At 46.5% G+C, this 144,179-nt stretch overlaps 3 protein-coding genes across 11 annotated transcripts; all 3 read left to right on the top strand.

Annotated features, from left to right (window-relative positions):
- Positions 1-72,082: 72,082 nt before the first annotated feature.
- LOC116966017 (sphingosine 1-phosphate receptor 2-like) lies at positions 72,083-105,182 on the top strand. Of its 2 annotated transcripts, none has more exons than XM_033012139.1 (2): positions 72,083-72,242; positions 102,024-105,182. In XM_033012139.1, exon 2 carries the CDS (start codon positions 102,166-102,168, stop codon positions 103,249-103,251), a length of 1,086 nt encoding a protein of 361 aa, XP_032868030.1. In that variant the 5' UTR covers positions 72,083-72,242; positions 102,024-102,165; the 3' UTR covers positions 103,252-105,182. The 2 variants fall into 2 exon arrangements, with proteins under 2 accessions (XP_032868030.1, XP_032868031.1); XM_033012140.1 differs by lacking the exon at positions 72,083-72,242 and adding an exon at positions 72,871-72,895.
- Positions 72,134-125,973, top strand: yju2b (YJU2 splicing factor homolog B). Of its 5 annotated transcripts, none has more exons than XM_033012137.1 (11): positions 116,270-116,399; positions 116,433-116,440; positions 117,462-117,517; positions 118,535-118,588; positions 119,873-119,955; positions 120,647-120,702; positions 121,392-121,452; positions 122,275-122,417; positions 122,781-122,953; positions 123,626-123,764; positions 125,429-125,973. In XM_033012137.1, the coding sequence occupies exons 3-11, from the start codon at positions 117,515-117,517 to the stop codon at positions 125,881-125,883; spliced, it is 1,167 nt and encodes a 388-aa protein (XP_032868028.1). In that variant the 5' UTR covers positions 116,270-116,399; positions 116,433-116,440; positions 117,462-117,514; the 3' UTR covers positions 125,884-125,973. The 5 variants fall into 5 exon arrangements, with proteins under 5 accessions (XP_032868029.1, XP_032868026.1, XP_032868025.1 ...); XM_033012136.1 differs by having other exon boundaries at positions 116,433-116,451; XM_033012138.1 differs by lacking the exons at positions 116,270-116,399; positions 116,433-116,440 and adding an exon at positions 72,134-72,242.
- Positions 125,974-128,616: 2,643 nt separating this feature from the next.
- On the top strand, positions 128,617-142,997 carry gtf2f1 (general transcription factor IIF subunit 1). 4 transcript variants are annotated; one of them, XM_033012327.1, is made up of 14 exons: positions 128,617-128,686; positions 131,176-131,230; positions 132,419-132,465; positions 133,107-133,179; positions 134,031-134,224; positions 134,684-134,854; positions 135,416-135,618; positions 136,409-136,562; positions 137,632-137,693; positions 138,328-138,450; positions 139,409-139,482; positions 139,572-139,707; positions 140,887-141,013; positions 141,727-142,997. In XM_033012327.1, exons 2-14 carry the CDS (start codon positions 131,219-131,221, stop codon positions 141,935-141,937), a joined length of 1,587 nt encoding a protein of 528 aa, XP_032868218.1. In that variant the 5' UTR covers positions 128,617-128,686; positions 131,176-131,218; the 3' UTR covers positions 141,938-142,997. The 4 variants fall into 4 exon arrangements, with proteins under 4 accessions (XP_032868218.1, XP_032868219.1, XP_032868221.1 ...); XM_033012328.1 differs by lacking the exon at positions 128,617-128,686 and adding an exon at positions 128,716-128,771; XM_033012330.1 differs by lacking the exon at positions 128,617-128,686 and adding an exon at positions 128,847-128,868.
- Positions 142,998-144,179: the final 1,182 nt, after the last annotated feature.

Genomic DNA, 144,179 nt, shown 5'->3' with positions numbered 1-144,179 from the left:
ATCACTTAGGGTGCAGCGGTAGAGATGCTGCCTTACAGCGCCAGAGACTTTGGTTCGATCCGGACCGCAGCTGCTGTCTGTACATAGTTTGTACGTTCTTCCTGTGACCGCAGGGGTTTTCTCCGGGTGCTCCGGTTTCCGCCCACCTTCCAAAGATGTACAGGTTCGGCGGTTAATTGGCTTCTGTAAATTATTCCAAGTGTGTAGGATAGAACTAGTGTCAGGGTGATCGCTGGTCGGGGTGGGCTGGATGGGCCGAAGGGCCTGTTTCCACGCTGCTTGTCTAAACTAAACTAAACTTCTCTAGATGCCAAGTTAAATTAGTCTTCTCTGCCGACACGTAATCCACATCCCCCCATTCCTTACATACCCTTTCTAAAAGCCTCTTGAAGGCCACTATCGCATCTGCCTCCACAATCATTCCTGGCAGGGTGTTCCAAGCACCCCTATCTCAGTGCAAAAAGCATAAAAAACTCCAGAGATTGTTTTGTCTGGAGTGTTGGAAGCTGAAGGGAGACCTGGCATAAGTATATAAAATCACGAGAGGCAGAGAGAGGTTAGTCAGAATTTTTTTCCCAGGGTGGAAATGTCAAAACCTAATGTGGTACTAACTTTAAAATAGACACAAAAAGCTGGACACAACTCAGCGGGTCAGGCAGCATCTCTGGAGAAAAGGAACAGGGGACGTTTCGGGTCGAGACCTTTCTTCAGACTGAAAGAAACGGGATACACAGATGGTCCGAGAGGGACACATTTTAAAGGAGATGTGCGGGGCAAGTTTTTTTATGCAGAGACTGGTGGGGGTCTGGAACATTGAAGGAAGGAATTGCAGATGCTGGTTTAAACCGAGTAGACGCTGGAGTAACTAAGCGGGACAGGCAGCATCTCTGGAGAGAAGGAATGGGTGACGTTTCTGGTCGAGACCCTTCTTCAGATGTCTCGGCTCGAAAGGTCACTCATTCCTTCTATCCAGGGGGCCTGGAACACACTGCCAGAGGGATGGTGACAGGTACAATAGTGGTGTTTAAGAGGCACATGGATATGTAGGGAATTGTGGATCACGGACATGCAGGCAGAGATTAGTTTAGTGCATCATATTTGGCGTGGACATTGTGGGTTAATGGGTGGGTTTCAGCGGGTTCCTGTACTTTACTGTTCTATGTTCTAAACAATGCTGCTTCACCCTGTCCTCCCATACACACCCACATCTACAGCTCATTCCTGCCCCTCCCTCACATATCCATCTGCTTTTAATCCAGACCTCTGGTGCTGACTGTGTGGACTGTGCAGATTTCTCCCGGGAGTTTTAATTTCCTGCCATATCCTAAAAGTTGCGAGGCTAATTGTCTGGCGTAAATCATCCGTGGGTGTAGGTCCCTGAGCAGAAAAGTAGGGCGAAGTGTGTCGGAAGGAACTGCAGATGCTGCTTTAAACCAGAGATAGACACAAAGCGCTGGAGTAACTCTGGCAGCATCTCTGGAGAGAAGGAATGGGTGACGTTTTGAGACTGAGCTGAAGTGGCTGGGTTTGTGAGGGAATTTGTTGGCAGTTAATATGGGGGGTTGGAACACTCCGAGAGTCAGCTTAGAGTTGAACGGTTAAATGCTCTACTTCTACATTGTGAGAAAATATGAGAAATATAGGAAACATGATTCTCTGTTCTGCACCGTCCCTTCCTTCCCCATGCCCTGATATCATCAGTAGTGGAACAGCTTCAAGTGCTATGACTGCACTGACTGAACTTATGGGCGGCCCGGTGGCGCAGTGTAGAGTTGTTGCCTTACAGCGCTTGCAAAACCGGAAACCCAGGTTCAATCCCGACTACGGGCGCTGTCTGTACGGAGTTTGTACGTTTTCCCTGTGACAGCGCAGGTTTTCTCTGAGATCTTTGGTTTCCTCCCACACTCCAAAGACGTACAGGTTTGTAGGTTAATTGGCTCGGTATAAGTGTAAATTATCCCTAGTGTGTGCAGGATAGTGTTAATGTGCGGGGATCGCTGGTCGGTGCCGACTCGGTGGGCTGAAGGGCCTGTTTCCACACTGTATCTCTAAACTAAACTAAACTAAACTGACCAGAACTGAACTGACTAGAACTGGACTGACTACCATTCACCTTAAAAGGCCTGCTGAAAACTTATTTCACCTCGCCTTGCCTTCCATATCTCATCTATCACTCTGCGAGTGTCAACAGTCTAGCTTGTTTGATTAAACATGCAATAATGTATAAATTACATCTAATACTGGCCAAGGTACAGAGTGGGAGAGGCAGCTGAGACGATAAGGAAGAGAACTAAAGCAATAAAAAGGTGCTGGAGAATGGATTACATTAATGGTCCCAGCTCAGTGCTAAAGAGCCTACAACGTCAGAACTGCCAAGATAAGCTTTCAGAGTCGGGAGCGTTTTACGTGGTTCTGAGTTAAGTACTTGCAGATGTTAAACTTTCTATATTCAGCAAGTCAAAGAACATAACTCAGCTGCTCAGAACAAAAGGGCTGGGAAATGATTGGGACTAGTTTTAGAAACGCTGGAGATTTAGGTTGAATCTACAACTGGGAGATAATGGAAAGGTGGGGGTGAATTGTGTACATTGTTTCAGACAGAGCGGGCAGGCAGAAAGTCTCACACCCCCACTTCCTGTCCCCACAGCTCTTTAGCCTCATAAACTCAGGAGAGTGGGACTGAAGACAGATGTGGAACATTGACCCTGGGGCCCAGGTCCTGCTGGTGAATTCTGGTGAACACTCACAGTATCCCTTTGGTAAAGGGATATGGGCCATACAGGGGCAGGTGGGACTAGCGTACATGGGGCATCTTGGTCAGCATGGGCAAGTTGGGCTGAAGAGCCTGTTTCCCTGCTGTAAGACTCTCTGACTATCATTTTACTTCGGAGTCACGTGAGTGACTACGTGAAGAACCCGCTCAGCGCGCAGGCGCGGCATTAACGCCAGCAGTGCAACAGCGGCTGCAGCGGGAATTAGGCGCTCCCGCTACAGAATGAAACGGACCGTCAGGTGAGTACCCTGAGGTCGGGTTTCTATTACAGGGGAGCCTTTTTCTGCTTGTGTTTTACAGGCAGAGAAAAAGGCTCTGGAACAAAACTGTCCCCCGTTTGAGGAGGAACGTTTTCCGTCGGGGAGGGGGGCAGCAACAGGCGGTAGGAGCGTTTACCCGGTGTTCCGCTATTCCCCGACACCGTGCCGAGCCCAGCCCGCTAGTACCTGAGCAGCGGGCTGGATGCATAGCCACCCGAAGAGGCATCCGGCAGGTGTTTTTTCCGATTTTGGACGGGACGTCTCTCCACCCGCACGGGGGGAGAGAGAGCCGCCTGAGCCGCTGGAGCGGCTCTCGGAGCAGGTGCCTGCGAGACGCGCTGCTTGAGGGGCGCTCTCGCTTCTACAAGGCACAAAAGCTCTAGAAGAACCTGTCCCCCGCTCGACTCCAGCGGAGGAGCGTTCCATTGCAGGGGGGGCAGCAACAGGCGGTAGGAACAATTACCGGGCGCTCCGCTATCCCCATCACCGCGCCGAGCCCAGTCCCGCTAGTGCCTGAGCTGCGGGCTGGATGTTTAGCCATCCGAAGAGGCATCCGGCCGGTGGCTTCCGACTTGTCGGAGGGGACGTCTCTCCACCCGTATGGGAGAGAGACAGCCGCCTGAGCCGCTGGAGCGGCTCCTGGAGCAGGAGCTCCTGCGAGACACGCTACGTGAGGGGCAGTCTCGCTGGAGGGTTCAGGCATACCCTCCACAGTGCCTAGGCACTGCCCATCGCTTCCTCCTTAGTGTGGTTAGCTTTGGGGTGACCAGGGCTGGGCTGGTCATGAAGAGGGGGTCGCTGGCTGAAGAATTCGGGAGTATGCCAGGGGTGCAGGAACAGGAAGAGCTGCTGGGTGTGTGTGGACCGCTACGTGGCTACCCCACGTGCAGGAAGGCCATTAGAGCCTAAAAACTAACGGCCAGCGTTGACCACCTCTCCGACAGGCACCTACAGGAGCAGGTGGTTAATAAGGCTTAAAATGTACAGCTCCAATGAATTATAGTCCTTCAAAGTGCCGGCACTCAACAGCCAAATCTGGGGGCACGTCGGGACAAATACTCGGACCAGGAGCTGATACTGCAGCGGATCCTCAGGCTCCTGACGTCAGCCATCACACCATTTGCTCGTTTTCTGTGGACAATACGGAGATGACCACTAACTAACAAATCACTCTCGCACTGTTGTGCAACACGCAGAGCGAGATAAATTACCTCCGTAAATAAATCATAAGACCTGCCCTAAATCCCGAATTTGGGTTGTGCTAAACCCCAGCCACTGAGTCAGCCTCACTGCTCTTTGGCAAAAAACCTCATGGGAATAAACTTTTGGCCTCATGAGGGCAGGCCCCAGGACGAGCAAACCCCAAAAATACAATACCCAAGCGGCAGCACCCCATCGCGTCCACCAGTCGACGTCTACCATATGGGACTGGTGAAAGCTCGGGGACCGCATTTTTTATGCCCGGGAGTCTTTTAGACCACGGCCCAGAGCAGGACCCCATAGAAAATGCGCCACCCCCCAACATCACCGCCACGTCAGACAACGCGCCAGACTCGCTGGTCTGGGAAGAGACAGAAGAAATGCCCATATCCATGGAGGTAGGTGGGTCTGGTGCCTACAAGAATATGTAAAATAAGGAATCTAATTTCTAAGGATACTTTATGGCAAGCATTGGCCTCAAATATGCTTATTATTCAGTACCCATTCAAAAGGATCTACGCAGATACCTAAAATTTACCTGGATGGGGCAACTATGACAGTTAAAGCATTACCCCATGAGGTAACGTCAGCTCAAGGTTATTCATCAAGATACTAAAACCAGCCCTGGCAAAACTAATAAGAAGACCATGGAATTGGCTATGTCAGCTGTTTTTCAGCTACAAAACAGTTTTCGAAACCCTGGGGTTTGTTTTACATCCAGATAAATCAAAGTTGAATCTGAGGAAGGACATTATTGCCATAGAGGGAGTGCAGAGAAGGTTCACCAGACTGATTCCTGGGATGTCAGGACTGTCTTATGAAGAAAGACTGGATAGACTTGGTTTATACTCTCTAGAATTTAGGAGATTGAGAGGGGATCTTATAGAAACTTACAAAATTCTTAAGGGGTTGGACAGGCTAGATGCAGGAAGATTGCTCCCGATGTTGGGGAAGTCCAGGACAAGGGGTCACAGCTTAAGGATAAGGGGGAAATCCTTTAAAACCGAGATGAGAAGAACTTTTTTTAAACAGAGAGTGGTGAATCTCTGGAACTCTCTGCCACAGAGGGTAGTCGAGGCCAGTTCATTGGCTATATTTAAGAGGGAGTTAGATGTGGCCCTTGTGGCTAAGGGGATCAGAGGGTATGGAGAGAAGGCAGGTACGGGATACTGAGTTGGATGATCAGCCATGATCATATTGAATGGCGGTGCAGGCTCGAAGGGCCGAATGGCCTACTCCTGCACCTAATTTCTATGTTTCTATGAAGCCATCCACTATCATGGACTACTTAGACTTCACAATTAATTCAGTCCATATGACTGTAACTTTGCCAAAAGACAAAACGGTTGAATTGGCACAATTATGCCACAATTTAATGGTCAACGAGCAACCAACTATTCGACAAGTAGCAAGAGTAATTGGGAAAATGGTAGCAGCATTCCTGGCTACACAATTCGGACCATTGCATTATAAAATCTACAAAGAGCAAAGGTACAGGCATTAAAATATCATGCAGGTCATTATGATCGGGTCATGAAATTACCCACTGAAACTATATCAAAACAGTTGGCATAGTTTCAGCCCTATCATTATCTAACAGGTGGTAGATGGACTAACCTAAAGTCATCATTACTACTTACACGGGGCATTAATTATTTAGCGATGTTGGGTGCCTTTTATGGATTAAAAGCATATACATCAAATATGCATCACTGCATGTACGGTTACAAATGGATAATACTACGGTGGTGGCCTACATTAACCATATGGGAGGCATAAAATCGTTATCATGCGACAAATTGGTCAACACAATTTGGCAACGGTGTGTCAAAAAGACATATTTGGCTGTCAGCAACTTACCTATCAGGTAAGCTAAATACAGTGGCAGACACCAGGTCACGCAAATTCAATGACAACATCGAATGGATGTAAAACCCAAAGTATTTGCAAAAATTATCAAGCTATATGGCACGCCAGATATCGATTTATTTGCATCAAGGCTAAATCACCAGATACCTATGCATGTCGCTTGGGAACCAGACCCAGAGGCAGCAGCGGTAGTAGATGCCTTCACGCTGGATTGGGGAAATTCCTTCTTCTATGTTTTCCCTCCCTTCTGCCTCATCAGTCAGGTACTACGAAAAATACAGATGGACTCTGCATCAGGGTTTGATAGTACCCGACTGGCCTACACAGCCATGGTTCCCAGTACTGCATGACATGTTTGTTGAAACACCAATGGTATTCCCCAGTGACCCAGAGTTGTTAACTCACCCAGTATCAGGCATAAGCCACCCATGCCATGAGAAAATCAAACTCATGGGTTGCAGGGTTTTAAACAGACCTTATCTGGAACTGGGATTGTCAGAACAAACCATCAACACCATGTCAGCATCCCTTTCGAACATCCACTAAGAAGCAGTACTTAACCAGCATCAAGAAATGCGAGAAGTACTGCCAGGAAACAAGGACCACGTACACAACAGCAACAGTCACCAACGCACTGGAGTTCCTGGCCTACCTACACCACAAAGAGGAATCAGCTACAGTGCCGTCAACACAGCAAGGAGTGCCCTGTCTGCTTATTTGAAACCAGCACCAGGACAACAGCCGATGGGATCCCATCCACTGGTGGTCAAATTAATGAAGGGCATCTATAACATCAAACCCCTAGACCAAGGTATACCCATTTATGGGATGTCAGTGTGGTCCTGACGTACCTCAGGGGATGGCCACCAGCCAGATCCCTCAGCCTCGAACAAACTACCCTGAAAACGCTCATGTTGATGGCACTTGTATCCACTCAGAGGGTCCAGTCACTACATCGATTGCGACTGGACAACATGGTGACCACCCCAGACCAGATCTCGTTCATCATCCAGGGTCTGGTAGAACAGAGCAGGCCAGGTATAGCCAATCCAGTTGTGGTGTTCCGGGCTTACCCGCCAGAGCCGCGGTTGTGTGTCATGACCTATCTACTATATTATATAGACACAACCTATAACATCAGAGGGAGTGAAAAAGCCTTATGGGTCAGCCACAAAAAACCTCATGGCCGGGTAACGAGCCAAACCATTGCAAGATGGCTCAAGCAGGTACTAAAGGCTGCCGGAATAGACTAACTTTTTTCAAATCTCATTCCACCAGGGCAGCGTCTACATCAACGGCCGAAAGAATGGACGTACCGGTTGACCATATTCTGACGACAGCAGAATGGTCGAGGGAAATGACATTCAGAAATGTTTACAATAAGCCGTTGACGAAACCTGACTTGTTTGCAGAAATTTTTTACAAACTGCAAATATTTAATTTAAGCCCGGGGGAGCAATTTAATTTGTTATTGTTACTAAATACCATTTTTGTTTCTCGAAAAACAGATTCATTGGTTGGTTACGATAACACACTTCCTCCCTCAAGAACTTCGGCAGTGAGTGAAACAAAACTGTTACACGGTTTGAAATCACAGAGCTTTGAAGTCTTCACGTAGTCACTCACGTGACTCCGAAGTAAAATAGTAAGATTAAACGAGAACTTACCAGTTTGAAGTTTGATCTGTATTTTATGAGGAGTTACGATGGTTCCCCGCTTGCTTTGAATATTTGCTACTACCACCAAGATCTACCACGTGCCCTCCGCTCCCACCCTCATAATATAGGTCAAACTGATAACTGATGTCTCCTTTTCTTTACTATGTTTTACTTCAATAACTGTGTCTATCTGTGATTCCACACCGCTGCTTGGAAGTATGCCGCGCATGTGCGCTGAGCGGGTTCTTCACGTAATCCCTCATCGTAACTCCTCATAAAATACAGATCAAACTTCAAACTGGTAAGCTCGTTTAATCTTACTATTCTATCACAGTCTTGATCAGAGATGGGGAGCCAGACACAGCTGTTATGTTCTGTATCAATAATCTCTGAGAATGAATTCTAAGAAACCAACTCACTCGACAGCAGCTATGTGGAAGGCACCTTCTGTAGAAAGCTGCTTTAATCAAAATTCATTCAAAATACTAAATCTTTGATGGCAAGTTCCTCTTTTTTTCAAAGGAGCTGTACTTTTTTGCCTGGTGGTTAATAACGTCAGAACCCAGCAAGGTCTCAATGGGATTCATTTTGTTGAATTTTACACTTGAAGGGTAGAGTTTGATACATGCTCTCACTGGTCTAAGGACACATACATTCTTTGGCTTGTCGTTTCAGAGACTATCACTGGGATGTTTTTCACAGGCAGAGACTAATACTTGAGTTCCTCAAACATCGACTCTCACACACTCTATGGAATAAATAACATCAGAATTTCACTCTCTACGTGGGCAAAGTACCACTTGCATGAATTCTCTGCAATACAGTTACAGACACTGCCGCTCACACGCACGTTGTTCCACAGAGAGTGACTCTCAATGGCAAAGTGTAGAAACTAGGAACTGCGGATGCTGGTTTACAAAAGAGGACATAGAGTGCTGGAGTAACTCAGTGGGTCGGGCGGCATCTCTGGAGACATTACGGGTTGGGACTCTTCTTCAGACTGCGCTCATCTCTGAATCTATCCATGATCTCCGGAGATGGTGCCTGACCCGCTGAGTTACTCCAGCACTTTGCAATCCCTTCTGACTCTCATTGAAACATATAAGATTGTTAAAGGTTTGAACACGCGAGAGGCAGGAAACATGTTCCCGATGTTGGGGGAGTCCAGAACCAGGGGCCACAGTTTAAGAATAAGGATCAAGCCATTTAGAACGGAGACGAGGAAAGACTTTTTCTCACAGAGAGTGGTGAGTCTGTGGAATTCTCTGCATCCAGAGGGCGGTGGAGGCCGGATGCTTTCAAGAGAGAGCTAGATAGGGCTCTTAAAAATAGCGGAGTCAGGGGATATGGGGAGAAGGCAGGAACGGGGTACTGATTGGGGATGATGAGCCATGATCACATTGAATGGCGGTGTTGGCTCGAAGGGCCGAATGGCCTACTCCTGCACCTATTGTCTATTGTCTATTGAAGTGAGTTTTTCAACCGTTGACTCACTCTAAATCTCTATACTAAACTCAACTAAGGCAGGAGAATGGGGTTGAGTGGGAAAGATAGACCAGCCATGGTGGAGTAGACTTGATGGGCTAATTCTGGCCTAATTCTGCCGCTACAATTTATGAACATGCCGCCCTCTGGGCAAGACAGCTTCAAGGACACACGACCCTCTGAGAGAAAAAAAAGCAAGCGGGGAACCTTGGATTTATAAAACAGTTCCAGATTCTCCCACAAGAGGAGATATCTATCTTTTCCACTTCCACCCCTTCTCAAGATCCTACAGGTTTCAATCAATTCCTCTCTCCTTGTTCTAAACCCAACAGGAGACAAGCCTAGCCTGTCCCAACTTTCCTCATAGCCTAGCCCACCCATAACAAGAGTTAGTCAAGTAAACATTCTTTGAACTGGACCCAATATATTTGACATCCTTCCTCAAATAAAAAGTCCAATGCCGTTGCAATAGTTCAAGTATGATCTCACCAATGGTCTATATAACTGAAGCATAACTTCCCCACTTCTGTATTCAGTTCCTCTTGCAATAAATAGCATTTTGTTTGATTTCCTAAACACGTGCCTTACCTGCATACTCGCCTTCTGTGATGTTACACTGGGAAACCCAAATGCCTTTGCATCTCAGACTTCTGTCTCCTCTCACTATTTAGATGATATGCCTTATTTTTATATTTCCTGCCAAAATGGACCCACTTCTCCACGTTGTAACTCACGTGATGGATATCTGTCCACTCAACCTAAAAACAAAAAACTGCTTTGTTCCACGAACAATAGCTCTACTCAATAACCAAAGGTCTGTGGCCTCCTTTTGCTCTGGTATTTTATTTCATTCACATGTTTAAACTGTAATGTTTTATCATCAGTTTAATGTTTTATGTGTCATTCTTAATTGTTACTGTATGTGGTGTTGTTACTTGCGAGTGGAGCACCAAGGCAAATTCCTTGTATGTGTACATACTTGGCCAGTAAACTTATTTATTCATTCATTCAATCATTCTATATCCCATTCCAACCTCATGTCTTATTCCTAAAATAGACACAGAGAGTTGGAGTAACTCTGCGGACAGGCTCTGGGTAGAATGGATGGGTGACAATTTGGGTCGAGACCCTTCTTCAGTCCCTTTTTTTTCTACCTGCCTACGTGTCATCAGCAAATGCTGTAACTTTATTTTTGAACTCTTCACCTCAGTGCGGCCCCAGTACATGTTGCAACGACACGATTCTCTTTACATCCTGTGACCCAGAAAAAGCGGAGTAACTCATAGAGGTATTTGTGCATTAGCTTTACTGTGGAAACTTTGTAAGGCAGAAGGGTTAGTACAACCAACCAAGTCACCTTGCGCATTGTTACAGAGGGCTGTTCGCTGTTCCCATACTGTCACTGTGCAGGGTAGTAAACTATCTGGCGTGGTCTGTTAACAGTCAAGAGTGTTTAATTGTCACATACACCACAATGTGAATATGGCCATTCGGCCCATCATGTCAACTCGGCATGTATATAATGCAAATAATTAGGTCATAAGTTTATAAGTGATAGGAGCAGAATTAAGCCCTTTCATCAGGTCTACTCCACCATTCAATCATGGCTGATCTATCTCTCCCACCTAACTACAATCTCCTGCCTTCTCCCCATAACCCCTGACACCCATACTAATCAAGAATCTATCTATCTCTGCCTTAAATATATCCATTGACTTGGCCTCCACAGCCTTCTGTGGCAAATAATTTCAGATTTTACTTCGGAGTCACGTGAATGACTACGTGAAGAACCCCGCCAGGACGCATGCGTGCCTTATCGCTACACGCATTGCGAAACGTCAGACGCGGTGGAAGGACATTCCCCCGCGGCGGCAGTTTAAAAAGCCGCTAATTGCAGGTAAGCGTTTACTCTGCGGTCTTTTTGGTTCCCATTTTCCAACTACAGGTAGGAAAATGGAGAAAACAAAGAAGACAAGGGCTGCGACAAAGCTGGTGAGGGAGGACCGCGGAGTAGCGGGAAGCCAGCAACAGCAGCTAACGGCACTTGGATCACCCGTAGTGGGATCAGCTGTGCCCGATGTCGCCTCCGCACCGGCCAAATCCACGCGGCAGGGCGGCAAGGCTAGACACAAAACCAACAAGGTCGTGGACTCAGAGGAGTCCGACTTTGAACAACCGCGGGCGGCCAGCGACCGAGAGCGCTGGACCCGAATGGAACGGTGTATGGAGCATTTGCTCCAACGTGACAGACTCCGGGAGATGGAGTCGGGTCACTGTGGGCCCTATGGTAAACCCATAGCAGTACCTTTTCAAGGGCTGCACAGTGTTTCTACCTCATCGGAGGGGAGCACTGCGGGTCAGTTCTGGGCTGACCTGGAAGAGGGGTCCGCAGAAGAAAAGACAAGTGTGCATGGGGTGCGGGAAAAAGAGAACTTACTGGACATGGTGGCCAATTTTATACAGCCGGAACAGACTGGACAAAATCTGGAGCCAAAGCTTGCTGCCAGTATAGACTACATGTCTTTAAACCAGTTACAGGCTGTACTGGACACCACAGGAAGACACCTGGCACCGGGCAATTGCATATCTCTGAACGTTCCAATAGTTAACAACTGTATATGGAAACACATTGGAACAGGAGTCAGGAGCATGGATGTAAAATTGCAAAAAGTACTGAAAGTACTGACCGCAGGGATAACAGCATTTTCCCGTACAGTGGACGACAGGGACATGTCCCAGGATCAACAAGATGCACTGGCACTATTCTGCAATACCCAGCATGAAATAAATAACATCAGGAAAAGTGCCATTCAACTGAACCCAAAATTTGCGGGACTGTGCAAACCTGGGACCATGAAACCACCCATACTCTTGTTCGGAGGCAACCTATCGAAGCAGGTAAAAGAGCTCGATGAGGAAGCCAAAACCTTGGGATTAATAAAAGGAACACCAACAAAAACCCACTACAGCCAAAGACAGCACTCCTACGCACCCACCAGCAGAACTGGTGAAAGCTCGAAGGCACGGTATTTCAAACATGAGTCTTTTTTAGGCCATGGCCCAGGCCGGCCTTCTTGGAAGATGCGGGGAACCCCAACACCAACCAAACCGAAAAACCAGGCACCAGCGCAACAACAACAGCGGAAGAACTACAAAAAGAAGTAAACCTGCCACTGGTAACAATGGAGGTAGGTGGGTCTGGTTCCCTAAAAAATATGGAGAGCATGGAGGTTGGGGGGAGACTATACTGGTTTTTGAATGCATGGAGCATATTAACAACCGATACTTACATCTTAAGCAGTATCCAAGGATATACAATAGAGTTTATACACAAGTACAGCCCTCCAGTTCAACATATACCGAACCGAGTGTTCGTGCTCTCTGATAAAGAAAAATCAGAGGCACAAGCTGAACTGGAGCGGTTCTACATAAAAGGTGTAATTGAGATAACACAACACGAACCATTAGAATTCGTGTCCAATATATTTACCAAAATCAAAAAAGATGGTGGTTGTCGCATCATCATCGATCTGACAAAATTGAATACATTTGTACAATATATTCACTTTAAAATGGAAACCTTTGTTACTGCTAAACAATTAATTTCCAAAGGTTACTTCATGGCCAGCATCGATTTAAAAGATGCTTACTATACAGTGCCTATACGAGGTGAACACAGATGTTACTTAAAATTCAACTGGATGGGACAACAGTGGCAGTATAAAGCACTGCCAAATGGCCTATCATCAGCCCCCAGGCTGTTCACAAAAAATTTAAAACCAGCCCTAGCATTTCTACGTAAACGTAAACACATGGTTATGGCATATTTAGATGACATACTCATTGTGGGCAAAACTTTGGAATTGGCCATACAGACTGTAACAGCCACAAAACAGTTATTTGAAAAACTGGGATTTATCATCCATCCAGTTAAATCTAAACTAACGCCGTCCACCACTATGGATTATTTGGGGTTCACTATTGACTCAGTTCACATGATGGTGACACTACCTAAGGGAAAGGCTAGAGATTTAATAGAGGCTTGCAATAACCTCATTGACATCAGAAAACCATCCATCAGATTGGTAGCAAAAGTAATTGGTAAAATAGTGGCTGCTTTCCCAGCCACACAATTTGGACCTCTACATTACCAAAACTTACAGAGAGCAAAAATACAAGCGCTCAAAATTAATGCAGGTCGCTTTGACAGACCTATGAGACTACCAATCAAAGCCAAAACGGAACTAATATGGTGGATAGATAACATTTGGCTTTGTTCAAACCCAATCATTGTCAGTAACCCTTCCATGGTACTACAATCTGATGCCAGTGCACTTGGGTGGGGAGCCACCAATACCATCACCAGCTGTGGAGGTAGATGGACTGCACAGGAGGCATCTTTCTTACTCACATTGGGCATAAACTACTTGGAAATGTTGGGTGCATTCCATGGCTTAAAGTCATATTGTACTGGGTCATATCACCAGCATGTTCGACTACAAATAGACAATACCACCGTGGTAGCATACATTAACCACATGGGTGGAAACAAATCGATATCATGTGACAATCTGGCTAACTCAATTTGGCAATGGTGCATCCAAAGAGATATTTGGATATCAGCCACTTACCTACCAGGAAGACTAAATTTAGTGGCAGACACCAGGTCACGCAAATTTTATGAAAACACCGAATGGATGTTGAACAAAATAGTATTTGCTGATATTACAGCAAAATATGGAACACCAGATATCGATCTATTCGCATCAAGACTAAACAACCAGATACCAAACTATGTTTCATGGGAACCAGACCCTGGGGCAGCAGCGACAGATGCATTTTCGCTGCATTGGGGGAAATTGTTTATTTATGCATTCCCTTCTTTCTGCCTCATCAGTCGGGTATTGAGGAAAATACAACAAGACTCTGCGTCTGGTATTTTGGTAGTACCCGATTGACCTACACAACCATGGTTCCCAGTGGTACAAAACATGGTATTAGAACCAAGTATTACCATCCCACATAGACCAGACTTATTGCTACATCCCGTAACAGGGGATAGCCATCCATGCCATAAATATTTGAACCTATTAATTTGTAGAGTTTAAAAACACTACTTCTACAACTGGGACAAACGGACTGAACAGCGAACATGATCTCGGCGGCCCAAAGACAATCGACTAAAAAACAGTATCTGGTCTACATCAGGAAGTGGGAAATGTACTGCCATAAAAACAACATCACCAACAGAAACATGAACATCCCGTCTGTTCTGGAATATCTGGCAGGCCTCCACTATGATGAGGGGCTCAGTTACAGTGCCATCAACAGCGCCAGAAGTGCCCTGTCGACTTACCTATGGCAAGGGACAGAGCGTTACTCTGTAGGGACTCACCCTCTGGTAACAAAGCTCATGAGAGGAATTTTTAATACTAATCCCCCAAAAACCAGGTGCTCCCAAATTTGGGATGTAAGCATTGTCCTGAAGACGCTCAAAAACTGGTCTCCAGCATCAGCTCTGTCCCTACACAGACTGACTTTAAAAACAGTCATGCTAATGGCATTGGTCACGGCACAGAGGGTACAGTCACTGCATAAACTCAGACTGGACAACATGACTTCCTCACCTGACAATATTACGTTCCACATCTACGAGCTAGTAAAGCAGAACAGACAGGGATCAGCAGGCCTCAATATACTATTTAGGTCATACCCTACAGATGACCGTCTCTGTATAGTTAGACACCTGTCATTATACATAGAGAAAACAAAAATCCTAAGAGGCAATGAGAAGGGACTTCTGATCAGCCACAAGCAACCTCACAAAAGAGTGACGGTCCAGACCATCTCGAGATGGCTGAAACAGGTGCTTACACAGGCTGGGGTGGATACTAACATTTTTAAATCTCATTCCACCAGGGCTGCAGCTACATCGGCAGCAATACAATTGGATGTGCCCATGGACCAAGTCCTCGAAGCAGCAGGATGGTCAGGGGAAAGAACATTCCAATCATTTTACAATAAACCAGTAATGAAACCTGGAACGTTTGCAGAAAATTTTTTAAGTTCTGTAAATTAATTCAAACCCATAAAAGGGTTATAATTTGTGTTAATAAATTTTATGATTTCAATATCGAATTCATGTCCAAATTATGTTAACACTATTCCTCCTACAGTCAAGGCAGACGTGATGCATGGACTCGTTTCCACGGCATGAAATCACAGAGCTTTAAAATCTTCACGTAGTCACTCACGTGACTCCTGGGGGTGCACATCTCTGAAGATCTTTCCTGGTCCGAGAACACTAACGCAATTATCAAAAAAGCTCATCAGCGCCTCTACTTCCTGAGAAGATTACGGAGAGTCGGATTGTCAAGGAAGACTCTCTCTAACTTCTATAGGTGCACAGTCGAGAGCATGCTGACCGGTTGCATCGTGGCTTGGTTCGGCAATTTGAGCGCCCTGGAGAGGAAAAGACTACAAAAAGTAGTAAACACTGCCCAGTCCATCATCGGCTCTGACCTTCCTTCCATCGAGGGGATTTATCGCAGTCGCTGCCTCAAAAAGGCTGGCAGTATCATCAAAGACCCACACCATCCTGGCCACACACTCATCTCCCTGCTACCTTCAGGTAGAAGGTACAGGAGCCTGAAGACTGCAACAACCAGGTTCAGGAATAGCTATTAAACCTGGCTCGGACAAAACTCTGATTATTAGCAACCACTTTCTGTTATTTGCACTACCAGTTTATTTATTCATGTGTGTATATATTTATATCATGGTATATGGACACATTTATCTGTTTTGTAGTAAATGCCTACTATTTTCTGTGTGCTTAAGCAAAGCAAGAATTTCATTGTCCTATACAGGGACACATGACAATAAACTCACTTGAACTTGAACTTGAACCGAAGTAAAATAGTAAGATTAAACGAGAACTTACCAGTTTGAAGTTTGATCTGTATTTTATGAGGAGTTACGATGAGGGATTACGTGCCCTCCGCTCCCACCCTTGATCATATACTTAACTGGTATCTCTTCTCTAATCTTACTATGTTTAGTCATTACAGTTATCTGTGATTTCACACCGCTGCTTTGAAGAATGACACGCATGCGTCCTGGCGGGGTTCTTCACGTAATCCCTCATCGTAACTCCTCATAAAATACAGATCAAACTTCAAACTGGTAAGTTCTCGTTTAATCTTACTATTCATCACCCTCTGACTAAAGAAATTCCTCCTCATCTCCTTCCTAAAGGAATGTTCTTTAATTCTGAGACTATGATATCTAGTCCTGGACTCTCCCACAAGTTGGAATCATCCTCACCGCATCCACTCTATTCAAACTTTTCACTATTCGGTATGCTTTAATGAGGTCCTCCCCCTCATTCTTCTAAAAAAAGTGTAAAGACAGCTGGCTCCAGTAGGTCTTGGCTGTGAGGGGGAAGGAAGCAATTTAATGTATCTCTTGGTGGAGTGACTCAACACACTGGGCAGAGACAGTAAGAAGTACAATTCAGCGTCTGATAGCTGTTTTCAACTGCTATTCACGAACAGTCTGTTCTGTCGGCTCACTGACCCTACAGTGGGGTCTGGATGTGGTGTAACCCGACACAACACTCTACGCAATCCACCCTGTGGAAGTGTTTATAAAGTCATTCCACATCTCCAGTGTCATCACAGAAAGCAGGTTACACTCCATCGCACAGCTCCCTCACTTGTTCTGAGAGTGGCTTTAACTGGAGGTCGTCGTGAAATGGCGGCCAGAAATGATTTCCTCTCCAGTTCAGTTCCAACTCTGTAGCCAAAATTCTGTGCATTTCAGATTACTGAAAGCATCTGCCAGTAAAGCTACAAAGCACCTTTCGTCAATCTCTGACTTGGTCCCTCGAGCACTTGCAGTGAATCACAAACCACGTCTAAGAATAACTCTGATCCAATTTCTGATCCAATAATGGTTCTCATAATGCCTACGGTTCCTGCCTGAAGTCCACCAGCAGAGCATTAACTGCAGCAGGATGGAGGGGGTGGAATGGAGGGAGGGGGGGGGGAGTCATATTGGCTGGGAGGTGACCACCTCCCATCAGAAAAGGTACATCAATCTCAGCGTTGAGCATAGAGTGAACAGGGTATGATCACGTCAGTGTGAGATCATCGTGTGTTAACGCCAATGTGACATGGGGCAGCACGGTGGCGCAGCGGTAGAGTTCCTGCCTCACAGCGCCGGAGACCCAGGTTCGATCCTGACTATGGGATTTACAAAATGTACAATTTTACCGAAGCTAATTAACCTACAATCCTGTTTGTCTGTGGAGCGTGGGAGGAAACCGGAGCGCCCGGAGAAAACCCACGCAGGTCACAGGGAGAACGTACAAACTCCGTTCAGACAGCACCCATAGTCAGATTCGAACCCGGGTCTCTGGCACTGTGAGGCAGCAACTCTACTGCTTACTGAGCTTACTGAAGGCCAGGAATTTTAACCTGGTCTCTTGGCTTAAAAGGAAAACAATTTCCTGAAAGCTTTTTTGCCAAGTTATAAAAACCCAAACTGTCCCACACCCATCCTGCATTCAGCTGAAGAAGATTTTTCAATCGTGCTCCTTATTTACGCGATGTTTAAGCTGCATGTAATGTCCTTCCCTTCATCCATGAGCAGGGGACCTCTGACCTCCCCTCACCCTCCTGCCCTCACAGGTTAGTGAGAGACAAAGGATGGTGCATCTCCCTCAGACCTGGCCTCAAACAAACACATCAATGTCCCCCCCCCCCCCCTCCCCCCCGCCATGTTGCTTGTTCAGTTCCTGCAATCAGAGTTGGCCAGTCACTCGAAACGCGGTCAAATACAAAACAGCTGCAAGTGTTTTAGACCAAAAAAAATAAATTTGGGAAAAAATATGTTTCCTGTCCTCGGGTCTGGAAGTTTAACTTGGCAAGGTGCCATGTCTTTGTGCTTCATTACTCAGTCCTGTGGCAATCCAGCGACAACAGACCAGCAAAAACAAAGTTAGAGATTTTTAACAAAACTGACCGGGATATTAAAGACAGACACAAAATGCTGGAGTAACTCAGCGGGACAGGCAGCGTCTCTGGAGAGAAGGAAAGGGTGACGTTTCGGGTCGAGACCCTTCTTCAGACCGAGTCAGGGAAGAGGTAGACACTGGGATAAGGAAGTATAAGGTGTGAAAACGAGATATCAAAGGAGATGCAGTTCAAGGAGAATATAGAATAGATAATTGTTAACTAGGGGAAGGTGACAATGAAGCATACAGAGATAATATTAATTAATAATAATCAGGACAGACTGGTCGGGGAACTAGGTTGGGGGAGGGATGGAGAGAGAAGGAAAGCAAGGGTTACTTGAAATTAGAGAAGTCAACATTCATACTGATGCTCCATCGAAATATGAGCTGCTGAATCTATATCCAGCCCCCTTCAACACAGACTCTTCAACTTCACCTCTTTTGTTGAGCAAGCGGCAGTGAAGGCCAACACTGGTCAATGGCTGCAGTGACACAGTGGGCCGTGTTTGTCAAAGGGTTAGTCTCAGCAGGCCAGCTCATGATAGTCTCAGCAGGCCAGCTCATGATAGTGAAAACCAAAAACTGAAGATAGAATATAGAACAGAACAGCACAGAACAGGCCCTTCAGCCCACAATGTCTGTGCCCAACATGATGCCATGACCATCACTTATCTACCTGCATACAGCCCATATCCCTCCAATCTCTGCAGATCCATGCACCCATCTACAAGTCTTAAGTTTTAAAGGTAAACGTTTTGATGCGTGATTTCTCTGTGAAAAGCTAGCACGAATGGGAGAAATTTCTAGACCACATGCATGTAATCAAAATCATAAAGATAAACACTGAATAACATGGAAATTATCCTTAGCAACAAACTGCCAAAGAGTCATTAGTTCAGAAGTTCAGAAGTGAAAGGAGCAGAATTAGGTCATTCGGCACATCTACTCCGCCATTCAATCACGGCTGATCTATCTCTCCCTCCTAACCCCATTCTCCTGCCTTCTCCTCATAACCCCTGACACCATAGAGTCATACAGCACGGAAACAGGCCCTTTGGCCCAACTTGCCCATGCCAACCAACATGCTCCATCTACTCTAGTCCCACCTGCCTGTACTTGCCCCATATCCCTCTAAACATGTCCTATCCATGAACCTGTCCAAATGTCTTTTAAATGTTGTTTAAATGTTCTGTCTTAATCACTAGCCTTTATCTATCCATGTTAATATGCCACACCAAATCCTGTCTCTCTCTTTCATTTAAGGGCTTGTGCCACTTGGCGATTTTTTCGGCGACTGCCGGCATCATTGACTGACGTATCAGGTCACCGAAAAATTCATGGCGCGATTCGGCGTGGCAGGGAGGCGGCGTGATGAAATATTGACGTGCGGTGTTTTTTCAAGTGTGTCGCAACATTTTTTTTGTTGCCGCTGGATTTTGAAATGTTCAAAATCTTTTGGCGACCCTGATATGAGGCCGGCAGTCGCCGAAAAAATCACCAAGTGGGACAGACCCTTCTGTGCATTGGTCTGGAATATTTAATTCACAACATGGTCACCACAAAACCACCTTCCTGCTATAATCACATCATTTGTGCTTTCAGTTCATCTATCTATCTTATAATGAATTCTTCCCAGACTCGCATGCAGCACCTTTAATTGTACAGACTAATTGTTGTTTTCTTTGAATTGAAATGAAAATAATTAGTAGTGAATACACTCAGCAGATCAGGCAACATATGTCATAAGGCACCAAACAGAATTAGTCTTCAAGGAAGATGTGATTTCCACTGAATTTAACATTAATTCTGCTTCATTCACCACAGACGATGTCTGACCAGCAGAGTATGTCTCATTTTCCGTTTCAATTGTCACCTTCCAGCAACTGCAGTATTTTTTATTTCTTGGAACGGATTAAATTTACAAATGAATTGTCCACGTTAAACTCGTTATCACTTTCTGTTTGGCTCTGACGATCATTGTGTAAAACGCCACTTCCCCTCCCCAGGTAAAACAGGGTTCAGCTGCTATGAGGAGCTCGGAACTCGTTCCTCCCGAGACCGTGAGGGTTTTCTCCGAGAACTTCGGTTTCCTCCCACACTCCAAAGACATACAGGTTTGTGGGTGAATTGGCTTGGTATAAGTGTAAATATTGTCCGTGGTGTAGGCTAGCGATAATGTGCGGGGATCGCTCGTCGGTGCGGACTCGATGGGCCGAAGGGCCTGTTTCCTCTCTGTATTTCTAAACCAAGGGTTCCCAACCTGGGGTAAATTTACTGCCAGGGAGTACATTTTGCCTACCCAGGGGGTAAATTTGTTGATTCTAGATTTGTACTCCCTCAACCTTCTAAACTCCAGCAAGTACAGTCCCAGTGCTGTCAAACGCTCATCATATGCTAACTCACTCATTCCTGGGATCATTCTTGTAAACCTCCTCTGGACCCTCTCCAGAGCCAGCACATCCTTCCTCAGATATAGGGCCCAAATTTGCTCACAGTACTTCAAATACTTCCACTTCGTGAGGAAGCTGAGGAAAGCCCACCTCCCGCCCCCATCCTCACCACATTCTATAGAGGGACTATAGAGAGCATCCTGAGTAGCTGCATCACTGCCTGGTTTGGAAACTGCACCAGCATGGACCGCAAGAACCTGCAGCGAGTGGTGAGGACAGCCGAAAAGAACATCGGAGTCTCTCTACCCCCCCCCCATCTCTGACATCTACACCACACGCTGCATCCGCAAAGAAACCAGCATTGCGGCGGACCCCACCCACCCCTCACATAAGCTTTCCTCCGCCCCTCCCATCTGGCAGAAGGTACCAAAGCATACGGTCCCTCACATCCAGACTATGCAACAGCTTCTCACCCTAGGCCATCCGACTCCTCAACGCTCAGGGACTGATCTGAATACACCCCCCCCCCCCCTCCCGCAAACTCTGCTGCTACATAAACTCTGCACCGCACCCTGGGCACACTTGGTTTGTGTACACTGCACTCTGTTGCACTGTTGTCTACTGCCCTGCGTTGCTGTGTTTGTACATTTTCTATCTACTTTGTTGCACTTTAGTAAGGAAGGTTTTGCACCATGTGTATAGTGTAGTATACAGTGGCTTGCAAAAGTATTCATACCCCTTGAACTTTTCCACATTTTGTCACGTTACAACCACAAACATAAATGTATTTTATTGGGATTTTTTGTGATAGACCAACACAAAGTGGCGCATAATTGTGAAGTGGAAGGAAAATGATACATGGTTTTCAAATTTTTTTACAAATAAAAAACTGAAAAGTGTGGCGTGCAAAAGTATTCAGCCCCCTTTACTCTGATACCCCTAAATAAAATCCAGTGCAACCAATTGCCTTCAGAAGTCACCTAATTAGTAATTAGAGTCCACTTGTGTGTAATCTAATCTCAGTATAAATACAGCTGTTCTCTGAAGGCCTCAGAGGTTTGTTAGAGAACATTAGTGAATAAACAGCATCATGAAGTCCAAGGAACACACCAGACAGGTCAGGGATAAAGTTGTGGAGAAGTTTAAAGCAGGGTTAGGTTATAGAAAAATATCCCAAGCTTTGAACATCTCACTGAGCACTGTTCAATCCATCATCCGAAAATGGAAAGAGTATGGCACAACTGCAAACCTACCAAGACATGGCCGTCCACCTAAACTGACAGGCCGGGCAAGGAGAGCATTGATCAGAGAAGCAGCCAAGAGGCCCATGGTAATTCTGGAGGAGCTGCAGAGATCCACAGCTCAGGTGGGAGAATATGTCCACAGGACAACTATTAGTCGTGCACTCCATAAATCGGGCCTTTATGGAAGAGTGACAAGAAGAAAGCCATTGTTGAAAAAAAGCCATAAGAAGTCCCGTTTTCAGTTTGCCACAAGCCATGTGGGGGACACAGTAAACATGTGGAGGAAGGGCAATCTTGGAAGAAAACCTGTTAGAGCCTGCAAAAGACTTGAGACTGGGGCGGAGGTTCACCTTCCAGCAGGACAACGACCCTAAACATACAGCCAGAGCTACAATGGAATGGTTTAGATCAAAGCATATTCATGTGGTAGAATGGCCCAGTCAAAGTCCAGACCTAAATCCAATTGAGAATCTCTGGCAAGACTTGAAAATTGCTGTTCACAGACGCTCTTCATCCAATCTGACTGAGCTTGAGCTATTTTGCAAAGAAGAATGGGCAAACATTTCAGTCTCTAGATGTGCAAAGCTGGTAGAGACATACCCCAAAAGACTTGCAGCTGTAATTGCAGCGAAAGGTGGTTCTACAAAGTATTGACTCAGGGGGGCTGAATATTTTTGCACGCCACACTTTTCAGTTTTTTATTTGTAAAAGAATTTGAAAACCATGTATCATTTTCCTTCCACTTCACAATTATGCACCACTTTGTGTTGGTCTATCACATAAAATCCCAATAAAATACATTTACGTTTGTGGTTGTAACATGACAAAATGTGGAAAAGTTCAAGGGGTATGAATACTTTTGCAAGCCACTGTATCTATATATGTAGCATGTTGTCCAATTGTGTTCTATGTAGTACCGAGGTTCTGGGGAAATGATATCTCATTGCACTGTGCACTGTGTATAGGTTGTGATGACAATAAACCCTCTTGAATCTTGAAATGTGGCCTGACCAGCGCCTTATAGAGCCTCAGCATTACATCTCTGTTGGTGACCTGGGGAAGGAAGGCCACCTGAAGATTTTGTCCTCAGGTGTCCTTGTCTTTGCCCCATCTTTGGTGTCACAAAGCAACATCAAAAATGAGTGAAGAAGATTAGACTTTATTGCCTTCCATCACAGTGAGGAATGTGGGGAATCTGTTGTGGTGGATGTTTATGTTAACTTTTATGTAGTTGTGCGTCTTGTTGCTTTTTTTTAGTATGGCTGTATGGTAATTCGCAGATCACTGTACCTTAATTGGTACACGTGACAATAAAAGACTTTTGAAACCTATAAAACCTTTAAAGCTATGCCCTGTAGTTTTTAATATTTCCACACAAAGGACAAACTTGTCACTGGTTCAAGTAATGGGGCCAGGGGGACATGCTGCACGCCTCTGCTGTGCAAACCACCAAGACCTTCTTCAGAACCAACCCTCCCCACTCAGTTCAGAGATTCAACAACTGGGATCAGGGCTTCACTTCGAAGCCATGATCATTTTGAACACTGCTTCCTGCTGGGACTCAGCGGATGATGGATTTACCCTCAAGATGAAAGTGCCCCTGCATCTCCATTAGTTCATTCTGTGCAACAACTTCCTCATTGCTTAAAAGTTGCACACTCTGAAACAGCAACCTCGACAAAGTGTCCCACAACATCACTTCCTGATCCATTCCTGTACTTGAGGCAGCTTCAAGCTGTTCTAGATAGCTGCTGCCAGCAATCGCTGAAATGCATCCGTACATAATCTGCCTGTCCCACTGAGTTACTCCAGCATTCTGTGCCCATCTTCAGTGTAAACCAGCATCTGCAGTTCCTTCCTACACAACACAAAATCCTTCCTGTGCAGCAGAATAAAACTCAAATTGGCAGGGAAAGAACGTACATTAGTTTCTCTTGTTATTCACAATAATGGTCATATCGTTCACATTAGTCCAGCCCTGTGGACATAGTCCCACACCCATAAAGCTGTTAGAGCTGCTGCCTCACAGCGCCAGAGTCCCAGGTTCAGGTGAGAAGTAACAGGTGACGTTTCTGGTCGAGACCCTTCTGCAGACTGAGAGGCAGGGGAGAGAGAAGCTAGAGAAATGTGGAAAGGTACAAAGAGAATGTAAGATGTGATGTCCCTCCTCCAAACCTTTAATTTCCCTCTCTCCTGACTCTGTCTGAAGAAGGGTCACGACCCGAAATGTCACCCATTCTTTCACTCCAGAGATGCTGCCTGTCCCGCTGAGTTACTCCAGCATTTTGTGTCTATCTTCAATAAAATATGGCATCTGGTTTACTGTTCCACTGGCACATTGACGCAGTGGAAGAGTTGCTGCCTTACAGCGCCAGAGACCCACATTCGATCCTGACAATGGGTGCTGTCAGTAGGGAGTTTGTCCGTTCTCCCCGTGACCTGCGTGGGTTTTCTCCGGCATCTCCGCTTTCCTCCCACATTCCTCCCACATTCCAAAGAAGTACAGGTATTGGCTTGGTATATTTATAAATTGTCCCTAGTGTGTGTTAGGGTGGTGTTAGTGTGCAGGGATCGCCGGTCGGTGGGCGGAAGGGCCTATTTGTGGGCTGTATCTCTAAACTAAACTAAAGTAAACTAAAACCTTATCTGGAAGCAGTGTGCAACTGTAGGGAGTGAGGGAAGCAGTTCTCCGCTGTGAGATGGGGGAATTGTGGTATGGAAGGAGAGGCCCAGCATTGCCATTTCAGGCCCATCAGCCAGGAATGCATGAAATTGGACTCCACATCAATCACAGTAAGACGGGCTCCCTGGAGGAATGATCCAGTTACTCAAATGGGGCCAGAGTCTGGGAAAAGCACAGCTGCCTTGTAAACTGGGTTCTCGTCCCTTTTCTCATTAAGTGTAGGAAAGAACTGCAGATGCTGGTTTAAACCGAAGGTAGACACAAAAAGCTGGAATAACTCAGTGGGACAGGCAGCATCTCTGGAGAGAAGGAATGGGTGACGTTTCGTGTTGAAAACCGACTGAAGAAGGGTCGAGACCAGAAACGTCACCCATTCCTTCTCTCCAGAGATGCTGCCTGTCCCGCTGAGTTACTCCAGCTTTTTGTGTCTATCTTCGGTTTAAACTAGCATCTGCAGTTCCTTCCTACACATGCAATGCATTGAGCTTGTTGGGGGCGGAGGGGGATGTGTTGTGATCAGCGATTCTGCCGCTGTGGGAGATTGCAACCTTCACGTGGCCCCCCCTGTTTCGACGCTGAGCTACTCCAGCTTTTTGTGTCTCCCAGCTCCTCATTAGAGTCCCAGTTAACGGAGATTTGAGCATTTATTCCAGATTACGGTCCTTTGACGCTGAAACACACACAAGCCGCTCGGTGACGAGTTATCTTTTAAAGCTAGTGATGTAATTTCAGACGGGAAAAGCACAGCGTGCGTTGGATGTTTGTTTATTTCTGCGCTGGAGATTTACTGAAACTGCTGTTTATTTATGGGCAGATTCTGTCCAATTCCCCCCCTCCCCCCCCCCCCTCCACCCTCTCTCACATCCACTGAGTCACTGAGCATCTGGAGATCCCCACCAATATATTAGCGGCATAACCAGGGCCTCTTTCCCTGCACCCTTTCATGGTGACAGGGCAATGAGAGACCGACCCAGCTGTAAAAATGCAGAAGGGGAGGAGTGTACAGGAACAGCAACATGGACGTATTCAAGAGAGAGTTAGATTAAGTTCTAAGGGCTAATGGAATCAAGGGATATGGGGAGAGAGCAGGAACGGGGTGATCAGCCATGATCATATTGAATGGCGGTGCTGGCTCAAAGGGCCGAATGGCCTACTCCTGCACCTAATCTCTATGTTTCTATGGTTTTGTATGGATGGGGGGGGAAGCATGTGAAGCTCGTGAGGAACACCTAAAGAGACTTTTACATGAATGATCCCAGGAATGAGTAGGTTCACCTATGATGAGGGTTTGTCAGCACTGGGCCTGTACTCGTTGGAGTTTAGAAGAATGAGGGGGGGGGGGGATCGTCACAGAATAGTGAAAGGCTTGGATGGAGTGGATGTGGAGAGGATGTTTCCACTAGTGGGAGAGTCTAGCAGTTCCCAGGTCGCATAAACAAATTGGAAAAAAAAATGCCTGCAGGCCAGATTGTTTTGGGTTAAGGGCCGGATCCGGCCCGTGGGCCATAGGTTGTCGACCCCTGTCCTAGATGTTAGGCTTCATTGTGTGATCCCAATGTTTTAAAAGCAATTTCTGCCCAAGGGCACCGCCATTTTTGGTGGCATTATTCAAAGTCCGGTCGGTCCTTGTGCTCGATGTACAGGAGCAGTTGATGTGAACCGATGTCCCTCTCCTCCCCTTGCCCGGCTATCTTTGTATCCCAGGGGCACCTCCTGCGGACTACCAGCTCTGTTCCAGTAACTTTCCCACCACTGACATAAGGCTCACTGGCCTGTAGTTCCCTGCAGCATTTTGAAATGCTGAGGTTTAGCTTAATGTGCTGGGAGAGAGCCACAGTGACAGTGGCATGTCCCATGGGAAGAACTCAGCTCAAGTAGAGATTCAGTAGAATTTAGATCTTACATTTTAGAGATACAGCGTGGAAACAGACCCTTCGGCCCACCAGGTCCACACCGACCAATGATCATCACATACACTAGAACTATCCTACACACTAGAGACAATTTACAAGTTACAGGACCCAAATTAAGTGAGTTTATTGTCATGTGTCCCTGTATAGGACAATGAAATTCTTGCTTTGCTTAAGCACACAGAAAATAGTAGGCATTTACTACAAAACAGATAAATGTGTCCATATACCATGATATAAATATATACACACATGAATAAATAAACTGGTAAAGTGCAAATAACAGAAAATGGGTTATTAATAATCAGAGTTTTGTCCGAGCCAGGTTTAATAGCCTGATGGCTGTGGGGAAGTAGCTATTCCTGAACCTAGTTGTTGCAGTCTTCAGGCTCCGGTACCTTCTACCTGAAGGTAGCAGGGAGATGAGTGTGTGGCCAGGATGGTGTGGGTCTTTGATGATACTGCCAGCCTTTTTGAGGCAGCGACTGCGATAAATCCCATCAATGGAAGGAAGATCAGAGCCGATGATGGACTGGGCAGTGTTTACTACTTTTTGTAGTCTTTTCCTCTCCAGGGCGCTCAAATTGCCGAACCAAGCCACGATGCAACCGGTCAGCGTGCTCTTGACTGTGCACCTGTAGAAGTTAGAGAGAGTCTTCCTTGACAATCCGACTCTCCGTAATCTTCTCAGGAAGTAGAGGCGCTGATGAGCTTTTTTGATAATTGCGTTAGTGTTCTCGGACCAGGAAAGATCTTCAGAGATGTGCACGCCCAGGAATTTGAAGTTCTTGACCCTTTCAACCATCGACCTGTTGATATAAATGGGGCTGTGGGTCCCCCTCCTACTCCTTCCAAAGTCCACAATCAGTTCCTTGGTTTTGCTGGTGTTGAGGGCCAGGTTATTGTGCTGGCACCATATGGCCAGTTGCTCGATCTCTCTTCTGTACTCTGACTCATCCCCATCAGTGATACGTCCCACAATAGTGGTGTCGTCAGCGAACTTGATGATGGAGTTCGCACTGTGGTTCGCTACGCAGTCATGGGTATAGAGTGAGTACAGCAGGGGGCTGAGCACGCAGCCTTGAGGTGCTCCCGTGCTGATTGTTATCGAGGCTGACACATTTCCACCAATACGAACAGACTGTGGTCTGTGGACGAGGAAGTCGAGGATCCAGTTGCAGAGGGATGCGCAGAGACCCAGTTCTGCGAGTTTGGTAACCAGTTTGGAGGGGATGATTGTGTTAAATGCTGAGCTGTAATCAATGAATAACAGCCTGACATATGAGTTTTTGTTGTCCAAGTGGTCCAGTGCGGAGTGGAGGGCCAGCGAGATTGCATCCACCGTTGATCTGTTGTGGCGGTACGCGAACTGCAGTGGGTCCAGGTTTTTGTCGAGGTAGGAGTTGATTTGCTCCATGATCAACCTCTCAAAGCACTTCATCACCACCGGCGTTAGTGCCACTGGTCGATAGTCATTGAGGCATGTCACCTTACTCTTCTTGGGCACCGGTATAATTGATGCCCTTTTAAAGCAGGTGGGGACCTCAGACCTCAGAAGTGAGAGGTTGAAAATGTCCGTAAAAACTCCCGCCAGTTGGTCCGCACAGGTTTTTAGAACACGACCGGGTATACCATCAGGTCCAGGTGCTTTTCGGGGGTTCACCCCTCTGAAGGATTTCCTGACATCGGCCTCTGTGACTGAGACTGAAATGCCATCACAGCGAATTAACTTACAAACCTGTACGTCTTTAGTGTGTGGGAGGAAACTGGGGCACCTGGAGAAAACCCACGTGTTCACAGGGAGAACGTACAAACTCCATACAGACAGCACCCATAGGATTGAAGCCAGGTCTGGCGCTGTGAGGCAACAATTCTACCGCTGCACCACCTGAGATTAGATGTGACACCAGATATGACTAGGTAAAATTTACAAGTGAGACAAATTCAGAGCTGAATTAAGTTCATAAGTTCTAGGAGCAGAATTATGTCAAGATTTGTTATTTGTGAAGTACTTTGTGGTATCGAGAAGGTCCCTTGAGAACTTTGTAAATTACCCTTTAAATATAAGTTAATTTGTTTATCAGGAGTATTCTGTTCATGTAATGGGCTGTTAACTCGACAGGTACAGTAATGAGTGTGAATGGGTCGCTGCTCGATTATCCATTGTGCTGTATTAATTACAAAATAAATGCATATAAATTGAATGGAAATACAAATCCCACGCGTTCTCAACACAAAGCTCCCAGATTCAGCAATGTACAGTTATGCTGTATTATTATGGAGCTAACACCCTCTGCTCTGACCACACGTGGGGAAACATTTATACTTGTGTCCAGAATCTCAGTGATTGAAGGTTATCAATATAGGTCATAAGGTTATAAGGAATAGGAGCAGAATTAGGCCATTTGGCCCATTAAACCTACTCCGCCATTCAATCATGGCTGACCCTCCTCACCCCATTCTCCTGCCTTCTCCCCATAACCCCAGACACCCGTACTATTCAAGAATCTGTCTATCTCTGCCGTAAAAATATCCACAGCCTTCTGTGGCAAGGAAATCCATAGATTCACCACCCTCTGACTAAAGATAGGCACAAACATAGAGCAAAGGATGAGCCGGTGTGTGGGGACCATCGTGGGGGGGGGGGGGGGAAGGGGGGTGGGAACAAAGGAAGAGCCGGCGCGGGGTATTTTATAAATGTATCATCACCCTTTACATAGCAACTATTTGCATGCCTTGGGTGTGCAGGCAAAGAATTTCACTGTGACTTGTCACAGGTGACAATACGGTATTCAATTCAAATTCAATTCAAATACAGGCACAGATAGGGAGAAGCAGTTAGACGCATATGAAAAGAGAGAAACACACGCGCACACACACGCATATCTAACACAAAATGACCCCACGTCCAGTGTTACCACTTAATGTTCTTCTGCATTAAGGAGGAGGGAGGCTAATCAACTCTTGAAATCGTTTTAATATGATGAGCATTTGCTTTAATAAACAAGTTTGTAAAGAGATGCTTTCAGTGGTTCATATGCTTTATTATTTAGGGCTCTCTGACCTGCTTCTGCTGAACCTTTTGCCAACTAGCTGCCTCCCACACAGATCGCTGACACAAGACCCTGAATGTACCCCACCGCTTAAAGAGAAGCAGATGGCGAACGTTTTAAGCAGGGGATTGGCCAGGCTGGAGTGGAAGAATGATGTTTACGTGGGCGACTGTTTTACTGTTTGCAGCTTTCCTCTGAGTTCTCGGCTCAGAACAGAAGTGAAGGAACTGGGTCGCGGCTACGGCGAGGGTGAAGGAAGAAACGCGAGCACAGTAATCGGGGAAAGAGGAAACTAAAACAAGATGGGAGAACGAGAGAGGAATATTGGAGAGAGTGAAGGGAAGGCTCACTACCACCTGAGATGAGGGAGTTGTGATGAAGCAGGGTGGGTCTCTGCTCTTTGAGATTGAGAATGGGAGGTGATCTACTTGAAACATATAGCTGGAGTAACACACCAAAGATAGACTCAAAATGCTGGAGTAACTCAGTGGGACAGGCAGCGTATCTGTGGGTGACGTTTCGGGTTGAGACCCTTCTTTAAACCTGAAACGTCACCCATTCCTTCTCTCCAGAGATGCTGCCTGTCCTGCTGAGTTACTCCAGCATTTTGAGTGTATTCGGTTTAAACCAGCATCTGCAGTTTCTTCCTACACCTACTTGAAACATATGATACTGTTTGGTTTTACAGGGTGGATCTTTCACCTGATGCTGGGAGTCTAGAATGAGGGACCAGCCATAGTTTGAGAGGTTGAAAGTAAGACTGAAGCGAGAAGGAATGACTTCTGTGAGAGGTTGATGAACCTTTGGGATTGTCTACCCGTGATCGCTGAGGATGCTACATCAATGCACATCCATGTTCCTGAAGTAAGTCCATCCTCCCTTGGATGCAGAGACTAAAGCTGGACACGGTAGTTTAGTTTAGTTTAGATACAGCGTGGAAACAGGCCCTTCGGCCCACCAAGTCCATGCCGACCAGCGATCACCCCATACACCAGCACTATCCTACACACACTAGGGGCAATTTACAATTTTTACCAAAACCAATTAACCTACAAACCTGCTCGTCTTGAAAGTGTGGGTGTAAAGCGGAGGTGCTCAGGTTTCCTCTCACATCCCAGAGACCCGTGGGTGTGTAGGTTAATTGGCTCTCTGTAAAATGGCCCCTGCTGTGTATGGAATGGATGGGAATATCGAACTAGTGTGAATAGGTGATCAATGGTCAGCATGGACTCGGTGGGGCCGAAGGGCCTGTTTCCATGTTATATCTCTACACTAAACTGCAATAAACTAAACAACTCAGAGTCCACTACTGATTCTAAAAATAACTCGCATGCGATTGCATTCTCCTACTTCTTCATCAACAAGAGCTGGGGATCAGAAAGTGGACTGACCTCCTTTAATGGCCACTTTATCTTTATAGTTTGGATCCGGAAATACGGCATGATTCACTGCTTTGTAATCTGATCTCAAGCTCAAGTCTTGTGCAACATGCTCCCTGTTTCTCAATGCTGACTGAGACACAGTCACCTATAATCACCTCTATCTGTCGCATCTTGTAACTCCAACTTGTATTGACTCAACTCCATCCTGGCCCAGACAGATAGCTTCACCTGAGACACGCCATCAACTAGATAATGTTCTGTTTCGAGTTGAGAGACAGAGCATAGAAACGGGCCCTTCGGCCCACCAAGTCCATGCTGACCCTCAATCAACCATTCACACAATAGGTCTAAGTTGTCCCATCTATCTTCTATATTACTAAAAGTCTGTTCTTGACCGGTTTTGGCCATTTTTGCTGCGATTTCCGAGAGAACGCCGCCACCTACGGCCGTCATTTTTGGCCACCTCGCTCAGAGCCCCCCTCCGCCGCATGTGTGCCGAGGATTTTTCCAGTCGATGAAAAATGACAGAGATATTAATGATCTTACAAAATTCCCCATTCTCTCTGCTGCCCCCCCTGGCGGACTATAAAACCAGGAAGTGGTGTGCCTCAATTAGTCTGCAAGCTGGAGGAAGGCAGAGGGTTACGTTTCTCTGAGCTGTGAGTAACACTGAACACATGTGCACACAACTGTGAGTAAGTACCCTTAATGTGGTTTGAAAATGAAAATATGGTTAAAGTAAAAAAGCACTGCCTGCAAATGGTTGTTTGGGGGGTTTGGGTTGAAATAAAAAGGCACTCTCTCTCCCCTCCCCCCCTCACCTCTCCCCCCCCCCCCCCCCCCCCCCCCCCCCCCCCTCACCTCTCCCCCCCCCCTCCCCTCTCCCTCTCTCCCCCCCTCTCCTCTCCCTCTCTCCCCCCCTCTCCTCTCTCCCCCCCCCTCTCCTCTCTCCCCCCCTCTCCTCTCTCCCCCCCTCTCCTCTCTCCCCCCTCTCCTCTCTCCCCCCTCTCCTCTCCCCCCCCCACCTCTCCTCTCTCCCCCCCTCTCCTCTCTCCCCCCCCTCCTCTCTTCCCCCCCCCCTCTCCTCTCTCCCCCCCTCTCCTCTCCCCCCCCTCTCCTCTCTCCCCCCTCTCCTCTCTCCCCCCTCTCCTCTCTCCCCCCCACCTCTCCTCTCCCCCCCCTCTCCTCTCTCCCCCCCTCTCCTCTCTCCCCCCCTCTCCTCTCTCCCCCCCCCTCCTCTCTCCCCCCCCTCTCCTCTCTCCCCCCCTCTCCTCTCTCCCCCCCCTCTCCTCTCCCCCCCCACCTCTCCTCTCTCCCCCCTCTCCTCTCTCCCCCCTCTCCTCTCTCTCCCCCCTCTCCTCTCTCCCCCCTCTCTCTCTCTCCTCTCTCCCCCCCTCTCCTCTCTCCCCCCCTCTCCTCTCTCCCCCCCTCTCCTCTCTCCCCCCCTCTCCTCTCTCCCCCCCCCTCCTCTCTCCCCCCCCTCTCCTCTCTCCCCCCCTCTCCTCTCTCCCCCCCCTCTCCTCTCTCCCCCCTTCTCCTCTCTCCCCCCCCTCTCCTCTCTCCCCCCCTCTCCTCTCTCCCCCCCTCATCCTCTCTCCCCCCCCTCTCCTCTCCCCCCCCCCCTCCCCCCTCCCCCCCCCCTCTCCTCTCTCCCCCCCCCTCTCCTCTCTCCCCCCCTCTCCTCTCCCCCCCACCTCATCTCTCCCCCTCTCCTCTCTCCCCCCTCTCCTCTCCTCCCCCCCTCTCCTCTCTCCCCCCTCTCCTCTCACCTCCCCCCCTCTCCTCTCTCCCCCCCCTCTCCTCTCTCCCCCCCTCTCCTCTCTCCCCCCCCCTCTCCTCTCTCCCCCCCTCTCCTCTCTCCCCCCCCTCTCCTCTCTCCCCCCTCTCCTCTCTCCCCCCTCATCCTCTCCCGCCCCCTCATCCTCTCTCCCCCCCTCATCCTCTCGCACCCCCTCTCCTCTCTTCCCCCTCTCTCTCTCGTCCCGCCCTCGCTCTCCCCTCCCCGCCCACCCTCCTCTCCCCCACCTCGCTTCTCCCCCTACCTCTGCACGTCTCTCCCCCCTCCTCATCTCTTCCCCCCTCCTCTCGCTCTCCCACCCCCTCTTTTTCTCACCACTCCTCCCCCCATCACCGGCCCTCCCAGAAACTCTCCCTCCCCTCCACAACACCCCTTACCCCCTCCCCTCCACCCCTCCTGCGTCCCAAACCTCTCCCTCCCCTCCCCTCTCCCCCCCTCTCTCCCCTCACTCCGCACTCTCACCCTCTCTCGCCTCTCCCCTCCACCCCCACCTTTCCTCCTCCTCACCACACCCTCCCTCTTCGCCTCCTCGCCACCACCTCCCTCTCCCGCTTGCCCTCTCTGTGTCTCTGCCCCTTCTCCTCTCTGCCCTCACTCTCTACCAACCCCCGCCACAGATGTGACTGCAAGTTGGGGGGCTATGCGTCAGTAGATAGGGTGGTTATGGGGTAAAAGGAGCAAATGAATAATATTCATATAATATCAAGGGGGGTAATTAGCGTGAGTGTGCGGGGGGGGGGGAGATAGTTAGTGTGTGTGACGCTGCATGCCGCCTCCCCCCCCCCCACACAACCGCACGTTGGGGGAACAGACCCAACGGGTCTGCACTTGGTCTAGTATTCGTATAAAATTAATTACCCCTGCACATCAGGGCCAATTAACCTACTAACCCACGCGCTTTTGGGATGTGGGAGGAAACCGGAGCACCAGGAGGAAACCCACGCAGTCAGAGGGAGAACATGCAAACTCCAGGTGGGGATCGAGGCAGCAGCTCTACTTGCTGCGCCAATCTGACCGTCCCCCATGCTGTACGCCATCATGTGTTATGAAGAAGACTGAAATACACTATATAAAATAGTTTCTTTAACTTTGCCAACATTACATTAGTCAGCCACTGACATCATTTACCCTTGGTCCAGAGCAAAGGAGAATTAAGTGAAACTGATCTCATCTTGGACACTTGCTGTACCATTATTCCAGATAGATCAGCCAAGAAAGTTTCATCACATGAATGGATAATTGGAGAGCCCCCATACAGATACGAATGAGATCTACTTTCCACTGCCCCACACCAGACATCCCATCACTGCTTTGGGGTGGGTTTTAATTCAACACCCAATAATCAGACAAAATGTGTAGGAAGGAACTGCAGATGCTGATTTACACCGAAGATAGACACAAAATGCTGGAGTAACTCAGCAGGACAGGCAGCATCTCTAAAGAGAAGGAATGGGTGACGTTTCGGGTTGAGACCCTTCTTCAGGTTGAGAGTCAGGGGAAAGGGAGATGAAATGTATAGTAGTGTGGAGTAACTCAGCGGGACAGGCAGCATCTCTGGAGAGAAGGAATGGTTCGAGAGTCTGAAGAAGGGTCTGGATCTGAAGTGTCACCCATCCCTTCTCTCCAGAAATGCTGCCTGTCCTGTTGAGTTAAGCCAGCATTTTGTGTCTATTTCCAATAACCAGAGGCCTCCAGACCATGGGGGGGGATTAAAGGAACAGAGGTGGGTTTGTGTGGAGCTGGACAATTATCCAAGAGCAGTGTTTCACACGTAGGATGCCCACAGCTGAGAGAGACACATGCTGTGAAGAGCTTTCGATGAAATGTAAAACACATGGAGCATTATTCATTAGCCAACAATAAAACAAAAGCAAGCTGTGTCACCATGGCGATTGACGACTGCAAATATTATACAGTTCCCTTGACACATTTAATGCATTTTATTAAACATCCAGGAATTTTAATGTAAACTGTAAGTTACAAAATAATACATTTTTCATCTCACTATCTCATATTTATTGGACACTCAGTAAAAGATTTCTTGGAGAAAACACACAGTTCTGTCAAGCACTGTGTCTTCATTTATAAACCAGAACCTGCAGTTCCTTCTAAAATATTTCCCGGAATTGTTTTTTAACTGCATTATACTAGTTAATTCTTAATTACGGATGACAGGGGTTATGGGGAGAAGGCAGGAATTGAGAAGGGAATCAGAGTTGAGAAGGAAAGATAAATCAGCTATGATTGAATAGCGGAGTAGGCTTGATGGGCCGAATGGCCTAATTCTGCTCCTAGAACTTATGAACTTAATTCAGCTCTGAATTTGTCTAGCTGATAGTCATAACTGGTAGACAAAAATGCTGGAGGAACTCAGCGGGTGAGGCAGCATCTATGGAGCGAAGGAAATAGGCAACGTTTCAGACTGAAACCCTTCTTCAGATTGTAAACCCTTCTAAAATGTAAATACTGGTCTATTCTATTCTGTTCTGTTCGATTTGCACAATCCGCAGGCATCGCCACTTTCATTTCACTGCACATGTTGTATGTGTATGTGACAAATAAACTTGACTTGACTATGGACAGTTGGATAGTTATATGGATGGGAAAGGAATGGAGGGTTATGGTCTGAGCGCAGGTATATGGGACATGGGGAGATTATGTGTTCGGCACGGACTAGAAGGGTCGAGATGGCCTGTTTCCGTGCTGTAATTGTTATATGGTTATATGGAGAGACGAATAGGTGATGTTTGAAGTACTGATGAAGTAGTCCTGTTTCTGTGCTGTATCACTCTATGACTGTATGATCTATCACTGCAGTGCCTGCTATGGTGCAGCTTATAGATTTGTACTACGGCTATTTAAGAAACTAAACTAAACTAAACTAATTTAAACTAAACTAATCTAAACTAAACTAGACTAATTCAAACTAAACTAATCTAAACTAAACTAAATGATACTAATTTAAACTAAACTAATTTAAACTAAACTAATTTAAACTAAACTAAACTAATTTAAACTAAACTAGTTGGGGTACTGATTGAGGATGATCAGCCATGATCACATTGAATGGTGGTGCTGGCTCGAAGGGCCGAATGGCCTACTCCTGCACCTATTGTCTATTGTAAACTTAACTATTCTAAACTAAACTAATTTAAACTAAACTAGTCTAAACTAAACTAAACTAAGGAATATGACTTTAAATAATGTTTATCCTCTGATTCTAAAGTGGCGTGATTGTCTAGATGTCCGCAGAGACATGTTCACGGATCATTAATGTGTTGTGGACTGGAACATAAAATAATCAAAACAACTGGCTTAATGCTGGCTTTTATAACCGGAGACTGGAGAAGACGGAGCTAGAACTTATTCAACAATGCAATTTTAGATGTCTCCTGCCCAGGGAAGATGAATTGAGAACCGAGGAACATGGCAAAAAAATTTAATCGGAATCTGAGGGGTAACATTTTCACACAAAGGGTGGTGGGTGTATGGAACAAGCTGCCAGAGGAGGTAGTTGAGGCTGGGACTATCCCAACATTTAAGAAACAGTTAGACAGGTACATGGATAGGACAGGTTTGGAGGGATATGGACCAAATGCTGGCATGTGGGGCTAGTGTAGCTGGGGCATGTTGGCCGGTGTGGGCAAGTTGGGCCACTAGACTCTATGACTCTAAACAACGATATAAACCTTGCTTAGAGCACACCTGGGACTGACACCACATCTTGGATACATTGGCACAATGTTGATGGCCTCCAAGGGTTAAATTGCAAGGAGATTTTAGGTTTGTCTATATCTTCATGAATTAAAAAAAATGGGAATTTGATTAAAAATTGCAGATATTAAGAGGAATTTATAGGGTAGGTTTCTGATCTTTACAGATATCTAAAAATTGAAAGCCAGCTTTTCAGAGGTGGTTAGTAAACCTCAACATAGAGAGAGGTAGAAGTTTGCCATTTCCTTCGAAGGCCAGTTTTTCAGACGTGGTTAGTAAACCTCAACGTAGAGGGAGGTAGAAGTTTGCCATTTCCTTCGACATAGATCACTTTGTACTGAATCATTAGTTCATTTTATTTAAATATAACAACGATAGATTTTAAATAACCAAAATGTCAATGGGCTGGAGGAGACCATTCAGCCCATTGGGTCCATGCTAGCTCCTAATGAACATCCCACCAGTTCCATCCCCCCCTCTTATTTTACTATACCCCATGCTATCCTTTACCCAGTCCGATTAAAGATAGTTTGAGGGTCTCCAATGAGGTAGATAGTAGCTCAGAACCGTTCTCTAGTTGTTATGGGATGGTTCAGTTGACTGACAACAGAATGGAAGAAACTGTCCCTGAATCTGGAGGTGTAGATGGGATACCTTATAGAAACTTATAGAAACGTACAAAATTCTTAAGGGGTTGGACAGGCTAGATGCAAGAAGATTGTTCCCGATGTTGGGGAAGTCCAGAACAACGGGTCACAGTTTAAGGGTAAGGGGGAAGTCTTTTAGAACAGAGATGAGAAGAAAAAAATTTCACACAGAGAGTGGTGAATCTGTGGAATTCTCTGCCACAGAAAATAGTTGAGGCCAGTTCATTGGCTATATTTAAGAGGGAGTTAGATGTGGCCCTTATGGCTAAAGGGATCAGGGGGTATGGAGAGAAGGCAGGTACAGGATAATACTGAGTTGGATGATCAGCCATGATCATATTGAATGGTGTTGCAGGCTCGAAGGGCCGAATGGCCTACTCCTGCACCTATTTTCTATGTTTCTACCTTGGTGGGCATGGACAAGTTGGGCAGAAGGGCCTTTTTCTGTGCTGTATGTCTCTGTGACTCTATGACGCTCTAGGGTAGTGAGCGCTCCCGGCCAGTGAAAGGGTTAAATAATCTCCTTGCACGCAACAACATGAACTTTAACATCCACTCAGAACTGACAGCGACTTGGAAAACAGAATTGCCAAGATGAAGCAATTATTTATGTGTGGGCGCACAAATTGTTTATGTGTGGGCGCACAAATTGTTTTAGTTTAAAGCCTCATGAGATCAGACTCCTGAGAGGGTGTTCAGATTAAAATACAGGCAGTCGTGGTGGATGCAAGCCAACAAATAGTTCAGAACGTCATGTGTTTCATACTGAATTCTTCCAACTCATGAGGGACACTTCAGTCACGGTGATGAATGTAGTGGATGAGGAGTCTACCTTTAGGACGACAGACGGCACAATGGGCTAAGACGGGCTAGGACGACAGACGGCACAATGGGCTAAGTGTTCGGCTGGCAACCAGAAGGTAGCCGGTTCGAATCCCGCTTGGAGTGCATACTGTCGTTGTGTCCTTGGGCAAGACACTTCACCCACCTTTGCCTGTGTGTGAATGTGTGTGAGTGATTGGTGGTGGTCGGAGGGGCCGTAGGCGTAGATTGGCAGCCACGCTTCCGTCAGTCTGCCCCAGGGCAGCTGTGGCTACAGAAGTAGCTTACCACCACCGAGTGTGACTGAGGAGTGAATGAATAATGCGATGTAAAGCGCCTTGAGTATTCTAGAAAGGCGCTATATAAATCCCATCCATTATTATTATTATTATTATTATTATTACCTCCCATTTGCTTCTTCAGAGACCTGACCTTCCACCATTTCCCCCACATTCAGCATAATCCATTGACAATCTGTTGTGAAGTAGGTGGAATTTGAAAAGTAAGATTCTACTCAACTTGTAACATTTGTCACACCTTTCAGTATCAAAGGGCTTTCTTTTAGGAAGGAGATGAGGAGAAATGTATTTAGTCAGAGGGTGGTGTATCTGTGGAATTATTTGCCACAGAAAGCTGTGGAGGCCAAGTCAGTGGATTTTTTAAGGCAGAGATAGGTAGATTCTTGATTAGAACGGGTGTCCAAGATTATGGGGAGAAGGCACGAGAATAGGGTTAGGAGGGAGAGATAGATCAGCCATGATTGAATGGCGGAGTAGACTAGATGGGCCGAATTCCACATTCCTCATGACCTTATGACCTTATTATCCGCCTGGACCTACTTGATCTCCTGGTGGGTTTTCTCTTAAATCTTTGGTTTTGTTCCACACTCCAACGACGTACAGGTTTGCAGGTTAATTGGCTTGGGTGTAGGATAGTGTTAGTGTGCGGGGATCGCTGGTTGGTGTGGAGTCGGTGGGCCGATGGGCCTGCTTCCGCGCTGTATCATTAACTAAACTAAACTAAATCCATGAAATGAGGTTCCATTGTAATGGACATGGACTTCTGTATGAAATGTATGGAAATTATTTACCAGGTAATCACGATTGAAGCATTCGATACATAGTCGATGAATGTTTAACAAACAAGTAAAAAAGAAATGGGAAGTATTATAATTTTAATTAGGATGACTCTGTCCCAGCTCAAACCTAATCCTGTTCACCTTCCCCTCCTGTCTGAGTTGGCCTAATGCCTCGATTTTAAAATGCTCGCTTTCAAATCTCTCCACGGCTTTGCTCCTCTCTGTGCTTGTAATCGTTGTGAACACTTCAACATCTAACTTCTCTGTGCTCCTCTCATTCTGGCCTCTTGCTCAATGCTGAACATCACTCTCCCACCATCAGAAATACATCCAGCTGCCAAGGTCCTCAGCTCTGGAATCCGTCCCATAAACTAACTAACTAACTAACTAACTCTCTCTCTCCCCCTCTCTCCCCCTCTCCCCCTCCCTCTCTCTCCTCCTCTCTCTCTCTCCCCTCCTCTCCCTCTCCCCTCCCCCCCCTCCCCCTCCCTCTCCTCCCTCCCCCCTCCCCCTCCCCCCCTCTCCCTCCCTCCCCCCCTCTCCCTCCCCCCCTCTCCCTCCCCCCCTCTCCCTCCCTCCCTCTCCCTCCCCCCCTCTCCCTCCCTCTCTCCCTCCCTCTCATCCTGCCTCTCTCCATCCCTCTCTCCCTCCATATCTCTCTCCCTCCCCGTCTCTCTCTCTCCCTCTCTCTCTCCTCCCTCCCTCTCCTTCTGTCTCTCTCTATCTCTCTCCTTCTCTCTCTCCTTCTCTCTCTCCATCCCTCTCTCCTCTCTCTCCTTCTATCTCTCTTTCTCTCTCTTTCTCTCTCTCTCTTTCTCTCTCTTTCTCTATCTCTCTCTCTCTCTCTTTCTTTCTCTCTCTCTCTCTCTCTCTCTCTCCCCTCTTTCTCTCACCCTCTCTTTCTCTCTTCCCCCTCCCTTTGGGCATCTGCCCAGGAATTTCCTTATGTGACTCAGTGTCAAGGTATTTTGTTTAATAATGACTCTCTAAAGCATCATTAAATCTGAATTTTAAACAATAAATTAATGTCATTATCACCAATTAAATCCTTCCTTCGGAGTAAAAAGGTTAGTAGCTTGAAGACTAAAATGTTATATTACTTCACCAGCTCAACCCTTCAAGCAACACAATGCTGGAGTAACTCAGCGGGACAGGCAGTATCCAATATCCATTAATGGCCACCACAGCCGTCTGTGGCAATGAATTCTACAGATTCACCACCCTCTGACTCAAGAAATTCCTCCTCATCTCCTTTCTAAAGGTACATCCTTTTATTCTGAGGCTATTGCCACTGGTCCTCGACACTCCCACATTTCACTTAGATCTTTTGAACATATTAGGACCAAGAGTGTACTGTGGTTTGGTGAATGGCAAACTGATCACTGGGAACAGGGAGGTGAATCAGTGAAGCTTGAAAGTGCTGTTGATGACAGGATCTATTACTTGTTCACGTTGGAGAGTAACATGATGGGGCAGTAACTTGTCAGTTTGAGTTTAGTTTAGAGATACAGCATGGAAACAGGCCCTTCAACCCACTGAGTCCACATTGACTACTGATCACCCGTTCACGCTAGCTGTACGTTTTCCCACTTTCCCATCCACTCCCCACTCACCGGGGACAATTTACCGAGGTCAATTGTCTCACCAACCCGCACGTCTTTGGGGTGTGGGAGGAAACCCATGCAGTGACAGGGAGAACGTGCAGACTCCACACAGTCAGCACCGTGAGGCAGCAGCTCTACCAGCTGCTCCATTGTGTGGCCCTTCTCATTTTAAACATATTAGGACCAAGAGTGCATTGAGATCTGGAGAGTCTCCAACTGAACACTGGTAGCAGGAAGGTGAATAAATGTTGCTTGACAGAGCTGTTGATGACAGCTTCTATCACTTCATTAAGTTTGAGAGAGAAGATTGATGGGCCAGTAATTTGTCAATTTAATTGGCTGTGCATTTTGTTGGCAGGATACAATGGATTGTATTGTTAGTTAAGTCGATGATAGACACAAAATGCTGGAGTAACTCAGCAGGACAGGCAGCATCTCTGGACAGAAGGAATGGGTGACGTTTCGGGTCGAGACCCTTCTTCAGTCTCATCCACTGAGTTACTCCAGCATTTTGTGTCTATCTTCGGTACAAAATAATAAGTTCATGGCAACCGCTTCTATGTTAAGGACCTTCATATTGAAAGGGATGAAGGAACAGTTTTCCCATGTGGTGTCTGTTGATATTCTCTTCACCATTTACGGTAATCACAAATGTACGAACGAGGACTCAATCCCTGGACTCTGCTGTGCCTTTAAAAAGAGTAAGGTTGATCTGATTGTAACCTCAACTCTGCATTCCAGTCAGCCTGCAGTAACCTCTCACCCACTTGCTCATAAAACATCTATTACCTCTGCCTTAAATGTATCCAAACAAACCCTGCACCCTCTGTCCCCTGAGAAAGAGAGTTGCAAACTCTCAAACCGCTGGGAAAATAACCATTTCTGATTCATCTCTGTAGTTAAAAAATCATTTTAAAATGGCAACTTTTCATCTTAAAACGATGCTGTTTCCAGATTCTCTCCATATCCTTAGGATCCTATGTCTCAATCAAATATCCTCTCACTTTTCTAAAAGACAGCGGATACAAGCCTGGCTAGTCCATTCTTTCATCATAAAACAGCCCATCCACAATGTCTGTGCCCAACATGATGCAATATCCAAAAGTTTATTAAATGCCACAAACCCCCTGGCTACACGTACCCGACACTCACAACCCTCTGTGTAAAATACTGTAGGCAATAAGTCAAGTTTACTCTGAACTTATTCCATCACATTCACTTCTTTTTATTATATAATTGCTCACAAATCCTAGCGATTGCTGATTCACCAACATCACTGACGTAGGTTCGAGGCAACATGATGTTGGCAGTTTCAATTGGTGTGGGAACCCATGTTGTTGCACAGATACAACAGATGCAACATGGAAACAGGAGCTTTGGCCCACCAAGTCTATGCCAACCATCGATCACCTGTTCACACTAGTTCATATGTTATCCTACTTTCTTATATCCACTCCCAGTACACTAGGGGTAACTTAGAGAAGGCCAACTAACCTACAAACCCGTACTTCTTTGGGATGTGGGAGGAAACCGGAGCACCGGTCACAGGGAGAACGTGCAAACACCACACAGATAGCACCCGAGGTCAGGATCGAATCCGGGTCTCTGGCGCTGTGAGGTTTACCAGCTCTACCAGCTGTGATACGGACATCGGACATAGTCAGGAAACTACCATGTGAAGTAGTAACTGACTGAGAATGTTTAGTTTAGTTTAGAGATACAGCGCAGAAAAAGGCCCTTTGGCCCACCGAGTCGGCACCGACCAGCGTTCCCCGGACTTTAACACGATCCTACACATACTAGGGACAATTTTACATTTTATACCAAGCCAATCAACATACAAACCTGTATGTCTTTGGAGTGTGGGATGAAACCGAAGATCTCGAAGAAAACCCATGCAGGTCACGGGGAGAAAGTACAAACTCCGTACAGACAGCACCACTGTGCCTCCCTAGAGACCAGTATTGTATCTTGACAGAACTATCCCTGCAGTGAAATCTTAGACGCAGATGTCCCATGATAAGATAGAACAAAAATTACAAAGAAGAATTACAAAGATATGGGATCTACAGATGCGAAGCAACTCAGTGCCTTGTGGAATGTAGAAAATGCCTGGCAGCTCACTACATGGGTTAGGCCCCTGTTCAAAACGCTGCATCCTGGATCCTAGTATTCTCTTTTCTTTGTCCCTTACTGGGTGACCGTCGTGGAGTTACAATTTGTGGACAGATGTATCATGTCCAGGCTAGTGATTAAAGTGATTGATTGAAAGGCACACCTTGGAATCAGGCCCTTCGGCCCTCAAAGTCCAGGCTGACCATCGATCACCCTAAAGATAGACACAAAATGCTGGAGTAACTCAGCCGGGCAGGCAGCATCTCTGGAGAGAAGGATCAGGTCGAGACCCGAAACGTCACCCATTCCTTCTCTCCAGAGATGCTGCCTGTCCCACTTAGTTACTCCAGCATTCTGTGTCTATCTTCGGTGTAAACCAGCATCTGCAGTTCCTTCCTACACACATCATCACACTAGTTCTATGTTATTCCTCTTTCACATCCACACACCATGGGCAATTTACAGAGGCCAATTAACCCTAAAAACCTGGACGTGGGAGCGCCTAGAGAAACAGGAGAACACACAAGCAACACCTTCGGTCAGAATGGAACCCGGGTCTCTGGTGCAGTGAGGAAACAGTTCTACCAGCTGCACCAGTGGGCTGCCCTGTGCTTGGTGCCTGATTCCAACCCAACACCAGCCCTTCAGGAATAACAAGAGCCAGCCTTTGGTAACTGGGAGACAATGTGAACCACTGTAACACCACTGATATTGATCAGTAAACCAGCAGAGACTTGTGGGTAGAACACTCACAAATGTTGCCTCTAGCCGTTTAGTTAACAGAAAATGATCTCTTACATCTGTGAATAAAGTTACCCCTCCCCCCCCCCCCCCCCCCCCCCCCACCACATGGCAACCAGAGGTCAACGTCAGCAAGCCAGATGTAAATTCTTCTTGCCGCGGGCTTTTCCTGCTTGATGTTCCATCCCACACCAACATTTCATCCTCCTGAGTGAAAAATAAAAGCCCTTTTGCGTGGGACCAGGACTCATTTCTTTTAGAATAGTCAGTATAAAAACTGGAACAGCAAAGAGAAGGGGGGAAATATATTTTCCAGCATTTCTCCAGTTGCCAAGTCCTCTGCTCCCTGTTAAGGAGCTACAGAAGTGCCTATACATCACGGAGTTTGAGCCGGTGAAGTAACATCATGCTCACTTGTGTGTCTGAAAGGAGGAGTCTTTCAAAGGCAGAGGCTCACTCAGTTCGCACATGCACAGACAAGCAAGCCTTATCCCTTTTGGGCCCTGCCTCTCTGTAATAAGTTTACTTATTGTAAATTGCAACAGCCAACAGGTAGTAGGGGGGACGGGGGGGCATTGAGATTGGTGTTGAACAGGCATTCATTTAACACAGTCATCAGCAGCTTTGCAAAGAATGGGAACGAGGGGTTGTTATTGTTTGCTGTATAGAACATAGATCTTTTGCCCAGATTAAGGGGATCATGGATCGGAGGAATAGGTTTACGGTGTGAGAGGAAAAAACCTGAAGGGCAGCTTTTTCACACAGGCGATGGTGAATGTATGGAATGAGCTGCCTGAGGAGGTAGTGGAGGCAGGTACTATAACAATATTTAACACATATTTCGACAGGTGCATGGATAACATATAAAATTCTGAAGGGAATGGAGAGGCTAGATGCAGGAAAAATGGTCCCCATGTTGGGGGAGTCCAGAACCAGGGGTCACACAGTTTAAGAATAAGGGGTAGGCCTGAGATGAGGAAAAACGTTTTCACCCAGAGAGTTGTGAATCTGTGTAATTCTCTGCCACAGAAGGCCAATTCACCGGATGTATTCAAGAGAGTTAGATATATCTCTTAGGGCTAACAGAATCAAGGGATATGGGGAGAAAGCTGGAACGGGGTATTTTGGATGAACAGCCATGATGGGGTGGGAGACTACAACCTTCACGTGGTCCGCCCTGTTTCGACGAATGCAATCAGCCCGGTGTGCACAATCAAAAAAGATCAAATAGAACAAGTTGTCCTACAACTTTAGGCTGTGCACGCCACATGCAAGAAGAAGAAGAAGAAGAGGAACATCAGCCATGATCATATTGAATGGCAGTGCTGGCTCGTAGGGCCAAATGGCCTACTGCTCCACCTATTTTCTATGTCTCGGTGTTCCTATGTTTCTCTGAGAAAGGTTTAGAGGGATATGAGGCAAACACAGGCTGGTGGGACTGGTGTAGATGGGGCATCTTGGCCAGCAAGGGCAAGTTGGGCCGAAGGGCCTGTTTCCATGCTGTATGACTGTGACAAGATGCAAGTGGTTGGACCACATGTGGAAAGAGGAAATCTTCCAGCCACATCTGTCCTTACCTCTGGCACAATGGTCATCTCCATTCCAATCATTAACTTCTCTCAACTCTTGAATATTTAAAATTCTGCTTGCCTTTGAAATATTTGACAACCCAGACACAACTCTTGAGAGGCATTATTCTCTGCGCTTGCAGAGTCGACCTTTGGCTTTCCCGTCCACCAGCTTCCTGCTCATACCCTGCTATTAATTATTGTGACTGAACCGAGTGGATTTAATTTGAAGCCAACTTGTTCAGATTGACCTGAGAGCAGTAATCAGCCACAGATGGGTGAAGGAAGAGATAACCTTTGGGTATCCACTAGCTTGTGACAACCATGAGTACAATCAGATTGAGCATCTTTGTAGAGTAGACAATAGACAAAAGACAATAGGTGCAGGAGTAGTCCATTGGGCCCTTCGAGCCAGCACCGCCATTCAATGTGATCATGGCTGATCAACCCCAATCAGTGCCCCGTTCCTGCCTTCTCCCCATATCCCCTGACTCCGCTATCTTTAAGGTACTGTGTGTGGACCTTTCTTCACCATGAAGGAATCTTAGTTCCTAGAGTTTCGTTTAGTTTAGAGATACAGCGCCGAAACAATGAGAGGAGACATCTGGGCGGCACGGTGGTGCAGCGGTAGAGTTGCTGCCTTACAGCAGCAGACACCTGGGTTCCATCCTGACTATGGGGTCCCTCACCGGGGATCCCTGGAGAGGAGCTCCGACCGCTGGCCCTGCAGTCTGCGGTGCTTCTGGCAGCGGCGCGGCAAGGACTTTAGATCTTCGATCGCCGGCCTGCGGCCTACACCATCATGAACACGCAGTCTCCGTTGGGGAGGCACCGATTCAGGACTTACCTGGACTTACCTTGTCTGCACATCTGGACGCCCGCAGCGGCGACTGCGGAGGGTTGTGGTCCGGACCACGGGGGAAAATGGAGGAGGACTGACCAATTTTTGTACCTTCCACCACAGTGATGAATGCTGTGGTGGATGTTTGTGTTAAATTTTAAATGTGTATTGTGTGTTCTTTTTTTATGGTACCGCTGCTGACAAATTCATTTCACTGCACTTTATGTGCAAGTGACGAATAAAATTGACTTGACTTTACTTGCCTGTACAGAGTTTGTACGTTCTCCCTGTGACCTGCGTGGGTTTTCTCCGGGCTCTCAGGTATCCTCCCACACTCCAAAGAAGTACAATATTGTAGGTTAATTGGCCTGGAATAAATTTAAATTCAAGTCTGCACCTCATTGCTGATCAACGTCGGGAATATTTTCTTCAATGTCCTCACATCCCTTGGATCCTTGCCTTTCCCTCTGCCCAGCCTTCCTTCATACTGAAGAAGGGCCTCGACCCAAAATGTCACCCGTTCCTTCTCTCCACAGATGCTGCCTGCCCCGCTGAGTTACTCCAGCATTTTGTGTCTGATTTCCAGGGAGAAAGAGAGGTGAGGTTTCATGTCACCAACCCATCAGCAAACCCCTCTGTACTGTTGGTGTTAAAACAACGGCAGGTGCTGGTGTGAAACTGGTGCAGATTGTGAGCTTGCAGATACTCATCAGCCGTGAGCAGGAATTGAGGCTTGATGTGGCAACAAAAGACCTTTCACAGAGTCAGCCGTGAGTCATGAGCTCACTGTACTTCGGAAACAGTGGGTGAAAATTTGCCAGGTGTATTCTTAAAGACCCTTCCAGAATGCTGTAAGCTTATAGATGTATAGTCTGTCAGGAAATGTGGGTTATGCTGAATAAAATTCCCCGTCCCAAGTGAACACACACCAGACTCTCATTGTGAGTGTCTATGACAAAGATGCATAGAGCTCTTCCCACACTGTCTGCTCTCAGCTTCAGAGTTCAGGTTCTGTAATAGTAAGCATATTTGGGCTGGAACCAGAGAGTAAAGGAGGCATTGTGGCCTCTTACACATTGGCTTTGCTCTGCCAACGTTTACCCCGCTGTGACAAAGGCCATCAGTGTGTTCCACCCTGGACACGGTTTACAGCCTCAGGTTAAATGAGAATCAGAGCAGCACAGAGAACGACTTGACTTCTTAAACCAAACCAGACCGGGACAAAGGCCAGGGTTCAGTTAAAGGCTGCAATTGCATTTGCACCATTTAGAATGAGAAAAACATACTCAGCCTCTCAGGCAAATTCCTTCCCCATCCCATCAACACTCAGCCTTGTCATAGATTCCAAAGACATGCAGATTTGTAGGTTAATTGGCTTGATATCATTGTGTGTGTAGGATAGTGTAAGCATGCAGGGCTGCTGGTTTTTGCAGACTCGGTTGGGCCTGTTTCCTCGTCGTAACTCTAAACTACAAGACTCTACCCGTACATATAAGCTCCTTGCCAAACTCACATTCTCTCTTTAAATAGACCAGTTGCAACTGATCAAATGAGTACAGTTTGAAAGTACAAAAGGGAACAAGGGTTTTGACCCAAAGTGTCACCTCTGGGAACCTCACAGAAACCTTGGGAGGGGCGCAAGGTCTCCAGAGGTTTCCGTTCAGGTTTCCTAGGTGGGACAGGGGCATTACAGTACACATTCTCCAGAGATGCTGCCTGACCCGCTGAGTTGCTCCAGCACTTGGTGTCCTTATGTATATACAAAAGGGGATTAAAATAGTCATTAAAGTCATCATCATTTCAATGGCACTTTCCCCATATCGCCCCCACACCCTACTGCTGAGTTTTCCCTCTCTGGTGGGTGTCTGGCTGGAGATGTGGTGTGTGTTTGAAACATTCCAGCTTCTTCAATTAGTCCCTCATGGATGACTCAAAGCAGAACCTGTCCAAAGCTAACAGCTCCTACTACATGGGAGCTGTGCTTACCCAGTACCTCACCGAGTGTGGCTGCAGCAGCGTATTGGCCTGGTATCTCGTGTGTGTAGGATGCCAGTGGTGCAGAACGCCTGGAACCTTTTCCAATACCTTGGACTTCTTGGCATTTCCATAACACAGAAAGTTTTCAACAGAATTCTCTCCTCTGCCCCCCTCATTGTGGCCTCTTACACATTCCAGACCTGCTCTTCACTAACTGCTAACTCGACGTTGAGCGCCTCAACCTTTCCGCTCCAGGTATTCAGTCTAACTCAGTCTAAGATCCATCCCAGACATTGTCATCAAAACACATCAACAGGAGCAGTTCTGCTGTGCTTTGACAAAGCTCTATCTCACAGAGGCTAAATGTCATCTTTAGTTTAGTTTAAGGATACAGTGTGGAAACAATAGACAGTAGGTGCAGAAGTAGGCCATTTGGCCCTTCGAGCCAACATTGTGATCATGGCTGATCATCCACAATCAGTACCCCGTTCCTGCCTTCTCCCCATACCCCTTGACTCTGCTATCTTTAAGAGCTCTATCTACTGCAACTCTCTCTTGAAAGCATCCAGTGAATTGGCCTCCACTGCCTTCTGAGGCAGAGAATTCCACAGATTCACAACTCTCTGGGTGAAAAAGTTTTTCCTTATCTCTGTTCTAAATGGCCTACCACTTATTCTTAAACTGTGGTCCCTGGTTCTGCACTCCCCCAACATTGGGAACATGTTTCCTGCCTCTAGCGTGTCCAATCCCTTAATAATCTTATATGTTTCAATAAGATTCCCTCTCATCCTTCTAAATTCCAGTGTATACAAGCCCAGCCGCTGCATTCTTTCAACATATGACAGTCCCGCCAACCCGGGAATTAACCTCATGAACTTACACTGCACTCCCTCAATAGCAAGAATGTCCTTCCTCAAATTTGGGGACTAAAACTACACACAATACTCCAGGTGTGGTCTCACCAGGGCCCTGTACAACTGCCTGCTGTACCTGCATGCATACGTTCAGTGACTGATGTACAAGGACCCACAGATCCCGTGAGTACTTCCCCTTTCCCTAACCTCACACTTATCCACATTAAACTGCATCTGCCATGCATCTGCCCAATTCCCCCAACCTGTCCAAGTCACCCTGCATTCTCATAGCATCCTCCTCACAGTTCACACTGCCACCCAGCTTTGTGTCTTCTGCAAATTTGCTTATGTTACTTTTAATCCCTTCATCTAAATCATTAATGTATATTATAAATAGCTGCGGTCCCAGCACCAAGACTTGCGGTACCCCACTAGTCACTGCCTGCCATTCTGAAAGTGCCCCGTTAATCCCTACTCTGTTTCCTATCTGCCAACCAATTTTCTATCCATGTCAGTACCCTACCCCCAATACCATGTGCTGTAATTTTGCCCATTAATCTCCTATGGCCCACCGAGTCCGTATCGACCAGCGATCCCTGCACACTTACACTAACATACACACACTAGGGACACTTTACAATTTTACTAAAACCAATGAACCTACAAACCTGTACCTCTTTGGAGTGTGGGAAGAAACTTGGAGCACCCAGAGAAACCCACGCAAGTCACGGGGAGAACGTACAAAACTCCGTACAGACAGCGGCCGTAGTCGGGATTGAACCCGGGTCTCTGGCGCTGTAAGGCAGCAACTCTACCACTGCGCCAACGTGCCACCCGCATGTCACCTCTCAGACTTCTCTCCAAACCTCCCAAAGTATCATTGAGGCCACCCCTGAAACGTAAGCCATTGTCTGCCACAGAGATACAGACTTTATTTCCCAGGGAGATTTTACCTCCGTAACCATCAACCTCACAATACCCCAACTCACACACACAGCCAATATCTACCTCGCGCTGGGACCCACAGCCAGAACTGTGCAGGCCCACCCATTGTCCACTCCGCCCTTGCCCAACCAATTATTTATTTCTCCTTGAATCCAGCATTTCTTTCAAGGTTCAATCCCTTCCCACAAAGACTCGGGTCACTTCTGGTGGTGAGTTGCCCACATACTGATCCCAATGGACTACACAGCATGGAGTCCAATATCCCTACACCTCTACTCCAGGTTAGGGTGGGCTGACAAATCAGGTGCTGCGTACTACAATGTCTGAGGTAGACAAAAATGCTGGAGAAACTCAGCGGGTGCAGCAGCATCTATGGAGCGAAGGAAATAGGCAACGTTTCGGACCGCAACCCTTCTTCAGGCGCTTCCATCGCTCCATAGGTGCTGTTGCACCCACTGAGTTTCTCCAGCACTTTTGTCTACCTTCGATTTTCCAGCATCTGCAGTTCCTTCTTAAATACTACAATGTCTGAGCTGGGTATATCAATGGACTGAGGGTCCCAGTGCTGAATGTGGAGCACGATACACCAACCTTCAACTGACTATCAGTAAGAGGACAATGTCCCAGCATTGACACACAAAAAGCTGGAGTAACTCAGTGGATCAGAGAGCATATATGGAGAAAAGGAAGAGGTGATGTTTCAAGTTGAGACCCTTCTTTAGACTCTGAAACGTCACCTATTCCATCTCTCCAAACATGCTGCCCGTCCCACCGAGTTACTCCAGCACTTTGTGTCTTCCTGCATCAATACACTCATTCACCTGAGCAAACATTCCCGCTCATGCTCCTTGCCACCACTTTCTCCAGCACAATGACAGCTATCGTGGCATTGCTGCCTACACCCTACACCCACACACAGCTGAAACATGTGGTTACTTGTGCTGCAAAACCTCCGCCCTGTTTTCACCTTCACATGGTCATTGAGTCATGGAGTTGTACGGCATGGTTTACACACAGAGTGCTGGAGTAACTCAACGGGTCAGGCAGCATCTCTGGAGAAATGGATAGGTGACGTTTCGGGTCTGAACCCTTCTTCAGGATCGACAATTTCAGGTGTTTTCTGTGTTTGCATCCAACTGGCCGGATCTACTTGAAGTTATTCATAAGTCCTTGTGATAGCAGCAGAATTAGGCCATTTGGCCCATCAAGTCTACGTCATTCAATCATGGCTGATCTAGCTTCCCCTCTTAACCCCAATATACGGGATGTCACAACTAATACGGGACAGTTGGCAACCCTAGACTGGTGTTATCCACTTGCATCTGGCCATCTATAACAGCCATCACACACATTGCTGCAGTACGAGCTGTGCCTTTAAGGGCTGAGGGTGTTCACTGGTTTATACTGTACATGACAATATATTGAGTGAGGTGCTAAATAGAGGCAAGTCTCATCGGGAACCAAGCAGGCCCTGCTTTAGGATATAATCCATGCTGATAACATTTCAAACTGGATTTTGACCAATGCTTTGACTGTTTTGTCAGCGATCATATTGGGTTTTAGCATGAAACACCTGTAGACAGATGCAATTTAATTTCCAGGCATCAGTCTGTGCTGAAACTCACTGTTCCTGTTACACACACAGTCCCTGTCACACACACAGTCCCTGTCACACACACAGTCCCTGTCACACATACAGACAGAGCTGAATACATCCACCTAATGTGAAACGTTGGCCCAGAGTTCCTGTTAGTGAGACAAAACAAAGTGACATCCACACGGGTGTCTTGTTTAGAATGATTTGAACAAATGTGGTTGCCCATCTCATTCAGATGGCAGACTTTAATTGTGCATTACCCATTTGTAAAAGAGAACTATTCACCCTATTGTTAATCTACTTTGCAGCATGCATTATCTGCAGTCAAGCCGTTAGGAGAAAGGAGCTACTGATGAAAGTTGCCAAAGTTGCATTGGATATGTGACTCTTATCCAAGGAGTTTGTCTCTCTGTTCGCTACATCCATTTGAAGCAGAATAAACAACTGGATAATATAACACCAAACACTCAATTTTGAACCGGTTTAAAATATTCTTGTGATCTGGGACATTATTGTCCATACACCTAATTTGTGTAAACAGAAAGAGAAATGGAAATACTTGTCAAATTTTATGTAACCTAACCTCAAATGATCATACACCAGGTGAGACATGTGATATTGAATCATGCAAAGGTGCAGAAAGACAGACTGAGGCAGACACTTAACTTGTACACACAGAGAGACACTTATACAGACATAAGCACTCCAACACATGTGTGCATGCACCCACACACGCACTTTCACCTACATACGCACACACGCGCACACGTACACATGCACATGCACACACATACACACACACGCACATACACACACAGACACACACACACACACACACACACAGGCAAATAAATATACAAACACATACACACACACATTTTTTGTTTTTGTTTGATTAGGAAGGCAGATTGCATACAAAATATACACATTTGCACCCTGAACAGCACTTGAGCAGCACAAGAAAGGCGTGCATGGATCACAGGTACAAACAATGGTGGGTGAAAGTGGAGAAAATCTAGTAATATATGCACACAGGAAGTCTGGTTGCCTGGGAATTTGTTCCAGTTATAGTCACATGGTGGTTAGATATTGCTTCAGCAGTGATGCTAGGATATGTTGTGGTGAGGTCAGATTGTGTAAGTCAACGGTCTGTTCACTCTGCTCCAGCTCAGCGAGAGAGTCAGCGAGCAGACCAAGCCTGTCCATTTTCATCAGAAGTAATTCAGTTGTGGTGAGGTCAGATTGTGTAAGTCAACGGTCTGTTCACTCTGCTCCAGCTCAGCGAGAGAGTCAGCGAGCAGACCAAGCCTGTCCATTTTCATCAGAAGTAAATCAGTGGTAACAAGCCAGTTGTGGATTTGTGCGTTGTTCGGAAGAGTACAATCAGAAGATGAACTCTGGACCAAGGAAGGAGCGTTGAGCAACAGCGACCAAAGACTTGGTCAGAGGTGGGTTTGCAAAATTGTTTTCAAATTGGGAGGGAAATTGGTGGCTGGAAGTGGAATTAAAGGATGAATGAAGGGCCAGAGGAATCCAGATGAGGCCAGGATCTGGGGAATGGAATGATTGGGTAGAGGGAAGGGCTGAGGAAGATTACAATGAGGACATATTCTGGTGAGGACCATCAAGTCAAATCAAAGGTAGCATGTGGCTCCATTTAGACCTGTGATATTGGTCTCGGGCTAGTATTGTTACTATTTGAGTTTATTGAGTTTAGTTTTATTGTCACGTGTACCGAGGTACAGCCCACTGCTGGGGGCATTGTTTCAGATTAAGGGTTTGCCCATTTAAGATGAAAAAGGGGAAGAATTTCTACTTTCGGAGAGCTGTGACTTTTAAATTCTCCGCCCCAGAGAACAGCAACACTTCAAAATTTAACAGGACCAGCAGTGTATCACAGATGAAGATTGACACATGCTTGAAGCACAAAGGAAGGGTCTCGACCCGAAACGTCACCCATTCCTTCTCTCCAGAGATGCTGCCTGTCCTGCTGAGCTTCTCCAGAGCCTTTGAACCTTTATCTTCAGTGTAAACCAGCATAAACTGCACAAGGAATGAAGGAGTATGTGGAGAGAGCAGGGGAGTGGTGAATAGGCAAAGATCATGTTCTTATTAAATGATAGAGCAGTGTGGAGAGGCCTACAGTCCAGTCCTGCTCCTGCTTATTTATGTTTTTGCTGCATCGGTTTTTACTGTAGCTGTTGATAAAAGGTCAGCAACTTATCTTGGGGTCTCACAAGACTCAAGACATCATCTCACTCAGCCAAATTAGTTGTTCCCAGTGTTAAATTGAAGACATTTGCTGCTCATGGAAATTTCAGTCTGACGTTGCAGAGGCATAGGAGTCATTGATTGAGGGGAACCAGCAACCCGGGTTCAACCCTGACCTAAATGCTCTCTGTGTGGAGCGTGCATGTTCTCCGTGGCCATGTGAGCTTTCTGCAGGTTCTTGGGGCCTCTTGCTCATATGAAAGACATGCGGACTAGTAGTTTCAATGGACACACACAAAACCCACACAATAGACAAGAGACAATAGGTACAGGAGTAGGCCATTCGGCCCTTCGAGCCAGTACTGCCATTCAATGTGATCATGGCTGATCATCCCCAATCAGTACCCCGTTCCTGCCTTCTCCCCATATCTCCTGACTCTATTATCTTTAAGATCCCTATCTAGCTCTCTCTTGAAAGCATCCAGAGAACTGGCCTGCACCGCCCTCTGAGGCAGAGAGAGGCAAAGAGAAAAATATTAAACAAGTCTTCAAGGATAAAGAAGCAGTGCTGCACGGTGGCGCAGCGGTAGAGTTGCTGCCTTACAGCGAATACAGCCCCGGAGACCCGGGTTCGATTCCGACTACGGGTGCTGACTGTACGGAGTTTGTACGTTCTCCCCGTGACCTGCGCGAGTTTTCTCCGAGATCTTCAGTTTCCTCCCACACTCCAAAGACGTACAGGTATGTAGGTTAATAGGCTTGGTAAATGTAAAAATTGTCCCTAGTGTGTGGAGGACAGTGTTAATGTGCGGTGATCACTTGTCGGCGCGGACCCGATGGGCCGAAGGGCCTGTTTCCGTGCTGTACCTCTAAACTAAACTAAACTAAGAGGTCTGAAGAAGGCTTCCGACCCAAAACATCACCTTTTCCTTTTCCCCAGAGATGTTGCCTAACCCGCTGAGTTACTACAGCATTTTATGTCTATCTTTGGTATAAACCAACATCTGCAGTTCCTTTTTGTTACATAGGGTTTGTAGGTTAATTGGCCTGTGTAAACTTCCCCTAGTGTGTAGGGCATGGAAGAGTGGGATAACATAGAACCAGTGTGGATAGGTGATCGATGGTTGGTGTGGACTTGGTGAATCAAAGGGCCTGTTTCCATGCTGTATCTCTAAAAACTGGGGGACAAACGTCAAATGCAGCCTAACCAAAATCCTATAAAACTGTACATGGGGGGAATTGGGAAGAATGTGGGGAGAATGAATGAATGAGTTTATTGGCCAAGTATGTACACATACAAAGAATTGCCTTGGTGCTAAGCCCTCAAGTAACAACACAACAAACCATTAAGAATAAAGCATAAAACATTAGAACATTAAGAATAAAACATTATAGTTTAAACATGTGAATGAAATGAAATACCAGAGTAAAAGGAGGCTACAGACAAAAGAAGGATTAGAGTGGGCTAAGTATAACAGGTCTGAACATTGATTTCTCTAATTTCAAGTAATTCCTGCATTCCCTCCCTAGTCATCCTGCCAGTTCTACTGTTCACATCCCTGTATACCTCTTGTTATCACATTATCCCCAGCCAACAATGCGCCATTGTTGGCTCCACCTTTCCTGAGGTCATCTGTTGCTGGTCCTGATTTATTCTGGCCTTTCCTCGCCTCCAGTTTATTTCCTCCCTCCCCACCTCTACTCTCAGTTTGAAGAAGGTTCCACCCCGAAACGTCACCTATTCTTTCTCTCCGGAGACGCTGCCTGACCCACTGAGTTACTCCAGCGTTTTGTGTCTATCTGCAGTTCCTTGTGCCTCCATGCTTACAGGGTTCTTTGGTTATTTGGTTCCTGTGCTGATTAATATCCTGGCTTGTGGTGGATGGGAGTGGGATGCGTGCAGTATTTGTCCTTTCTGTCGCTCTGTCACTGCATCTCAAGCAGGCTGGAACGTGGACTATAAACAGGATGAGCTTTTGACCTCTGCAGTTGTCCCACTCAAATCTCTCTGCAGCTCAGGGGTGTACTGATGTACAAGGACCCACAGATCCCGTGAGTACTTCCCCTTTCCCTAACCTCACACTTATCCACATTAAACTGCATCTGCCATGCATCTGCCCAATTCCCCCAACCTGTCCAAGTCACCCTGCATTCTCATAGCATCCTCCTCACAGTTCACACTGCCACCCAGCTTTGTGTCTTCTGCAAATTTGCTTATGTTACTTTTAATCCCTTCATCTAAATCATTAATGTATATTATAAATAGCTGCGGTCCCAGCATCGAGACTTGCGGTACCCCACTAGTCACTGCCTGCCATTCTGAAAGGGCCCCGTTAATCCCTACTCTTTGTTTCCTATCTGCCAACCAATTTTCTATCCATGTCAGTACCCTACCCCCAATACCATGTGCTGTAATTTTGCCCATTAATCTCCTATGGCCCACCGAGTCCGTATCGACCAGCGATCCCTGCACACTTACACTAACATACACACACTAGGGACACTTTACAATTTTACTAAAACCAATTAACCTATAAACCTGTACCTCTTTGGAGTGTGGGAAGAAACTTGGAGCACCCAGAGAAAACCCACGCAAGTCACGGGGAGAACGTACAAACTCCGTACAGACAGCGGCCGTAGTCGGGATTGAACCCGGGTCTCTGGCGCTGTAAGGCAGCAACTCTACCACTGCGCCACCGCGCCACCCGCATGTCACCTCTCAGACTTCTCTCCAAACCTCCCAAAGTATCATTGAGGCCACACCTGAAACGTAAGCCATTGTCTGCCACAGAGATACAGACTTTATTTCCCAGGGAGATTTTACCTCCGTAACCATCAACCTCACAATACCCCAACTCACACACACAGCCAATGTCTACCTCGCGCTGGGACCCACAGCCAGAACTGTGCAGGCCCACCCATTATCCACTCTGCCCTTGCCCAACCAATTATTTATTTCTCCTTGAATCCAGCATTTCTTTCAAGGTTCAATCCCTTCCCACAAAGACTCGGGTCACTTCTGGTGGTGAGTTGCCCACATACTGATCCCAATGGACTACACAGCATGGAGTCCAATATCCCTACACCTCTACTCCAGGTTAGGGTGGGCTGACAAATCAGGTGCTGCGTACTACAATGTCTGAGGTAGACAAAAATGCTGGAGAAACTCAGCGGGTGCAGCAGCATCTATGGAGCGAAGGAAATAGGCAACGTTTCGGGCCTAAACCCTTCTTCAGACGCTTCCATCGCTCCATAGATGCTGCTGCACCCACTGAGTTTCTCCAGCACTTTTGTCTACCTTCGATTTTCCAGCATCTGCAGTTCCTTCTTAAATACTACAATGTCTGAGCTGGGTATATCAATGGACTGAGGGTCCCAGTGCTGAATGTGGAGCACGATACACCAACCTTCAACTGACTATCAGTAAGAGGACAATGTCCCAGCATTGACACACAAAAAGCTGGAGTAACTCAGTGGATCAGAGAGCATATATGGAGAAAAGGAAGAGGTGATGTTTCAAGTTGAGACCCTTCTTTAGACTCTGAAACGTCACCTATTCCATCTCTCCAAACATGCTGCCCGTCCCACCGAGTTACTCCAGCACTTTGTGTCTTCCTGCATCAATACACTCATTCACCTGAGCAAACATTCCCGCTCATGCTCCTTGCCACCACTTTCTCCAGCACAATGACAGCTATCGTGGCATTGCTGCCTACACCCTACACCCACACACAGCTGAAACATGTGGTTACTTGTGCTGCAAAACCTCCGCCCTGTTTTCACCTTCACATGGTCATTGAGTCATGGAGTTGTACGGCATGGTTTACACACAGAGTGCTGGAGTAACTCAACGGGTCAGGCAGCATCTCTGGAGAAATGGATTGGTGACGTTTCGGGTCTGAACCCTTCTTCAGGATCGACAATTTCAGGTGTTTTCTGTGTTTGCATCCAACTGGCCGGATCTACTTGAAGTTATTCATAAGTCCTTGCGATAGCAGCAGAATTAGGCCATTTGGCCCATCAAGTCTACGTCATTCAATCATGGCTGTTCTAGCTTCCCCTCTTAACCCCAATATACGGGATGTCCCAACTAATACGGGACAGTTGGCAACCCTAGACTGGTGTTATCCACTTGCATCTGGCCAGCTATAACAGCCATCACACACATTGCTGCAGTACGAGCTGTGCCTTTAAGGGCTGAGGGTGTTCACTGGTTTATACTGTACATGACAACATATTGAGTGAGGTGCTAAATAGAGGCAAGTCTCATCGGGAACCAAGCAGGCCCTGCTTTAGGATATAATCCATGCTGATAACATTTCAAACTGGATTTTGACCAATGCTTTGACTGTTTTGTCAGCGATCATATTGGGTTTTAGCATGAAACACCTGTAGACAGATGCAATTTAATTTCCAGGCATCAGTCTGTGCTGAAACTCACTGTTCCTGTTACACACACAGTCCCTGTCACACACACAGTCCCTGTCACACACACAGTCCCTGTCACACACACAGACAGAGCTGAATACATCCACCTAATGTGAAACGTTGGCCCAGAGTTCCTGTTAGTGAGACAAAACAAAGTGACATCCACACGGGTGTCTTGTTTAGAATGATTTGAACAAATGTGGTTGCCCATCTCATTCAGATGGCAGACTTTAATTGTGCATTACCCATTTGTAAAAGAGAACTATTCACCCTATTGTTAATCTACTTTGCAGCATGCATTATCGTCAAGCCGTTAGGAGAAAGGAGCTACTGATGAAAGTTGCCAAAGTTGCATTGGATATGTGACTCTTATCCAAGGAGTTTGTCTCTCTGTTCGCTACATCCATTTGAAGCAGAATAAACAACTGGATAATATAACACCAAACACTCAATTTTGAACCGGTTTAAAATATTCTTGTGATCTGGGACATTATTGTCCATACACCTAATTTGTGTAAACAGAAAGAGAAATGGAAATACTTGTCAAATTTTATGTAACCTAACCTCAAATGATCATACACCAGGTGAGACATGTGATATTGAATCATGCAAAGGTGCAGAAAGACAGACTGAGGCAGACACTTAACTTGTACACACAGAGAGACACTTATACAGACATAAGCACTCCAACACATGTGTGCATGCACCCACACACGCACTTTCACCTACATACACACACACACGCGCACACGTACACATGCACATGCACACACATACACACACACGCACATACACACACAGACACACACACACACACACACACACACAGGCAAATAAATATACAAACACATACACACACACATTTTTTGTTTTTGTTTGATTAGGAAGGCAGATTGCATACAAAATATACACATTTGCACCCTGAACAGCACAAGAAAGGCGTGCATGGATCACAGGTACAAACAATGGTGGGTGAAAGTGGAGAAAATCTAGTAATATATGCACACAGGAAGTCTGGTTGCCTGGGAATTTGTTCCAGTTATAGTCACATGGTGGTTAGATATTGCTTCAGCAGTGATGCTAGGATATGTTGTGGTGAGGTCAGATTGTGTAAGTCAACGGTCTGTTCACTCTGCTCCAGCTCAGCGAGAGAGTCAGCGAGCAGACCAAGCCTGTCCATTTTCATCAGAAGTAAATCAGTGGTAACAAGCCAGTTGTGGATTTGTGCGTTGTTCGGAAGAGTACAATCGGAAGATGAACTCTGGACCAAGGAAGGAGCCTTGAGCAACAGCGACCAAAGACTTGGTCAGAGGTGGGTTTGCAAAATTGTTTTCAAATTGGGAGGGAAATTGGTGGCTGGAAGTGGAATTAAAGGGTGAATGAAGGGCCAGAGGAATCCAGGTGAGGCCAGGATCTGGGGAATGGAATGATTGGGTAGAGGGAAGGGCTGAGGAAGATTACAATGAGGACATATTCTGGTGAGGACCATCAAGTCAAATCAAAGGTAGCATGTGGCTCCATTTAGACCTGTGATATTGGTCTCGGGCTAGTATTGTTACTATTTGAGTTTATTGAGTTTAGTTTTATTGTCACGTGTACCGAGGTACAGCCCACTGCTGGGGGCATTGTTTCAGATTAAGGGTTTGCCCATTTAAGATGAAAAAGGGGAAGAATTTCTACTTTCGGAGAGCTGTGACTTTTAAATTCTCCGCCCCAGAGAACAGCAACACATCAAAATTTAACAGGACCAGCAGTGTATCACAGATGAAGATTGACACATGCTTGAAGCACAAAGGAAGGGTCTCGACCCAAAACGTCACCCATTCCTTCTCTCCAGAGATGCTGCCTGTCCTGCTGAGCTTCTCCAGAACCTTTGAACCTTTATCTTCAGTGTAAACCAGCATAAACTGCACAAGGAATGAAGGAGTATGTGGAGAGAGCAGGGGAGTGGTGAATAGGCAAAGATCATGTTCTTATTAAATGATAGAGCAGTGTGGAGAGGCCTACAGTCCAGTCCTGCTCCTGCTTATTTATGTTTTTGCTGCATCGGTTTTTACTGTAGCTGTTGATAAAAGGTCAGCAACTTATCTTGGGGTCTCACAAGACTCAAGACATCATCTCACTCAGCCAAATTAGTTGTTCCCAGTGTTAAATTGAAGACATTTGCTGCTCATGGAAGTTTCAATCTGACGTTGCAGAGGCATAGGAGTCATTGATTGAGGGGAACCAGCAACCCGGGTTCAACCCTGACCTAAATGCTCTCTGTGTGGAGCGTGCATGTTCTCCGTGGCCATGTGAGCTTTCTGCAGGTTCTTGGGGCCTCTTGCTCATATCAAAGACATGCGAACTAGTAGTTTCAATGGACACACACAAAACCCACACAATAGACAAGAGACAATAGGTACAGGAGTAGGCCATTCGGCCCTTCGAGCCAGTACTGGCATTCAATGTGATCATGGCTGATCATCCCCAATCAGTACCCCGTTCCTGCCTTCTCCCCATATCTCCTGACTCCATTATCTTTAAGATCCCTATCTAGCTCTCTCTTGAAAGCATCCAGAGAACTGGCCTGCACCGCCCTCTGAGGCAGAGAGAGGCAAAGAGAAAAATATTAAACAAGTCTTCAAGGATAAAGAAGTAGTGCTGCACGGTGGCGCAGCGGTAGAGTTGCTGCCTTACAGCGAATACAGCGCCGGAGACCCGGGTTCGATTCCGACTACGGGTGCTGACTGTACGGAGTTTGTACGTTCTCCCCGTGACCTGCGCGAGTTTTCTCCGAGATCTTCAGTTTCCTCCCACACTCCAAAGACGTACAGGTATGTAGGTTAATAGACTTGGTAAATGTAAAAATTGTCCCTAGTGTGTGGAGGACAGTGTTAATGTGCGGTGATCACTTGTCGGCGCGGACCCGATGGGCCGAAGGGCCTGTTTCCGTGCTGTACCTCTAAACTAAACTAAACTAAGAGGTCTGAAGAAGGCTTCCGACCCAAAACATCACCTTTTCCTTTTCCCCAGAGATGTTGCCTAACCCGCTGAGTTACTACAGCATTTTATGTCTATCTTTGGTATAAACCAACATCTGCAGTTCCTTTTTGTTACATAGGGTTTGTAGGTTAATTGGCCTGTGTAAACTTCCCCTAGTGTGTAGGGCATGGGAGAGTGGGATAACATAGAACCAGTGTGGATAGGTGATCGATGGTTGGTGTGCACTTGGTGAATCAAAGGGCCTGTTTCCATGCTGTATCTCTAAAAACTGGGGGACAAACGTCAAATGCAGCCTAACCAAAATCCTATAAAACTGTATATGGGGGCAATTGGGAAGAATGTGGGGAGAATGAATGAATGAGTTTATTGGCCAAGTATGTACACATACAAAGAATTGCCTTGGTGCTAAGCCCTCAAGTAACAACACAACAAACCATTAAGAATAAAGCATAAAACATTAGAACATTAAGAATAAAACATTATAGTTTAAACATGTGAATGAAATGAAATACCAGAGTAAAAGGAGGCTACAGACAAAAGAAGGATTAGAGTGGGCTAAGTATAACAGGTCTGAACATTGATTTCTCTAATTTCAAGTAATTCCTGCATTCCCTCCCTAGTCATCCTGCCAGTTCTACTGTTCACATCCCTGTATACCTCTTGTTATCACATTATCCCCAGCCAACAATGCGCCATTGTTGGCTCCACCTTTCCTGAGGTCATCTGTTGCTGGTCCTGATTTATTCTGGCCTTTCCTCGCCTCCAGTTTATTTCCTCCCTCCCCACCTCTACTCTCAGTTTGAAGAAGGTTCCACCCCGAAACGTCACCTATTCTTTCTCTCCGGAGACGCTGCCTGACCCACTGAGTTACTCCAGCGTTTTGTGTCTATCTGCAGTTCCTTGTGCCTCCATGCTTACAGGGTTCTTTGGTTATTTGGTTCCTGTGCTGATTAATATCCTGGCTTGTGGTGGATGGGAGTGGGATGCGTGCAGTATTTGTCCTTTCTGTCGCTCTGTCACTGCATCTCAAGCAGGCTGGAACGTGGACTATAAACAGGATGAGCTTTTGACCTCTGCAGTTGTCCCACTCAAATCTCTCTGCAGCTCAGGGGTCATGTCTGGGACAGCTGTTCGCTGAGCGGTTTTTGCTTCATTTCTATGGATTCTAACAACTGAAGGGCAAAACCGTTGGGATGTGGAATGAAAGATCAGCCTGTAGCCAGTGTCATCTTCTTCGTTGCCGTGTGCTGGGGCAGCAGGGCAAAGGCCGTGGATACCAATAGAATCAACAAGCTCACGGGGAAGGCTGGCTCCGTCCTGGGGGCGGAGTTGGAGTTGGATTCACGGGAGGTTGGTCTTGGAGGTGGAGGATGCTCCTCAAACTGCGGAGCATCCTGGACAATACAGCTCACCCCCTCCATGACACACTGGTCAACCTGAGGAGCACCTTCAGCAACAGACTGGTTCCACCAAGATGCAGGACAGAACGCCACAGGAGATCCTTCTTCCCTGTGGCTATCAAACTGTACAACTCCTCCCCCTTCTGTCGTGGGGTAGACTGAGACTGACTCCCCTCCCCCCCCCTCCCCAATCTTTACACATCCCTAATCCTTTACACTCTAATTTCATATTTCATGGATTTTGTGTTTTTGTGTTTTCATGACTGTTGGCAGATCAATTTCCCTCCTGGGATAAATAAAGTTCTATCGTATTGTATCGTATCATATCCCTTCACCTTCCAGGTTGTCCACAGTCAGATCCTGGGAGCCCAGGTGGCATGTGAAGTGTTTCCATAATTCCTCATGACAGAGAAGGAGGCCATTTGGCCCACTTGAGTCCATGCCAGCTCTCAGTCACACTCCTCCACTTAGATTCCCTACATTTCTATCAAGTATCGCCAAATTCTAACAAAGACATAGAGTACTGGAGTAACTCAGCGGGTCAGGCAACATCCTTGGAGAACCTGGATAGGTGACGTTTCACAGAGTGCTGGAGTAACCCAGCAGGTCAGGCAGCATCTGTGGAGAACATGGATAGGTAACGTTTCACAGAGTGCTGGAGTAACTCAGCGGGTCAGGCAGCATCTGTGGAGAACATGGATAGGTAATGTTTCACAGAGTGCTGGAGTAACTCAGCGGGTCAGGCAGCATCCTTGGAGAACATGGATGGTGATGTTTCGGGTCTGGACCATTCTTCAGAATTCTGAAGGAGGGTCTCGACCTGAAGCGTCACCTATTCATATTCTCCAGAGATGCTGCCTGACCTGCTGAGTTACTCCAGCACTCTGTGTCTCTTTTCCGTGAATCAGCATCTGCGGTTCCTTGTTTAATCCAGATTCTAACTCCTACCTAGACACTTGAGGCAATTTACCTGCACACTTGTAGCCAATTAATTTACCAATCTGTGTATCTTTGGGATTGGGGAGGAGCCATGCAAACTCCACGCTGACAGCACCAGTTTAGACAATGCCAGGGTACTTTCCTACGTGTTGGACAAGGTGCAGGAAAGTTATACCCTGACCACATCAGGAATGCACTGGCAGAGAGCTCTAAGAAACACACTTACATTCCCAATCTGGTTAAAGAAATTAAAAAATAGATTGGGAAAAACCCAGATTGAGAAGATTTCATTTTCATATTATGAATGAAAATAATTCAGCTGCTAAACAAAAAGAATGAAGTTCTTCTGAGGGACTTTCCACAATTCCACGTGATTTATTTCTTCCTCTATCTACCCAGGGGTTGGTCTGTGGAGCAGTAGATTTAGGAAGCAACTGCAACTGCCTCTGTGTTCGTCTCAATTCAGTGGATGTAGATTTTTTTGTGAACCGGCACTCAAATGCTGGGTCTCATTTCACACAGGCACAGCTGGGAGGCCAGTGGAGGAAGCACAAATACCAGCTCTTCCTCCCCAGAATTATCCGACTTTATGAAAGAGAACTCTTTATTCACTTCTGTTTAGTTCAGTTTATTGTCACGTGTACCGGGATACAGTGAAAAGCTTTTGTTGCGTGCTAATCAGTCAGCAGAAAGACAATACATGATTACAATCGATCCATTTACAGTGTATAGATACATGAGAAGGGAATGTGTAGGAAGGAACTGTAGATGCTGGTTTAAACCGAAGATAGAAACATAGAAAATAGGTGCAGGAGGAGGTTATTCGGCCCTTCGAGCCAGCACCGCCATTCATTGCGATCATGGCTGATCGTCCCCAATCAATAACCCCTGCCATACCAGGAATGCACTGGCATTCTCCCCATATCCCTTGACTCCACTAGCCCCTAGAGCTCTATTTAACTCTCTCTTAAATCCATTATTCACAACTCTCTGGGTGAAAACGTATTTTCTCACTTCAGTCTTAAATGACCTCCCCTTTATTCTAAGACTGTGGCCCCTGGTTCTGGACTCGCCCAACATTGGGAACATTTTTCCTGCATCTAGCCTGTCCAATCCTTTTATAATTTTATATGTTTCTATAAGGCCCCCTCATCCTTCTAAACTCCAGTGAATACAAGCCCAATCTTTTCAATCTTTCCTCATATGACAGTCCCGCCATCCCAGGGATCAATCTGGTGAACCTACGCTGGACTGCCTCAATCACAAGGATGTCCTTCCTCACATTAGGAGACACAAAAAGCTGGAGTAACCCAGCAGGTCAGGCAGCATCTCTGGAGAACATGGGTAGGTGACGTTTTGGGTTGGGATCCTTCAACAGACCAGTCTGAAACATCTGCAGTTTTTCTGATTTCTACTTATGCCCAATAGGTTTTGCTGGAACATCATAAAAATGGTGGTTGGGTCACACTGCAGGGTTCTGGTGGGCACACCACTAGAGGGATATGAAAGTACTGGAGAGAGGACAGAAAATATCATGAGGGAGATTGGATCATTGCGGTGCTTAATTGGGGAATAAAGAAATAAAAGTGTAAAGGATTAAAGAGGAGGTGAAAATGTTTTCACCCAGAGGCTGGTGGGGGTCTTGAACTCACTAAGACTTGGTATATAGATAGGAAAGGTTTAGCGGGATGTGGGCTAAAAGCGAGCAGGTAGGACTAGTGTAAATGGGGCATCGTGGTCGGCATGATCAATTTGGGCCGAAGGGCCTGTTTCCATTCTGTATGACTCTAAGGCTCCATTCTATGACTGTCTTCTGTTGACTCCATCTACACCTCATGCTGCCTCGGCAAGGCCAGCAGCATAATAAAGGACAAGTCACACCCTGGCCACTCCCTCTTCTCCCCTCTCCCATCGGGCAAAAGGTTTAGAGGTGTGAAAATGCACACCACCAGTGTTGGGGACAGTTTCTGCCCAGCTGTCCTGAACTACTATCAACCTTGTTGATGACCATCGGACTATCCTTGATCGGACTTTGCTGGCTTTACCTGGCACTAAACGTTATTCCCTTATCATGCATCTATACACTGCAAATGGATCGATTGTAATCATGTATTGTTTTTCAGCTGACTGGTTAGCACGCAACATAAAGCTTTTCACTGTTCCTCAGTACGCTTGACAATAAATGTAACTAAACTAAACTTAACTAAACTAACAAATTCAGGAGGAAACCCTTCTATATTTGGCTGAGCTGATATGCCACAGCATACAAGGCTATAGGCCATACGGAATTAGTCACAAAGCACAAAATGGTGGGCCAAATGGCTTCCTCTGCATTATCAATAGCTAATTGTGTGATCCAATCTCACAGAAAACACAGAGACGGACTGTCTGCCAATACATTTGGAATAGATAGAGTAGCAGTGGTGGAGGCAGATATGGTAGCGGCATTTACAAGGTTTTTAGTTAGACACATGGATATGCAGGGAATGGAGGGATGTGGATGATGTGCAGGCAGCTGAAATTAGTAGACCTTGGCATCATGTTTGGCACAAACACCATGGCCTGAAGAGCTTGCTGTTCCTTGTTGTGTGCTCCATGTTCCACACAAAATCCCATCTTATTCTCTTCACATCCCCACCAACTTTCCCCCGCCCCTCCACATTCCACCACTCACCTACACACCAGGGGATATTTGGTGTGTGAGTGGGTTGTAGAATCTGGGAGGAATTGAGAGAACAGTCAATGGGATTAGTGTTGGATTGGTGTACATTGGTGCTTGACAGTTGGTGCAGACTAGATGGGCTGAAGGGTCAGAGCCTGGGCTCAACATATCTCTGAACATCAAGCATGAAACTGTTGGGCTGAAGCGGACGTAGTTGATTTCAGCAACGGTCACCCATATTGAAGTGTTGCAGATTCTTGCATTCAGCACCACAGGTGTGATCTTTGCAGATGCATACCCTGGCACAAGCAACTCTCTTCCAGTTACATTGACAATTTACACTTATACCAAGCTAATTAAGCTACAAACCTGTACGTCTTTGGAGTGTGGGAGGAAACCGAAGATCTTGGAGAGAACCCATGCGGTCATGGGGAGAACGTACAAACTCCATAAAGTCAGTGGCCGTAGTCAGGATGAAACCCGGGTCTCTGGCGCTGTAAGGCAGCAACTCTACCGCTGCGCCACTGTGCCGTGCCATCTTGTTTGGGCAAACCGCATCACCTCACACTGATGCTGAATCATATCCTCTGATACTAACCTGATTATGTCTTGGGAACTACGTTTCATGTTCTGGCCTTAGTTACTAATTTTGATCTGAGTGTCGGTGTCAATGGAACAGTCTGACGAAGACTGTGGTTAGTGCGTCTCACATTAAGAGCACATTTCTATTTCACTGTGTGCATAGATGGTTGGCAGGAACTGACATCACCTTCACAACCAATTTTGAAAGCTAAAAATGTGTCTTGCTTTTCATCAGACGTGTTGCCAGCTGTGTGCAGAAGTGAACACAAAGAGAGACTGTGATAGAGTCCACTTTCAGTATCATTTCAGTCAGCCTCGTGGTTTAGTTATCTCTGCACAGTTAGGGCCTTATCGTACTAATATCATATGCAAACTGAGAACACTTAATAAACATGGTTTACAGAAGACCTGATGAATTATACAAGTCATAGGAGCAGAATTAGGCCATTCAGCCCATCGGGTCGACACCGCCATTCACATAGCTGATCTATCTTTCCCTCTCAACCACATCCTCCTTTTGACACCCCTAGACAAAAGACATTAGACAATAGGTGCAGGAGTAGGTCAATCGGCCCTTCGAGCCAGCACCGCCATTCAATGTGATCATCCCTAATCAGTACCCCATTCCTGCCTTCTCCCCATATCCCCTGACTCCGTTATTTTTAAGCCCTATCTAGCTCTCTCTTGAAAGCATCCTTAGAACCTGCCTCCACTGCCCTTTGAGGCAGAGAATTCCACAGACTCACCACTCTCTGTGAGAAAAAGTGTTTCCTCGTCTCCGTTCTAAATGGCTTGCTCCTTATTCTTAAACTGTGGCCCCTGGTTCTGGACTCCCCCAACATCGGGAACATGTTTCCTGCCTCTAGCGTGTCCAAGCCCTTAACAATCTTATATGTTTCAATGAGATGCCCTCTCATCCTTCTAAACTCCAGAGTGTACAAGCCCATCTGCTCCGTTCTCTCAGCATATGACATTCCCGCCATCCCGGGAATTAACCTTGTAAATTAGAGTTATATCATAACGGGTGGAGTTGAGAGGCGTGTCCACTGGGTGGAGGTGCATCATGTCCCCTGACGTGCAGGTGAATGATATGCTGGACATGGAGCTACATGGACTAAGATCGAGGGCACCTAGGTGGTTTGTGCCCCAGAGATGCATTCAGAATTGCAGGGATCAAATGGGGCAAAAGGTGAGCCTCGTGGCCTAATAATCTCCGTGTAGGAAGGAACTGCATAGACTGGTTTAAACCAAAGATAGACAGAAAAAACTGGAGGAACTCAGTGGGTCAGGCAGCATTTCTGGGTCGAGACCCTTTTCCAGTCTGAGAGTCAGGAGAAAGTTATCTCTGGTAGACAAAAATGCTGGAGAAACTCAGCGGGTGAGGCAGCATCTATGGAGCAAAGGAAATAGGCAACGTTTCGGGTGAAACCTTTCTTCAGACTGATGTGAGGGTGGGAGGGGGAGGGCGGGAAGAAGAAAGGATGGCGTGGAGCCAGTGGGCTGAGGGAGAGCTGAGAAGGGGAGGGAGAAAGTAGGGACTACCTGAAATTAGAGGTCAATGTTCATACCGCTGGGGTGTAAACTGCCCAAGCGAAATATGAAGTGCTGCTCCTCCAATTTACAGTGGTGCTCACTCTGACCATGGAGGAGGCCCAGGACAGAAAGGTCGGATTTGTAATGGGAGGGGGAGTTGAAGTGCTGAGTCGCCAGGAGGTCAGGTTGGTTATTGCGAACCGAGCGGAGGTGTTGGGCGAAGCGATCGCCAAGCCTACGCTTGGTCTCACCGATGTAGATCAGCTGACTTCTAGAGCAGTGGATGCAATAGATGAGGTTGGAGGAGGTTCAGGTGAACCTCTGCCACACCTGGAAAGACTGATTGGGTCCTTGAATGGAGTCAAGGGGGGAGGTAAAGCGACAAGTGTAGCATTTCCTGCGGTTGCAAGGGAAAGTGCCAGGAAAGGGGGTGGTTCGGGTGGGAAGGGACAAATTGACCAGGGAGTTACGGAGAGAGGAAAGCAGGCAGGGGAGGAGATGGGAAGATGTGGCAAGTGGTGCGATCACGTTGGAGGTGGCGATAATGTCGGAGGATTATTTGTTGTATGTGACGGCTGGTAGTTATCTCTGTGCAGTTTGGGCAACACGGTGGCACAGCGGTAGAGTTGCTGCTTTCCAGCGCCAGAGACCCAGGTTCGATCCTGACTACGGGTGTTGTCTGTACGGAGTTTGTACCCGCTCCCCGTGACAGCGTGGGTTTTCTTTGGTGCTCAGGTTTTCTCCCACACTCCAAAGGTGTACAGGTTTGTAGGTTAATTGGCTTCAGTAAAATTGTTAAATTGGCGCCCACACCAACAATAAAAATGTGGATATCAAATATGTTTGAAACATTACATCTGGAAGAGATGAGATTCCTCTTAGCAGATAAAGCAAACCAATTCCAAAAGACGTGGTCTACGTTTATGGACCTATTACAAGCATGAGGTGCAATAGTAATTTAAAAAAATAAATAAATAAATAAATAAATGGTATCAGGACCTGGCATTGGGAGATAAAACAACAAAAACAGACTTGGTTGGTAGTCTTTCTGCGGAGTTTAATGTTATAATAGAGCGATTGTCCTTACTTTCTTTTTCTTTCTTTTCTAGGGTCTACTTTCTTACTTTACTTCCTTCTCTAACTTCTTTTCTAAGGGGCTTTCTTTTCCCAACACTCTTCTGCACTTCACAACTCTTGCGCACCTTCTTTACTTTCCTTACTTCTATCTTTTAAAAAAAAAAAAAAATAAAAAAAAAAAAAAAAATTGTTAAATTGTCCCTAGTGTGTTGGATAGCGTTTGTGTACGGGGGGATCGCTGGTCGGCACAGACTCGGTGGGCCGAAGGGCCTGTTTCCACAATGCATCTCTTAAAATCTAAAGTTTAAAGTCCCAAGTGTCTGTTTTCCCACAGGGCAGGCTCAGGATGCTGGGCTTTCTCTGTCTTCATTTAGAGGAGCAGATTCTCTCTTCCCTTCCCCCAAGGCTACAAGCTCTCTGTTCATTCAGTGTTCATCTTCCATTGAAGGACTCTAGGCTGCATTGTCCAGTGTGTAACACATTCCAGCCTGTGTGCTCCTTTGTGTATAATGCATCCTCTGTCTAATACTTTCCAAATTCAATGTTCCTTTATTAATATCTCAGAGAATACGAAATCTATATGAATGGCTGTGGGATATTTAACATTCAGGTTGATGTTGTTATCATTGGTCGTGTTGTGGTCTATTTATTTTTGCCCCGTTTGGTTTCTGTTGTCTGTGCAATTAAAACGCTGATGCTCTGTGGTTTTTACGACCTATATGTGTATTAGCACGTGGAGCTGACCTATTTTGGTTAGCTTGCATAAGGGGTTACGAGTAGTTCACGTGTGAGAAAGACTCTTTCAGTGCAGCAGAGAGGGACCTATTAATTCAATAACATGTGGTATTGAAAAGGCTGATTCAATGTTTCGCTGTCCGTGCCCCTGTGATCCAGCAGCGTGGGAAAGATGCTCTGTAAGTAATGGAAGAGTGAACATGTGTCTGGCAATATTTTATCTTGTCGGCCCGAAACGTTGCCTATTTCCTTCGCTCCATAGATGCTGCCGCACCCGCTGAGTTTCTCCAGCAATTTTATCTACCTTCGATTTTCCAGCATCTGCAGTTCCTTCCTGAATATTTTATCTTGACTTGCGGGAGAGTGAAAAATGGAGTAGGTGGTAAATATTCTACTGGAGTAATCATTTTCCCGATTAGTTCAATAATGGGAAGGTGATATTAATGCAATGGACAAACAAATCTTAAATCATAACACAAAGTGCAGGAGGAACTCAGCGGGCCAGGCAGCATCTGGGGAGGGAAGACATCGCGGATAGGCACACTTCTTCAGACCAAAGATGCTATAGCTATAGGATCTTTGCTTCAGATTGTCTGAAGAAGGGTCCCGACCCTAAACATTGCCTGTCCATACACTCCACATATGCTGCACGACCCGCTGAGTTACTCCGGCTTTTTGTGTGGCTATCTTTCACATTAACAGCGGGCTGTCCCTTTAAGAGCGAGCAAGGAGGGGGAGAAAGAAACAGCGGGAGGTTGGGAGCTGGGAGGGGCAATTAGGAGTCACTGATGGGGCCTATAATGGGAAAGCTACAGAGACAGAGGCATGGGAATTGGGTGGATTCATCTTATAAATCTACTCAAATGTCGCCAACCAAAGGCTGAGAGTCTGATTTAATCCTGAGAAATATTTTTTGTTGATGGTTTGGGTTTAATCCTATAAATAAATAGAAGTTGTATATTCATGTAATGTAACAGCACTGTTGTGTCTTAGAAACAATTTAAATCTAAACATTTAAACTCCAGTCTGGAGAGGAAATTGATATAGACATTTCCGTGTATTCGTGTTATTATTACAAATATCTGCAAGGTAAGTACTTTACGAACCCCGCCTTAGAGTAACAACAGAAAATGTTGGAAGTTACTCGGTGGGTCAGTCAGCAACTGTGTGCGAGAACAGGAGCAGGCCACTCGGCCTCTCAAGCCTGCCCTGCCATTCAATATGAAGATAGGCACAAAATCTGGAGTAACTCAGCATTTCTGGAGAGAAGGAATGGGTGACGTTTCGGATAAGTCTGAAGAAGGGTCTCGACTCGAAACATCACCCATTCCTTCTCTTCAGAGATGCTGCCTGTCCCGCTGAGTTATTCCAGCATTTTGTGTATATCTTCATATTAAATGGCAGGGCAGACTTGAGAAGGAGGGAGGAGGGGGGGGGGTGTAGGGGAGAGAGAGGGGGGGGGGGGGGGGGGGGGGGGAGAGGGAGGAGGTGTTGTGGGGAGAGGGGGGGGGGGGAGAGGGAGGAGAGGGAGAGGGAGAGGAAGAGGGGGGGGTGGGGGGAGAGAGGGAGGAGAGGGGGGGGGGGGGAGGGGTGGGCGGGAGGGAGAGGGGGGGAGGGAGGGGTGGGGGGAGGGAGGAGGGGGGGAGGGGGGGGTGGAGGGGGGGGGAGAGGGGGAGGGGTGGAGAGGGGGGGGGGGGTGGGAGAGGGAGGAGGGGGGGGGAGAGAGGGGAGAGGAGGAGGGGAGAGAGGGAGGGGGAGGAGGGGGAGAGGGAGGAGGGGGGGAGGAGGAGGGGGGAGAGGGAGGGAGGAGGGGGGGGGGAGAGAGGAGGGGGGAGGAGAGGGGGGGGGGGAGGGAGGGAGAGGGGGGAGGGGGGGGAGGGGGGGGAGGGGGGGGGGGGGAGGGGAGGAGGGGGGAGGGGGAGAGGGGGAGGAGGGGGAGGAGGGGAGGAGAGGGGGGGGGAGGAGGGGGGGGAGAGGGAGGAGGGGGAGAGGGAGAGGGGAGGGGGGAGAGGGGGAGGAGGGGGAGGGGGGGAGAGGAGGGGGGATGGGGAGAGGGAGTGGGGGTGGGGAGAGGGAGGAGGAGAGGTGGCGATGAGCAGAGGGTTTGAGTGTGGGGGTGAGGGCGATGTTTCCAGGTGAGGGCGGTGTGGGAGGAGGAGCGACGGAGAGGCAGTTTAGGAATCGGAAAGTTATACGCAGGCGGCCAGCTGTAGCGAGGGACTGGAACGAATCTGCTTCCCACCCCCGCACGCCTGGCTGTCCAATCCCAATCCAATCTGAACGAGACCGCCCTGATTTACTCCGCAGACACTGTATTTCTGTGATACTCCAGAAACCCCCTCCTCCTAGCCCCTCTCTGACAGACTGCATGTGGGGAGGGTCCGGGCAAACTTCAAGCCGAGCTGCTCGAATGCAGCAGGAACCTTCAATGAGTCCAGCGGCGAGCGCCGGAGTAGATTCACGGTAAGTCACTCTGTTACTGATTGTCTCGCAGTTCCTCCACATTAGACCATGACAACCTCCCCTGTAAACGGCCGAGGTCCATGAAACCACTCGCCATTGTCCACAGTTGAAACATTTCACGCTGAAGGCAGCGGGCAATGTTCAACACACTCGCAGTATGGAATGTCTCAGTAAGGCAAACATCTGGACAGTTTACAACCAGTTTAACAACTGCTCACAGGCGCTGCCTGCACTTTTCTTTTGGGGAATCGCTTTAGTTTTGGCAATCGGTTGAGAAGGTAAAAAAAAAAAAAATGTGAACGTGAAAAGGGGTCAGTGGGATAGATCTGTTGTGTGGAAGGAGAGATTGTAGGTTATTCGGGGACCGACCTCTTTCCCCCCTTCCTCTCCAGACTGGAGTTTAAATGTTTAGATTTAAATTGTTTCTAAGACACAACAGTGCTGTTACATTACATGAATATACACCTTCTCCTCCCACCCCCCTCCCTCTTCAACCCCCCCCCCCCCTATCTCTCTCTCCACCCCCCCCCCCCCCTCTCTCTCTCTCCACCCCCCCCCCCTCTCTCTCTATCCGTGTTGACCGTCGGTTTCAGTCGCTTTCGCCCCGGTTAGCCATTGAGTGGAGAGCCCGCGCCCATAGTGAAGCCTACAGCGTGAGTAGAGGGGATGGAGGCTCTACAGGGGAATTGAAATAATGGCCAAAGACGTTCTTTAAAAACACTTGGAGCATTAGATTGGGGGGAGGGGGGAGAATTCGAGCTCCGGGGGGTTGACCCGAAGAAAAGAAAATAAGGTTGGTTGTCTTCCCTGCGTGAAGTGATTTGGTTCAAATCTCCGATAAGTGAAGGCGGATCGATAGCTATTGGGGCAAGAACCTATCCCACCGTCTAATGGTGGCTCGGGATGGGGTGTGTGTCTGTTTAGGAGGACAATAAGTCTAAAAAGCCTGGCGTTTCGGAAGTTTGGAAGGACTCCACGCCCGGCCCTGCCCCACTCGCTTCCACTATGATGTCAATGGTTAATATTCAACCTCAGGTTGGCAGCTTTGTGTTGGACCAGGCGCGTAATCGGCCCCTGTAAAGCGGTAATTGAATAAAGAGTCGGACAGTCTGGTGAGAGGTAGTACGGATGGGAGGGGCTGAACGGCTTCGCAGTCTCTGTGTTCTGTGTGCGCTTGGTCACAGGAGGGTGGGGATGAGAATGATCTCAGACAAAGACCCCGCCAACTGGGGAAGGCTGCGCGGCGCTGGAGAGGGACGTGATGGTAAATCTCGGAGACGATTCGCCACATCTGGCTTTTCGTCAGAGCCAGCTCGTTTCCCCAGAGCCCTGTGGACTCACAACTTGGAATGGGGTTTAAAATCCAGAAATATGTAACTCTCCTTCACAGGCAATTAGAGGAAAAGGTCCATTATCCAGACTCTAGTTCTCGCAGCGAGAGCACTACCCCGGGGAGGGGGGCGCTCTGTTAGAGAGAGGGGCGTTCTTGAAGCGGTGCTACACTATAAGCAGAGACAGAGGGGAGGGATGGCACATATTTGGAGGGACGGCGCCGCGGTGGGAAGAGTGGAGGGAGCGAAGAAGCGCCGTGTGCCAAAAACTACGGCTGAGGAAGGAGCGTTGTCTACAAAGGGGGCGAAGCGAAGCTTGGGTGACCTTGCAGGTCTTGGTTTCATGATACTCCAAAATATTCCAAATGGAATTTAAACTGGAGGTGGTGGAGGGAGGACTTAACCCAGAGAGGGTTTTTGGGAAGAAAGAGCTACCTTAAATGTAGTTGCATCTGGTTGGGTAACTATGGTAGGGTGAAGATTATTCCATGCTTTAATTGTGCGGGGGAAGAACGAATTGTTGTACACATCTGTCTTGGTAGCTGGATGATGTTGGTGAGCCATTCGAATTGGAAGATACAAAATAAACATTGTGCCTCAATAGTGACCAGACCAGACCATAATGTTATGTGCAGGAAGGAACTGCAGATGCTGGTTTAAACCGAACATGGACACAAAAAAGCTGGAATAACTCAGCAGGACAGGCAGCATCTCTGGAGAGAAGGAATGGGTGACGTTTAGGGTCGAGTCCCTTCTTCAGGCTGATGTCGGGGAGGGGGCGGGACAGAGATAGAACGTAGTCGGAGACAGTAAGACCGGTGGGAGAACTGGGAAGGGGATGGAGAGAGGGAAGGCAAGGGCTATATGAAGTTAGAGAAGTATGAACCAAGGCCTTCAACTCTGGACTTCCATTCCCCCAACTCTCGACCTCTCATCCCTTCAGATGCTCCTTTTAAACCTACCACCTTATCTGGATGTACACTAGGGAATTTTCTACTGAATATGGAGGGGCCTAGATAGAATGAATGTGGGGAGTTTACATCCAGAGGGTATAGATTCCCAATAAAAGGAGGTATCTTTTAGAATGGAAATGAGGAGGAATTTCTTTAGCCAGGGGGTGATGAATCTGTGGAATTCATTGCCACAGGCGGCTGTTGAGGCCGTCATTAGGTATTTTAAAGCGGAGATTGACGTTCTTGCAAATCAAGAATTCGTCAAAGGTTATGGAGAGAAGGCAAGAGAATGGGGTTGAGAGGGATAAATAAATCATTCATGATCAAATGGTGGCATAGACTCGATGGGCCGAATGGCCTAATTCTGCTCATCTGTCCTGTGATCTTATTTTGCTAAATGTCTAAAAGAGTTACAAATTGCCATTGTATATTGCAACAGCTGCATCTGCAGAGCCTTGGGTGATGGGGACAACATAGCAGGGGGAGGTTTAAGTTTTGGGGAAATGGGGGGCAGTGTTAAACCAGGAAGATTGTTCCAGATAAAGTGGAATGGTTCCTGAAGGTTCCCATTGAGAGTGGAAGGTGCCAGGGGAGGTAGGCAGGAGATTAAAGGCCGAGGCTGAGAACTGGGGTCAGGGAGGAGGCAAGGTCATGGGAGGAATTACCCTGCTGTTCCCATGGACACCCTGAAACTCCTCCCTAGAGGTCAACCTAAAGCTGAGTGTTTTGGGGTCAGTGTGTCATGAGTGAGAATGGAGATTGGTGGCAGAATTCAGCTACACAGGTGCTCTGAATGTAATGTGTAAAATTAGCAGTAATTTGAAGACTTAAAGGGGGAATTTCCATGTCCTAGATGTGGTTATGTGTCGATTATATGTAATTACTAACTCTGATGCGTTAGCAGATTGCTACTACTTATTAAAGTTGTAATCGTGAGAGAAGCCATGATTTGATGGCCCTCATCCAGCCCTCTCGAACTGATGTCCTTTTGCACAAGGTGACCAGAGGCACAGGGCACACTCGAAGCAACCCTGTATACTGATCAGTGTTCACTCCATGAGATTGAGGCTTATTCCAGCGCTCAAATACTCAGCGTGGAACAGCCACCTCTTAATATCTAACTTTTGATCTGGCCTTTTTACCACTTCAAAACCTGACTCTTCTATTTGACTGAAACCCATTTAATTTCATGGAAAAAGTTCTGCAGCCCATGAAGTGTCATGCCTCTATACTGCCTGAGATCGTTTTTCCTATGGCAGTGTCTAGAGAGAATGAACAGGGGATCCACCTACAGAAACCTTAATGACTGAAGCATAAGAGTGAGGAGTGAGAAATGTGGTGGTGGAAGTGGGGTATATCAGAACATTTTCAATGAGGGGCATTTAGGAACATTAAACTGAACTCGTAATTAGACCCTGCTTCTACATTTAATTTAATATTTAGCTAGTTCATCCTTTCAGCAGATTAAGTCTATGCTGGTACTTGGAATAATCCCAATCCCCCACTCATTTCCTTTCAGACTATTCTTTTTCACACACGCATCAATTCTCCCCTGATTCTCCCACCACTTATTCAAGAGCGATTTACTGAAGCAATTGACCTACCGATCCTTCAGAAACGCCTGTGTGGAGTTGACTGAGAGCAGATTAAACTTTCACAGTTCAGCTCAATCCTAATATTTACTTGATTTGCAGGAAATATTGGTGGCAAACTATTTATGAATCATGGAAGAGCAAATGATCATGAGCAGTGTTTCGCTAAGAAAATGTATAGGCAACTGAGATACCTTTGTAAAGGGCATTCTGTGTGGCTTATTGCATGCTTGTATCTAGTTTTCTTCATGTTCCCCATCAATTGTATACAAGATACGTCTGCATGGCAACGCAATTGCAGTCTGCATGCATACCCATGTGTGGGTAGAGCCATTAGCAAGATTTCAGATTCTCAGTATAATTGATCAGTAAGTGTTAACTTCTTGGGACAGTTTATCAGTCACTTGCTTGATGGTCCCCACTATTGAGCTCCAAATGGCCACATTATCTGTCCTTGTGTGTAGTTTATCACAATCCATAATGTCTGTAATATCTGCACCAAGCGAGGGCAGTTGGGTGCAGTTGTTCTGTTTTGTTTGTTCAGGCAAGGATTCCTAAAGCCTGCTAGCTGTGTCTCATTTCTTATCTGTAAAAAAGAACAGCTCCAACAGAACAGAAATGGGTTTCAGCAAGACCTTGCACATGGTTTAAAATTCTTGTTAACCACAAAGCATGTTAGGACGCATTGTGATTCTGCAGTAGGATATTGATAGATTGATTGATTGGCTGAGAACCTGGCAAATGGAGTTTAGTGTGAGGAAGATTGGGGTCATACACTTCAAGTAAGGAATCACGAGGTGGCTTATTATCTAAATGGATAATACGGGTGTCAGAGGTTATAGGGAGAAGGAGGGAGAATGCGGTTAGGAGGGAGAGATAGATAGATCAGCCATGATTGAATGGCGGAGTAGACTTGATGGGCCGAATGGCCTAATTCTTCTCCTACTACTTATGAATTATGAAATATAATGGATATGAGTGAAGTTTAGAGATATCTAAGTGTTGAAACATGTGGAACAGTACAGCACAGGAATGTGCCCCACGAGACTGTTAAATGAGCCAAGTTAAACTGATCTCATCTGTCTGTACATGATCCATATCCCTCTAATCTATGCAATTCCATGTGCCTATCTAAAAGCCTCTTAAACGCCTTGTGTCTGCCTCCACCGTTTACAATGCTTTCCAGGCCCACACCACTGCATTAATAAAAATCGTGCCCTGCACATCTCCATTTAACTCCCCCTCTCTCACCTTATAGCTATGCCCTCGACTGTTGGACATTTCCACCCTGGCTCAAATATTGACTGTCAACCATGTCTCTAAATATAATTATATCTATTGGGGAAAACCGTTTTTGATTTATTCTATTTCTATGTTCCCATAATATCTGGTGTAGAGATTACTGGAATTTAGACCCAGGGCACTGATATATTTCCAAGACACTGTAGACTAAGAGGACTACGTGCAGTCAATGGTGCTGCAAGGTACTTGTCATCCTTGCCCATCACAGAAGTTCTAAGCTTGGCTAGTATTGCCAGTCTAGGTGAATAACAGCTTTGCAGTTTGCATTTCAACCATGCTACACTCATAGTAGAGGGGAAGAATGTTCAATGTGGTGCTTGGGATGACCCCAAGCAGGACAGCTTTGTTCTCCTTAAACATTGTTGATGTTGCACTTATCCAGGTAAGTGGAGACTATCCCATTACTTGTGCTGTACATGTGGTGATGGTGGAGATGCTGTGGGGCAGTTAGGAGGTGATTTGCTTGCTGCAGGATACCCAACCTATGACCTCCATTGTAGTCTGAAGAAGGGTCCCAACCTGAAATGTCACCTATCCATCTTCTCCAGAGATGCTGCCTGGCCCGTTGAGTTACTCCAGCACCTTGTTTCCTTCTATCACCTCCATTGTTGGAACAGTACTTGTGTTGCTGTTCCTCTTGAGTTTGTGGTCAATGCTGACCTCCAGGATGTAGGTAATAGGGGACTCAGCAGTGGTGAGCTCAAGAATACACGGTTAGACTATTGTTGGTTATTTCCTGATTTATTTGTGGTGAGTATACTACTTGCCAGTTTCAGTCAGTATCTGAATGTTGTCTCGGTCCTGCTACATGCCTGTATAGACTATTTCATTTTCCACGGGGTTGTGAATTGACAAATACTGTGCATTAATGATGTTTTGATGGAAGCATGGTCTAAACTAAAAGCAGAAAATCCTGGAAGTACTCAGGAGCCAGGTTGCATCTGTGGGTAGAGAAATACAGCTAAGATTTCAGACCAAAGACCCTTTGCCAGAACATTAGTAAACCAACTGAAGATGGTTTAGATTAGGGCACTGCCCTGAGAAAGTACTCCTGTGTGGTCCTGGGACTAGGATGTTTGACATCCAATAAACACAACCATCTACCTTTATGCAGTATGTTTATTGGCTTCAGTGTTACCAGAGCTCTTTTAATGCCACATTTGGTTAAATGCTGCCTTGATATCAACAACAGTCATATGTTTGGACCAGGGCTATGATTAAGTCTGAGGCCAATTAGTTCGGGGGGGAAACCCAACATTTGGCAAGATTGAGCTTGTTCTTGGTGAGTAAGTGCCAATTTGCAGCACTGTCAATAACTTTCCCCTCTCTGCTGATGAATTAACATAGATTCACTTTGTGGTAAATAGTTGGGTCAGGAATTGTCCTTTTTGTAAATAGGACATACCTGCCTAATTGTTCACATTTTGTTGTAATATATAGGAGCAACCTGGTCAGAGAGACAGCTACATCTATACAGGTCTTCAGTACTGTAGCTAGGATTTAGTTTGATTTCCTGTCATTTGCTGTATCCTGTGTTCAGACAGCAATACAACATGGTAAAACACACTTTGGCGCACTGAGTCCACATTAGCAATCAAGTATCCACTGACCCTAATCCTATTTTTAAAAATTCTCCCTGCATCACTGACAACTCCTCCCAGATTTTCCTGTTCACAACACACTAAGGGCTGAGGTAGCAGGTCTACTATGTACAACAGTGGGCTCCCACTATGTTCTCAGTTATTGCTTGACGTTGCATGGAGTAAAGTGAATTGGCTGAAGCTGGAATTCCGTGATGAGACTTGGGAGGAAGCAGATGGATCACCCACGTGGCTGATCCCCTCCAGTTTTCGACTCCCTTACCATTGGAAAAAGACTGTGATACCTACCGTACCTTCATGATTTTCTAAACCTCTAGAAGGTCACCCTCAGACTCCTTCACTCCAGAGAAACATTTCAATCACTCCTTATAACTCAATTGCTCCAGTCCTGCTATCATCCCTGTGAATCCTTTCTGCACCCTCTCTAGCTTAATCACGGCTTTCCTATTGAATGACTACCAAAATGGGGACAAAATATTCCAAGTGCAGCCTCACCAACATCTTGTACGGCCAAAACAAACACGATCCCATGTGCTGCTTAATGACTCGAGTTCATCTGCCCGACCAGTCAGGCTCTTCTGAGCATTTGAATGCAATCTGTCCTGTCTGATAAGTCGAATTCCACAACTTAAAGCATGCATGAGTCACACATTTTGTTCAATCACACATTCTTGCATCTTCAAAGGGATTCTTTATCAGGTTAGCACACATAAGGTACACAAAGTATTACTATTTTACCCACTACCACCAAGTCATGTTACAAAAATAGACGCCTGCTTTGAAGCACAAGATTTTCTTTATGTGTAGGAAGGAACTGCGGATGCTGGTTTACACTGAAGATAGACACAAAATGCTGGAGTAACTCAGCGGGACAGGCAGCATCTCTGGAGAGAAGAAGTGGATGATGTTTCGGGTCAGCTCCAGGCTCAGCGCCAGGTCAGCTCCAGGACCCAAGAAGGGTCTCGCCCTGAAACGTCGCCCATTCCTTCTCTCCAAAAATGTTTCATGTCCCACTGAGTTACTTCCAGTCTCTTGCACCCATCCAGCATAATGCTACAATATAAGCCACACTGCTCGGAAGAATATTTAATTTTGCTCTAAACCCTCAGTAATATACAAAAGGCAGACCCAAAAGTCTGCTGTGTGAAAGGTCTACTTCTGATTCTGTTTCACATTCACATTCACTGAAATCATGTACAAATCCAGAGATGAATCCCATTGGATTATTTTGGGGACATGTCCTTCACGATAACTATGGGGGGGGAGGGGGGAGCACAAAATGACGATGGCCTGAGGGTGATAGACATGCTGCTGTTCAGACGAGAGAAAGGCTATCAGGAATGGGTGGAGAGGTATGCTGTACAAGTAAGGTAGTTGAAAGTTAGGAGGATCCACAATGCATTGACTGCTATTGCTCATGTCCACAGATTGTAGACACCAACTACTGCCCGAGAGTGGAGGGAAGAGGGGAACAGGATTGGGGGTGGGAATAAGGTAGAAACCCGAAACAACGCCAAGAGGTGCCTAATTCCTAACCAAGGTGAGGGAAGAGAAGAAGGGTCTCGACCCGAAACGTCACCCATTCCTTCTCCCCAGAGATTTGGGACGACAGATGGCACAATGGGCTAAGTGTTCGGCTGGCGACCGGAAGGTAGCCGGTTCGAATCCCGCTTGGAGTGCATACTGTCGTTGTGTCCTTGGGCAAGACACTTCACCCACCTTTGCCTGTGTGTGAATGTGTGTGAGTGATTGGTGGTGGTCGGAGGGGCCGTAGGCGCAGATTGGCAGCCACGCTTCCGTCAGTCTGCCCCAGGGCAGCTGTGGCTACAGAAGTAGCTTACCACCACCGAGTGTGACTGAGGAGTGAATGAATAATGCGATGTAAAGCGCCTTGAGTATTAGAAAGGCGCTATATAAATCCCATCCATTATTATTATTATTAGAGATGCTGCCTGACCCGCTGAGTCACTCCAGCATTTTGTGTCTATCTTCGATATAAACCAGCATCTGCAGTTCCTTCCTACACAATAGAAGGCATCAGGTACAAGTGATATATTTCACACCTCATACTCTACCACCCACTCTAATTCTATCCAATACTTTCTGATAAACACACTATAACATGGTAACAGGAGCCTTGTTCTGGGATGTGAAATACAGATCCTCCTTGTGTGTGGACGCACAAGCAACTGCAGATGTTGGTTTACAAAAATAGACACAAAGTGCTGGACTGACTCAATGGGCCAGGCAGCATCTCTTGAGAACTTGAATGGATGACGTTTCGTCAGGACCCTTGAAGGGTCTCATCCGAAATGTCACCTATCCATGTTCTCTGGAGATGCTGCCTGACCCATTGAGTTACTCCTGCACTTTGTGACTTTTTCTACTCCATATGAATGTCGGTAAGTGGAGTTGATTCACTGCAGTGCATTCCTTATAAATATTGAGCTCTGGATCATAAGAGTCCCAGCATTTAATGACCAGGTTTGCAAAATCAGGTAAGCATTAAGGATATGCCAATAACCTACTCGAACCCCTCCAATCTGGTTTTTGCCCCCTCCATAGCACAGAAACCGCTCTCCTCAAAGTCCTCAATGACCTCCTCACCTCTGCTGACACCGGTTCCCTCAACATCCTCATCCTCCTCGACCTGAGTGCAGCCTTCGATACCGTGAGCCATAACATCCTGCTCACCAGACTCAAAGACCTCGGTATCGAAGGTACTGCACTCAGCTGGCTCCATTCCTACCTTTCCAACAGATCCCACTTCATCTCTCTCCATAACCACACCTCTGCTACAGCCACAGTCACTCAAGGCGTTCCCCAAGGCTCCGTACTCGGCCCCCTCCTCTTCATCATCTACATCCTCCCCCTTGGTCAGATACTCCGCCACTTCAACCTGGACTTCCACTGTTACGCCGATGACACCCAGATCTACCTCAGCACCAAATTCCCCCCCTCCCATATCAACTCCTGTTTGTCAGCTATAAAAACCTGGATGCAACATAACTTCCTCAAACTCAACAGCGATAAAACAGAATTCCTCCTCATAGGCTCCAAAGCCACACTCAGCAAAATCAATAACCCCACTCTCACCATCGACGGCACCACTGTCTCCCCATCTCCCCAGGCCCGCAACCTTGGCGTGATCTTTGATTCCACCCTCTCCCTTGAGCCTCACATCCGCCATGTCATTAAAACCTCCTTCTTTCACCTCCGCAACATCGCCAAAATCAGACCCTCTCTCACACCCCCCGCTGCTGAAAGACTCATCCATGCCTTCATCTCCTCCCGACTGGACTACTGCAACTCACTTCTCCTTGGCATCAGCTCCACCTACATCAACCGACTCCAACTGGTCCAGAACGCAGCCGCCCGACTCATCACCCACACCAAATCCTGGCACCACATCACTCCAGTCCTCAAACAACTTCACTGGCTTCCCATCTCCCACCGGATCACCTACAAAATCCTGATCCTCACCTACAAAGCCCTCCACCATCTGACCCCCCCCCCCCCATATCTCACTGACCTCCTCTCCCCCTACCAACCCTCACGGTCCCTCAGATCCACATCAGCCGGTCTCCTCTCCATCCACAAATCCAACCTCCGCAGTTTTGGGGACAGAGCCTTCTCCAGGGCAGCTCCCAGGCTCTGGAACTCCCTCCCCCAACTGATCCGCAATTCTGAGTCCCTCACCATCTTCCAGTCCCGCCTCAAGACCCATCTCTTCACCTCTGCCTATCCTTAGCCCCGCGTCCCCCTCCCTTTTCATCTGTGATTGAATTGTTGCTCATTTTTTGGTTTGCTTTGTTTTGTTTTTGTTTTTGTTTTTTGCCTTGCCTTGCCTTGTAAAGTGACTTTGAGTCCCTGAAAAGCGCTATATAAATTCAATTTATTATTATTATTATTATGTAATTGCATTGCTTTTCTCATTTTAGTCCCATTCTGATCCAAGGTGATGGTTTTATCTGGGACCAGAGGGTGGTGGCCACAACCTCCACTACCCCCTCCACAAAGTCCCCAACCCCAAGATATTACTCTAGCCTTCTGATGGGGCTCTGTCTATTTCTAACCACGTCACATGAGTGCAAGATATAATGATGACGTCAGGAATGCTTTGGCCTTTCATTTAGAGAAGTCTGATAGATGTATCTATAAACAATTTTAGGGGAAAAAAAAATCTCATGATATTGTTAGTTCTGTTTTACCGGAGAGCATGAGTCACTCACTGATAGTGTTTTGCACCCATTGATGCATCTGATTCCACGTTGATGTGAAAGTGGAAGTTATATGAAGGCTGAGAGTCTGGCTCCATATAACACACAACACGTGCTTGTAAAACCCACAGAGTGGCAGACGTGCTCAGATACCAGTATGCCTGGGTTCGGCAGGAAGCTGCATCAATGAAGTGGGGTATCTCAAATGTTAGTTTAGTTTAAGTTGGAGATACAGTATGGGAACAGTCCTTTGGGCCCACCGAGTCCATGCTGGCCATCGATCACATGTTCACACTAGTTCTACATGATCCCACTTCCACATCCTTCCACATTATGGGCTCTTTCACAGAGGACAATTACGCCACAAACCCACACGTCGTTGCGACTGTGGGATTTTGAGGAAGAATTGGTCCACCTGGAAGAAACCCACCTGGTCACAAGCAGAACGTGCAAACTCTACATACGGCACCCAAGATCGGGATCAAACCTGGGTCTCTGGTGCTGCCCTTATTAAATAGACAGAATGCGGAAGCCAAATTCTAAAATTGCCTTGGCAACACAAGGAACAGTCCTCCATTGTGTGGAATACAGGGTCTAATGCACCCCACATGTAGCAATGTGTCTGAACATAGCAAAAATCAATCCTTTACCAAATGTGACATTAATAGTCAAGAGATGATCAAGAGTATTTATTTTGTCGTCTGCACCGATCTTGCTGCAGTTTTACAAGCATATTACCTACAGCAACAACGATAATAAATATACAATATCAGTCTTTCTAGGTAAACCTTACCATAATAGTGTAAAATACAAATTACATAGTGTAGGAAGGAATAATAAAAAGGTCTTAAAAGGGTAGTAGTCTGTCCAGGGGAGTCCAAGTGGGGGACCAGTGGGAAGAAGGGTCTCAACCCAAACATCACCCATTCCTTCTCTCTAGAGATGCTGCCTGTCACGCTGAGTTACTCCAGCATTTTGTGTCTAACTTCAAAGTACATAGTGGTTTGGTACTGGGGAAGGGCTGTGGTTAGGGTTGTGTACTCGAGAGAGGCAGGAGTCTTCATCTCAATTCATGTTGAGATAGGGGCCATAATTGGAAGAACAAGCTTGGGTTTGTGCCTTGAGAGTCTCCTTTTCGCAGGGCACAGTCAATGCCGATGGTTCACAGGATGATCAGATGGAGGCAGTGGCTGCAATGGGCCTTTGGCCAGCTGCAGGAGGGACTGTGAAATGGTGCCTCTTGCATATGGACGCTATGGGGTGTTCTGTGCATACTGTACTGACTGGAGCAATTGGAAAAAATGTATTTCACTGTACCTGGTACACGTGACAATAAAGAAACCATCGAATGAACCACTGAAAGTGGTGAGTCTGTGGAATTCTCTGCCTCAGAGGGCAGTGGAGGCAGGTTCTCTGGTTGCTTTCAAGAGAGTGCTAGATAGGGCTCTTAAAAATAGCGGAGTCAGGAGATATGGGGAGAAGGCAGGAACGGGGTACTGATTGGGGATGATCAGCCATGATCATATTGAATGGTGGTGCTGGCTCGAAGGGCCAAATGGCCTACTCCTGCACCTATTGTCTATTGAACAGCCAGACCAGCGATTATCTGTCCCACGCCTGACCTTTATGACTCCTATCAAACCCCTTCTTTCAAGAAATATGGGTGTACTGCATCAAAGTACCATTATTTCTGAGGTCCCCTAAATCTCAAAGCCTCAGTTCTTCAGCTTCTTTGGTCAGATTCATGGGTTGTCTGGTTTGATTGTTGGATTGGGTGCAAATGAAGTGGACTTGATCAGCGATGCTTTTAAGTACAAGCTTGCTGTTAGCTGTAATTTCTGTCTAAAGAGGCATTTTACACACTGACCAGCCTTGCCATGGTTACCCTCACCTCTGCACCTCGATGCACATGAATGAGTTTGCCAAGAGTGCACTCAATGTTTGGCTTTCGATTCCGTATCAGAACAAATGGCTGATTGTGCTGAATAACCGCAGTGCTTGAGCAAGCCCACCAGTCCGAGGGGGGGGGGCTCGCGTCCCCACAACCTACTGTCTGCAAATTATGCACAAAGAAGCATTCTGTATCCACTCTCCCAGAGGAGAGAATGACCAGGGAACAAGCCCCTGAAGGCGAACTTGCCTCGGAACAGATGCTGAGACTGAGACTCTCTTTGTGCAGCGAGACAATGTGGGAGAGGGCGAGTCACGCAGTAATCCAGCCTCCCAGCCAGGCAGTGTGAGGCTGGGAGCTGCTATTGACTCCTTCAAACAAGCTGTAATTTCAGAAGCTTCCTGTGCAAAGGGTAACTCAATCCTGCCGGTGCTCAGCCCTGGGACTGAGGGGTGCAGAGGTTAAAATCGAATGGGTCAGAGAGACTAGCTCTTTCCCCCCCCCCCCATCCCCCTATGTGAAAGGCCAGATGGAGTTTGGTGATGTCAGTCCCTGTGGTGGGCTGATCAGAACCAGGTTGCCTGATGTGAAGCTGACTCGGATCTGCTGTTTCTCATCAGGAGCCTGCCAAACATTATAAATTAACTTAGCAGCTGCACGCCTGCCTGCCATGGGCTGGAGGGAGGGAGGGTGGGAGTGGGGTTTAATCACCAGCAGCCTGCCATGGTGTCCGGGTGAGAGATGGGGCTTTTTCCCCCCACCCTGGTCGGGTTAGTGTGGTGGAGTATTCCCCAGACTCCTCCTGGAAGCTTGTACAAGCTTTGGAGAGCAGGGTGCTCTCCCTCACTGATGGGAATGTTGACAACTTTCCGCAGCTTCCAGCGTGAGTGGAAAAATAAAACACTTTTAGTGGGCATTTGGGATCTTTGCTGGGTGTGTTAGATTTCATTCCTGTTCTTGGGCTCTCATGTACTAGGGAGTCGGTTGTGTGCAGTTTTGGTCCCCTAATTTGAGGAAGGACATTCTTGCTATTGAGGGAGTGCAGCGTAGGTTTACAAGGTTAATTCCCGGGATGGCGGGACTGTCATATGCTGAGAGAACGGCGCAGCTGGGCTTGTACACTGGAGTTCAGAAGGATGAGAGGGAATCTCATTGAAACATATAAGTTTGTTAAGGGTTTGGACACGCTAGAGGCAGGAAACATGTTCCCGATGTTGGGGGAGTCCAGAACCAGGGGCCACAGTTTAAGAATAAAGAGTAAGCCATTTAGGACGGAGACGAGGAAACACTTTTTCTCGCAGAGAGTGGTGAGTCTGTGGAATTCTCTGCCTCAGAGGGCGGTGGAGGCAGGTTCTCTGGATGCTTTCAAGAGAGCTAAATAGGGCTCTTAAAAATAGCGGAGTCAGGGGATATGGGGAGAAGGCAGGAACGGGGTACTGATTGGGGATGATCAGCCATGATCACATTGAATGGCCTACTCCTGCACCTATTGTCTATTGTCGGCACTGTACTGCCACAGCACCACAGATGCTGCCTGACCTGCTGAATGTTTCCAGCTGTTTTTGACCAGTCCCACCACACTTCCTTGAACAGTGGAGCAGCTTCACTCTGAGCTGGAACAAACTCCTAAAGAGATGGACGGTTGGGGCTGTGGCAGTAGGGAGATGACTGAGCAGTCTGAGCTGGGTGACGACGTGTCAATCACTTCTGCAGCTCTCTCCCATCAATTTTTATTTCCCCTGTTAAATCCCAGACAAGACTTGTGTTGACATTGCTATTAGCTAGAATATCCAGTGATCTGCTGACCAGGCTGCCTCAGTGCATGACCTTGAGCAATAAGGTCTTGAGTCCAATTTATGATCCCTGTCAGACAAGATTAATGTCTCCTTGCTTCCATGTGTTGGGCAATGACAAGCCTCGCCCCAGTGAGTTGAGTTTAGTTTACACATACAGCGCGGAATCAGACCCTTCGGACCACCAAGTCCACGCTGACCAGCGATCCCTGCACATTATCATCCCTGCTGGGATGTTGGGGGAGTCCAGAACCAGGGGCCACAGTTCAAGAATAAGGGGTAGGCCATTTAGAATGGAGATGAGGAAAAACTTTTTCACCCAGAGAGTTATGAATCTGTGGAATTCTCTGCCTTAGAAGGCAGTGGAGGCTGATTCTCTGGATGCTTTCAAGAGAGAGTTAAGTAGCGTTCTTAAAGATAGCGGAGTCAGGGGATATGGGGAGAAGGCAGGGACGGGGTATTGAATGTGGATGATCAGCCATGATCATAGTGAATGGAGGTGCTGGCTCGAAAGGCCAAATGGCCTACTCCTGCACCTATTGTCTATTGTCCATTAACATTGGTCTACACACACACTACGGACAGTTTACAATTTTACAAAGCCAATTAACTTACAAACCTGTACATCTTTGGAGTGTGGGAGGAAACCGGAGCACCTGGAGAAAACCCACGCAGGTCACGGGGAAAAGGTACAAACTCCATACAGACAGCACCCGTAGTCAGGATGGAACCCGGGTCTCTAGCGCTGTAAGGCAGCAACTTGGCCACTGTGCCGCCCTTGAACTACAAAACTGAGCATAATTCAGTGCATTTGTTTGCACAATGGAAATCATAGTCCCAGTTACTGCCAATAACTACCCTGAGTGTGAGAGATACAAACGTGGGAGCTGCTGTCTGATTTGTACAGCCTGCACATTGCTTGGTATTATCTGTGAGGAAAGTTGATGATCTCAGTAGGATTTCATTACAGCCAGAACTGGAATGTTAAACAGACAAGAGATGATGTCTGTTCTAGGCTGCTTTATATTTATGGGTTCTTGTGAGTCCCATAATGGATGCATTCAGTTCTTGTTCGACATGTACAAGGGAGACTTAATCAAAACACTAGCATGGACTGTGACCTGACTCAGTGCTGACGTTTTGTTATTATCCACGACATCCTTTTGGCTTTAATCCCAAAGTGTCAATCTTTCCTATACTTAAGTTCTTTTTCCTTCCTTTTAACCCACAATTGGAAACTTGTGAAAGTCTAAATGACCAGGAGTTGGGATGCTACTGCTGTTTAGTCCTGAGCACTGTGAGCAGGATAAACCAGCTTTGGAGGGTGAGAGCAAAATATGCTGGGATACACCACCACCACACTAGTTTTTAATGTCCCACTCCAGCCTGATGTGGAGGTACTTTATGTTTAAGAAAGAACTGCAGATGTTGGCAAAAATCCAGCAGGTTAGGCAGCATCTATGGAGCAAAGGAATAGGTGACGTTATGGGTCGAGACCCTTCTTCAGACTATATTGGAGATACTTTATTGTTTTTGTTCATCACATGATCAAATATTAGTGTAAAGGAGCTGGATCGGTAATCCTGAGTGTTGGGGAGAAGGGAGTTTAGTTTATTATTGTCATGTGTATCGAGGAAGTGAAAAGTATTTGTAGTGTGTTGTCCAGTCAAAGAAAATACTAAAATTCATGAATACAATCATCCCATGTACACTGCACAGATAAAGGGTGCAACATTTAGTGCAAGATACAACGTTGAAGATAGTTTAAAGGTCTCCAATGAGGTAGATGGGAGGTCAGTACCGCACTCCAGCTGGTGAGAGGACTGTTCAGTTGCCTGATAACAGCTTGGAAGAAACTGTTCCTGAATCTGGAGGTGTGTGTTTTCAAACTTCTGTACTTTTGCCTGAAGGCAGAGGGGAGAAAAGAGAATGACTGAGGTGAAACTGGCAGCCCTGCTGAGACAGGGTGAAGTGGAGATGGGAGGCTGGGTTGTGTGATGATCTGTGAGTACTGTGGGGATGTTATCATTTTATCCATGTGTTTCATTAACCATCTTATTTGCATTGTCTGCATCCAATAATTTCCCATCGTTGCCATTTCAACAAAACATGGACATGGATCCTGAAGACAGTTGCCAGTGCAGTAACTGCTGACAGTTTCACTTGAATGAGCCAATCTTGCCTAGATCCTTGTAGCTCAGAATGGCAGCTCCCTGCTCATCGAGATGAGTTTTTGAAGAGACCTTTCCAGAAGTAGACAGATTTGGACATTTTGACTGATTCTGGGTAGCTAATGTTAAATTATTATCAGAAAGAAATGTATGATTTCAAGCGGAGACGTGAGTCTCTTGTGTCGGCATTGAGAATGTGACTTTATACTTTCTTGAAGACTGTGAGGGGCCACCATGACCTCTTCAACAAGGAATAGATTTCATGAGACGCAAAACTTTATTTCACTTCCCTTCTAGTGTTGGAATCCAATTCATAATGTGACTCGGATTGTTCTGCCTTTCCTCATCTTTCAGAGCTTTGGTCATGATTAAATTGCTGCTAAATAAAGAAATCACTAGGACCTTGTGATATAGAGTATATGGTCACTGGGTGAACACAGCCCAGTCTCAACTCTGCGTGATACCCGGGCAACGTGTTCATGGCTCATTCTGTGGGTCTTGGAGAACTCCTGACCTGGTCAATAAATTCACTGAAGGGTCAGTTGATCAAGCTCGCAATATACGTTAGAGTGAGCTCTATCACATTGTGATAAAGCAATCGTTAAAAGTGGAACTCCCCCACTTGCTGACCAGATGTCACCTGTGAGTCAAGATTCAAAGAGAAAGAGAACAGTATGGGTTAGGATGCCAAGCATGTCAGCCCACTAACGTCAGCGCCAAAGGGAAGGCTCAGTACGCGGACACTGTTTGATTAAGGTAGGAATATTTATTAAGTATGCGTCATTTAGGAGGGAAGATTAAAGCAACATTTTGTCTTATTCTCAGGAACAGCAAGATTATATGTCAGACTTTTTCCCTTGAGCGTTGAATAGGGCATAGCACAATCTGTAATGTGCATGATTTGTTGAGGGAATCGTTTGGTTCTCAAGTCTGTGTTTTGACTTTTTCAAACATGCAGTGCGTCTCTGTTCAATGCAAGTGTGGTTCCAGTGCTCTCCTGATCAACATGGATGTAAACCCTCAGCTGCCCCTATCCCAATAAGCACCCATCACCCTTGTCATAGTCATAGACACACAGCACGGAAACCGGTCGTTCGGCCCCACTTATCCATGCCAACCAAGATGCCCCATCTACGCCAATCCCACCTGCCATTGTTTGGCCCACATCCCCCTTTTGTACAGCGACTGTCTTGGTCTGATGATGCCTTCAATTTAACATTCTCAGCCTTTTTAAATGAGTGTATATTGCAGTCCATGTCTTGAAATGAATATGATCCCAGGTAATTTTATTTTAATTTTTTTTTAAATCAAATTTACAATGGCAGTCAAGGTTCAATGAATTAATTTTGGGGATTTTCTTCATACAATATATTGTAGAACCAACCGAGAAATAAGCTGTTTTATATCTATCGAGTGCTATAATTGTACGATGCACTGGGACAGAGTGATTATAACTTTATAGAATTTCACATTCAGTTTGAGAGTGGAAAAACCTAGATTTAAAATATATAAACACAATCACAAAAGAATGAAGGCAGGGTTGCCTAAAACGGATTAGGATAATAGATTAAAAGACAATTGATGAATAGTGCAGATGTTTTTTTTTAAAAAAACCCCAACTCAATAAAGATTCGCAAGGATAATCGATCGACGGCTAACCAAGGATGCAAATTGTGGATTGAATTTGAACTATGATATATAAAATGTTGTTAAAATTGGTGATAATACAGAAGTTTGGGAATATTTTTGAAGTCAGCAAAGAATGATAAAAAAGTGGATAATGAGAATAAACCATCAAGAAAAACTATTAAGAGTTTACGTACATTATAAAGGAATAGAGTAGCTAAAGTAAATATTGGCTCTTTGGAGGATTAAACTGCGTAATTATTAGTAAATAAGGAAATGAAAGAGATTTTCAACAAATATCTCTGTTCTAATAGTGCAAGACAAAAAAGCATTTTGATGACAAAAAACTAGCGACAAGGAACTTCAATATTGTTAAAGGGAAATTAATGGGACTAAAGATTGATTATTTCCCTGGATCTAATGGCCTGCATCCTTGTCCTTTGCCAAGAAGTGGTTGCATTGGTTGTAACTTTCCCATATCCAAGAAGTTTTGAAAAGTTTCCAATGGAATAGAAAATCTCAAATGTAAAGCTACTGGGAAGGGACTAAAAGCAGGAAACTATGAGCAGTATCTCATTGGGAAAATGTTGAATCCATTTTAATTATGAATGTTAATCATTCAGTGGTACTTTATTCTCATGTGCACCTAAGTATGGACATTCTTCTTTGCATACAATAGTGACAATCCTGCTATACTTTAGACACAATCACAAGTGTAAGATGGCACACCACACTGAGTCCATACACAAGAGTTGTCACATTTTAGGAGCTATCTTAAACCCTACGTCTGCATTTTTTAAATAAATGTTTGAGTCTTAGCTTGGCCATAAAGGCCTGCTGTTCTGGTGGTGGCACTAGTGTCATTATAGAGTCAAATCAGAGTCAATATAGTTTTATGAAAGAGAAATTGTGTTTGATAAATCTATGTCATCTGAGTCTGTAACAAGCAAGGTACACAAAGAGATTTAACTGATGTGGTTGATAAGGCGCCGTATGAAGACAGGAGCTTTTGGCATGGATGATAGTCTATTAGTGGTGTTGGTGGTTTGGCTAAGTAATACAAAACAGAGCAGAGATAAGTCTCAAATTGGCAAGCCATCATTATTGGAGTGCCTCGGGGATCAGTTGACTACTATTTACAATCTTAGATGAATGACTAGGTGTACTTGGCCAAAGTTGCTACTACCTGTATAGCAGAGAGGTGGGAAAGCAAGTTGTGAGATGGAAAGCAACATGGAACCTGCAAGGGGATATAGATAGGTTAAGTGAAGATAGACAAAATGTTGGACACACAGGAGAGGGATTTCAACTCTGAGCGTCTGAATCTTTGGAATTCTTTGCCTTAGACAGCAAAGGAGCCTGAGGCTTTAAATCTATTAAAGGCTGACAATCTAACAAGACCACTGACCTTCACCATATCTGGCTTCCTGCATATCCCTGTTTAATTGTTCCACATTTGCAGTTGTGCCTTCAATGTCAAATATTATCTGTAAGATCACTCATCTTGCCTCTCCTCCCTCCCAGCTTTTCTTCCTTCCACTCTCACCCCCCCCCCCCCCTCAAACAATCATGCCGAAGGAGGGTCCCAACCCGAAACATTATCTATCCATGTTCCCCAGAGATGTTGCCTCACCTGCTGAGTTACTCCAATGCTTTGTGTCCTGCTTCAGTAAATGTTGCGAGCAAACCAATCCCCAGTGGTGTAAGAAGGAACTGCTGGTTTAAACCGAAGATGGACACAAAAAGGCTGGAGTAACTCAGCAGGACAGGCAGCATCTCTGGAGAGAGGGAATAGGTGACGTTTTCATCAAGAAGAAGGGTCTCAACCCGAAACGTCACCCATTACTTCCCCAGAGATGCTGTCTGTCCTGCTGAGTTACTCCAGCTTTTTGTGTCTATTCCTAGTGGTGTAAATCGGGCAACGCCATTTCAGAGTGACCCTTTATCTGCAACTCCTTTAGTACTTCAACTCCCCCTCCCATTCTGAATCCAACCTTTCTGTTCTGGGCAGAGTGAGTCCCACCGTAAATTGGAGGAGCAGCACCTCATATTTCGCTTGGGTAGTTTACACCCCAACGGTATGAATATTGACTTCTCCAATTTCAGGTAGTCCTTGCTTTCTCCTTCTTTCCCCTCCCCTTCCCAGCCCTCCCACAGCCCACTGTCTCCGCCTCTTCCTTTCTTCTTTCTCCCCCCCCCCCCCCCACATCAGTCTGATGAAGGGTCTCGACCCGAAACGTCGCCTTGTTCCTTCGGTCCATCGATGCTGCCTCACCCGCTGAGTTTCTCCAGCATTTTTGTCTACCTTTATCTGACAGAATGATTTGAGCAGCATAAGAAACTAAGGGATCAATGAAGAACCTGTGAATCCAGTGACTGAGAAATACAAAGAGCAGTTTGTACAGAAGCTATGTGAGATTCCAATGTGCAGTTTGATAAGGTTATCAAAATACTGGAGATAAATACTAGAACTGAGGTTCTAATTATGAACGATTGCATAACTGAGATTTTTCTCCAGAAACAAGAAAGCTGAAAGGTTACCTAATGGATAACTTTAAGATTAAGAAGTCATTTGGTAGGATGGTTATGGGATGTTTATTATTCCGAGAAGTCCAAAATTAGGGGCTATAAACAAATGGCATTCACTGATAAATCCGATAGGGAATTCACAAGAAATGTCTTATCTCAGAAAGTGGTGAGAATGAGAGCTCGGTAGCACAGGGAATGATTGAGATGAAAATTATTGATAGACGAGTGGGAAGAGTGGAAGAATGAGTGTGCATTCATACCGTGAGATGAAGACCTCAGTACAAGTGACAATAAACTAAATTGAAACTGAACTGAGAGAGGTCGGAGCATGCTTAATTGAAGCATAGAAATTGACACAGGCCTGCTGGGCCTAACAGCCTATCTGTTTAATCATAACATGTCATGGCCACTGAGCAAGCAAATTCACCTTGACAATCTAGCCAGCAACCAGAGGCGCTGGTATACAAGAGAGCATTAAGGAGGGGAGGGTTTAAGAAAGAACTGCATATGCTGGAAAAATCGAAGGAAAACAAAAATGCTGGAGAAACTCAGCGGGTGAGTCACATCTATGGAGCGAAGGAATATGTGACGTTTCGGGTCGAGACTCATCTTCATCAAGAGGGGAGGGTCACGGTTCAGATTTTGTATCCTGATTGCCTCTCAAACCCTGCTACAGGACTTTTCACCGGGAAAAGATCCAATTACCCTTGGAAAATGCTGATTTCAATCTGCGGGACTATTGCTTGATTGAAAGATAAAGCACAGAAACAAATCCTTCGGCCCACCAAGTCCACGCCAACCACCTGTTCACACTAGTTCTATCTTGTCCCACTTTTGCATCCACTCCCTGCACACTGGGGGCTATATACAGAGATTAACAATTAACCTACAAAACCGCATGTCTTTGGGATGTAGTGTTCAAACACTGCACAGACAGCACCCGAGGTCATGATCGAACCTGGATCTCTGGCATGGTGAAGCAGCAGCTCTACCAGTTGTGCCACCGTTCTTGGTGAGATTCTCTCAGCCTTTGCATAAAGACTTTACATCACTTCCCTATCAGGTTTGCTGTAGAATCTTTGATCAGGATAAACACACCTAAGATTTATGGGTCGACATGTGTTTGGTTTCTCAAGCAATTTCCTTGAAAACCAAGTCATGTTTGCACCTGCTGTCCTCCATAAACAGTCCCATTTTCTGGCACCAGTCCTCATGTCTCAGAGGTTTGTGGCACTGCCTGCAATTGCTTTGCCATATCACGTCCTGTGGAATAACAGCCAGTTCTTTCCACTTCCACTCCTCGCTTCCTCTTGTTCAACGAGTTTTTAATCCACTCCAGACATGTTGGATCACAACCTTATATTCAAATCTTGTGGGCTCATCTCCTGAGTACATTTCATCAAAAGCTTTGCAGAAATCTAACTAAACAAGATGGGCTGAGCTCTCTCTGCTCACATGGTTCATTAATTTTTAAAGGAAATCCTAGAGATTTGTCAGTTTACATCATCCAGTGCATTCCAGCTTGATCAAATCCAGTCCTCCTCGCTCCTTTGAAGAATGCCGTACATTTCACAGAAATGCAAGCACATGCAGTAATTTTTTTAAAGTTTACTCCTCTATGGGATGTATGTGTTGCCGTTTATTACCCTTCACTAATTGCCACTAAAGTTAATGGTGAGTTGTTGCTTTGAGACTTTACACTCAATCTGTTAAAGTATGCTGTTCGAGAGGGAATTCCAGAATTTAGTTTGAGTGGTAATTAATGACTAGTGATCGTGCAGAATGGTGCGCAACTGGGAGAGACTATACAAGTGGTGGCATGTGCACAAACCTATTGCCCTTGTAATTTTTGGCTTCAGAGTTGGAGATTTTGGGAGGGGTTGACAGAGGAACTTAGGTGAACAATTACGTTGTACTAAGTGGGTGGGACACCCTGGAACTATGGTGCGACAGCAGTGGAGGGACTGGTGTACAGGATGTAAAGCGTGTATGTTTTGTACTGGATGCTGTTCAGTTTAAGTGTTGTTGGAACAGCATTCCCCCAGACAGTGGCGAATGTGAATAATTATGGTGGAAAAGATTGGGGATTTAGGCGAGTCACTCCAGGGAAGGTTAAATCACTGGACTTGCAGCCAGAGTTCTGGACCACAGCTTCAGAGATACAAGTTCCAATTCCACCATACCAATTAAACTTCAACATTTTTCTTTCAAATGGGAAGAGTTGTATCAGTAAGCACATACTGAATTGTTGTATAAACCCTAGAGTAGAAAAAAAGGAACTGCAAATGCTGGTTTACAAAAAAAAGACACAAAGTGCTGGAGAAACTCCACAGGTCAGGTAGCATCTCTGGAGAACATGGATAGGCAACGTTTCAGGTCGGGACACTTCTTCATTCTGAAACGTCACCTATCCACGTTCTCCAGAGATGCGTTTAAGAAGGAACTGCAGATGCTGGAACATCGAAGGTAGACAAAATTGCTGGAGAAACTCAATGGGTGCAGCAGCATCTATGGAGTGAAGGAAATAGGCAACGTTTCGGCCCGAAACGTCGCATATCTCCTTCGCTCCATAGATGCTACTGCACCCGCTGAGTTTCTCCAGCACTTTTGTCTACCTTCTCCAGAGATGCTGCCTGACCCGTTGAGTTACTCCGGTACTTTGCCTTTTTATTGCTTAAACCCATCTGGTCCACTAGTGTCCCAAGGAGACAGGACATCTGCTGTCTACACCTGATGAACCTATATGTGCCCCAGTCCACTCCTCCTTCCCCCCCCCCCCCCCCCCCCCCCCGATGTGATTGAATTTCAACACTGAATTTGGGGGCAATTAAAGATAGAGAGCAATTGTGGGCATCATCAGTGACATCCACATCCTGCAAACTGATGAGTAATAAAAGGTTCTGTGGTGCTACGTGCCTGAGACCTGCACGTCAGTGTTTACAGTGTTGGTGTAATTAATATTTTTGAGTCATCGATGAACCTCTGGCTTGTATCACTGTGGTAAGTACAGCAACATTTTGCGCACCACCAGCTTCTACAAAGAGTCTTTAACAATTCCCATGCTGGTCATATTCTCATTTGAAAAGAATAAAAATGTTTAATTACATATCCGGTGAAATATTATACCAGGCCAATCAGTCACATAGAAATTTCAATATCGCCGCAGCTAACAGTGATCCAAGCTGGAAGGATTTGAAATGTCAGAGTCAGTGAGAAGGGTCTGACAGAGTTTTCACTGTATTCAGTAGCACCACCTAAAGTGAGAACTATTTCCTGCAGCCAACTTGGAAACGCCAAGTCCTGAATGGTGAGCCCAAAGATACTAGAGCAAGATCTTTGGGTGAGTCTTCCTATTGATAAGAGGTCGCCCCTGCCACTCCCTCTACCTATGCTCTCGGAGCTGGCTGTGCTGTTGTGTCTGGGGACTATCACTGGAGCGATGTGTGTTCACCTCCAGGCTGCCAAGAGATGCTGAGGCAGCTGCTCAGTCAAAGTGTCATACAGCATGAAAACATCCCCTCCAGCCCAACTTGTATGTTCATGTCATAGGAGCAGAATTAGGCCATTCAGCTCATTGACTCTACTGCACCATTCAATCATGGCTGATCTATCTTTCCCTCTCAACCCCATTCTCCTGTCTTGTCCCCATAACCGTTGACCCGTACTAATCAAGAACCTGGCAATCTTCACTTTAAAAATACCCAATTATTTTGCCTCCACAGCTGTTTGTGGCAATGATTTCCATAGATTTGCTACCCTCTGACTAAAGAAATACCACCTCATCTCCTTTTTAAATGTACTTTCTTTGATTCTGAGGCTGTGCCTTGGTCGGTCCTAGACCCTCCCATTAGTGGACAAATCCTTTCCACAACCAATCTATCCAGGCCTGTCACTATTCGGTAAGTTTCAATGAGGTCTCCCCTTATACTTTCAAACCCCTTTGAGAAAGGATGACTCATTGGAAGGATCAGAAATGTGGTCTGATGGCATGAACCAACTTTCTAACATGCAAAAGCATGACGGCAGTGAAAGTATGGGATTCAATTTCCCTAGTTCATTTGGGTTGCAGTCAGTGTACAGTTAGAGGCACAGTGGGCCTCTCCATTGAATCAAAGATAGTGGCTGAAGTTATATTTAACATACAAACTGAACTGGTGATAATTTAAAGCTATTTGTACCTTTGCAGAAGGAGCACAGAATTTCCAGACAGCAATCTCGAGAACCATTTCAGCCAGTTTGTAGCAAGCCCAATAATTTGATGGGTGGGGATGGTTGGGTGGAGGTTGAAGTTTGGATTTAATTGTAGGGATGGAAGCTGGACAAGAGGAAAGAGTACTTTGTAGAAATGGTTTCATTCAGGTTTAGATATTATATGCACACACACACAAATATGTGTATATATATGTGTGTGTGTGTGACATAACTCTGGCGGTTGACAATTATTAGAATCCATTCTGAGAAATAATACGAATGTTCACTGACAAAGATGTAAATTAATCAAGGATGTTTAGTCGGGATTTAAGGGAAGTTTATGCCTCACTAACAAGAATTATTTGCGGTAACAAGGTGGACCAATGAGGGCGGAGAATTTGATGGATTTGAGCAACACTTTTTAAAGGACCATGGTGGATGGCTAGCCAGCCAAACACAGAAAAACTTGTGGGATCCAAATTTAGCAATTGGCAGGAATCAAACGCAATGTAGAAACAAGGAACTCCAGATGCTGGTTTATAAAAGAAGAGATTGAGTGCTGGCGTAGCTAAGCAGGTCAGGCAGCCTCTCAGAAGAACATGCATAGGTGATGTTTCGGGTTGAGACCTTTCGTCAGACTGGTTGTATGGGGAAGAAAGCTGGAAGAGAGGAGGGGCAGGACAATGTCTGGCAGGTAATAGGCTAACGGGGGGGGGGGGGGGGTTATTTGATAGGTAGATGCAAAGATCAAAGAGCGTATGATCCGCTCTATGATCTTTGGGTAGATGGTTGGACAGAAAGGAACACACACTGTTTTCCTTTATTAACTTGAAGCAAAGAATGTAAGAAGTTGTACAAGAAATGCATATGATACTGGTTGGGCCACATCTTGGTGAGTTCTGTGTTCAGTTCTGGTCACTATTATAGGGATTAGGTGATTGCACAGGAGATGTTGAAGGGATTTATAAGAATGTTGCCAGGACTGGAAAATTGTAGCTGTGAGAGATTGGGCCTGGGATGTTTTCTTTGGAACAAAGGATTGTGTGGGAGAATTTAACTGAGTTGTATAAATTAAGGAACCTGGATTGAGATGTCAAAAGTCATGGTGCACAAATTTAAAAATAGCTGGTAAGAGTCAGAGGGGAGATGACATTTTTCTTACCCAGAGGGAGTTAGGAGGCTGGAAGATTGTGTGAAAGGACAGTGTGACTTGCAGGGCCAAAGACCAGTGCTGGAGGGAGGGTTTAAGCTGGGAGCTCTTTCACAGACGCAGTAGACTGAGTGCCTCTTTCTGAATTCTGTATGATTCTCCCTGTCCCACAGTAGTCACAGACTGCCTAACCAAAATGAAACCACAGGACAAGCAGATCTTGTACATTGTTCACTCAAATGTGGCAGACCACTGGAACCACTTAAAGTCCAAGTAGAAGCTTGGTGAATGGCTTAGTTCATTATAATGAAATTAAGCATGTAGCTTAGAAATGATTCAGTCCTTCACAAATATGTGCCCTAAAATGTATCTCCATTCTCCAACAACTACATGATTGCATGCAGCATTAATTTAAACCAGTAGATCCATCAGAGGCCAATTCTTGGTGCAGACCGGGTCTTAGCAAGGCTCCATCATGATTTGTTCTTAATCTTTTACACTGCAATGTTGCACTTTGCATTCAAAAAAACTTCTGACTGGAACTAGTCGACTGGACAAGTGGGAAATTGTTCAACCTCTGTTCCTCTCAGTCATTGGGTTGCCATCCGTAGAAGATGTCTGTATTTCTGCACGTTTGGTGGCCAAATTCCAAGGCATCATTGAGTTGTTCACTGAAGAGAATGAATGGCCCTTTATCTGAACATTTACAAAACAAAAGTCCTCAGTCAGTCAGCTAAATGATGCTGGCTGCCAACTACAAAGAACCTGGATAATACACACCACTGATTTTGACAATGAAATCCCCCACCACCTGCATTGTCCTTGGGAGTTTGAGAAAAATACTTTGATGATTAAGATCTGCAACGCTGCATGAAGCTCATGGCTCAGTGTACCTAACCTCATATTCATTCTGAGATGTGCACTGCATATAATAGGCACCTCAAAAGCACTCGAGACATACCACTACGGCTGTCTATGCATAACTGCCCAAATGCAGTGGCACGATCTCCAAGGCCATCACTTCATTATGGCTTTAATTACACTCAGCACCTAATTACACCCAGTGAACATGTTCACAAGCCAACACCTGACACCCAAAATAATGTCTGAAGCTGGAACCCGACCCAAAACATAACCCATCCATATTTTCCCAGAGATGCTGCCTGACCCACTGAGTTACTACAGCAATCTTTTTTTTTGTAAACCAGCATCTGCAGTTCCTGTGACCTAAACTAAGCACTCTATTTCAAGCTACACCACAGCAACTGATTATCAGATTGATATGATGATGGTGAAGGCAGGGGAGGGGGTGGAAATTGATTCAAGGGTAACCTCAAAGCCTCCTTAGGAAAAGTATAACATCCCCACTGCCTGATGGAAACCTTGGTCCATCACTGCTCAAGAGGGAGCAGGAGCATCTAGGAAGAATTTAGAACCTCAAGTCTCTTATGTAGACAAAAATGCTGGAGGAACTCAGCGGGTGCAGCAGCATCTATGGAGCGAAGGAAATAAACAACGTTTCGGGCCGAAACATTGTCTATTTCCTTCGCTCCATAGATGCTGCTGCACCCGCTGAGTTCCTCCAGCATTTCTGTCTACCTTCGATTTTCCGGCATCTGCAGTTCCTTCTTAAACTCGTCTCTTAAATCTCTTTGTTGGGAGTGTGAGGAAGACGTGAAAACGGTAGAAAAAGTGGAACCCGTCCCATCCTTCTCTCCACCCACTTGCAGTGTTAAGCTACCTCCTGTCCTACTATTGGCTGACTTGTAGGCCCCCACATTAGCTGCTTAAGCCACTCAACCCACAGAACTGCAGTAGGCAAGTTATCCTCGACCCCGGGGGATTGCCAGAAGAAATATTTTGTTTTGTAGGAAGGATATGGAGGCCGAATTGTTATTTTTGGAAGAATTACCCAGTCACGTGGGGAAATGCTGAATCTGCTATGTGTGTTTGGATCGAGGTAGTCCATGGTGACTAATCAGTGCTATCTGCCTTTCAAGATGCTCAGCAGGGTTTGAAAATGATTTAAAAAATAAAATCTTGCCTCACAAGCCTCATCTTTGGACCCCATTCATCAGTACCACCAACCTTTACCCACCCAGCTCACTGAGCTTTCCTTCACCACAACCCACACTGGGCCTATTCTGTGTACCTACTGGACCAGGAGACTTCTGTAGCTGGACGTTACCTGTGATTGAGGTTTGTGCCCCAAGCATTTACTTGATCCTGGTGCTGAGGTCAAACAGAATAGAATCTTTCCATGTGTTCAATGTGAGTGAGATTTTTGACATTAACGGGCAAGTCTGTGCCATGACTGTTGATGTTGGTTGTTGGAGCCAAAGGCAGGCCCAACCAATTGGGAATTGATTCTCAGTAAAACTAATGTTTGGTTGACTGTCAAGTTTCAAGTGAAACATCATCCACAGAGACTTGGTGAATTCCCTTAAAACATTCAGAAACATAGTGATAACAGCTTGTATTTGGATGGAGGCTGACAACAGGCTCCTTGGGATCTGTCACAGCCAGCGATGGACAAGAGAGGCTGTGACTGTGGCACAGTGACAACAGTTGGAGTAGCAGGGACTTGTCCCTCTTCTGTCGTTACTCCAGTAGTTGGGTAAGCAAGAAACTGAACATAGAGCTGCCTTTTATAAAGATACAGCTCTGAATCTAACTGAGTATCCAATGCAACACAACACAGGCATGAGCCACCTTCCCTTGAGGCATGAAAGCTAATGGCACAAAATTATGCCCACACTCAACCCATTCCTCCCCTTATCCACCTTTCCCCAATGGTGCAGCAGTTTAGTACTGCTGCCTCATTGATACAGGGACCCAGGTTCACTCCTAACCTTTAGTGCCATGTTTAGTTTAGTTTTGAGATACAGCACAGAAACGGGCCCTTCGGCCAACAAAGACCATGGTGACCAGCGATCCCCGCTCACTAACACTATACCACACACTAAGGACAATTTACAATTAAACCAAGCAAATTAACCAACAAACTTGTACATCTTTTGGAATGTGGGAGGAAACCCGGAGAAAACCCACGCAGGTCACGGGGACTTGGAGCCCTGAAGCCAGAGAAGCTTCAGGGCTCCAAGGGGAGATGGTACAAACTCCGTACAGACGGCACCCAAAGGCAGGATGGAATCCTGGTCTCTGGCTGTGTGAGGCAGCAACTCTACCGCATGTGTATAGGGTTTATACACTCTCCCAGCCACTGTAAAGGACCCTTGTGTAGATGGGTGGCAGGAGATTAAGTTGGTAATACAAAAGAAAAATGGAATACAATTAACGGTTTTGATGGGATTAAAATCCATCGTGTTACTTAATGAGCTGAATGGTCATCTCCTATAGCATAAAAATAAAAATATTGTGGAACATTAGCATGGGTTTTGTAAATAATCAGCGTTTTGTTGACCTTGCAGATGACTGGAAATGATAATGGCATGTCTACGTGAAGATTACGCTTTGGAATCGTGTCTCCGGCTGACAGTGGAATTGCATCGCGGGACCCATTATGCCCTCAAGGGAATCGGCCACCTGTAGCTGTCAGAGGCTTCTGTAGAAATGAATGAGAACGATACGCCATGCATGGCGCCCGTGGGCTCCATCAACAATTATTACGACAAGAACTTGATCAGATATTATTATAACCTGACTAATAAGTATCCAGATGACAAGTATTTGACAGACAAAATAAATGGAGTGTCTGTCATCTTCATGATCCTGTGTTCCTTTATCGTCCTTGAAAACCTGTTGGTTCTGGTGGCGATCTGTAGATACAAGAAGTTCCACTCTGCCATGTTCTACTTCATCGGCAACTTGGCGCTGTCGGACATGTTTGCGGGCATCACTTACATCTTCAACCTTGCGTTCTCAGGTGCATGGACCATGAGGCTGACTCCGCTGCAGTGGTTTTTCCGAGAGGGCACCATGTTCATCGTGCTGTCGGCCTCAGTCCTCAGTCTCCTGGCCATCGCTATTGAGAGGCATGCCGCCATTGTGAAAGTCAAACTGTACAGTAGCGACAAGAACAGTCGGATGTGCCTGCTGATCGGAAGCTGTTGGATTGCTTCCGTGCTGCTGGGCGGGCTGCCCATCATGGGCTGGAACTGCTTGTGTCACAAGAGTGGCTGCTCCACTGTGCTCCCGCTCTTCTCGAAGAACTACATTCTATTCTGCATCACCCTCCTGAGCATCATCCTGCTGTCCATCGTCATTCTGTACGTGCGGATTTACCTGATTGTTCGATCGAGCCACTGTGAAACGGCGGCCCCACAGACCTTGGCCTTGTTGAAGACTGTGACCATCGTCCTCGGAGTGTTCATCGTGTGCTGGGCACCCACCTTCATCATCTTGCTGCTGGACTTTGCCTACAAGTGGAATGAATGCAAGATTCTATACAAAGCCGAGTATTTTCTGGGCTTGGCCACCCTCAACTCTGCCATGAACCCCATCATCTACACCCTGAGGAGCAGGGACATGCGCAGGGCATTCCTGCACATTCTCTGCTGCAGCTCGCTGATGGGCAAAAAGGCACGGATGGACACTTGCTTCGCCACGCTTCAACACCCCAGTACCTTGGATCGATCTTACCACAAGCACGAGGCACTAGACTCGCCAATGATGCCAGAATGTACAACCTTCGTGTGATGCCCGTGGTTGCCAAAGGCTAGGTGGTGAGGGTCAAGGTCACGGGCACAATCAACACATGCATTCCCCACACTAGCTCTACACACTTGGCCTTGGTCAATGCCATGCCAGCCACCTCTCTGGCATGGGGGAACAAGCTGGATAGCAGCCAAACTGACCACATCAGCTGACCAGTGGGGTTTATATTCTGATGCCCTGGAACCCATTTGCCACCAGCCAAAAATAAATTAATAACCTTGCCAAGAGGACATTTAGCCTCATCAGGAATAACAGGATTCAAGAGTATGCCAAGACTCTGCAACCTGGCGAGAGCATGTTGCGAACGTATTTCTCCAACTAATGACTGGCATTGCTTGACCTCAACATCTTGAAGCTCTTGTGATCTTAACCAAAGGGTTGGAGGTCATCAGGAGGCCACATGCATTAATGGTGTGTTGCAGAAGAGAGGAAAGTAAATGTTATTGCGTTGGGGTAGTAACAAAAGCACATGCCATTCTAACAAGACCCATCATTCCTGGAGAGAACTCCCAGTGCCCTTACGTGGTCCCTGACTCTGAGAAAAGCAGACTCTGAGAGAAATGTGCTCGCAACCTAATATACAGTTCCCGACTCTGAAACTACCCCCTCCCCAGCTCCACCCCATTCCTGATCCATGGCAAATGCCCATGGAGACAGCAATCCCAGAACCTGATGGGCGATACAGGTATTGGCATCCTCCAATCCCAGAAGTGGGATGGTACCAGTGACTATCCTTAAAGTAGTGTATCTTACGGATTATGGTTACCCCAGATCATTATAAATGGTGACAATCTTTATTACTAAGTCCTGGAACTCCTTATTCAATACCGTGTGCAGGCTTGTTTACGACAGACTACAGCAGGTCTTAAGGGAGACTCATTGCCACCTTCCTGAAGGCAATTGGAGATGGGTCATAAATGCCAACAACATCCACAGACCATAAATGAACTAAACCATATCCTCTGTGACAGGTTAGTCACTGAACCTTATTGAGCCCATCACCTTGGTAACAGAACGACTGACTCATTGAATTAGATCTGAGATACGTGAAGATCAAAGATGTCTATTTTAAACTCTACACATGCCCGTTAGAAACATGTTTTTTTTTACAGTGCTTTGGGTTAGCCTCAATCTGCTGCAAGGGGCCCTCTGACTTACTCTGTAAAGGTTTCTCCAACTGAACCATTATTTTATATTGGCCATTTAGTAGTTTCATGATCTTGCTGTTTGATCAGCCTGTGGATCAGGCCAGTGGAGCCTTCCAACCTCAGCATAGCTCCATGACTCACTCAGTGCAGCCTGTACTCGACTCGACATTTAACCGTTTCTGTGAAGGCAGACCCCAAATCAAAGCATCTATCCCGGAGAAAACCCTGGTCCCAATCCCTGGTCTCCCTCCTCCCCCACCTCCTGCCCCCATTGTTGGGGAAACATGCACATTTTCCACATGTTGGAAATGGCTTTGTATTAAAACAGAGTCCAAGTATAAAAGCTGAAAGAAGAGATGTGGCCTCAATTTCCTTGAGTGAAAACAGAAACAATGTCTAGTGTTTTAATTAGTCTTGCCGTCGCTTGGCTTCAGGAAAAATCCAGTGGCAAGTTGGATAGCACCTGATGTATTCCCCATGGTGATGCTTTCCTTTTAGGAGATTAATGGGAATGAATTAGGTGGAACATCCATGACCATTTGGGTGGTCTGTCCCTTGCGACAAAGGTGAACCAATAGGTTGTTGTGCAGTTTCAATGTTAAAGTGGCAACACTACAGCTGAAGGCAGTATTAAATACCGAATGTTTAATGTATATGTAACAATGTATAAAATGTCAAAACATAGAATAGTAAACGGTACGAGATCCTATTCGGATCTGTTCACTGAAAATTAAATGAATGAAAAATAAACTTTTTCTAAAAATCTCCCAGCATGGTTTGTGGCTTTGGGTCTAAGAACTGCTATACTGAGAAACTCAGGAATCATAATTTCTCAACATGGTTTTTAAGAGGGGAATATTTGCAGTCTTGCTGTGCAACTGGTGGGTGAATGAGCTTCAAGTTGGCCGATTTAACATTGGTCGTAAGAGGTGGCCTTCCAACTACATTTTTCTTCTTTGCTTCTTCAGTGTGATGTTGAGCGTGATAAGACATGCCTGCAAACTGAGTGAATGTGTGTGTGTGTGTGTGTGTGTGCGCGCGCATCCGTCTCTCTGAAAAGACAGGCTGTTTAATGCAGGACATGAAAGGTAGTTGCTCAGAGTGCAGTGAGAAATAGCCGAGAAAGAAAGACATGACAAATTGTGGTTGATAACATCTTTCAGAGCGTGTCGGCTGAAAACCTAGAGAATATATAGGTGCAACATCAGGAAGCATCAGCTCCCCCAAAGCTGCAATAAGTTGCTCGATCTGGTGTCAACCATTATCTTCAATAGCAGAATAGGCTTAAAGGGCCTATTTACCCCACTGTCTCTTTTTACCAGCTCTTTCCAGGAAAGAGGGGCCAAGTTTAATTGAATTGAATAAATTGTATTAGCCAAATATGTATACATATAAGGAATTTGCCTTGGTGCTTTGCTCACAAGCAACAACACGATATACAGTAGACAATTAAAACTTAACAACATTATAATTTAAACACGTGAAGAATGAAATAAAATACCAGAGCCAACAACCTTCTCGGCTGATTGAACGATACGCTGCAATCTCCAGATGTCGTGCTTGGTGGCTGAGCCAAACCAGACCATGATGGAGGAGGTGAGGACAGACTCTATGATGGCAGTATAAAACTGGACCATCATTGCCTGTGGCAGATTGTGTTTTCTCAGCTTCCGCCCTCTGTTGGGCCTTTTTGACTGTGGTCGATGGTGGCCTCCCATTTAACGACCCTCATGACCTTCAGGGCCCAGACATGGATTACTAAGTGAAGGCGGGGCCCAGATGCTGATCATTTGTTGGTGATAGAGGCAGGATTGGGGACTGTTGAGACACAGTGAGGACTCACTGCACAAATATTCTTGCCCATGGCTGGACACAGACCTGAACACAGGGTGCGAATACTGATCACCAATAGCACATGTAACACGACGTACGCTGGAAACTGCACCATATGTTGCTGGATGCACAAACCGCCACTGGGTGAACACTGGGCCAGGACACTGGGGACTGGTTTGCACCAAATTCTTGTTACTTAGTTTTGTTACTTAGTCGTACAGTTGAGTCGTGTTTAGAATCACATAAAATGTACACTCTAAAATTGTAAGAACTGGAACCAGGCATCGCATTTTCGTAATTGGGCGGGATTACTCTTCGCATTAAGAAGACATATCTTCACTTAGAAGTTGTGAATCTTTGTTACTGTCCCAAAGGGCTGTGGAGATGTTCAAAAAGCAATTGATGGATTTCTGGCATTTAAGTAAATCAAACGCTATTGGGATAGGGGGGGGGGGGGGGGAGATTGCAACCTTCACGTGGTCTGCCCTGTTTCAACGAATGCAATCAACCTGGCGTGCACAATCAAATAGAACGAGTTGTCCTACAACTTTAGGCTGTGCATGCCATACGCAAGAAGACGGCATTGGGCACAAAAAAATGGGGTTGAGGTAGAAGATCATGTAAACATACCACTTCGGAATAGGAGTAGGCTATTCAGCCCCTCAAGCTTGCTCCTCCACACAATGAGGTTATGACTAATCGAACTATAACCTTGACTCTGCATTCCTCTCTACCCATCTCCCCTGCCCCCATATCCTTTTGGTTATCAATGTCTCTACTTCCACCACCTTTTGAAGTAGAGAATTCCTAAAACTCAGATTATCAGAGAGAATAAAATCCATTGCATCCCTGCCTTAAATGAGCAACCGCCTATTTGTAATCATCGACCCCTGGGTGTAGATTGTCCCCCAAGAGGAAACCGCCTCTTCAGATCCATCCTGTCAGGACCCTTGTCAAGAAACTTGTACCATACAAGTTTCAACTTTCCCTCTGACCTCCTCCTCTATTAGATCCTCTAGTATTTGATATTTCCATCCTGAGAAAAATATTCTGACTGCCTAACCTATCTATCATAAGTCTATGCCTCATAATTTTATAAACGTCTAACAGTTCTTTCATTAGCCTCCGATGATCCAGATTCAGGTAGGACAGACAGACCCTGTGACAGGTTCCATGAATAGGAGACAGTTTATGCCTCAACCCTAATGGATGGACCCAGTCGATTTTCTAACAAGTTACTGGATTGTGATCAGAGGTGCACATTTTAGGGGTCTTCTTCCCCCAGGGGCTGTGAGTTCCAGACTCAGCCTCAGCCTCATCAGCAGTACAGACCAGCAATTAAGTGTGTACAAAGGAACTGCAGATGCTGGTTTAAACCAAAGATAAATTCAAAATGCTGGAGTAACTCAGTGGGTCAGGCAGCATCTCTGGAGAAAATGTATATGTGACATTTCAGGTTGAGACCCTTCTTCAGTCTGAAGAAGAATCTCGACCCCGAAACATCACCTATTCATTTTCTCCAGAGATGCTGCCTGACCCGCTGAGTTACTCCAGCATTTTATGTTTATCTTAGGCCAGCAATTAAACCTGGGAATTTCCTGACTCTGTCTCCTTACTTAGTGGAACCACAGCTCTGTGTTTTGTAATTTATTTACAGAGTAACATTGCCTTGTTAATGACCTCAAACAAAACATTTGGCAGCAGTGCAGCTCCAGCCCTGGCAAGGATTCCATTCACATGGAGCCCAGCTCCCAGCCATGTGGAAAACTGTCTTTTGGGATTTCCAGTGGAACTGAAAGGTGGAGAGGGCGCTGGGTGACTGGGAATGGAATGGGCTGAGCAGGGATGGAGCTGATCATAGAAACATAGAAAATAAGTGCAGGAGTAGGCCATTCAGCCCTTCGAGCCAGCACTGCCATTCGATATGATCATGGCTGATCATCCAAAATCAGTACCCCGTTCCTGCTTTCCCCCCCATATCCCTTAATTCCCTAAGAGCTAAATGTAACTCTCTCTGGAAAACGTCCAGTGAATTGGCCTCCACTGCCTTCTGTGGCGGAGAATTCCACAGATTCACAACTCTCTGGGTTTATCATTAAAGGTTGTATGTTGTCAGTCTATCTGAAATCTCAGCAAACTCTGTAAATAAATCCCCACAGTGTCAGAGAACCTGTTGTCCCTTTGAATGCCAAGCTCTCCGGGTTTCTCCACGTCTGTGGCCCATCTATTTCTATTTTATTCATGGGAGGAGTGGATGGTGCAAGTGAACCAAAGCCGGTAAAATATTGGCTCAACAAACAAGACTGCTTCAAAACTCAAATCCCTCTCCTCGAACAGTGATTGCTCCTTCAATGTGGGCTGAAGGGATAAGTACATTTTGCAACTTTGTCGCCGCCGTTATGGTGACCCTTGCTGTACTTTGTATGCAAAAACAAAGAATTTCACTGTACCTAGCTAGGTACAAGTGACAATAGAGTATCATCATCACCATCATCACCATCAAGGGACAGTCCTTCTGGATTGTGGCGATATGAAATTCTTTGTTTAGCTATCAGCAATGTGTGATGAAATTATTTGAGGAATTTGTCCTCAGGATGTTGTAATACTGATAATTCCATGGTAATAGGCACATGAATTAATTGATGGGCTGTGTACCCTCTTAGGCTGATAGGAAGCGTACAGTAATGTTTTTCTTCTCATCGTCTCCAGCATCTTCTTCATCCTCAATACTGACTTCCTTTCCCCTCCTTAGTACTTTGTCAAAACATTAATCAGATGCACTCTCCCAAAATAAGAGACAGTCCAAACCTCTACTCCCCCAATCTTAACGTGCCTGCTGACCTACATGGGCTCTTAGTTATTCAATGCCTTGTTTTGAAAATTGCATTGTTTTCAAATCCCTTCCTTTATCTGTGATTCCCACTGTGTAAGACCACTGAATTCCAATTCTGGTTCCTTGATCACCCTGAATTTAATACTGCAAAAGGTTAAGGTTACTGTTAATGTTTAAGAAGGAACTGCAGATGCTGGAAAATCGAAGGTAGACAAAAGTGCAGGAGAAACTCAGCGGGTGCAGCAGCATCTATGGAGCGAAGGAAATAGGCAACGTTTCAGGCCGAAATCAGTTGCCCTGCTTTATCATGTTGAGACCATAAACTCCGCATCTCTCTCGCTAGCTCTTTACTGTCTAAAACCTATCCCCAAACACGCACAGACACCCAAGCAGCAAAAATACCATTAACCAGATCAGCAGTGTGTGAAATTCACCATCTCTATGGGCTCTTTAGTGAAAATAGTTTCAAACTAATGAGAGTTTACTGCCGAAGATATACACAAAATGCTGGAGTAACTCAGCGGGACAGGCAGCATCTCTGGAGAGAAGGAATGGGTGACGTTTCGGTTCTCTTCATACTTCTGAAGAAGGGTCTCGACCTGAAAGGTCATCCATTCGTTCTCTCCAGAGATGCTGCCTGTCCCGCCGAGTTATTCCAGCATTTTGTGTCTATCTTCGGTTTAAACCAGCATCTGCAGTTCCTTCTTACACAGTTTAGTGCGTCGTTTTAAGCCCACTGGGTATTGGGTTGACTCTGAAGAAAATAATTCCACTGGGGAAACTTCCCCCTCAGTCTGGATACGACACCCAAGTTGACTGATTCACAGGTGTGACGTAAAATGCAAGAGGAAAGACTGAAAAATAACACAAGACCTCAGTAGGTTTTAAGTGCGATGGAATAAAAGATCAAAGATTTAATTTCCACTGAAACTGACAACATTTAGTGATTTTCAATCCAGACAGATAATGTTTTAACAAATTGTGATCTCATGCACCCTGTTATCTTTGTCATCTTAGAGTGAAACAGACAGTCTACGCTGACAAGAAGCAGATCGCAGGTGCAAAGTGGAAGCAAGTTTCAAAAGGATCCGATTTAAAAATGCTTTTCAGCACTTAGAGGATAGACAAAGGTATCACAGTCAGCATGTCTGTATCTCAAGGTTCATTACCAACCCCGAACTGATTAATAAATGATTAATGGACCAAGGAAAGACAGATTAATGTGGTATTTCAAGGGTTTTCAGTTTCATGCCCTGCCTTCCAAGCCAGATTCCCCAAAATGCCAGACTCCTTGAGCTGCAGGGGAAAGGGCTGCTGTAATTTGTTCAGAGGCCTTTACTTCAGAGGTATGGAAGGAAATATTTAACAAAATCTGTATGCACAGCAGCTTCCTACACATAATTCCTAACATGCAAGCAGCAACACAGCCTGTCAGAGGACACGGGCTTTCTACCTTGGGGCAATGGATAAGAGATGGCACTGTGCCCTGATGGTCAAGTGGACAATTGGTCGCCACAGGCTTGGAAATGGTGCAGTCTCAATCATTTCAAAAGAAAGGGGACGGAGTAGAAAGCAGTGATTGCACTTCCGGTCAATACTGAGTTTATATAAGATACCAGACCAAATGCAGACCCGCTGGGTCTGTTCCCCCACACACACAGGGGGGGTAGAGGGAGACGGGGTAGGGAGAGGGGAGGGGGGGGAGGGAGAGGAGGGGGAGAGGGAGGGAGAGAGGAGGGGAGAGAGGGGGTGGGAAGGGGGGGGGGGGGGAGGGGGGGGGGGGGGAGGGGGGAGGGGGGGGGGGGAGGGGGGGAGAGGGAGGGGGAGAGAGAGGGGGAGAGAGAGGGGAGGGAAAGGGAGAGAGAGGGAGGGGGGGGATGAGAGAGGAGGGGGGGAGAGAGAGGAGGGGGGGAGAGAGAGGAGGGGGGGAGAGAGAGGAGGGGGGCGAGAGAGAGGAGGGGGGAGAGAGAGGAGGGGGGGAGAGAGAGGAGGGGGGGAGAGAGAGGAGGGGGGAGGAGAGAGAGGAGGTGGGGGAGGAGAGAGAGGAGGGGGGGAGAGAGGAGGGGGGGGAGAGGAGGGGGGGGAGAGAGAGGAGGGGGGAGAGAGAGGAGGGGGGGAGAGAGAGGAGGGGGGGAGAGAGAGGAGAGGGGGAGAGAGAGGAGGGGGAGAGAGAGAGGAGGGGGGGAGTGAGAGGAGGGGGGGAAGAGAGAGGAGAGGGGGAGAGAGAGGAGGGGGGGAGAGAGAGGAGGGGGGGAGAGAGGAGGGGGGGGAGAGAGAGGAGGGGGGAGAGAGAGGAGGGGGGGAGAGAGAGGAGGGGGGGAGAGAGTGGAGGGGGGGGAGAGAGTGGAGGGGGGAGAGAGAGGAGGGGGGGGAGAGAGAGGAGGGGGGGAGAGAGTGGAGGGGGGGGAGAGAGTGGAGGGGGGGGAGAGAGGAGGGGGGGGAGAGAGTGGAGGGGGGGAGAGAGAGGAGGGGGGAGAGAGAGAAGAGGGGGGGAGAGAGAAGAGGGGGGGAGAGAGGAGGGGGGGGAGAGAGGAGGGGGGGGAGAGAGGAGGGGGGGGAGAGAGGAGGGGGGGAGAGAGGAGGGGGGGGAGAGAGAGGGGGGGGAGAGAGAGGGGGGGAGAGAGAGGGGGGAGAGAGAGAGGGGGAGAGAGAGAGGGGGAGAGAGAGATGTCCCAACCCACCAGTCCCCCATCCATCTCTTACATGCAGCTGAAGAAAGCAATGGACAGTGGGAGCCAATCCAACAGCTGGCCCCATGGTCTGAAGAAGGGTCTCCACCCAAAACGTTATCCATTTCTTCTCTCCAGAGATGCTGCCTGACCCGCTGAGTTACTCCAGCATTTTGTGTCACTCTGGCAACCGCATTGCTACATTATGACGCCACCATCATCCCATCCAAATGGGCTTTGCCATGTAGATGTTACAGTGTGAGCCGGAGTTCCTGCTCAAATTACTAGTATCTAACTAAGCTTTATAAATTACTGGAGAGTTCCAGGATTTTGGTGATCCACTGTTCTATAACTGAGATGTGATGTCAGAACCATCAGCAAAACTGACATCAATGCTGTGAGCATGGTACAACTATAGTGATACTGTCTGCATTCAACTGTGAGGCTAACTCTACAATCTGACAATGGAAAAAAAACAACTCCTTTCAACACAAGCAGCCAAATACCGCCACCTGGTGGTCCTAAAGCATTAACGCCACAGTACATTTATTTTCCTATACAACGCTTTATTCATGTGGGAACAGTATAAACGACACCCATATTTAAGAAGTTGGGAATGGTGGGGGGGGGGGGTGTACCTGTTAGAGTCTGTGAGTTAATTTTTTCCGAATCTCACATTTTTATCTCAGCTCAAAGTATAATCCAACTGATGGGAGAAATTTCACACTTCCACTGACTCCAAGGGTCAAACATGAAAGGAGGACCTTGTTCCTTGCGAAAAGTTCATTAACAAACTACAATCAGCTCACTTTTGTTTCTTTACTCTTCTACATAATTTAAAGTAAGATTTGAAGAAACTCAGTGGGTTAGGCAGCACCTGCAGAGGGGACCTGCCCTGAAACATCGCCTTTCCATTCCCTCCACAGATGCTGCCTGACCCACTGAGTTCATCCAGCACTTTGGTTTTGCTCGATTCCACCATCAAAGACTCATAGACATGTATCACAAATGACACAGAATAAAATGTATTTGGTGTCATTTGTGACATAGTGGGTTATAGTTTCCAGACCAGGATGAGCTTCAGATCGTCAAAATATTATTTCTTTCCCTTTTTACACACACTCAAATCAAAGGCATCAGTGTTCCGCAGGTCACACTCTCAACTTTGAGTCAGCAGGTTAAATCCCAATCCCACATCAGAGACTTGAACATAAAAAAAGTCTGACATTCCAGTGCAACATGAGGGAACGCTCTGTGATAGGGGTGGGAGTGTAGGCTCTAGCTTACAGATGAGATGTCAAACCAAGGCCCCATCTGTTGTCTTGGGTGGTCTGAAAAGATCCCATTGTAATACTTCAAAGAACAGAACAGTTCTGGTCTATACTTATCCTACAATCAACATCACTGAAGTATATTATCAGTTCTTAATAACAAAGCAATTCTTGTGAACCAACGGTTCATGAACTGACCTCCATGTTTACTACATAACACGTCACCAGACTCTAACAATATTCACTAGAAGCGAAAGGTAATATAATGAAAAATATATTAAAATGGACGCTTTAAGTACTTGGCTGAACAAACAGAATCAGTGGAGAGGGAAACAGAGTTTGCATTTCAGAATGATAATCGGAAATATAGGTTTCAGCTTGCAGATTCCATCACGTCCTCTGAATATACAGAAAACTGCATAGTAAAGTGACAGCTGTGTACCAAACTGAAATAAGTAATCGCTACTTCACCTGAAAATGTGGTCCTGAGCAATTTGTAAGAGAGGCGATAAACTTCACGTGATGAGCCTTTTATGCCTGAATGTGAAGAAAAGAAAGGATGTAGTGATGATAGAGTCCCTTGAAGGAAGCATCTCCTTACATTTGTTGGAGTAACTCAGCGGGACAGGCAGCATCTCTGGAGAGAAGGAGTTTGAGGTTGGTGAGGTGGAAGATGAGGACAAAAAGTCCCCTATCCTGGTTCTGGGAGGGAACGATTGAGAAGGGGATGAGAGCAGAAGTGTGGGAAGTGGTTGTCAACTGGTGGAGGGGAACCCTAAATATTAAAAATTAAGGATGACATGTGAGACAGCTGATTCCATCTGAACAGATGTAATGGAGATGAAGAAACTAGGAGAATAAAATACTTTTAGGAAGTGATTTGAGAGGGGATGTAGAAGTGCGAATCCGATGGTCAACAGTGGAAAGGTGAATGGCAGAATCATTATCAAAACTTGCTATATGAAACAATGGGACAGTGGCTATGATCTAAAATTGTTCAATGTGGTCTAAAGGACAGTGATGTTTCTTCACAATCTGTGAAGTGACAGTGATGTCTCACAATCCTACCTTGTGCCCTGCACTATCAACTGTTTTGTCCTTTCATACATTTACAAACGGGATATTACATTTGTCAAACCTGCATTTCTTTTAGCTTGTATCCAGCAGGACATATAAAGTCAAATCAGTTAATGCATGTCATGTATTTGGGAGTTCAGAAATCTTAGGTGCAACACAAAAGATGAGAGTACATGGAATGTAAGTGGTGATGGGAATGCAAAGAAATGGTGGAAATAGGTATATGAGCTACAAATTAGGACCAGGACAATCCCACTTGATGCCTTGAGCCTGCTCCACCATTCAATATAATCACAACTGATCTGACTAACCTTAACTGCTCATTCTCACCTATCCACAGTAATTTTTCACCCTCTTGCATCAAGTATCCATCAATCTCTGCCTTAAAAATAATTTGCAGGAGATGCACAGATGCAATCCTTCACCACAATCTTAAATGGTTTTTAACATGAGTTCAGTTTACTGTCATGTGTACCGAGGTGCAGTGAAAAACATCAACCTCCTAGTTCTAGATTCTTCCACAAGGAGAACCATCTTCTCCACATCTACCCTAAACCTTAAACAGGCCCTTCGACCCAAATTGCCCACACCGACCAACATGTCCCATCTACACCAATCCGACCTACCTGCGTTTGACCCATATCCTTCTAAATCTTCCTATCCATTACCTGTCTAAATGTTTCTTCAACTTTGAGATAGTACCTGCCTCAACTACCACCTCCAGCAGCTCACTCCATATACCCACCTCACTTTGTGTGAAAAAGTGACCCCTTTGGTTCCTATTACATTTTTTCTCCTCACATGAATCTACGTCCTCTGGTTCTCAATTCCCCTACTCTGGGCAAGCAGCAGCGCCTTTACTTCCTGAGGAGGCTCAAGAAAGCTCACCTGTCCCCCCAGATCCTGACCAACTTTTACCGCTGTACCATCGAAAGCATCCTGACCACCTGCTTCACGGTATGGTACAGCAGTTGCACTGTAGCGGACAGGAAGGCACTACAACGGGAGGTGAAAACCGCGCAGTACATCATCGGTGCCCCGCTCCCTGCCATGGATGCCCTACACCGAAAACGGTGTCTGAGACGGGCCGGGAAGATCATTAAAGACCCCTCCCACCCCAACCATGGACTGTTTGCCCTCCTCCCATCAGGGAGGCGGTACAGGAGCCTCAGGTCTCGTACTAGTAGGATGAGGAACAGCTTCTACAATAATACCATCACATTGCTGAACTCGGAGTCCTGCCGATAGATTTCTCCAGTCCCTCCGTCCACATTGTTTGATTATTCTGTATTTTTATTTCTATATTGCACTACTACTACGGACTGACGCTAAACTGCATTTCGTTGTACCCATACTTGTATTTGTGCAATGACATTAAAGTTGAATTGAATTGAAGAGACTGTGCATCTACCTGACCTATCCCTCTCATGATTTTGAGCTGAATGAAATAAATAACATGTGAGAGATGCTGCCTGACCTGCTGAGTGACCTGTGCAGGAAGGACCTGCAGATGCTGGTTTACACCATAGACACAAAATGCTGGAGTAACTCAGCGGGACAGGCAGCATCATTGGAGAGAAGAAATCACCCAGAGTGTGGTAACTGTGGGGAATGAGCTTCCAGTGGAAGTGGTGGAGGCAGGTTCGATTTTGTCATTTAAAAATAAATTGGATAGGTATATGGACGGGAAAGGAATGGAGGGTTATGGTCTGAGTGCAGGTAGATGGGACTAGGGGAGAATAAGTGTTCGGCACGGATTAGAAGGGCCGAGATGGCCTGTTTCAGTGCTGTAATTGTTATATGGTTAAATTGGTGTTGTTTCGGCAGTAGACCCTGCACTTTGTGTCCTTACTGAAACCTAAGTGTCACCTCTAACTTTTCCCAGTACTGTGGAGGGCGGCGAGTTTTAAAATACCTCTCTCTCTCTCTCCTCTCTTTTTTTTTTTTTTTCCTTTTTCTTCTTCCCCCCCCGCCCCGCCGTGTCTGCAGCCATCTCTGTTGCATATTCCAAGCATGCATTGTTTCAAGCTCGTGTTGTGGGGCTTTATATTTGCAATTAAGTGAAGGAGGTGCGCCTGGAGGTGGGAGGTGATTGCAGGCCCCGCTGGTTGCTAGGGAGGGCGCGCCTGCGCACTAGGCAGCTGCGAGAGGGCCGGAGGTAAGGATGCGACTTCCGCTGACGGGTTGCTGTAGAAACCGGGCCTTGCACCGCGGGCCTCCTCGACCCTCACGCTTTCCTGTCCGGGTTGCCCAGGGAGGGGTCTAAACTCACCGCAGCAATCGAACTTTGGGCCTAGGAAGGCTTCAACCCCAGGCCCCGGGACCCGGGACCACTCTGCCGTGGGTCAGCGGTCGGGCACACTTTTCTCACTCCTACCCGTTGCGCCTCCACTGGCCCAGAGCTTATATTCTCTTAAAATAGACACAAAATGCTGGAGTAACTCAGCGCGTCTCTGGAGAGAAGGGATGGGTGACGTTTCTGGTCGAGACCCTTCTTCTTTTCCCTGACCCTGGTTAGGGATCAGGCGCCTCTTGTAGTCGTGGTACTGATTGTGGATGATCACATTGATTGGCGGTGCTGGCTCGAAGGGCCGAATGGCCAACTCTTGCACCTATTGTCTATTGATTAGGGGTTCTACCTTATTCCCACCCCCAATCCTGTTCCCCTCTTCCCTCCACTGTCGGGCAGTAGTTCGTGTCTACAATCTGTGGACATGAGCAATAGCAGTCAATGCATTGTGGATCCTCCTAACTTCCAACTACCTTCCTTGTACAGCATACCCCTCCACCTATTCCTGATAGCCTTTTTCTCGTCTGAACAGCAGCATGTCTATCACTCTCAGGCCATCATCTTTTTGTGCTCCCCCCCCCCCCCCCCCCCCCCCCATAGTTACCGTGAAGGACATGTCCCCAAAATAATCCAATGGGATTCATCTCTGGATTTGTACATGATTTCAGTGAATGTGAATGTGAAACAGAATCAGAAGTAGACCTTTCACACAGCCCCATGATTCAGTATGATCATGGCTGTCCTTAACATCCACAGCACTTTCCTTACACTAACAAAATGCCCTTTGACATAGTTGATATTACTTACTAATTTATTGAGCACTTTTTTGATTATAACCAGCAACTGAGGGTTTGCAGACCTCTGGTTCACATGGGAGCTCACTCTATCTATTCCTGATTACCATCCACACCTCAACTTTCTGAGATCATATCTGTTTTATCACATTGTGCTGGGCTGAGAAAAAACAAAACAAGGAAAGGAATTCAAGTTCTCTCAGTGAAAATAAAAGTGGATGAAATGTTAGTATAATACACTGTAAATGTGCTTTCATGTTTCTTTATGTTTATTCAGTGCATTGGAGTGTAGAAGAATCTGGTGGAGTTGGACTAAGCACAGAATAAGCAATGGTAAGTCTGGTGGCAGTGTTTCATGTTTTGAAAGTGATTGGGAAGTTTTAGTGATCTGGCTTTATACTTTTAAACAAACAACAAGAACCTGGAACAAAGATTGAGACGTTCTAATAATTTGTAGTTAGCGACCTTTCTCTTTGTGATCCTATCTCCTAAATCTGACAGCATCTAGATTCTGTTGACCTTAAGCCGGTTACTGATTGAGCCTCAAAACTATATCATGTGAAAGCATTTATATAATTTGAATGTGGATGGGAATTTCAATATTTCCCTTCAAAATTGGAACACAATTGAGTGTATGCTGACTCAGAGCATTCCCATCACGCCACTGGTTTTCCTTTTAATTTATTTTCCCTACATTTCCATCAACATCCCAAATTCTACTACCAGCCTAATTTACTAGGCGGGTAATTACTAGCGGTAATTTACTAGGGGTAAATTATAGTGGCCACATAGTCACGGGGAGAACATGCAAACTCCACATTGATGGTGCCCAACCCAGGCGACTATTTGTGTGCCAGCCACAGAAACAGTTATACAATCAAATATTACAATCATAGAAAATGGGTGCAGGAGGAGGCCATTCATTGTAATCATGGCTGATCGTCCCCAATCAATAACCCGTGCCTGCCTTCTCCCCATATCCCTTAATTCCACTAGCCCCTAGAGCTATAGAAACATATCGCTCCACACTTTTAAATTTCTACTCCTTCAGATCTATACACTGTAAATGACTTGATTGTAATCATGTGTTTGTCTGGTTAGCACGCAACAAAAAGCTTTTCACTGTACCTCGGTACACGTGACAATAAACTAAATTGAACTAAACTGAAACTGAACTCCACTGTTGAATCCTTGTTGATTGATATTCTGCTAGTGCTACCTAATGAAGAGCAGCTTTAAGATCCAGAGGGTGACACATTCTCAAGAATCACTGCATCTGGGGAGGAAGGGAAGGGTGTGTTTTAAGGAAAAGGGCATTTCTAATCATAGTTGTTATTTTTTCTTCTACAGGGTGAACGGAAGGGTGTGAATAAATATTACCCACCCGACTTTGATCCTGCCAAGGTTAGTGTTTATTGTGAGCGAGGTGAAACACTGAACAGCAAGCAAAAATTAAAATGGTATCCACGGGAAAGGTGTGGAGCAATGTATTGTACCACAGCTTTCATTTCTGTATATAGCATCTTTAAACATAAGAATATAATGGGAGCAGTCCTTAACATGTACAAGAATATAATGGGAGCAGTTCTTAACGTGTGCCTGAGAGTTTTAGAGTATTCTTGATTCTGAGACTTTCCATGCCACAGTTCTTGTGGGTGCTTGCACAGCTGCGACTTTAGCTTTACTTCCGTGATTTGGAAGAAGGATCTTTTAGCCCAAAGTAACCAGGACTATTCCAAATTTCCAGAGGCCTAATTATTTCACAAAATCCAGGACAATCAGGAGAAATCTGGGCATTTCCCAGTTAGAAAATAGCTCCTCAAACCTCTGCCATTCAGTAAGAAAAGGCGATTCCTGATCTTGAGCATTTCCTGTCTGAACCCCTTAACTCTCCTACAGCACAACAACCCATTGCTCCATGTTTTTAATTTATTTCAATAAGTAATAATTTGTTAGTTTCTTAAAAGGTCTTCTCACGTGAATCCTAAATGGTAAACCCATTATCTTGAATATTATCCTACACATTTAGACACACCAGTTGGAGGAGGTCTTCTCAGTGTTATTGTGCAAATCTCTCTCAGAATCATGAAGGAATAAGGAACGGAACATGCTGGTTTACAATAAAGGTCACAAAGGGCTGGAGTAACTCAGCGGGTCAGGCAGCATCTCTGGAGAACATGGATAGGTGATGTTTTGGGTTTGGACCCTTCAGTCCTATCCATATTCCCGCTGAGTTACTCCAGCACTCTGTGAAACGTCATCTATCCATGTTCTCCAGAGATACTGCCTGACCCACTGAGTTACTCTGACACTCTGTGAAATGTCACCTATCCATGTTCTCCAGAGATGCTGCCTGACCCACTGAGTTACTCCAGCACTTTTCTTTTTTTTCTCTCAGAATCCGACAAAATCTTATTATTCTGAACTCCAGTGAACACAGGCCAATTCTACTTGACCTCTTTTCAAAGCCTCCTTATTCTATGAAATCACGCTGCACTGCCTCCAATGCAAGTGTGGCGTATTTTGAATTCAGGGAGCAAAATAAAAATATCCCACAGCACATTGCAAGAGGACTACCAAACAGTCTTGGTTAAGTGGAAGTAGCAGTGTTTGGATGAATAACATGGTCTGTGAATAAGTTTTGTCTTATATTTTCCTTGTGTTTTCTCCGTCTTTTTAACCTGACAGCATGGCTCCCTCAACAAATACAAGAACAGTCATCCTCTCCGGGAAAGGGCCCGGAAACTATCCCAAGGCATCCTCATCATCCGGTAAGTTTCCTGCATTTGTTTTATATTCTAAGCTACCTGTTGTGCTGTATTTGCGTGCCTGGTGTGGGGGTGCCCAGTATTCAGTCTGGTGTACCGTTGAATAGAACAGTACACAGCATACGAACGGGCCCCTCGGCCCACAAGGTTTGTACCGAACATGATGCCAAGTTCAACTGATCTCATTTGCCTGTATGTGATCCATATCCTTTTATTCCCTGCACTTCCATGTGCCTATCCAAAAGCCTTTTAACACCACTATCATATCGTATCTGCCTCCATCACCACCCGTTCCAGGCCCTCACCACGCTCCATACAAAAATAAACTTGTCCCGCATATCTCCATTCAGCTTACCCCTCTCACCTTATCGCAATGCCAACTAGTGTCGGACATTTCCACCCTGAAGACCGACTACCCTATCGATGCCTCTCATAATTTTATGTTTCTATCAAGTCTTCCCTCAACCTTTAATATACCTCATAGAATACCCTGATTGAGAGTTCACCCCAAGGTACTAATATCTCCAGTGTTCTCTCTGCGTTCAGCTTGGTTCCCATTGCAGGGTCAAACAGTCTGGTGGTACTTACACAGTGGTCTTTTGAGCAAAGACTCGGACAATGGCCCACTCATATGCAATGCCATTCTCGTTTAGTTGGATGTTGATCAGTAACCAAATCAATTCCTTTCTCAAAGGTTTGAGATGCCATACAACATCTGGTGTGATGGTTGTGGAAAGCACATCGGAATGGGTAAGACAGGGCACTTTTAATTAATATATAAGAATTTGTAAAAAATAATCAAGGACGAGTCGCACCTCGGCCACTCCCTCTTCTCCCCTCTCACATCGGGTAAAAGGTATAGAAGTGTGAAAACGCACACCTCCAGATTCAGGAACAGTTTCTTCCCAGCTGTTATCAGGCAACTGCACCACCCTAACAACTAAAGAGCAGTGCTGAGCCACTATCTACCTCACTGGTGACTATCCGACAATCTTTGATCAGACTTTACTGGACTTTATCTTGCACTAAACGTTATTCATGTTATTCCCTTTATCATGTATCTGTACACAGTAAATGGCTCGATTGTAAACATGTATTGTCTTTCTGCTGACTGTATAGCATGCAACAAAAGCTTTTCACTGTACTCGGTACACATGTAAATAAACTAAACTGATACGAAGAATGTTTTATGGAACAGAGAAAACTTTACCATGAAGTCAGAGATTATGGGGAGAAGGCAGGAGAATGGGGTTAGCAGGGAGAGATAGATCAGCCATGATTAAATGGCGGAGTAGACTCGATGGGCCGAATGGCCTAATTTTACTCCTATCGCATATGATCTTGTGACCTTATACTACTAGAGCTTCCCTGGGGTGGTTGAATGCAACAGTGGAACTTTAGCTTTTGTCAGTCGGTGACCGTGATCTTTTTGGTTCCAGGTGTTCGGTACAATGCAGAGAAGAAGAAAGTTGGGAACTACTACACGACCCCCATTTACAGGTACCACCAGTTTTTTGTTTTTTTTGTAATTCACCGCAGCTGCTCCACTGCCAAGTCAAGACAAAGTAATCGTCCATGATTAATGCTTAAGCAAAACTAACCTTTAGAGGTGGCACAGTGGTGCAACTGGTAGAGCTGCCTCATAACTCCAGAGACCCAGGTTCGATCCTGATCTCTATGTGGCATTTGCATGTTCTCCCTGTGACCATATGAGTTTCCTCCGGGTGCTCTGGTTTTCTCCCACATCCCAATGATGTGTGAGTTTGTAGGTTAATTTTGCTGTGTAAATTTACCTCCAGTGTGTAAGGGGTGGATGTGAAATTGAGATAACATAGAACTAGTGTGAAAAGGTGATCAATGCTGGGTGTTGACCTGATGGGCTGAAGGGCTGGTTTCCATGCTGTATCTTTCAACTAAACTAAATTTTATTTTCCTCATGTCCTGTTCATTGTGTGAACAGGACATGAGGGATTATATTATTTCAAGTCTTCCCTGTTCTTTGACTCTAAGTAGAAGTGGATTCAGTGCCCTGTTCTCCACAAAAACCAGTGAATAGCAGTCATATATGGCTTTGCAATTTCTAAAGGGGCATTCACATTTTGGTAAATTGGAGGAGCAGCACCTCATACTTCGCTTGGGTAGTTTACACCCCAGCGGTATGAACATTGACTTCTCCAATTTTGTTCTATCCTCCCTGTGGTTTAGTCAGGGTTTATGTCCTTGTCTCTCTCAGTATATGTTCCTTGTGATGGGGTGGGAGGGATAGATGGATCGATGGGTCTCTTGGGCTGCGCTATAGTAAATGACAATATTGATTTGCAGATTTCGGATGAAGTGCCACTTGTGTGTCAACTATATTGAGATGCAGACAGACCCAGCAAACTGTGACTATGTGATTGTGAGCGGAGCCCGACGGAAGGAGGAACGCTGGGACATGAAGGACAACGAACAGATTCTCACAACTGGTACGTAACCAGGGAGTTGTTGGTGGAGGGAGACTGGAAACCGGAAGCAACACCTTGCATATTGTCAACTTAAATTGGTATGGGGGGGGGGGGGGGGGGGGGGAAAATATATTGGGAAAATTGGTCAAATGGTTTGCCAGTTGACAAATAATAGCAGATGTATACTAGCATCTGCATTTCCTTCCTCCACATAATTAAATACAGAATAGGTTGTATGTGTGTGACCTTCTGCTTCAACTTGTCCCTTGTTCGTACACCGATAATGTGCAATAGTTGTTTTTGCTCCATCAAAGTTGGTGTTGTGGCAAGGGGTGAGTCTTGTGCTCCCTGCATTTAATCATGATGTGGCCATTCATTCTTCAGACCATGAACAGAAGAAGAAGTTGGAAACGGATCCCATGTACAAGCTAGAACATGGAGTGGGGGACCAGGAGAAGCTGAAGATCGCTGTTCCCACCTTGTCCAATATCCAGGATATGCAGAGTGCATGGAAGGATGACTTTGCCATTAACAGCATGCTGCGCAAGAAATTCCGGGTAGGCCATGCTCTAACTATCACAGTAAGGGAACAATGCTGCAGCATGGAATCCCGTTGCTGCAACTCTATGCTGATTCAGTCTTTATTCCTTCTCCCCAGAAATATGAGTAGTTCACAGCTCGCTCACCCATTAAATACCACGGGTTAGTGTGTAAAGCTTCTCCCACGAGGACTCATCATTGAAGGGATGCCCCCTCCCCTCCTTCCACCATGCTGTGTTATTACTAAGGAAAACCAGTCAAGATAGTCACTAAATCCATCACTGACCATTTTTGGTTCTGTTAGTGCTTTTTTTCATGCCTAAATAGGGAAAATGTTGGATACAATCGACAGGATAAGCAACAATTAATAGATGTCAATGTACTGGTCTGAAGAATGGTTTCGGCCCGAAACGTCGCCTATTTCCTTCGCTCCATAGATGCTGCTGCACCCGCTGAGTTACTCCAGCATTTTTGTGTACCTACTGAAACTTTAATTCTGCTTCGCACTTCATAGTTCTTGCCTGACCCTAATGTTACCTGATTTTTGTTTACTTCAGATTTGCAGCATCAGTGGGATTTAGCTGTTTTAAATTCTACCAACTCCTGTGAATCATGCCAATTCAATGGCTTTGCTCTGTTCCCCCCCCCCCCCAGAATATTGATTATATATTTGGTTTACCTTACCTTAGGATGAGAAGAAAGTATTGAAAGAGACGGAAGAGAAAGATGAAGCTCTTCGGAACAAAGCAAATCTCAGCATCCCACTGCTCGAGGAGTCTGACGAAGATAAACGCCTGGCTTCCCTTCTTAAATTACGTGTTCTAGACTGTAAGTTGAGAGAAAATGAACTCTGTTCAACTGATGAATCAAATAGTGCCAGTGCCCATCCTCAATTCGGATTACACTTTGGAAATTTTGTCTGTAAAAGTTAGCAGTCAATGTCTGGGGTTGGGACCCCACTAAAATAGTGTGGTCTCCATGCTATTGATGGTGAACATCACTTGTCTACATCCTAGGCTAGCTACACCAAACCTCGCCACACACCCAGAGCACAACAAATTGTTTCTCTGGGATGATTCCAGATAATGGGGGTGATTGTTCAACAAAGCAAGTTGAAATTCCACAGTCGGTTCAGAAGCATGAGAACTATTTTTTTTTAGTATGTAAGATTCTTGGAGACAAAACAAAGTAAATGCTGAGGAGGCTTCCTCTTGTGAGAATTCAAAAGACCTGTAATTCTTTGACAGTATAAATTCTTCTTCATCGTTATCTGGGGCAGCACAGTAGCGCAGTGGTAGAGTTGCTGCTCCAGAATTGCTGCCCTCAAGGTGCTCCGGTTTTCTTCCACACTCCAAAGACATACAGATTTGTAGGCTAATTGGCTTTGGTAAAATTGTAAATTATCCCCAGTGTGTAGGATGGTGCTAGCATACGTGGTGATCGCTGGTCGGCATGGACTCAGTGGGCTGAAGGGCCTGTTTCCATGCAGTGTCCCTAAAAGTCTAAAAAAAACTATCTCAAATGGGAACCACCTCTTTCGGAGGATCATGTCCTCCGTATTTCTCTGTCGATCAAGTCTGGCTATTTTGACTAGTTGAATACCCCTGCTCTCGAGAAGAAGTGGCCGCACATAATAACAGATAGAGTCTGATCTCAGAATAACAGGAAAGTAGACAAAAATGCTGGAGTAACTCAGCGGGCCAGGCAGCATATATGGAGCAAAGGAATGGGTGACGTTTCGGTTCGAGATCCTTCTTCAGACCCTTCCTCAGAATAACAGGAGCTCATTTAAGACTGAAATGAGGAACTATTTCTTCTTTAAGGAACATTGCAGCATTATCTGTAAAGAGAGGATGGTAATAGCCAAGGTATTGGACAAGCTCAAAGGCCCAAAGTAAATTTATCTAAAGATTTGGAACCTAAGAATAGAGAAAGCTGCAGTTGACTCCACATTAAATAAGATTGGACAAAACAAAATGCCATCAGAGATAGATAGGAAGAAGGGTCCCGACCCGATATGTCACCTATATATGTTCTCTAGAGATGCTTCCTGACACTCTGTTACTACAGCACTTTGTATCTTTTTTTGTAAACCACCATCTCCAGTTCCTTGTATCTGGGAAATAGATCACCTGCCCTGGTTCCTCAGTGGGTGAGAGATCCTGCTACAATGGCAGTCACACAATACTTGGACCCCAGGCTGCGATGAGTTACTTAGTTACAGCAGAGTCAGTGTAAAGGAGCATCACAAAGTCTCCACAACTTTTCAGGATCCCAACTCCTGATCAGCTGTTGCCTAGTGATCTCAACTGGAATCTATAGTGTGGACAGGGAGAGGGTTGAGGTCCCATACCTCAGCAGTGATACCACTCCTGATACGAGGGGCTACACCACTCACAACGCAAGTGAGTAGTTGACCCCTTGGGTAGAGAAGGATTATTGTGGAGCAGGCTGATATTACACCCGTGATTCCGACTCGGCTTCTTTCGCAGCCTATGAAGACAAGCAGAGAATGAAGCGGAAAGAGATCACTTCGAGGTCCTGGTTTGCTGCCCCTCAAGTCACAGCAGGAGAGAAAACTGCAGATGTGTTGAAGAAACTGGGACTGAACAAAATATCGACAGCCAAATCTTTAAATAGCCCAAATGGAATTGCCGTGAGTGACCTGGGAATAATCCGAAAGAAATCAGCGGAGCATCCAGTGAGCCAGAAGGAACGGGCAGACATGTCCAGCAGAGATTCACAGCCCATGATGGAAACAGAGAGCGGAATGGATCGAGAGAGTTTTGTTTCAAACTGTTTGAGTCAAGCGAGAGGCACCTGCTATAAGGGGGAGGCTGATTCTCCCCCACGGACTGAAGCTATGACAGATGCAGAGCGAGATGTCAGTGCCAACTCACTTGTGGCTGATTACTCTGATTCCAATTCTGATGCAGACAGTTCCTGAGCTATGCATGATTGTAAATAATTGTTTGATACTCCCGACTTGTAATGTACTCCTGTGAAATAAATAAATTAATAAGTGCGCTGAAACTAATCTGTGACATTTGTCACTAGCCAGAATTTTGTTCTTGGAGTTGCCCTCATGATGAGGTTAGGAACAGGCTTGGAACATGGGAATAACCAGTTCACAAAATCACACAACTTAAATTACACAACAGGCCAACTGCTGTCTGCTTTGGTTTATTTGTTTAGTTATGGATACAATGGGGAGGCCCTTCGGCCCATCGAGTCCGCGCCGACCAGTGATTCCAATACGCTAACACTATCCTACACACACTAAGGACAATTATAATTATACCAAGCCAATTAATCTACAAATCTGTACGTCTTTGGAGTGGGGAGGAATCCGGAGATCCTGAAGAAAACCCATGCAGGCCACGGTGTGGGAATGATGTTGATATCATTCATATTCTGAGTTAAGGTGTTTCTCCATGAATCTTTATTTCATTAGTCGTTACTATTTACCAAGTTAGGTCTCATTCACAAGTGGATATATATCAGGGACCAAGTTCATGCCAGTGAACTTTTTTTCAAATGTTAAAAGACTTCTGATAGATCAGCCTATTTTTAGAATGGAGAATAGAGGCCCAGCTTCCGATTAGTCATACTCTTGGTTGTGGTAACCCCTTTGATTCCTATGTTTCTTGTCAAACATCAAACGGGTCAGATATAAAGGGAGCTGTGGGATATTTCCCAAACTGTTCTAATCTGATTACGAGGAAGGCTGTAGTTCAGAATCATTTTAGAGTGATGACCAAACATGCATTTGAAAGAAAGGCGGTGAATCTGAGGAATTCTTTGCCACAGAAGATTGTGGAGGCCAAGTCAATGGATATTTTTAAGGCAGAGATGGATAGATTCTTGACTAGCATGGGTGTCAGGGGTTATGAGAATGCAGAAGAATGGGGTTAGGAGGGAGATAGATCAGCCATGATTGAATGGCAGAGTAGACTTGATGGGCCGAATGGCCTAATTCTGCTCCTATCACACGACCTTATGAAATAATATGAAAGTTCCTGAATGGGAACTTCTTTACAATATTAAATTGTTTATTTTACTAAAATATTCCAATAAAAACAGAAGTAGATATTACATAGTAGGCTCATCCTAAAGGGCCTTTTGCATGGCTTACATTTCTCTTGAATGCATCCTGAAGCATAGCGAGTGTGAGTCAACTATACTCAGCTGGCAGGTTCTTCAGCTGGAAACTGGAAGGACTGGTTAGGCCAAGAGGCCCATTTCTCTTAAGTTTTTTTTGGCAGCAATTGCTGCATGTTTCCCTAGGAACACCCTACAGAGCAGACTGTCGTGTTGAGCCACTGGGACTGAACCAGTGTTGGAAGCATTGAACAGCATGGAAACAGGCTGAAGAAGGGTTCCGACCCAAAATGTTGACTATCCATATAACTTCAGAGATTTGTAGGAACGGCAGACTCCCTTGCCCAGGGGGAAAAGGATGAGGCCATCCATCTTACCTATTCCACTCATGATTTTATATACATCTAAGGCCTTCCCTCAGCCTTCCATCTCCAGGAAAAGCTGTTTGAGGCTCTACATATCACTCGAGCCCTCCAGTCCCGGTAACATCCTTGTGAATCCTTTCTTCACTCTTTCCAGCTTGGCCATGCCTGGTCAGCGATCAGTCGGATCAATGACATATGTGGCGTCTCTTAAACAGTTTTCCACACCTCCCTCAGGCATGGAAGTTTGTGTCGGACGGGGTGGGTAGGAAGGAATTGCAGATGCTGGTTTACACCGAAGACAGCCACAAAATGCTGGAGTAACTCAGCGGGTCAAGCAGCATCTCTGGAGAGAAGGGATGGGTCGAGACCCTTCTTCAGACTGAGACTTCAGACCCATTCCTTCTCTGTAGAGAGGGGGAGCAAATTATTTATCTCTCTACATCGTCGTCTGTATTTTTTATTATTATACCTTTAATAATCCTTTACAGGAAATTACAGTGCCACGACAGCTTCAAGACAGACATAACAGCACACATTTCCTCAAATAGCTTCCATACTTAACAAGTTAAAATACAAGTTAAAATATAATGAATGAAAAAAAAAAGTGCAGTTATTTATGCGCATTATATAACCTTATAGCAGCTGGTATACAAGACTTCCTATGTCTCTCAGTTTTGCACATTGGTGCAATCAGTCTCTGACTGAAGGTGCTGCTCTTGATCACCTCCAGGGCATGGATTGGGTGAATGGGGTTGGTCATTATTGTACCCAGTTTGTTCAGAGTTCTGGCCTCTGCCACCTGCTGGACCGTTCGTTGCTCAGCCCCGACCACTGAGCCGGCCTTCCTGATCAGCTTGTCCAGTCTGTTTTTGAAGAAGGAACTGCAGATGCTGGAAAATCCAAGGTAGACAAAAATGCTGGAGAAACAGCGGGTGAGGCAGCATCTATGGAGCGAAGGAAATAGGTAACGTTTCGGGTCGAGACCCTTCTTCATCGTCTGCATCTCTCGTTTCCCTATTCCCTAACCAGTTTGAAGAAGGGTCTCGACCCGAAACGTCACCCATTCCTTCTCTCCAGAGATGCTGCCTGTCCCGCTGAGTTACTCCAGCATTTTGTGCAAATCAAAGATCCTATAAGCTCTGCTATAAGATCTTTGGTGCAAATATTATGGAGGAGCTCCTCTGGTATCTTTGGTTTTGTGTCTGTTCGGGTCGGGTCCGGGTTGAGCGGCGGACCGTGTTCAGTGACGGACCGTGTTCAGTGACGGACCGGGTTCCGGTTCCGGTAAGCTGCTCTAACAAGGCGCTCTCGGCCTTCCCTTTATCATCTTTAAACCGAGCGCGGCTTCACATCCTCGCCAACCCATCGTGTATTGATTTGTCGATTGTTTATTTTCCACGGGCGGGCGGGCGGGGGGGGGGGCAGTTTTGTGTGAAGGAAAGACTGGAGGTCCCTAAAAATCTAGGGTGCGTCGACGCCGCTCGCTCTGAGACCCTCCGGTAGCGCTCGTTCCCATCGTGTCCCCGCGCCCATCGGGGTAAACTCCCCCCCCCCCATACACCCACCCCCCCCCCCCCATACACCCATCCCCCCATACCCCCCCCCCCATACACCCAGATCACCCACCCCATACCCCATAACCCCCCCTAAACCATACACCCATCCCCCCCATACACCCACCCCCACATAACCCACCCCCCATACACCCATCCCCCCCATAACACCATCCCCCCCATAAACCATACCCCCCCCCCCAGACCCACCCCCCATAAACCCATACCCCCCCATACACACCCCCCCCCCATACACCCCCCCCCCCCAAAACTCACCCCCCCTACCACAACCCCCACCCCCACGACACCCACCCCCCCCCATACACACATCCCCCATACCCCCACCCCCCATCCCACCCATCCCCCCCATAACACTCATCCTTCCCCCCATACCCCCTCCCCCCCCTAAACTCTAACCCCCCCAGACACCCATCCCCCCCCCATAAAACTATCCCCCCCATAAACTCATAACCCACATTAGCACCCATCCCCCATAACCCCCCCCCTCCATACACCATCCCCCCATAACCCCCCCCCTCACCTCTCCCATAACCCGCCCCACCATAAACTCATACCCCCCATACACCCATCCCCCCATAAACCCATCCCACCCCCCCCATAAACACCCCCCATAAACCCATCCCCCATAAACTCATCCCCCCATAAACCCACCCCCCATAAACCCATCCCCCCCATAAACCCATCCCCCATAAACCCATCCCCCCCCATAAACCCATCCCCCATCCCACCCCCCCCATAAACTCATCCCCCCATAAACCCATCCCCCATAAACTCATCCCCATAAACCCAATCCCATAACCCTTTTCTCATTCTCCCCCCATCCCCATCCCTGAAACTCCATTCCCATCTCCATTTCTCGTAACCCCATTCCCTTCACCCCCTACCCCTTCCCCATTGCCCCTTTCTCATCGCCGTAATCCCACACCCACCCTCCCATACCCTCACACTCACCCTCCCAACATCATGTTCCCCACCCACACATCCGTGGTTCGACTCCACTAACTCACCCTGTGTAATGCCAAAAACCACCCCCTCCAACACTGAACCTCAAAATCTCCCAATCTTGAACCCTGGCCGTAGATCTGCCACCCGCCGAGCTTCCACTCACCCCACCAACCTTGACATGCATTCTGTAAATTACACTTTCTCCCTCGTTCCCATCTGAACCTTGATTTTCTGACTTCCACCCTCCACTCACACTGTGAGTTTCAATTGTTCACTGACTGAACTTTAAACATGCTCCTTCAGCCATCCAGAGCCTCTCCCACCATCACCACCCACTTGCCTCTCTTGAGGCTGAACTCCCTCCCATGTACTTCTTCAAGGAAGCTTTCAACTCATCCATAATTTATTTCCTCGAGCTGCCTGATAACCTCCTTCCATGGGAGAGTTCCCAATGGTGTGTCTTTTTCAGAATCTGGTATCGAGCATGCAAACAATCTCCTCTGCCCTCTGTAGCCAGCTAGTTCTCATCTGGGTGCTCGCTATTGGACTTGTTGCCTAGGAAATAACACTGATGTTGGTTTGCTTATCCATCCAATGCACTTAGAGGATTTTGCAGGCAGCAGTGGTGATATTTTTTCAGTGTCTTGAAGTGCTTGCTGTGGTTAACCAGGGATAGCTGATGCCTGGTAGACCGTGAGTTCAGTACTAGATCTGAGGTGTTGATGTGCAAATATATTTTTCTTTAATCATACAAAGGCAGTGATGTTGCAATGAAGGCCATAGTGAACTTCATTCCAATATCTGTTTTTGCTGAGAAATCTGTGTGTGTACCTCCCACTCTCTCTCTCTCTCTCTCTCTCTCTCTTTCACACCTTGGTGTTTTTCCTTTACCTACTTCTACACAATGCAACTTCTGTCTCACACCTCAAGCCCAGAATAGTATAATGTGTTAACTGCTTTATCAACTAGTGTCATCTTCAAACATTTTATGTGCAAGTAATCTGAGTATCTTGTACCATTTAGCATGTATCATCTTTTCACTTTCCTGCTAAAATATGTCATCCTCGCACTGCCTTTGACTTCCTAAAGTCTATTATTTATGTTCCTTACTGTTAATGCACTTGTAAACGTTTGGCTATTTGGAAATATTGCTTTCCATTCCAATTCGCTATTGTTCGAGAGGGAGAGATGCAGAGCAAACAGGATGGTGGCGGTAACCTAGATTATTCATTGTTATTTTCACTACTCTTGCAGAATCTAAACGTAACCCAATTGGACGTTGCAGCGAGCCATCACCATGGCAAATCTGGTAAGCAGGTCCATTGATTGAAATGGGCTTTGGGATGGATGGACCAATTATTGCCTGACCGGTTAATGACAGAAGGATTGACCCCTGCAGAGCTCGAGCAGTGGCAGTAGTCTCAACCCCAAACGTCACCCATTCCTTCTCTCCAGAGATGCTGCCTGTCCTGCTGAGTTACTCCAGCTTTTTGTGTCTGTCTGCAGTTGTCAGACCTTTTTGTGTGCTCTTTTGTTCAATGTACAGAAATAGCACTTTGTGTCTCTGACCTGCTGTTTTCCTGGAGCCCATAAAATTGTCCTTGTCAAGTTTTATCCAGTTTCATACTCAAGTAAAACTTTGATAATCTGCTATTCTATCGTTTGGAAATGCCAATGGCCTGACATCTGGCTCACTGGCTTGTGCTCCCTTAGAACTCACCGGGTCCTCGATTCCCGCATTCCCTTTAAACTCATCAGACCCTGTTTCCTGCGAAAGGGCAGAAATACTATATTGTGTTGACTGGTGAGTAATTAGTAAACGTGCCGCATAGAAACATTGAAAAACTGGTGCAGGAGTAGGCCATTTGGCCCTTCGAGCCTGCACAGCTATTCAATATGATCATGGCTGATTGTCTAAAATCAGTACACCATTCCTGCTATTTCCCCATATCCCTTGATTCCTTTAGCCCGAAGAGCTGAATCTAACTCACTCTTGTCCGTCTCCTCGGACTATCTATGATCGGACTTTACTGGCTTTATCTTGCACTAAATGTTATTCCCTGATCATGTATCTGTACACCGTGGGCGGCTCGATTGTAATCATGTATTGTCTTTCCACTGACTGGGTTAACACGCAACAAAAGCTTTTCACTGTACCTCGTTTGAAGAAGGGTCTCGACCCAAAACGTCACCCATTCCTTCGCTCCACAGATGCTGCCTCACCCGCTGAGTTTCTCCAGCATTTTTGTCTACTTTCACTGTACCTCGATACACGTGACAATAAACTGAACTGTTTGTACAGAGGGATATTTTTGTATTGGGTTATGATATGCGGGAAGTAAAGCTATGGAGGTAATGAGAGATAAGAATCATCTGCAGCTTTCATAGGCCAGGATGGTGAACACAACCAAGGGTGTTACTACAGTTACCAAGTCACAAAGGGAAACAACGTTTGTTGCAGCCTGCTGTTAGTGACGTTACTGCTTTTCTTTGACAGGGTTCCAGCAGCCAAGCGGTGACTGAGTACACTGTCCGTGTTCCCAAGTAAGCAACTCTCTTTATTATTGCCACGTGCAACGTGTCTCAGCAGTAGAGCCATCAGAGTCATGCCAAGTTATCCCAGCAATGAATCAGTGGCAACGGTTCTCACCCGCTTGCTGAGTGTGTCAGAAAGACTGTACGGGTAGTAGGCAATCGCTGTTTGGGCTCATACTTAACTCTGACGTCGGATCAGTGGCTGAGGACAGAGAGGAAACTAGGGTGCGGCAGGAGAATGGGGTTGAAAGGGAAAGATAGATCAGCCGTGATTGAATGCTGGTGTAGACCTGATGGGCTGAATGGCCTGATTCTGCTCCTAGAACCTATGAATGGAGGAGCTGTAGAGGCAGTATTGGAGTGAGGAGCAACTGCATCAGGGCGGTGTGGGACGGTGGGAAGTTTAAGGAGAGAAGGGTGAAGAGAAGGTTTCATGAGAGTTTGATGACAGGGCGGTGAGCAGGGTGTGGGTGAGAGTTGGAGAAGTGTGAGGCAGATGGGGACGAGCGGGGGGGGGGGGGCTGGGTGGGTGGGTGAGGGTACGGATAGGCAGCTGGAACAACAAATTGCAGGTTAAAGCAATGGTGGCCCTGGGGTCAGCGGGTCTGGTCATGGTTTAATGTGCTGAATGTCCATCCCTGCCTTTACAGGAACAACGCCAAGAAGCACAACATCATGGCGTTCAACGCTGCTGATAAAATCAACTTCACCACATGGACTCAGGTATGGCCCAGGGTGAGGTAGACCCCCATCCAAACCATGACCTGTCGTTGTAGGGGAGGGGGAGCCAGGTTGAGAAGGCTCATGGTCAGGGCTGGAGAGAATGAGTGAGTGGGCACTGATGGAAGAGGCAACAGCTGGGACGGGGCAGAGGGTGAGGTGGGAGGTGCAGGGTTTGGTGCGATGATGTGAGGATTGGGCCGAGGGTGCTTCTTCGGGAAGATGAGTGTGTCGGGGAGCTGGACGGGGCATGGGTTGGGATTTTCGGGGGAGCTGTGTCGGGAGCAGACATTTTGGAGATGGGAGGTCGGGGCGTATTGTGAGGGGAGAGTTTGGCAGTTGGGGCGGTCGGGGTATGTGGCCCATGTTCTGGGTCATTGGCTTGATATTAGGAGGGGAAAGTCTATGTACCTGCAGTGGATGGCTTCCATAAGGGACTGCTGTATCTTGGATGGCCATCACTAGGGGCGGCACAGCAGTAGAGCTGCTGCCTTACATTGCAAAGAGACCCGGGTTCGATCCCGACTATGGGTGCTGTCTGTACGGAGTTTGTACGTTCTCCCCGTGACCTGCGTGGATTTTCTCCGAGAGCTCCGGTTTCCTCCCACACTCCAAAGACGTACAGATTTGTAGGTTAATTGGCTTGGTAAAATTCAAAATTGTCCCTTGTGTGTGTAGGATAGTGTTGGTGTGTGGGGATCGCTGGTGGGCGCGAACTCGGTGGGCCGAAGGGCCTATTTCCGTGCTGTATCTCTAAACTAAACTAAAGAAAACTAAACACAGTGCAAAGGGCTGGAAATGCTCACCACTGGTGTTGGGAATGTGGCAATGTTAAACCTCTCATTTCCCTGTAGGCTAAAATGGAGCGTGATCTAAGTAACAAGAAGATCTACCAGGAAGAGGAGCAGCCAGTGTTTGGTGCTGGCAGTGAGTTTGGCAAAAAACTGCGAGAGGAGTCGAGAAAGAAGAAGTTTGGGATTGTGACACGAGAGTTTAAGCCAGAAGACCAGCCGTGGCTGCTGAGAGTTAACGGGAAGGCAGGTCGGAAGTAAGTAATGCACTAAAAGAAGATACAAAGCGCTGGAGTAACTCAGCGGGTCAGGCAGCATCTCTGGAGAACATGGATAGGTGACGTTTTTGGTCAGGATCCTTCTTCAGACTGCTGCCTTCTCCAGAGATGCTGCCTGACCCACTGAGTTACACCAAACCTTTGGGGTGTTTTTGTAAACAAGCTTCTGCAGTTCCTAGTCATGGAGTGCTTGAATAACACAGCGGGTCTGGCAGCATCTCAGGAGATTGTGGATAGGTGGGGTGGGGTCCTGAAACTTCACTATCCACGTTCTCCTGAGATGCTGCCTGACCTGCTGAGCTACTCCAGCACTCTTGTCTTCCTCTCTGAACCAGCCTTGTTTCTACATTCTCCTGTTGTTCCCTGTATCTACAGCCAGATATTTAAACGGACAAAGGCTGTGACAATCCTAACACAAGTGATTTTTCTTTTTGTTAGGTTCAAGGGTCAGCGGAAAGGTGGGGTTACTGAGAATGCCTCTTACTACATCTTCACGCAATGCCCAGACGGGGCGTTTGAGGCGTTTCCAGTTAACGCCTGGTATAATTTTGTCCCAGTGGCAAAACACAGGACTCTGACTGCAGAGGAGGCAGAGGAAGAGTGGGGAAGGTAAAATTTCATGCTCGTGTGTGCATCAACATAACCTCCCCCCCCCCCCCAATGCTTTAACATTGTGCCACAAGTCTCAGCATCGATCTAGCCTAGGTTCCACACTGCTGTGCCAAATGATTTATTCCTGATCACTACATTCAGAAAACTGCTCACATCGAGTCCACATCACAAGATTAGAAATTGAACACACTTCTCAGCATCTGCATACAATGGAGTCTGTGCTTCTTGTGCGTGGTGGTGGAAACAGGGCAGCGATGTCATTGCCCTATCCTTGGCCCCTGCTCAATACTCATAATACATTTTAACTCAGTTTATATCGAACCCATCTGTTCTCTTGCAACTGAGAGGCTGTAATTATGGCCAACTTACTTTCCATTCATTACAAGTAAATTATAGACCTTCGTTTTTTTTTTAGATTTCGATCTAGTTTATTGTCACGTGTACTGAGGTACATTGAAAAGCTTTTGTTGCGCGCGAACCAGTCAGCAGAGGGATTCACACAGCTAATCGCACGTTGCTTTTTTTCCTTTTCTACCACTTGCGTGTTTGTACCCTCAGGCGTAACAAGGTGGTGAATCACTTCAGCATCATGTTGCAGAAGCGGCTGAAGGAGCAGGACCGCGATGATGGGGACGACGATGATGAGAAGGTGAAGAAAGGCAAAGATAAAAAGAAAAAAGGAAGCGACCTGCGGATCCACGAACTGGAAGACGACCTGGAAATGAGCACGGATGATAGCGACGGGGAGAGTGGCGACGATAGTGAGTGACACGAGGAGCCTGTCTGTTTAGATAAAGCTGTGAGCGTAGACACACCATCTGCTGCCTCCCTTGTCACTCAAGCTAGGCACAGCTCCAAGCAGCCTTGGCTGGGAGCTGCACATCCTAAAATGTTCCTGGCCGCTGTAAGAGGAGCTGTGTGCGTGTGTGTCAGTGTGTGCATGTCTCTGTGTACGTATGTGTGTGCGTGTGTCTGTGTGTGTGTGTGTGTGTGTCTGTGTGCGTGTGTCTGTGTGTGTCTCTGTATGTGTGTGTGTGTGTGTCTGTGTGTGCGTGTCTGTGTGCGTGTCTGTGTGTGTGTGCGTGTGTGTGTCTGCGTGTGTGTCTGTGTGCGTGTGTGTCTGTGTGTGTGTCTGTGTGCGTGTGTGTGTCTCTGTGTGTGTGTGTGTGTCTCTGTGTGCGTGTGTGTGTCTCTGTGTGTGTGTGTGTGTCTCTGTGTGCGTGTGTGTGTCTCTGTGTGTGTGTGTGAAACGGGCCCTTCAGTCAACCGAGTCCACACCGACCAGCAATCCCAACACACATACACTGTCTGACACACACTAGGGTCAATTTACAATTAACCAAACCAACTATTAACCTATAAATCTATATGTCTTTGGAGTGTTAGAGGAAACCGGAGCTCCCGGAGAAAATGCACGCAGGTCACGGGGAGAACGTGCAAACTCCGTACAGACAGCACCCGTAGTGGGGATCGAACCCAGGTCTCGGTGCTTTAAGGCAGCAACTGTACCGGCTGATTTGGCCTCTCAGACGTGTACCCTCTCCTCACCAGGTGATACTAAAAAGGACCCGAAGACCAAGAAAAAAGGGAAAGCTGCGCTGAAGAAAAAGAAGAAGAAAGGCTCTGATGACGAGGCGTTTGAGGACAGCGATGACGGTGATTTTGAGGGCCAGGAGGTGGATTACATCTCCGACGATGACTCCAGGTAGACGTGCTAACGTGCTGGACTAACTCGGGGTCGGGCAGCATCTCTGGAGATAAAGGATGGGTGACATTTTGGGTCGGGACCCTTCTTCAGCCTGAAAGTATAGGGGAGGGAACTGGAGGTGAGGAAAGGCCAGAGTAAAGCAGGACGGATGACCAAGACCAAGGAAGGGTGGAGCCCACAATGGTCCATTGTTGGCCGGGGAAGAGGTGATAACCAAGGGATGCGGACAGTGGAACTAGTAGGATGGCTCCAGGTACCTGATTGCTTCTTGCCAGAGTTTGTTTCCCTTCCCTGGTCAGAGGGGGGTGTGGGAGGGCTCCCTGCAGGTGGCCAGGCACAGTTTAAACTGCGATGGTGAGGTAAGGTGCTGATACCAGGAAGTTGGAGCTACTAATCTTTAGATTAGTTTAGAGATGCAGCATGAAAAGAGGCCCAAGGGCCCCCCGAGTCCAAGCCGACTATCAGTCGCCCATTCATACTAGTTCGCATTATCCCGTTGTTACATCCATTCCCTACTCTCCACGGGCAGTTTTACAGACGGCCAATTAACCTACAAATCCGCACCTCTTTGGGATGTTGGAGGAAACGGGAGCACCCGTAAGAAACGCCTCCAGTTGCAGTTCAGCCTCCACACATGCAGCACCCAAGGTCAGGATCCAACCTGGGTCTCTGGTACTGTGAAGCCGCAGCTCTACCTGCTGTGTCCTGTGCCTCCCTTCGGCACGAGGGTTTGCAATGAGAGGCTGCTGCCCTTTCATGCAGGGTTCAGAACCAGGGGGATCAAAGACTGGGCTTGGTGCGAGAAATTGGACTGTACGTGCATCGTGTCCCATCTCAATCCTGCTCTTGCTGCCTTCATCAGTACATTCCAACAGGGGACAATGGCCTGGGACCCTGGGCTGATTCAGGGAGATAGTCACCAAACTGTGAGCAGTGAGATGCCTTCAAGGCCCAGTTTAGAGAGGTCCCAAGTGAAATCTGCTGCATGCTGATAAAACTCTAGGTGTGTTGTCGAGTGATAAACAGAAACCCAGGTTCTCACAACACGTCCCTCTCTGATTCACAGTGATAACAACGAAATGGAGATAGAAAAGGCGAAGCCCGATAAAGAAGAGGATGGGCCGAAAGGTAAATGCGACACTGAAGCTGCTCATCATTGGTCCCATGCGTCTTTGGTCCGGCGCTGCAGATCCCAGGAATACCCACGCGGCTGAGCTGCATCCACTGGGATTGTGCACTGGGCTGTGACTGGGTTTAGTCAACCTGGGAAACCAAAGGGGCACTCCTAGGAATCCCACGCGGTCCTACAAGAGAGACTTGCCGTGCCCCCTAAACCAGCCCCATAATACTGGGAAGGATTTCAAAGCACAAAAGCTTTTAGTTCCTGGGTGAAATATCTGCCATCTGTTCAAAGCATGAAGCCTCTGGCAAGATAATGGGTTAGTCCATAGAATGGATATTGTCTGTGGTACATGAGGAGACCACACCCTTCATTGGACCGTGCCTGGTGATTATGTACTCAGCAGCCCCAGAAATGTCACTGGACGCCTCCACTTGCCTCAGACACGGGAGAAATAAGAAGAGTGAGGTTGCCACCACTCTCCTGCGTCCTTGCCCAACCCATTCTAGACTCTCCCCTTTCCCCATCCTCACCCCCGCTCGCTCTGCCCCCTCCTCTCCGCCACACGTCGCTCCTCCTCCCCACCCTCCCCAACGCAACATGGTTTGAGTTTTCCAGATGTTGTGGAATTCTGCTTTTCAGGAATTGACGAAGGTTCGGAGAGCAGCGAGGAGAGCGAAGAGGAGAAGCCGGCGGAAGAGAAAGAGGAGGAGGACGATGAGAAGAAATCCACGGGCCCCGAGAGAAAAGAAAAGAAGAAGAAAGGTGAGGATTGGAATCTGCTTATTGCTGCGTTTCTCTTTTATCAATTTTATGATACTCTCAGTGAGCCGGCCTGAACTACTATCGGACTATCTTTATTCAAACTTTATTGGCCTTACCTTGCACTAAACGTTATTCCCTTATCTTCTTGTGAATGAAACATAAACCAAAGGAATAGTTAGATCTCAAGCCAGGTTTGTCTCTGTTGGTGTCAATGTCTGCCAGGCCCTGACACAGCTCCATTTGGTGGGTGGTAGAGCGGGCACCCAGAGATGACATGGTTGGCTGTCTGTTGTTCTGCTCCACATTCACAGGCTGGGCTCTGGTGGAGGGAGCCTCCATCTCCACACGCTGGCGTTGAAACGCCCAACTCCAGTACCAAGTCTGTTGAGCTTCACCCATGCTTCTCTTATCATTTAACTATATACTGTAACTGGATCGATTGTAATCATGTATTGTCTTTCTGCTGACTGGTTAGCACGCAACAAAAGATTGTCACTGTACCTCGGTACACGTGACAATAAACTAAACTGAGAACAACTCGTCTGTGCAAATTTGAGCACGCTATTAACGTAACCCTGCAAAGTGTCATCAATGGTTCTGGTTGCACCAGTATGTCTGTTTGTGGGTGATTTCAGACCCTGGTCGGAAGCAGCAACATTGGAAACCAGGTCACAGTGCTTTTACTGAGGGGACAATACTCTGGTGCCACACACTGTCCCCACCACCACTCCATACACACCCTCTTAGCCGCGGGGATCACGGAAACCTGACATTATAGCGACTCAAATCATGTGATAGGAGCAGAATTAGGCCATTCAGCCCATCAAGTCTACTCCGCCATTCAATCATGGCTGATCTATATCTTGCCTTCTCCCCATAACCCCTGACACCCGTACTAATCAACAATCTATCTATCTCTGCCTTAAAGATATCCATGAGTCATTTGTGCTTCTTACAGACAGCAGTGAGGAGTCGGAATCATCGGATGAAAGTGACATTGAGTCGGAAGCCGCCTCTGCACTCTTCATGTTGGTAAGCGTCTCGGTTACAATCCAGACCCACTCCCCCTGGAGCCTGACCTGACCCATGGTTAAACCTCACGTTTCTGCTTCTGTTTCAAGAAAAAGAAAACACCTCCGAAGAAAGACTGGAGAGGCTCGAATAACAGCTCGCACGGGAATAGTCGCCCTGGCACGCCCACGCCGCAGATCAGCACCTCGAATACACTCAGAGCAGCCGCCAGCAAGCTGGAACAAGGTGAGCATAAGTGATAGGAGCAGAATTAGGCCATTCGGCCCATCAGGTCTACTCCGCCATTCAATTATGGCTGATCTATCTCTCCCTCCTAACCCCATCCTCCTGCCTTCTCCCTATCACACTGTGAATGACACTAATGAATGTTTCGATGCTGAGAATGTCGCAAGATCTTTTGCACTGTTCTTGTTTTGTGTTTTGATTTTTATTCTGAATGAAGTTTATTTTTGGAAATAAAACATGAACTGACATGCATTTGCAGTAAGCAGTCAGGAGAGCAGTTACTATGTTGGCCTCTATTGCAAAAGGATTGAACTACAAGGATAAGAATGTCTCACTGGGACTATACAGGGTGGTGAGATGCCACCTAGATTGTTGCATATGAGTCTAGTCTCCTTATCTGAGTAACAATAAACTTGCCAGAGACCAAGTGTGATAACTGATGGGTTTTCTCTGTCGGGAGACATGAAGCAGACTGCACTGGTACTCTGCACGTTGAGGAGAATAAGAAACAATGTTATTGAAGAGCACAGAATTCCCATGGGGCAAGACAGGGTAGATGCAAAGATGTTGCTTTCCTGAATTAATGTGGGCACTGCCTGAATATAAAGGGCCAGCCGTTCAGGATCAGGAAGAGAAGATAGTTTTTTGCCCAGGGCGTAGAGAATAATTTTCCCGAAGCATCTGGAGGTTTGGTGGCTGAGTATATTCAAGGCAAGGATCTGTAAGAACTATGGATTTTGAAGGCATCCTGAGATATGGGGATAATACAGAAATAATGGCACTGAGGTAAAAGATCAGCTGTGATCTTACTGAAGATTGATTAGTACGGGTGTCAAGGGTTATGGGGAGAATGGGGTTGAGACGGAAAGATACATCAGCCATGGTTGAATGGTGGCGAAGACTAGATGGGCCAAATGGCTTAATTCTGCTCCTTTGACATGAACATGAATGGTGAAGCACTTGCATGTGTAGGTCCAGGGTTGAGGAGGGTGCTGTGTGCTGTGTGGTCTGGGCATGGTGGAGAAACCATCCCCACCCAGCACCCTCGATCTCAGTACTGGGGATGTAGGGCCAGGGTACCAAGGTCCCTGCTGGAGGACAGGAATGGGAATGTGAAGAGGATGATTCTACACGTGGGAGTTGAGCTGACTTACCTCCCGTCTTTGCGCTCGTTCCCAGGGAAACGGCAGGCCGGCTCCGCCGAAACCCCCGCGGCCAAACGGCTGAAAATGGACGCAGGAGCGCAGTCGGCGTCTGGTAAATCCACGCCTCAGCCGCAGTCCGGCAAATCCACACCGAGCAGCAGGTGAGTGTGCCAGACTTGACCTCACTACACACCCCCTGACTATCTCATCAGACTTTCTCTTGCACTAAACATTATTCCCTTTGTTAGGTATCTGTACGCTGTGGACAGCTCAATTGTAATCATGTATAGTCTTTCCACTGACTGGTTAGCACACAACAAATAACTTTTTGCTGCACCTCAGTACAGGTGACAATAAACTAATCTAAGATACCTCCATTGTCCCTCTGCCTGAGTCTTAGTCTGATGAAGGGTCTCAACCCGAAACATCACCTATCCCTTACCTCCAGAGATGCTGCCTATCCCGCTGAGTTACTACAGTTATCTGTGCCTGCCTTCAAACTAAATGAAGAGTCTCGTTGTAACCATATGTTGTCTTTCCGCTAACTGGATAGTAAGTAAGATAGTAAGTAAGTAAGTTTTATTTATATAGCACGTTGAAACCAAAGTGCTTTACATAAAATAAATAAATAAGTTTCCGTACATCCATAGAAATTTTAAAAAAAAAGAATAATGACACAACACATTCTAGAATTCAACTTATGGATAGCATGCAACGTAGCATTTCTCCGTACCTCAGTACACGTGACAATAAACTAAACTAAAATGTGGGGAAGATAAAATGTGATGAGTGTAAATGGCCAGAGGGAGGTCGATGGGCCGAGTGGCCTGTCTCTGTGACTGTGATACTAATTTGAACGCTGCCTGCCCCACAGTGATATCCAGCTGACAGAAGAGGCGGTGCGTCGATACCTGACCCGCAAACCTATGACCACCAAGGACCTACTGAAGAAGTTCCAGACAAAGAAGACGGGGCTGAGCAGCGAACAGACTGTTAATGTGCTGGCACAGATCCTGAAGAAACTCAACCCCGAGCGCAAGATGATCAACGACAAGATGCACTTCTTCCTGAAGGAAGTCAACTGAGGGTTTGGCCGGCGTGTGTAGGTAGCTGTCTGACTCTGTCCTGCCTGAGTAAGGGATGATCCCAGAGTAGTCTGTCTCTGTACATAATTGTGGTTCACGTATTTTTACCTTTCACCCTCCTGGCCTGGATCAAGGGCTGAGGGTGGAGGGCTTCACCTGAAGTGACTGCCCCAGCTGGGGAGGATGGGTGTGTGTCTGGTGTGGCCAGGGTGTGAGAAGTGGGAGCAGTTCCCCCCCCCCCCCCGAGATGCAGGAGGCAGTTGTCTCCGGACCGAAGAGAGAACTGCCTCCGGTAATTGTAGCTGTGACACTCCCCCCCATCAACCCAACCAGGGAACAGCTTTTAGTGGGAGCGCCATAGGGTGGGCCCTAGATTCACAGGGAAAGGCAACACGTCCAGAATTGGGACCAAGATACCTAACGACAATGCTGTCTGTACACAAGAGCTTTTAAACTTGCAGACAGAGGTGGCCACTGCCTCTATAAACTGTAGAATTAACAACAAGAAGTCCCTTCTCGGCAGAGCCACTCACCACTTCCCCTTGTGCTCCCCAGTGCCAGCACTGGTCCACAGAGGTGATCACAGTCACGGGGGACTTGCCCAAGGAAAGGAGCCAGGACTGAGAACTCACGGCACCTCCATCTTGACTGGGGCCTGTGCAAAGGGTCAGGACACAACAGGACTGATCCACTGGGACTCTGGTGGCTGGGAGTGGGGGCAAAATGTAACGCAGGGATCGAGTCTCCACCCAGTGTCGCAGTGCCTTGCTCTTCGTCAGAGCACAATGAACCGCAGATGCTGGTTTACAAAAAACACACAAAGTGCTGGAGTAACTCAGCGGGTCAGGCAGCATCCCTGGAGGGAATGGTTATGCCACGTTTCGGATCAGGCCCCTACAGATGGAGAAAGTTTGGAGAAACGTTGCTTAGGTGTGTGTGGCAGAGATGTGGCACTTTGTGTGGTGTTTTTGCTCTGAATTGATGAGGTTGTAATTTACAGTTCATTCTCGAGGCAGGACCGACCCATCCTCTAATAAAATGGCCAATGGTTTTCATCCCATTTGTTGCATCACTTCAGTGGGTGTGTAAGCTGTGGGTGTATAAGCTCTGGGGGTGGGGAGGGGGATCTCTTGTCCTGATGGGCACACGGACGGGGCTGACCCCTGCTAGCCTCGCTCTCGGGAAACATAAATCAGAGCAAAAGCCTTCGGACAGTCACTATATGCTGGAGGAACTCATACAGATCAGGCAGCATCTCTGGAGAAAAAGGATGGGTGACGTTTCAGGTCGAAACCTTTCTGAAGTCTGAATCTGAAGAAGGGTCTCGACCCGAAATGTCACCTATTCAGTTTCTCCAGCAATGCTGCCTGACCCGCTGAGTTACTCCAGCACTTTGTATCTGTCTTCCCTCGTGGACTGTTCCATCGTCTGTCCCAAGCACGTCTTGCCCCCCCCCCCCCCCTACAATCCCCTGACTCGGAGGACAGAACGATCTCCGCGCCACGGATGATCCGAGTTTGCCTTTAAATGGTGAGATCTGAGGTGATGACTTGGTGTCGGCTGGTGGCGGGCAGTGCCCTCGGTGAATGGGTTATGGGGCACGTGGCGGGGGGTGAGGTGTCGCTTTGCCCGGCGAACACAGCGGAGGTCTCGGGCTGTTGACGAGCCTGGGTCTGAGCAGCCGCTGGAAATGCCTGAGATACCATCTTAATACCACAGGCGTGCTGCATTCACCTAGTGACTGTATTCAAAGCATTCCTGAGGCTCCGTGTCACCTGGAGGGACTAAAGAGAGAGACCCTCACTCGAGCTGAATGTGGAGCAACCCCAGACTACAGCGGGAGCTCCTGAAGCAGTGACTGGCCCGTTAATCATCCCCACTGCAATCCACACATATCTCAAAACAAAGAGGAATATTTTTCCGTCAATGAAATTTATTTACGGGTTGAAGGTTTTGGGGCCGGACAGATAGTTGTCTTCCATTTCCTGGTTTGTTCCATTGCCGGCATTACATTCCTGCCATGGCAATCAGTGCATCTGGTAAATCTCAAAACAATGCCAGCTGTCTAGCTTCATGTAACCACACGAGGAAATCATTCCCTTCTCCCAAAAACAAAATTCTAGCGGCTTTACAATGGGCTGCATTTACTGTGGGCTGAAACCTCTTAGAAAGTGGACAGTATGGAGACATTGCACAAAGATAGTGCCCATACAGGCCCGACATAGCTACACGCACGGGCTCT

The sequence above is a fragment of the Amblyraja radiata genome, chromosome 35, assembly GCF_010909765.2.
Source record: "Amblyraja radiata isolate CabotCenter1 chromosome 35, sAmbRad1.1.pri, whole genome shotgun sequence".
NCBI classification, from domain to species: Eukaryota; Metazoa; Chordata; class Chondrichthyes; order Rajiformes; family Rajidae; genus Amblyraja; species Amblyraja radiata.
The sequence above is the reverse complement of the archived record's forward strand: the minus strand, read 5'-3'. Positions and strand labels throughout refer to the sequence as shown.

Coding starts and splice junctions, on each gene's coding strand:
- LOC116966017 (XM_033012139.1), top strand. CDS start 102,166: ATGAATGAGAACGATACGCCATGCATGGCGCCCGTGGGCTCCATCAAC.
- yju2b (XM_033012138.1), top strand. Junction 118,589..119,872: donor CCGACTTTGATCCTGCCAAG/GTTAGTGTTTAT, acceptor TTAACCTGACAG/CATGGCTCCCTCAACAAATA. Junction 119,956..120,646: donor CAAGGCATCCTCATCATCCG/GTAAGTTTCCTG, acceptor CCTTTCTCAAAG/GTTTGAGATGCCATACAACA.
- gtf2f1 (XM_033012327.1), top strand. Junction 134,225..134,683: donor AACGGGAAGGCAGGTCGGAA/GTAAGTAATGCA, acceptor TCTTTTTGTTAG/GTTCAAGGGTCAGCGGAAAG. Junction 136,563..137,631: donor ATCTCCGACGATGACTCCAG/GTAGACGTGCTA, acceptor TCTGATTCACAG/TGATAACAACGAAATGGAGA.